The sequence below is a fragment of the Esox lucius genome, chromosome 11 (genome assembly GCF_011004845.1).
Source record: "Esox lucius isolate fEsoLuc1 chromosome 11, fEsoLuc1.pri, whole genome shotgun sequence".
Taxonomy (NCBI): domain Eukaryota; kingdom Metazoa; phylum Chordata; class Actinopteri; order Esociformes; family Esocidae; genus Esox; species Esox lucius.
The window spans coordinates 44288023-44432201 of NC_047579.1; the positions used below are offsets into that span (position 1 = coordinate 44288023).

The 144179-nt window shown below is 40.9% G+C and overlaps 3 protein-coding genes across 5 annotated transcripts; all 3 read left to right on the forward strand.

Annotated features, from left to right (window-relative positions):
• The first annotated feature begins 873 nt into the window (after nucleotides 1-873).
• On the forward strand, nucleotides 874-29543 carry ints1 (integrator complex subunit 1). 2 transcript variants are annotated; one of them, XM_010874597.2, is made up of 48 exons: nucleotides 874-1023; nucleotides 1499-1584; nucleotides 1693-1962; nucleotides 2065-2261; nucleotides 2349-2486; nucleotides 2561-2726; nucleotides 3856-3961; nucleotides 4100-4286; nucleotides 4396-4541; nucleotides 4637-4778; nucleotides 5187-5363; nucleotides 5578-5686; nucleotides 5946-6066; nucleotides 6615-6692; nucleotides 6780-6961; nucleotides 7067-7163; nucleotides 7918-8009; nucleotides 8123-8183; nucleotides 8269-8466; nucleotides 9411-9540; nucleotides 9641-9814; nucleotides 10001-10150; nucleotides 10239-10418; nucleotides 10532-10636; nucleotides 10845-11012; nucleotides 12393-12504; nucleotides 15274-15432; nucleotides 15536-15682; nucleotides 15997-16095; nucleotides 16231-16352; nucleotides 16597-16854; nucleotides 16999-17158; nucleotides 17320-17451; nucleotides 17951-18128; nucleotides 19490-19613; nucleotides 20404-20519; nucleotides 21184-21271; nucleotides 21428-21696; nucleotides 22813-22942; nucleotides 23149-23282; nucleotides 23727-23919; nucleotides 24172-24299; nucleotides 24431-24537; nucleotides 27576-27689; nucleotides 27794-27864; nucleotides 27981-28072; nucleotides 28912-29021; nucleotides 29112-29543. In XM_010874597.2, the coding sequence occupies exons 2-48, from the start codon at nucleotides 1527-1529 to the stop codon at nucleotides 29225-29227; spliced, it is 6591 nt and encodes a 2196-aa protein (XP_010872899.1). In that variant the 5' UTR covers nucleotides 874-1023; nucleotides 1499-1526; the 3' UTR covers nucleotides 29228-29543. The 2 variants fall into 2 exon arrangements, with proteins under 2 accessions (XP_010872899.1, XP_010872898.1); XM_010874596.3 differs by having other exon boundaries at nucleotides 1678-1962; nucleotides 29112-29540.
• Nucleotides 29544-30744: 1201 nt separating this feature from the next.
• Nucleotides 30745-40863, forward strand: si:dkey-43p13.5 (paired mesoderm homeobox protein 2). 2 transcript variants are annotated; one of them, XM_010874622.3, is made up of 4 exons: nucleotides 30745-30823; nucleotides 38656-39377; nucleotides 39712-39869; nucleotides 40085-40863. In XM_010874622.3, the coding sequence occupies exons 2-4, from the start codon at nucleotides 39143-39145 to the stop codon at nucleotides 40523-40525; spliced, it is 834 nt and encodes a 277-aa protein (XP_010872924.1). In that variant the 5' UTR covers nucleotides 30745-30823; nucleotides 38656-39142; the 3' UTR covers nucleotides 40526-40863. The 2 variants fall into 2 exon arrangements, with proteins under 2 accessions (XP_010872924.1, XP_019906439.1); XM_020050880.2 differs by lacking the exon at nucleotides 30745-30823 and adding an exon at nucleotides 31784-31922.
• Nucleotides 40864-51795: 10932 nt separating this feature from the next.
• Nucleotides 51796-63469, forward strand: micall2a (mical-like 2a). Its single transcript, XM_010874598.3, has 18 exons — nucleotides 51796-52150; nucleotides 52935-52983; nucleotides 54820-54961; nucleotides 55698-55873; nucleotides 55966-56099; nucleotides 56183-56692; nucleotides 57475-57620; nucleotides 57863-57935; nucleotides 58382-58578; nucleotides 58664-58771; nucleotides 58856-58924; nucleotides 59130-59194; nucleotides 60076-60193; nucleotides 61341-61443; nucleotides 61539-61612; nucleotides 61732-61846; nucleotides 61997-62043; nucleotides 62139-63469. The coding sequence occupies exons 1-18, from the start codon at nucleotides 52008-52010 to the stop codon at nucleotides 62240-62242; spliced, it is 2373 nt and encodes a 790-aa protein (XP_010872900.2). The 5' UTR covers nucleotides 51796-52007; the 3' UTR covers nucleotides 62243-63469.
• Nucleotides 63470-144179: the final 80710 nt, after the last annotated feature.

The window sequence follows — 144179 nt, forward strand, 5'->3', positions numbered from 1 at the left end:
TGACACATAGTTTGTTGCCAACCACCAGTTTCAGAAGAAACAGAATACAGAATACTTGCAAATAGTTTTTGCAGGCTTGTGCACTTCCCAAGTGACAAATGATTTATACTTGTAACATTGACTGAGCATTCTTCTGACTTCACAAAAATATGATTAATATGAAAAACAGTTTATGTAACACATTGGCAGGTTAAAGCTATGGAAACATATGGTGAAGCAATTTCAATGAGTCGTGGTATGACGATTCTGGAAAAGACTGGAAATCGGCAGTAGGTGTTGGCAGAATTTTTTTTATTTTGTTGTTGAGAGAAAGGGACAAATGTGCCGGGTATTGTTAGCATGGAGAACTGTCAAAAGTAATGTAAATAATTCATTTTATGGTATGGGTATAGTAAAAACAGGTCACTGTAGTTTGGCTATGCCATTTGATTAAAGAAAATTTCTGTATTGGTAATGCAGATCACAACTGCCTGGTTATTTCCATAACTAGTAATAAACCCCAAACAAAATATAAGCATTTCCTCTAACAAATCTTGATTACTGCCACATGTTTTTCTGGGTGAAATATGTGTTAACTTTTTTTGGCATTAGCAGTATTGTCTGTTCCCATGTCAGACATGCAACATGAGGTTTCTTGGAACCCCCCATTCTTTTCCAAAGCTTTCAGATACTAATACCCATCACAACACGTTTTGTATTAGGTTAGCCTACTTGTGAAGCTTGGGCAATATTACATGTTATTTTTTTTAAATGTAACGTTAACGTCACATAAAAAAATCTAATTGTTTTTATTAATACCGTATCTACCATGAATAACAGCCTACCCTGATGTTTAGCTTTATGGTCTGCTGCTCCTCTGCATTCAGACCGATTCAGACAGATTCAGACAAACCGCACGTTCATGTTTTCAGGGGCGGGACATCCGTTCGAAACTGGGGAACTTCCGTTAGAGAAAACATGGAAGTGAAGATGTCGATATGTTTTTGATATTTGATAGTTTCCAATTTTAGCTAACAGACATAAGTAAGTGCACGTCCATAATGTAAAAAAAATATCAAGATATTTTTTTTTAAATCTAACTAGCCTTTTGCCGATCTAATTAAGCCATGTATCTACTAGACAGCCACTTAATGCTTTACAATAACGTTAACGCGTTAGCTACAGTAGCTAGCGGGTTACTGTGTTCCTTTTCATTTGTATGATAAGGAGTTACTGACTGTAGTCATTTATATGCTAGTCTTAAGTTGATGTTTAAAAAATGCCTAACGTCGTTAGCTGAGTTACTTTGCTCTCAGGCTAACATTTGTGAAAGGTTGTAGCTAGGCACTTGATTGGGTTGTGTACATACAGTTACTGTACACTGATGTAAATACGCATTTTTGTAAGTATACTTTACTGTAAATGGCAACTTCAGTGTTGAGGTCCAGTTATTTAATGAGCATTGTTCAGGTATTTGACTACTGTGTGTTATATGTAAAGATCCTTTCTCCTCTGACAGTTGCAGGATTTATTGAGAGTACACATGAATGATGAATCGCCCCAAGCCCACAACGATCAGACGGCCTAGTGCTGCAAAACCCTCAGGTATGTACTTACAGTAGTTGGGCGTACTCACATTGACTAACCTTTGCGATGCAAGGATATTAGAAGTGTTTCTCTTTCAAATGGGGCTCATAGGCCACCCTCCTCCAGGAGATTTCATAGCTTTGGGGTCCAAGAGTGGTGGAGAGTCAAAAGCGCCCGCAGTTCTCCTGAAGCCAGCATCCACCTTGCCTGCTGACCGTAAACGAGAGACTTCATTGTCACTTCCGTCCTCCTCTGGCCTGTCCGGCCTGGTGAAGCGCCCAAAGCTCTCCTCAACCCCTCCAGTCAGTGCGTTGGGGCGGCTGGCAGACGTGGCTGCAGTGGACAAAAGGGCCATATCGCCTTCGATCAAAGAGCCTTCCGTGGTGCCAATAGAAGGTAGGAAGTTGTATCAAGTAAAAACACTATCTTAAATCCTGATTCTGTGATGATGTGCGAATCCACTTAACCAAAACACCAAACACAGAAATGCTCTTGCAGTCCCCCCAGCCCTGCTCCTGGATGAGATTGAGAATGCAGAGCAGGACGGAAACGATGAACGCATTGAAGGGGTGCTCTGTGGAGCTGTCAAGCAACTGAAGATGAACCGATCGAAACCTGACATCACGCTGTACCTTAGTCTTATGTTCCTGGCCAAGATTAAGCCGAACGTCTTTGCCACTGAAGGGATTATTGAGGTAAAATCCGGAACCTAGCATTTTACAATAATTCCCATGCAGGTGTTTCAAAGAAGGGTTTGTTCTTTTTTGTATCTTTGTGGACAGGCTTTGTGCAGTCTTCTTCGCCGCGATGCCTCCATTAACTTCAAAGCCAAGGGCAACAGTCTTGTGTCTGTGCTGGCCTGCAACCTGCTGATGGCGGCTTATGAGGATGATGAGAACTGGCCAGAGATCTTTGTCAAAGTGAGAGCCTCGGTGTTGGCTTGATGCATTGCCACCAATGTTATGGCCACTTGTAAACGGTTTGCTGTTTTCAGGTGTACATTGAGGACTCCCTGGGCGAGCGAATTTGGGTGGACAGTTCGCACTGTAAGAACTTTGTGGACAACATCCAGACTGCCTTCAGTACCAAAATGCCCCCGAAGAGCATGCTGCTGCAGTTGCAGACGGACACTGGACGCTCCGGCGGTGATCTTAGTGCCGGTATGGTACTGTATGTGTTAGTTGTTTTGTGGTAGATAACGCTCCGGGTTTGTCCTGTTTCTCAAAAAGGTTAATAGGGTAGAAAGTAGTTTGGCTAATGTGACGTTGAAGATACTCACTATGTAACATTGCCTGTTGAACCCGTTTCTCCGTCAAAACTGTCTGATGTGGTAAAAAGCTAAAACTGTAATTCATTCACATTTCTTTTTGATGAGAAAGTCTATTTTACATCTAGCTAAGGATTTGCATTATAGGATTTGCAGCATTTCGGAAGTTTAACATTTGGCTGTCCAACTAGCTTGTTTCCAATAATGACTCGCTAACATTAGCTGAGCTAGTCAGTGACAAAATGCTTAGTTTTACCAATCAGCTACCTGCTTAGGTAGTTTTCCACACACAATGTTGAGTACGCTCAACAAAAATACCAACGCTAACAGTATTTTGAGTCTTATTAATGCAGCTGTTCTGCCACAGTTAATAGTCCTGGGGCTGACAGCTAAGTGGAGTGTACTGTGATTCACTGCCCAATGATACCAAGTTAGTGATCAAGGGGAAACATGATGATTTTGTACAACATTCAACATCTTCAGTGGCATTTAATTTAACAGTCAGATGAAGTGTTTGTGTAAGTAAAGTTGGTAGACCTCTATATAGCAGTCAGTCAATATAGCAGCTGATCACTGCAATGAGCTTTATCCGTAAAAAAAAGTTTTGTAGTTTATTTGTATGGCAAAATATTACATCACTTTTTTTTCCCATTTTGTGGCGAGTCATCAGAAACCGCAGGGATAAAAAGCAACTGTTTTCTATTGTGAATGTTGGATGCTCTGGAATCTCGGTTAAGCAGGACATTGAAGTCTTTGCGTAGTTGATTTCCATCCATATTGTTTCTTTGATTGTGAAATCTGAAAGAAAGCAAATGTGTCCCTTTTCCGAGGCACCGTTACTAATACTGCTTATCATCTTATGCAAACCGGCGTTTCATGATCGGGCAACGGTACCATTAATGTAGTCTGTCCAAAATGATCTCATGTGAGACGGTGGTACGTATTCACCTACCAATTTGTTCAGGTCGGTAACTTGAGCTGGAATTGGCTATTAGTTGTTACTATTCCATTTCACTTTCCAGGGAGCAGTCCTCATCCATCCACCCCGGATGAGGATGACAGCCAGACTGAGTTGCTGATTGCTGAGGAGAAACTTAGCCCCGAAGATGATGGACATGTTATGCCAAGGTACTGCACTACCCAGTACAAGCAGAAGGCTTGTTTCCCAAAGCGGTAATGTATTGACTGTCTGTCTTAGTTGACTGTCAGCTCCTATGTTAAATCGATCCGTTGCTTCGTGTTTATTCACTCTTCATCTCATCGGAGGTACGAGGAGCTGTCGGAGAGCGTGGAGGACTACGTTCTAGATGTCTTGAAGGACCAGTTGAACCGCAGGCAGCCCATGGACAATGTGTCCCGTAACCTGCTGCGTCTGCTCACTGCTACCTGCGGTTACAAGGAGGTGCGACTGATGGCCGTGCAGAGGCTGGAGATGTGGCTGCAGAACCCCAAGGTAAGGGGAGCACCGCCTGCGTACGTCACCGTCTGGAATCATGCTCACGATTTGTACTTCGCCCTAAAATAAAGTAAAACTCGATCATGATTCCTTTGTGTCTCTACAGCTGACCCGACCGGCTCAGGACCTGCTCATGTCTCTTTGTATTAACTGCAACTCACATGGAGCGGACGACATGGAGGTGATCTCCAACCTCATCAAGATCCGTCTCAAACCTAAAGTCATCCTTAATCACTACATGCTCTGTGTCAGGTGTGTAGACTTTCTTATGGTTTTTATTATATTGTCATTTCATTCGGATGGTCCCCTAAATTATTATTATTATTATTATTTCCCCTGTTTTCCAGGGAGCTCCTGAATGCACACAGAGACAATTTGGGCACCATGGTGAAACTGGTCATCTTCAATGAACTTTCCAATGCCAGAAATCCCAACAACATGCAAGTCCTCCACACCCTGCTGCAGCACAGCCCAGAGCAGGCCCCGAAGGTGAGGAGGCCTAGGTCCCAGGTCCCAGGCTGACATGCTACCTGGGGATACGAAATACTTTGGATTACCGAGCATTCTAATTCAATGGCAAACCTAGATTCAGGAAATGACCTGGCATTTCTCCCTAAAAAGGGTTATTAGAGGTGATTTTAGGGGTTTTACATTCAAATTGTGACCTGTTCAGGATCAGAAATCACCCCAAAAACTTTTTTTCAAAAGGCTATCTGAGGAACCACTGAAGAGGGGTTCTTTAACCCTTTCAAATGTTTTTTAAGGAATCTTTTTGGAGCTTCCCTAAAAAGTTTCCGTTTGAAGAACCCAGAAAAAATCCTATATTAATTATTCTATAATGATAATGTAAAAAAATTAAATAAAATTAAATTCCTGGCTTCCTTCATTTCCTCCTAGTTTCTGGCCATGGTGTTCCAGGATCTGTTGACCAATAAGGATGACTATCTGCGTGCCTCACGGGCCTTGCTGAGGGAGATCATCAAACAGACCAAGCACGAGATTAACTTCCAGTCCTTCTGCCTCGGCCTGATGCAGGAGCGCAAGGAGGCCACCTACATTGACATGGAGTTCAAAGTGAGCATGTTACACTACTCCCACTCTGTTCTTACAGCCTCCTGTTATATTGTGGTTTATCGACTTCGTCCCTGTCGCTGGACTGTTTCTGTGGGCTTTTTGAAAGGCCCTTTAAAATCCTGTGTATTATTTTCTGCCGTCTACTAACACTTGAGTTATATGCCCGTAAATTTTCCCAGGTAATCTGAGCTTTGACTTTTCTACCTTTCCACAGGAACGCTTTGTGATCCAGGTTACAGACCTGCTCACATGCTCCATGATGTTGGGCATCACAGCTCAGGTCAAGGAAGCTGGCATTGCATGGGACAAAGGAGAGAAAAAGAGTAGGTTGTTGTAGTTGCTGTATTTGGTTATTTGGTAAACTGAACAAGAACATAAATGCAACAAGTGTTGGTTCCATGTTTCATGAGCTTAAATATAAAATCCATATGCACGAAAGGTGTATTTCTCTGTTGTGGAAACCATAGATTAATTTTAATTGTCTGATTTTCTTATGTAAACTCTGTAAAATCTTGTTGCATATTTTTGTTCACTGCAGGAAATTTTGCGTTATTCCATAATTGCACTCGTTTTGTGTTACAGATCTGGATGGTCTGAGATCTTTTCAGAATAACATAGCCGCAATACAGAGGGATGCAGTGTGGTGGCTTCACACTGTGGTACCTACCATTGCCAAAGTGCCAGCCAAGGACTATATCCACTGGTACGTCCTGGGAAGATTTCAAAGAAGAACACTTGTTTGGTTTGTTTGTCCAAAGCAGAGGATGAGTACTGCTCAGTGCGGATCATTATCTCACTTCCAATTGTATCATGACACGTCTGTGCTCCCCTATTTATTTCTTTTTCCTCCCAACAAGAGATAAAAAGACAATAGACTTGGGAAGAACTGTTACGTTACAGGTCCAGTTAACCACATCTGCAGCCTTAAATATCTCATTACTGTAATAGGTACGATATCACAGAAGTACACTGATATCTTGATTTTGAGCCATGACCAGCATGCTCAAAAGCTAGCAGCAAGAAGCTGGGTGTAATGATCATGACGTTTACTTCAATATGACGGTTATTCTATCGTTATGTCCCCCTGAATTTGTCATATAATACACCATACAGACACAAAAAGATCCCAAAATGTCAAAAGATTTCCTGTATCCATCACACGTCCTCCATACTGCTTGACGTAATGCGCGCTAAAACCTGATACGAATGTGGGTTATGTGAGGATTATGCCTTGTGTTATGTCTTCTCCAGTCTTCACAAGGTGCTTTTCACCGAGCAACCAGAGACCTACTACAAATGGGATAACTGGCCCCCGGAGAGCGACAGAAAGTGAGCGCCACCTCCAACCCTTTCGGATCTGTTTGAGATTTGTGTCCCTGCTTGGTTGATCTGACCGTTTCTTTTCCCCCTGGCTAGTTTCTTCCTGCGACTGTGTTCTGAAGTGCCACTGCTGGAGGACACTCTGATGCGTATCCTGGTTATCGGACTGTCCCGGGACCTGCCCCTGGGCCCGGCCGACGCCATGGAGCTGGCGGACCACTTGGTTAAGAGGGCAGCCGGGGTCCAGTCCGATGGCACCACCTCTGCAAATGCAATGGGAAAGTGGAGTTTGACGTCTTTCGCTGAATTGTGTGTATTCCTGCTTCATATTTAAAAAGTACTAATAACATTGAGCTTATTACTGTGTGTTGTTTAAATGACAGATCTGGACGTGTTGAGAGTGGAGAGGATCCAGTTGATTGATGCGGTGCTCAACCTGTGTACCTATCACCACCCCGAGAACATCCAGCTCCCTGCCGGGTACACTGCTCCTCTTGTACTTTGATGATGACACGAGTTTAGTGTGATTAATGACGTGCCTGGCCATTTTCAAAGCTGTTCTCCATCTTGTCTTTATCTCCTTATGCGTGTGGAATTGGTCTGTATGGGTATGAATATGGCTGTACTGAACTGTTGTTTTCCAGATGTGTCATGAAAGATTTAGCATAATAGAAAGGGAACATTTGGTAGACTATGGGAAAAAGTCAACACAATAGTTCCCCCAACATAAAACTGAATACAACATTACACTGTAGATTTAGTGTGTTCTACATTCTGTACTTTACACAATGCGCTCTGCATTTGTTGATAACAAAATTAGAAAAGTACTTGAAGATAAAGGATAAAATTGTTCTTAGGCAGTGTCCCTTTCCAAAACAAATTCCAAGGACATCTTAGAGAATTGTTGTCTCTGATTGGCCACACACCTTCACTGTGAATTTGGGGGAATTCGAGTTGGCGAACTGTAGTTGTTTGGTTTTGGAACACAGCCCTGCTTTTCCCAACATCACGCAGTTACTGTTGTTGTTACTGTTTTTGCAAATCTACAAACCAATGTCTGTAAATCACTACCTGGATAAGTTTGGCATCATTTGAAAGCTTGTTCCATTGCCTTGTAAGTTAGGGAATACGATTTTACAGTATTAATGTTTCACAAGACATTTCAGAGAAACACTTTTACACCTATTTACTGGTTTGATGGAGTTAAGCAATCAATGTTTGATGTTTTTTTAAGGTATACTCCTCCGAACCTGGCGATAGCCACGCTATACTGGAAGGCATGGCTTTTACTTCTTGTGGTGGCTGCTTTCAATCCACAGAAAATCGGTATGGCCGTCAATCCGTTTTTCCCGCAAATCATTTGAGATTTATTTTAAACCCTATTTATACAAGTTTAAAAAATATATATATATAAATTGTAATAAATTGTTGTTTCTTAGGTTTGGCGGCCTGGGACGGCTATCCCACGCTGAAAATGCTTATGGAGATGGTCATGACCAAGTAGGTCTTAAATATATGGATGTATCTGGTTAAACGTGTCAAAAGGACTACACAACAAATCTTTCCCGTCTTCTGTGCTTGACAGTAACTACTCCTATCCTCCGTGCACGGTGGCGGATGAGGAGACCAAGACAGAGATGACCAGCAGGGAGTTGCAGGTGTCCCAGAGAGAGAAGCAGGAAATCCTGGCCTTTGAAAGCCACCTGGCGGCTGCCTCCACCAAGCAGACCATCACAGAGAGCAACAGCCTGCTGCTGTCCCAACTCACCAGTCTGGACCCACAGTAAAGGCTCCTTTTTCATTATTTACCCTGGGCCCAGGAAGGCCTAGTCCAAGGCTTTAGTAGTCTTATGCCGTGTTTCCACTGGTGCTTTACCCCGGTACCAGGGCTACACTGGTGATTTATGCTAATGTTGGGTTTCCTGTTTCCACTATACATTTGGTGCCAAGGACTTAAGGAGGGGCTCACGTGGGGAGGAAGGACTAAACTATCAACGCAATTTTGTTTTCCGGTTACTAAAAATAAAAGGCGATATTTTTCTGGTAGTAAAATAAACAGTAATGCCATGCTCAGTTTGTTACAATATGGCGTTTGAATTTAAGTAATAAAACACATTTCTTCCTCCTGGCTCCTCCACCTACACTTGTGACACTGCAACTAAACCAGTTTAAGTATTTTGTCAAAACTATCTACCTTTAATAGAAGGTTTTGGGAGAATTCCAAGGTGATTTTGTGTTATAGGTTCTGCAGGCCACATCTCGGTCTCAGCGCTCCGTTTTACTATGGATTCAATGGCATCGTATCACCTTTGGTCGTTCCAACCCTTTCCGTTCTGAGTCTTTGCTTCCCTGTACTCTAGCTCAATTTTCTTTATTTTATCAGGGATCTGTTTGTTAGATCGGATGAAAACCATTACGAGAAGCCTTAAGCAAACAATACACATCGCCATTCGAATAGAACAACAAGGGCGTATTTTCACACCATGTAACACCAAGTCCTAAATTCCGGGGCTTGGCTCCAAGTGAGAGTCAGGCTCCTCGGCCATGAACTAGTGGCCAACTGGCCCGTGTCAGTGGAAACAGAAAAAAATCGTCACTTTAGGGTAAAACACCAGTGTTTGGCTCAACTGGAAATTTGCAGAAACACAGCATTACTGTGGTTTCTGGAACTTGACCTGCCATCAGTCGTTGTGCAATATGTGTTATTCTACTGGTTCTCTCCTCTAGGGGCCCACCTCGCAAACCCCCTCTTGCGGTCCAGGAGCAAGTGAAGAGCCTCAACCAGTCCCTTCGTCTGGGTCACCTACTCTGCCGCTCGCGCAACCCAGACTTCCTGCTCAACATCATCCAGAGACAGGTGAAAGGCGACACAAGCGTGGGGCAGTTTCTCCCTCGCTGCTCCTCCGCTCCTAGAGAGGGAGCATGCACTCTAAAGCATTGCTGTGTGTTTCCTCCAGGCCTCTTCCCAGTCAATGCCCTGGCTGGCGGACCTGGTGCAGTCCAGTGAGGGGTCCTTGGACGTGCTGCCCGTACAGTGCCTGTGTGAATTCCTGCTCCACGATGCTGCGGATGATTTGCCCATCGAGGACGACGAAGGCGAGAGCAAAGAGCAGAGAGCCAAGAAAAGACAGGTCTGCTGCCACTTTTACCGGGTTTTAATGTGTCACGTTTCTAATGTTTCTAATTCCTTCTGTTGTCGGGCGTCACATTGACTCCTGAATCTCAAAGACTGCGTTTGATTGTAATGTCTTGTTGCAGTATTTAATCCACGCAAACCCCCCAGAAATCCGTTCTGTTGTGTCTCCCCCGTACGCCAGAGGCAGCAGAAGCAGCGACAACTCCTGGGGCGGCTGCAGGATCTGCTGTTGGGCCCTAAAGCCGACGAACAGACCACGTGTGAAGTGTTGGACTACTTCCTGCGCCGCCTCAGCTCGTCTCAAGTGGCGTCCAGAGTCCTGGCTATGAAGGTGCTCCGCAGGCCACGTCACTGGACCGCACGCCGGCCCGACCGCTTCTTTGGTCCAGTGTTAACATGGCTGTTCTCTGGTTCTTCAGGGTCTCTCGCTGGTGCTGACTGAAGGGGGTCTGAAGGACGGTGAGGAGAGGGACCAGCCGATGGAGGAGGATTCCAGAGATGCTGAGCTCCTTCCAGGGTACCAGTGGCTCCTGCAGGACCTCCCCAAGCTGCCACTCTTCGACAGTGTCCGCGGCATGACCTCCACAGCTTTGCAGCAGGTCAGTGGGGATCTGGTCCGAGACCATTAATACCGATGTGAAAGATGCTATCCCGTTGTCTGACGATGTGAAGCGATGTGGTAGGACTTATTATTGTTTCTCTTCTTGCCTAGGCCATCCATATGGAAACAGACCCGCAGACCATCAGCGCCTACCTCATCTACCTGTCCCAGCATGCCCCGGTGGAGGAGCAGGCAGCTCACAATGACCTAGCTCTGGTACCCTTTATACCTCTTCTTCAACCCCGGCCATTCCTTCTGCATATCTGTCTGGGTTCAGTTTGGTGCCCGGTAGCAAAACATGTCTTTGTTCTCGTTAGCGAGCTCCAGGTAGTTTCACCGTATTTTTTGTCTGGCTGAACGAGACCTCATGTTGACCTCACAGCTGGGGATGTTTAGATTTGTGGTTTGACTCGTCGTCCTGTAGGATGTGGCCCGGCTGATTGTTGAGCGCTCAACCATTATGAACAGCCTGTTCTCCAAGCACTCCTGCAGGCCTGAGTCGGACGCTGTGCTCTCAGCTCTCCTCACCATCTTCTCCAGCTACATCAGGAGGATGAGGAAGACGAAGGAGGGGGAGGACCTCTACAGCTGGGTGAGGGCTGAGTGGTTATTACCGAGTGGCAGAAAAAAAACACCTAGTTGATTAGGTCTGTCATATAGAGTTGCTTGCTGTTGTATTTACAGTATTGGCACCCTTGCACAAAATTCTGATATTTCACTACTTGCCTGTTCTACAAAGAAATTGTGTAAAATGGCCCGGACACTATTATTGCCGCCTTCTTGAAGTGATTTGACATAATTAGATTTCATGCTTGGGATTCTCATGCACTTTGTAATTGAACTCATCAGACCCGGCGGCATGGATGCCCCCCAAGCAAGTATGTTTTGCCCCCCAAAAATAGTTTGGGTAAGGTTCTTTCCAATAGAGTATTTAACTTATTACTGTTGGGAATGTAGCTGTCTTGCCTTCATCTGCAAATGTGATCGAAGATGTGCTTTATTAAGGGATGTGATCACCAAGCTACAGTGTATAACAACTGCAGTTACTTAAAGCTTTCAAGTTTGATTGACAGCTGCGTATAGCCTCAGAAAAGCCACGCATGCTGAAATGATTTGCTTTGCGTCCATCATGCTGAAGTAACTATTCTATATTAGTAAGTAGGATAAATATGCCCGGCAATTGAAATCGAATGCCCGTCCACCACGTTTGTTCTAGCGCCGGGCCTGGAACTCATCTGTGGTAAGTTGCAGGTGCTTGCAATATGAAAATCACTGATTCGATTGAATCGAGGAAAGGAGTCATTCTCAGTTGTTTTGTTTTTTTACTATGTGTACCGTAATAAACATGGGAAAAACCATGAACCAAAGAATTTGTCTGAGAATGTCAGACAAGATTCTAGCCAAGCATGAACAATCTCAAGGCTACATGTCCATCTCCAGAGACACTGATTTTCCTTTTATGTTGTCTAGAGGTTAAACACTCTCATGCACTGGGTGCCTTGTACGTGTGCATGACTTCATGAAATCTGGAATATATCCAGGCATTTTGAAGCGTTATGTTAAACTCCGTGTCAGAAAGCTGGGTCCCTCTCATGGGTCTTCCTTCTGGACAATGGCCCCAAACACACTTCAAAAAGCACCCAGGAAATGTTCAAGACAAAAGAGTGGGCTGTTTTGAAGTGGCCAGCAATGAGTCCAGATCGAATCCTATTAAATCTGTGGAGAGATCTGAAAACAGCAGTTGAGCGCAGGTCTTGAAATCTGGTAGAACTGGAGCAGTTAGCATGAGAACATTTTCTGACCTGAAAGGAACTATTAGGTTCTCCATCAAAAAAGGTAATGAACAGAGAAAAGAAATGGAGACAATGAATGTTATTTGAAGAAGACTCAAGGGTGCCAGTAGTTTTTGCCAGAACTATGTTATATTGTCACTTACATAAAATTTGTCCACTGACCCTTTTCAATTCTGTAGTCAGAATCTCAGGACCAGGTCTTTCTGCGTTGGACCACTGGAGAAACAGCCACCATGCACATTCTGGTGGTCCATGCCATGGTCATTCTTCTGACACTGGGACCTCCAAAAGGTATGCCTCTCAGAATAACCATAGTTGTTTTTCAAACTTGGCCGTCTATCTCATTGTGTTATTGCTAACTTAACATGGAAGCAGGTATAAAAGAAACGTCCTGTTTTCTGGTGGAGGCTAAGCACTGTATCCCTGAAAGTGGAATGTTTCGGTTTTCTGGCGACCCGTCAGAGGGGGTTATTGTAGTTTTACACTGTAATAGTGCGTGAGTGAGGTGTTCGTTCACATCGCCCTCACAATTTCTAATAATTAGATGTGTAACGGTAGACATTCATACTGAGATGTTCAGTATATTCTAGGGCTACAGTTTATGGCTGAGCTACATCAAGTAAGTCTTGTTTTGGTTCATTCCGCCGACTTAAAATATTTTAACGTACTTTCAAAAAAATTAAATTCACAACAACAGATGCATACACAACAAAACATGGAGGGACCTAACTGAATTTCTACAATATATGTTTTATATTAATTGGTTTTATTATGTTGTTAATTATGTTTGGAATCTTTTGGCAAATTAACTATTAACATTTAGTATTTTAGGATCTTCTTGGGCTGAAATTAACTCAAAACCCTGATTCCAAAATTGCAATATATACCAATCTGTGTGTTTGGTAATCAGTTACACCCCTACAAATAATTCATCCTCAGCAGCCTGAGGAAATGCGATGAAGTGAGAATCTGAGGCCTGCCCTAGACACTAACCGACAAAATGTGATGAAGTGAGAATCTGAGGCCTGCCCTAAACGCTAACCCACAAAATGTGAAAATCTGGTGTAGTATCCTAGTTCTCCAAATAGTTAAATGCAGAGACCTGTATTAAGATGGACAGATGAAATGTAACTCTGTTTGAAGGAATTGCTTGTGGCTCAACCCATGCATAGGAAACTGCTACATTTAACTTACATTTCAAAAGTTTTCTCCTGGAACGTATCGTTGCCTATTGCGCAACATTTGCACTATCGATATTAACTATTTAAAGTACATTTCTCAAGTTACGTTCTAATCATTTGTCGCTCACGCTTAGCTCATGGCAACAGTCTCGAAATAGGCAGACAGACAACTTTATGGCCTCTGCATTCAAATATTACTTGACAGTTAACTATTTATTTTTTTTACTGTGGTTCACAGAGGATGTTTGGGCTGGAGAACAGAGGGGACAGTTTTGCTGTGAGATGAGTGAGAAAGTGAAGTAGCCAAGTGTTTCTGTCTGGGCCAGGGGAATAGAGAGGGAAGAGAGACAGATGTTATTGTTGTGGCACCACACTCAACTTGTACCCACCGGTCTTCTTAACAGACGCCAGAACCTACCAGTCGAGTTGTTAACAGCAATTCCACTTCACACTGAGTGACAGAGCAACATGGGAATCTCATCCTGTGATTTTTCAGTCATAGATAACCTGCACATTGTTTTGATACGTTTTATTCAGTTTGTACCCCACCAACTCGCCCTTCATCCACACAGTATTTAATGACCCTAAACCTATACTACCGCTAGATATAACGACCCCAAACCCACACCGCCCGTAGATGTAACGACCCTAAACCCACACCGCCCGTAGATGTAACGACCCTAAACCCACACCGCCCGTAGATGTAACGACCCCAAACCCACACCGCCCGTAGATGTAACGACCCTAAACCCACACCGCCCGTAGATGTAACGACCCCAAACCCACACCGCATGTAGATGTAACGAACCTAAACCCACACCACCCGTAGATGTAACGACCCTAAACCCACACCGCCCGTAGATGTAACGACCATAAACCCACACCGCCCGTAGATGTAACGACCCTAAACCCACACCGCCCGTAGATGTAACGACCCTAAACCCACACCGCCCGTAGATGTAACAACCCTAAACCCACACCGCCCGTAGATGTAACGACCCTAAACCCACACCTCCCGTAGATGTAACGACCCTAAACCCACACCGCATGTAGATGTAACGACCCTAAACCCACACCTCCCGTAGATGTAACGACCCTAAACCCACACCGCCCGTAGATGTAACGACCCTAAACCCACACCGCCCGTAGATGTAACGACCCTAAACCCACACCGCCCGTAGATGTAACGACCCTAAACCCACACCGCCCGTAGATGTAACGACCCTAAACCCACACCGCCCGTAGATGGAACGACCCTAAACCCACACCGCCCGTAGATGTAACGACCCTAAACCCACACCGCCCGTAGATGTAACGACCATAAACCCACACCGCCCGTAGATGTAACGACCCTAAACCCACACCGCCCGTAGATGTAACGACCATAAACCCACACCGCCCGTAGATGTAACGACCCTAAACCCACACCGCCCGTAGATGTAACGACCCTAAACCCACACCGCCCGTAGATGTAACGACCCTAAACCCACACCGCCCGTAGATGTAACGACCCTAAACCCACACCGCCCGTAGATGTAACGACCCTAAACCCACACCGCATGTAGATGTAACGACCCTAAACCCACACCGCCCGTAGATGTAACGACCCTAAACCCACACCGCCCGTAGATGTAACGACCCTAAACCCACACCGCCCGTAGATGGAACGACCCTAAACCCACACCGCCCGTAGATGTAACGACCCTAAACCCACACCGCCCGTAGATGTAACGACCCTAAACCCACACCGCCCGTAGATGTAACGACCCTAAACCCACACCGCTCGTAGATATCACCACCCTGCATATAACCGTGAGTGCGGGTTATGAAACAACCTGTGAATCACTACTACAGAGTGCATGATTATGTTTCTTATCAGGGGAGAGTGACTTTTTCAACCTCCTGGACATCTGGTTTCCTGACAAGAAGCCCCTTCCTACCGCGTTCTTGGTGGACACCTCAGAGGAGGCCTTGCTTTTACCTGACTGGCTGAAACTGAGGATGATCCGATCAGAGGTTGCACGATTGGTCGATGCAGGTATGACTGTGTCAGAGACACATGCGGATACTCTCTGATGTAGGCGGAGCGCCGTGTAAGAGCATTAGAACGGTACTGATAACGGCGTGTCTGTTGTCTGCAGCACTGCAGGATCTGGAACCCCAGCAGCTGCTCCTGTTTGTTCAGTCGTTTGGCATCCCAGTGTCTAGCATGAGTAAACTGCTGCAGTACCTCGACCAGGCTGTCTCCCACGACTCACAGACCCTGGAACAGAACATCATGGACAAGAGTAAGACCCTGACCGAAAACTACACGGGCTGTGCTCCACATGGATCTGTTCCTTTATTTATGTATTCCTAATTTGTGTTTGTTTGGAGCTTGCTGCTGATTTACCCCGGGCCTTTTTTACAATATGTGGGGCCCACAGACATGTAAAAATAGTAGCCCTTTTTCTAGTCACATCAGTGTTCGGTGTAAACTCCAATTCTAGGTTGCAACGAAAACATTTGTCCGCATAGGAGGGAAATGGTACTATTGTAGAGTGCTTGCTTTTACTTCCTGCCTTTTTGTTTTCCTGATGTTTGCTCATCTCCCCGGCAACAGACTACATGGCCCATCTGGTGGAGGTGCAGCACGAGCGAGGAGCCACCGGAGGGCACAATTTCCACGGGTTGCTCAGCTCCTCTCTTCCTGCTCGCAGAGGTCAGTCAGCCTCTGGTTACTCTGTGGTTACTCTGGTTACTCTGGTTACTCCCGTCATCTGAGCAGCCCGGTAACCACACAGTGTCCATCTGTGCCTGTCAAGTACTGAAGACTAAGTTGTTTGTAACCTTCCAGGTAGTACGGAGGTGAATAGGGGCAAAGTCACTGTGGAAACTCCTAGTGGATCTTTGAAGATGCGAGCCAATCAGGTTCCAGTGATCGGGCCTGATGATGACCTCACCGGCATGTTGCTTCAGGTTGGTATGCATGTCTGAAGATTGATGACTCATTCTGAAGTTTATGAAAACAGTAATTCTCTTGCTCTTTGATCCTGTCTTAAAAGTACATCTACCACACGTTTTTTTATTAATTATCATACCCGCACTGTGACATTATTCATCGTTCTAGCTGACAGTTTATGGGCACATCTGTAGTTAAACCTACTGCCTGTCCTGTGAGCGCTGACCGGGACAGTTTCTCCTGTTGGCTGTGTCTCTGTAGATGTTCCCTCTGAAGGTTGACCTCCGCTGGCCAAGCCCCCCCCCCAGGCCCCTCTCCCTGGCCCTCCAGCAGGCCCTGGCCCAGGAGTTGGTACGGGCCAGGAAAGGGGTGCCCCCCCAGCAGGGCGGGGTGGCGGTGCGTCTCCTGCAAGCCCTGGCTGCCCTGCTCAGCTCTGCCCACGCCGGGGCCCTCGTCATGGCTATGAACCGCGGCCACGCCCTGTCCTGCCCCATGCTGCGCCAGCTGCACCTCTACCAGGTAGGACGACCGGTGAACTCTGCCGTCCAGTCAGACGGTGGTCTCTCTCTCACCAGGTGTCCCTGCGTTTGAACGCCTTTGCACCGAACACACTGTGTATGTGCCCGGGTTGGTTTAACACCTTTTCCTGCCTCTTCCTCTAAGCGTCTGATGTCTCAGGATGTGGCCTTCTCCGCGCTCTTCTTCAAAGTCGTCATGGGGATGATGACGTGGCTGGAGAACCCGGCCGTGGAGGCGGGGCCACTGCAGGCCCAGCTCAAGTCGTTCGCTGGACACTATTCCCAGAAGCATCGTCTCCCAGATGGTCAGTTCTCCTTAAGCGCTACGCTGTATTGCCTGTATACACGAATATCATGCCATTCTTTCAGTGTCCTTCCTTCAGTGCTATTAGGGAATTGACCAAGGGATCCACCATATCTCCAGCTTAGCTGTGGACTCATAACTAAGTGTGCTTGTACTCTGCAGTCCGTACTGGATTCCTTCACCTGGCTGAGACCCTGGCATATCGGAGGGACCCTGAGGGGGCCGTGAGGGCCATCATCTCCACACTAAAGGCCAGGGAGAGATGCAACGCAGAGCCTGAACTGATTGGCAAAGGTACAATGCTTTAGTGTGTCTTTTTATTCTGTTTAGGGAATGTCTGTCATTTTTTTCCGTTAGGGCAAAGCCTCTCTGATCAGGCTGAAATGACACTTACTTAATTCTCTCAGGCTATCAGCTCTCCTCAGTATTGCAGGCCTAGTTTTGATTTGGTTGCTGAAGTTACACAATCTTTTCGGATCTGTTTGTTATTGCTGCCTCTGTGTCTTTGTTTTTCATGGGTTTATAGCTCTTCCCTAAAATCAAAGACTTACCATACTGAGCGAACTCCAGCTTGTTTATGTCTAATATTGGCTGTAGACTAGGCCATGAAAAAAAATGCAGTAATAATAGTTGGGTAGTTCATATTCTGGTGTGTAGTGTTGGCTAGAAATGTCCTCAGCCCATGTTTTGGCCAACAAGTTCTTAATGTCCCGCCGTCGCGGCAATAATGATTCCTCCATCCCATCACATGTATGCTAACAATCACTGAGTATTGTTTATTTGTTGTTTGCAGTTTTACACGGGCTGGTGGAGGTCAACTCTCTGTATTTAGAGGAGCTGCTTTCATTACTAATGACTGCTGGCACAGAGACGGGGACCAGCTCCACCTCAGGCCCTGTTGCCATGGTGATATCACTTCTTCTCCAGAGGACTGAAGAGCAAGCTGTGAAAATGGAGGTGGATTCAAACAAGTAAGCATGTCATTTCTATTGCTCTCAAATCCTTAAAAAAACAAAAAAAAACAACAGACTCACTCAGACAAGTACAACAAACTGTGTTACTGTGACATGATCTCTGAGAAAACGCTGGCATTTTTTCCTTGCCTTGAATTACGACCGCTGCAACACAGAAATGTGTCAATACAATTTTAATTGGGGATACATCCTAAACATTGTCTTAAAGCACATGATAATTGACATTTGTGCTTATAACATTTTAATGGTCATCAATATATGTTAGAGCTTTTAGAAACTGTATCTACTTTTGTTTGGTTATGTCAGTCTTGGTTAAAATTATTAACTCATGCCACAATGCTTAACTAAAACAATCTGTCTAAAAACCCCGTAATGACACACTGGTTTGACCTTATTGTGCTGGTCTCTCTTCCTCCTCTGTCACAAGGGCTGAAATGTGTTTTTCTCTTCATGTGCTCATGTATCACACCCAAGCTTGCGCGTGACACAGGCCAGCTTCGCACATTTTATGGTCTTGCTTTACTTCTTCAAAGTAATCTTTTCCCATACTTCAGATGACTTGGGGGGGTCACTTTCCACTGGTCAAGCCTCTGCCCTTTTCACCTTTTTATAATAATGAATCCATTTTTGTTTTCATTATCAGTGCGATCAATTTGTTTTTGCACCCCTGGCACAAACTGAGTTACTTTTTATTTTAGGCATTTTATCACTTCTCATTATAATATTATGTAGGCTTCACTGTGCAAGCTATCTGAATGCTATCAAAAACACCTATGCCATATTTTACAAATCAAAGTAATCACATGGGGATGTGTGGAAATCTAGCCTTCGTGAAAAGATCTGTCAGAAACAGCCAAAACCTTATGCTTACTAAAAAGGACAGTTGGGTACATCATTACCTAGAAGGGAAGCAGTAATCCCAAACAGCCTGGTAGGCCAAGGGAGTCATCTGCAGTAGGAACTAGGGAGGACTTTATGGCCAAAAAGTGGGAGATTCTTGAAAAGCCAAGTCAAGTCTCCAAATGTTGACCCACTTAATTACTAAAAGGCAAGGCAAAATATCTTAAAACAAACAACTTAATATGGTTACAGAATAAGCCTTGCAGAACATCACCAAAGATGATACCTAGCTTCTGGTGGATTCAATGAATCTGACTTCATGCATGCGTACTGTATGTGACTAAATACTAAAGTGCTTAATTTGGACATTATAACAGTTGGTTTCCCAAACATGTTGGCTTGAAAATGTGGACTGTTTTAAATGTATTTTCTAATAATTAAACCAATATCTAACAACAATACTGTGAGACCATTCAGATGATGTAGCCAGACCAATCTCTTCACTTCCCTTTCTGCAGCACTGAGGTGACCAAGACTGGGTCCAGCTCTGGGCTGCTTGTTGATTGGCTGGGACTTCTTGACCCTGAAGTCACTTCTGTGTGTCCAGACCTTCAGCGAAAGCTGCTCTTTGCACTTAACAAGGTGAGTCTAGAAACCGAAAACCGCTCTTCCTTCGTATACAACAGGAATTTTGTCAGTGTGGCTTCCCCTTCACATTTGCAAAAGTGATCACATGATGTATGCGTGTGCAGTTGGTAGCTACGTGTTTGGCCATAACCTTTCCTACTTTGTTGGATAATAATGATTGTTGAAAAGTAATCTACTAATTAAGCCCTACTGGAACATGACAGCCAGCAAAGAGTAGGCTACTTCTTTTTTATAACTACTTGGTTGTTATTGTAGTCACGGAAATGGACTTAGCATTTCATTTCTCAATCCTCAACCAGGAGCCTTTTATAAGTCCTAGCTAGCCCTTGCAAGTTAATATCTGGTTGTCCCGTGGAAATGTGGAGAAGATGGTTCTCAAATGTCAGGTCAGACTGTTGAAACTAGGGCTGTACACACTTTTCCCATCTTATGAAATTAAAGTTATGTTGATTTTTGATGAAAAATGTGTTTAACTATATCTGTCAATAGTGCAGAAGTGAAGATTGCGTAACCAAATGTCATAACATGCTTCCCAAGGGGTGTATTTACTTTTTCACATGACTTGAACACCTCCCAGTCCCATTTGCCTGTGTTTAATTTTTTTGTTTGTTGAGGGTTTAGGTTTTCAAAATACAGACTTTTGAAAGCTGTCCAAGGTCTTTTATTAAAATGTGTGAAAAAATGCACTAATTAAAGTTTTGACCAATCTATTCATTAAAATAATTTTGTTGGGGACAGCCCTAATGTGTGTTTCAGTCCAGCTCACTTAAAATGTTGTGTTCAGGGTAGAGGAACTCCCTCCTACAGGCCATACCTTCTAGCATTACTGACCCATCAGTCCAACTGGTCTACTCTTCACCACTGCATCAGTGCTCTTCTCAACAAGCCACACGACCAGAGGTAGGTCAACATATCAAAGCCAAATCATTCAGCAGTAGTATTCGCGCTAACATGATAGCGTTTCCCGCGTAGTGAATGTTTTGAAGGCTGAAATCAAAACAAATCAAGTCTGACCTTTTTCCCCTGTTATTAAGATATCATAACCAGCATTTAAGTGTAAAGAAAGCGCCAAAGGTATGGTCAGGATCACGGTATAGGCTCTGGCCAGGACAGCAGGGATAATGAATAGCTCTAAATATCAGTATTTTTGGACATGAAACCTGAAGCCCTCGGCAAGGAAGCTGAAGTTACATAATGTCACCTTACAACATGACAACAATACAAAGGACGCAGCCAAGGAATGGCTATAAAAATGTAAGATGAATGTCCTGGAATAGCCCAGTCATTAGCCCAGACCTAAATCCTTTAGAAAATCTGTACTGACCAAAAGAAGTCTGCACCGAAGGTCCCCTTGCAATTTGATTGAGCTTGAAGTTTTCAAGGAAATTCTCAATTTATTTTTCACTTAAATATTGTTTGTCACAAGATGTTATTACAGGTGGGAAAAATCTGCCATGATTTGTCATGATTTCAGCCTTCACATCAACAAAAAATGAGTGTGTGTTGACTTTTGAAACCCACTGTATGTTTGTGTGTTCATAATAATATGCGTGTTGTTACCCAGACTGGACCCAACCTCTGCTCTCGACTTCCTGTGGGCCTGCAGTCACATCCCTCGTATCTGGCAAGGTCGTGACCAGAAGACCCCACAGGTAGTGCAGCGCACCCCTCTAGCTCTCTTCAATGGATCCAGTCACGACGCAAACCAGAGAACGTCGTGCCTTCTCAGCCTGACCGGTTCAACACACTCATCTCGTATGCTTTCTCTCTGTTTCCCTCCCTCCCCTGTGCTCTGTTTGTCTCCCCAGAAACAGACAGATACGTATGTTCTGTGGCTGAACCCGGAGGAGCTCGTCAGCCTAGTGGACCTCATCCTGTCAGAGTCTGAGCTCAACAGCCGAGACCCCTCCCTGCCCCTCCCGGCCCCTGGTAATGCCAACAGCACCCTGGACCACACCTCCTGCTCCCTCATCCAGTCACGGCTGCCCCTGCTTCACAGCTGTTGCCACGGCGACCTGGAGAGTGTGAAGAAAGTCTCGGAATACCTCATCAACTGCACAAAGAAATATGGAGACAGGTATGGGCGGGGCTGTGCTGGGCTGCCTGGTTCTGGGCCTGACATGCTTAGTCATGCTTGTACCCAGTTAATTTGATAGCAGTGACTGGGTGATCTGTTGTTATGCACTCTGGTCTGGATGTAGACGACCTCTCGCTCTCAATATCCCATCTGTTCCTTCTGAAACAGCAGACGAATACACTCAGTATTATTTTGGTCCCATAGGGTTCAACATATTGCCCACAGTTCATTGAGTTAGACACATTCTTCTACCCTTTCTAATTAGCCCCAGTATTGAACTTGGTCTTTGGCCTCTTCGAAAACGAGCTGATAAACTTGGGGCCATATCACTAGATTTTCCCTGGATGGAACACATGAAATTCACAGACTGAATGTTCTCGTCAGACAATGCTGTGTGGACCAGGGGAGAGATGATAATTAGGTCTATTGGTGTGAAATTAAAACGACCACAAGTCGTGTGTGCTGTGATCTCTTTAAAAGCTCAGTGTATTATAATGAAGCCAAGAGGATTATGGCTGCAGCTCTAAACTTGCTGCCTGTGTTGTGGATTCCTGCTCCGACTTAGCTGCCTGTCACAGATCAGGGTGCAACTCCTTTTTGTGGGAGCCAAACCTTCTTTCATGAGTATCTCTGGTTATTAAACCACTTTAATAGGGAGAATTTGGCCAAGGTCAAGCAGCAAAATTTGCTTCCCAATTACATTTTTATTTAAGCGCAGTTAAGCTGTCTTGTAGATATTGTTGGGAGAGAAAACATGGGTTCTGTTAAACACATTTTACAAAGCAGAATGTTTGGCCTTGTGTGGGATAAACATTTTCCTGTGTGCAAAGCATTCTTATTGCCGCCTCCTTTTGAAGCTCATGGTTAGATAAGAAGTGGTTTACTCCAATTACATAATCGTTGTTGGTCAAGGTTGTTGCTGTTTATGGAAATCACAGCCAGCGATGTGCAGTGAACACAAATCCTGTTGATTTATACTTCAGTCTAACATAAGCCAACTGGCTGGGGCTGTATCAGACGAGAGGATTGAAGCAAAAGACCATAGTCACTGACTTGACTGTACTAAAAGCTTTCTGATGTGAGCAGCTTGCTAAATCTGTTGTGTGGTCCCTAAAGTGTAATGAGCAAGCGTTGCCAGAACCTCCTGCTCCAGATCTACCTGCACTTCCCAGAGGTCATCCAGCATGTGACCTTACCTGATGCCACCCTGAGCAGCGAGGGGACTGCGGACGGCAGCACGTGCAAGGTAGACTAAACCTTCAGCAGGCTCCGCTTGCTCAGAGACCCAAACCTCATTCAGCAGGCTCCGCTTGCTCAGAGACCCAAACCTCATTCAGCAGGCTCCGCTTGCTCAGAGACCCAAACCTCAACTCTTGTGTTTCTCCGAAGTCACTGTTTAATGCCAATGTTGTTCTAGGACTCTTTATGACAGATGTGTAATCTTTCCCTCAGTATGACGTCCTGGTCCATCGACTGATCACATTGCTAGGCGACACAGGAGACACCAAGTCGGCTGAGAATCGGATGTCGGACGCCAACCTGGCCTGCAGGAAGCTTGCCGTTTCCCACCCTGTCCTTCTGCTCAGGTGAACACCATCTCGTTAGGAATGATACGGCCAAATACGTAATGCAGTTTTCTGAAATGATTGGTTTCCGTGGACGTGGTTAAGTCGGGGACATTTTATAATAGTCCAGCAACACTTGTTATACGTTCCTCTGGGCTTTTTGATGTGTCTTTTGGAGTCACTGTTATCTTGATTGAAATGTAACCAATTATTAGCTCCCAGGTGCTTCATTTTGTCTGTCACTTGTCTATATATTCCATAATTTCAAATCTAAGGTCTCCAAAATGCAGTAGGTTCTGAAACAAAATAATCCCCCAAAAAGTTTAGGTTTTCAACTAAGATATTTTGGAATTATTCAACGGAAGTCTGGAGGTTTCTTATAATACATACAGTTCTGTAAATGTGTTCACCTTGATTGTTGTATAACACAATAGAGAATTACCATGGCATGTCTTTCATTTCCAGACACTTGCCGATGATCGCAGCACTGCTCCACGGACGCATCCATCTCAACTTTCAGGAGTTTCCGAGTCAAAACCACCTGACGTTCTTCAGCAACGTGCTGGCCATTCTGGAGCTGCTGCAGCCGTTAGTGTTCCACACTGAACACCAGAGGGCGCTGCAGGACTGCCTTCTCTCTTTCATGAAGATCCTGCAGGTAAGGGCAGACACGCTCATACAGATCAGCCTCAGGGGCTTTCAAAGGTGTGGTGACCCCTTATAAGGCAGGAAAGTATAAGTGTTTGGTGCTGTCCGTGTGTCGTTGGCTGAACCTCTTGAGATTCTTCTTGCTGACCTCACTGGGATATTTACCACAAGGTCAGTCAAGGTCAGTTTTTTTTTTTCCAGTTGAAATCAATGTTTAGTGACCAAAAGTGATAATGTTGTTTGTTGCCCATGTTACTTTCAGAACCTCCGGAGACCTCGCGTGAATCCAATGGTCTTCTTTAGTAAATTCGTGCAGTTCATTCAGAAGTATATTACCCATGATGCTGCAGCTGCCATTCCCTACCTACAGAAGCATTCTGATATCCTACAGTAAGTAATTTAGCTGAGGTTTAAAAATTTGTTATATATATATACCGGTAGTAATCTTAATGTAATGCTTCATTGGTAGTGTTCCCATAGAGTAACAAAAGCAACTTGTTTTTCTCTGTTTTTTCCTCTAGGGGGCTCTCGTCCGAGCACCCAGACCTGCTGCTCAAATCCCTGCTGGCTGGCCTCACCCTGCCTGTGAAGACTGGCTCCTCTGACAGTTCTGCTGAGGACAGAGATGGTAAGCTTATCCGCTTGTGAAACCGTCACCTAGGAAGAAAAAAACCCTCCTCTGGACTTAACAGTGGAAAGGCCTGACCAGACCCCCCCCCCCCGGGGCAGTGGCATCATAATGACAACGAGTAATAGGCTTCATTAAGTTATACTGGTGCGCATTGTATGTAAAACATCATTATTTTGGAATGATATAGAATTAAATCGTTTTTCTTGCTATCTCATTAGTATGTTATAATTTCGCGCACATTTACTTTTTTTGGTCATATCCATTTGATTGTTTGGCTGTTGCTGCGGTTGAAGGCCAGCCATTTTCCACACTGCTCGTCCAAACACTGTCCAGTGGGGCTTCCAAGACCCATGAAACCGAGTAGCAGTCTAGGCTTGAACCCTTTTACTATACTATCAGCCGTACCCAGTAGACATTGTGTTTTAGATGCCAGGTTACGGCTAGCTAATGGTTAAATGTAATCTTATACATACAGTGAATGCATTAGTGACATTTGGATGTTTTATCTGTCACAAATAGGATCCAGGATTTATCAGATTTTTTGTTGGACATCCTTGGCTTACCCTGTATTATTCACCAGAAGAAGTGGGAACTCGAAACACTCTAAATGATAATTTTGCGAGATAACCATGTAGGCTAATTGATTATCTGTTAATGCAATTTCCTACAACAACTTCCCAGCGCTAGGCCCATATACGATTTTCTTGATGTACCACTTAACTGCAAATGGCACCTCCCCCTCTGTGGGCACATCAGAACCACATACTAAAGCCTAATCTGGCGGTGCCATGCATTCAGAATTAGGCAATGAAAAACAAAAAATATGCTTATAAAGCTGTGACACTCTGTTAATGCAACAGCAGTTTTTGCTTGTGAAACTATTTCCAGCAATCGCATTTTGAGCGAAGGCATGAGCTTGTGCTTATTGGAATGCATTTCTCTATCCTCCAACATAATGGGGAGAGGGAGTGATTGGCAGCTCACTTGACAGCTGAGAACAAAACGGGTCAAATGCACATTAGCACACCCTGCCTTTAAATCATGATAATAAAACGAATGTCTAATTGTGACCAAAAAATGAATGTCACCAATTCTATTATTTTTATTATATCTGGCACCGTAGTGACCAGTAATTTTTTTTTGTTGCTTTGCCACATTCGTATGCATTTCTCACTGGTGTCCAGGAGCTTTGTGCAATTTGGCTGGAGAAACAGATCCTCTCAAGTAGCTCATGCTCGTGAGGTCTCTCCTGCTGATGGTGGTGTTTACCATGCCAAGTCAAGCTGGTTGTAGAACAAAGTAGCAGGCCAGCTACAAGTCAACAGGCCAGCTACAAGTCAACAGGCCAGCTACAAGTCAACAGGCCAGCTACGAGCCAGCAGGCCAGCTACGAGCCAGCAAGCCAGCTAGGAGTTCCTAAGGATTGTAATTTACATATAAAATGCAACTGTGCAATCTGTTGTACACATGTTGTACACAACATTTTATTCTATAGCATTTCTAAAAGAGTTGTAACTCTTCAGCATGATCGTGGAGGACCACTGCAATCTGGTTGCTTTGCTCAAAGGCAGCGGCGGTCTCAGTTTGTGTGTTATTGATCAGGCTTGTTTCTGTGGCAGCAACCTCTTAAATGGTCTGTGGCTTTCCTCCCTTTTCCAGCGTAAGTTTCCACATGCCTAGTCACCACATTCCCCAGCACACTCTCACTCACCTGCTGCCCGAGCGACGTCCTCTTCAGTGGGCCTGTATCCCGGTCTTGTCACTGTAAATTACTTTGGCTCTCATGTGTAGCCTTCTCAGTTTAGTCCTGTAGGATGATAGGACTGCCTGGATTCGGTCCATTTATATAGGGGACATTATCATTTCGAGATTATAATTACATAGAGAAATGCAAATGGTGATTACATTGCACAGCCTAATTACTGTATCTTGTGCTTCCCCGTGCCCATCAACTTCCCCCTTCCCCCTCGTTATATGCTATACTTCATTTACTTTATCTGTTGTTATGTGTGAAATTAGGTTCAGTGTTTTAGGTTTAGTTTCAAGGCAATTATCAGAGTGATTAGGAAGTGGGTGGTGCACCTTCTCGTGTTAGGAGGTTCAACAGAAGCATGTCACAGAGCAGGGCTATTGGTTTCTTTCAGAGCCACTATTCAAAAAGATTGTTTCTAAGGGGGCCTGGCATTCTCAACATGGTATTGACCTTCCTCAAACCAGTATAAAAGAATCTGCCTGGCACATCTCCGTGGACCAATGTCACATTGTTCAATTTTCTATTTCTTCATTGTTTCATTTTTTCCTCTTGATTGTTTTTTTTTTTATTTATCTTTTTTACAACAGATCAAAATATTTTTGCATGATCACTGTTCACCATTTTCATAATAATTTTCTCTGCCTTCTTTGGCACAACCAGAAACATTTCATGAATGGTATTTCTCAGTTTCCTTTAAAAAGAAAGAGAACAGGACCCTAACAAATTACATCTGTGCATATATTAAACCTATCATATTTTGTGCCTTTCGAGTGACTTCAAGATGTCAATCTAAAACAAAATTGCTACGAACCCCTTGGCTAATTTTCAGTAGATACATATTTGTTGGTTATATTGTGGTGATAATCACAGAGAACACCAACTGCAGCTACACATAGTCTCTTTAAAACAATACCCCTGCTTAGACACTTCAGCTAACATCATGTAAAAGACGGTCATGTCTATCAGCAGATTATGAAACGTGTGGTAAATTTGATGTTGGTTGGATAGAAATAATGATTGCCTTTTCCAAGTATGTTGTGTTTTTTAACTCCCTGCTGAGTTTAGCTCAAAGCCTGGTGATTTGTTTTGGACATTGGATTCTCATCTGTCGTCAAAGAGCCAATAGAGCGGGCATACAGAATCCCATGTTTCTTTTTGTAATTAGCACAGGATAAAAAAACAAATAATAATATTCAGAATTGATCAAAAGGCCCTTCTATCTTGATGAAACTCATCAGTGGTGTTTTTATTTTATTTTACCATTTCTGTTTCCTTTATTCAGATGAGTCCTCCTCAGGTTCCCTGCCCATGGTCAGTATCTCAGCTTCTGTTCCACTGACTGCAGCTGACATGACCAAGTACCTGAAGAAGATGTCCAGGGGAGAAGCCATTGAAGGTAACTTCAAGAACATGCAATACACACTTGGGTCAGTTGAAGTTGCATGTAACGAGGAAGAATTTCACCAAACTTTCATGTCATCGCTACCAACTGTGTTTCAGATGTCCTGGAAGTTCTGACTGAGGTGGAAGACAAGTCTAAGAGGAATCCAGAAATAATTCAGTACTTTACTGTAAGTTCAGGCCCTGGTATCAAGGGCTCTGACATCAAAGGCACTCATCTACGCACACATTGCTTTGACTCCAATGTGCAGATTAAAAATTGTTCTCTTGCCCTCCCTGCCCTCAGAATGACCTGCATAGACTGATGAGTTCTACTGAGGAGTTGTGTCGTAACATGGCTTTTAGCCTGGCCCTACGCTGTATCCAGAACAACCCCTGGTAAGACCAGAAAAACACAGTATCTCACAAAAATGAGCACACCCCTCACATCTTTGCAAATGTTTGATTGTATCTTTTCATCTGACAACACTGAAGAAATGACACTTTGCTACAATGTAAAGTAGTGTGCTTGTTATAACAGTGTAAATTTGCTGTCCCCTCAAAATAACTCAACACACAGCCATTAATGTCTATACCGCTGGCAACAAAAGTGAGTACGGGGTTGGGGAAACCCATTTCATGTGATAATACGTTAAGATTTTTGATCTCAGTGAAATATCACGTGATTGAGAAAAGTGGACAGAATGACAAGGGAATGATTTGTCTTGGCGCTCATATGTATGTATTTTTGGAGGGAGAGTGTCTCCTGAGAAATAAGTTCCATCATTATCTCCTTATCGCCACAATGAATAGATAACTGATGAAGCTCCTTGTTATTGAGGACATGGCGTCACGCTGTATAGGTCGGAGAAACCCCATCACAGCTGATGCCCATCACAGTTTTTCTAGTTTTGTAGGTTAAAAGTGGACAGAAAATTCACTTTGATTGACGGAACCAGTATTTTTGTTATGGCAACACAGAAGACCTGTAGCAGGATGCCCTGTGATTGCTCAGCAAACATAGCTAAGGATTTGCATGAACAGACTTTGCTAGCGGGTATCAACTGGATATAACACATAAATTTGAAAAACAAAATCAACAACAAAAAACAAAGGCTGTGTCAGTGGAGAACCGCTGGTCTTTTCTTGAATATTCTACATTGTCCTCCAGTGGTTTGTTGCCTCAGTCTCAGCACTGTAATTCGGCCTTAACAAAACCTTTATTTTCTGTGTTGCAGTATGGCAGCAGACTTCCTGCCCACCTTCATGTACTGTATGGGCAGCGGGAACTTTGATGTGGTGCAGACAGCTCTGAGGAACCTGCCAGAATATGTCCTGCTCTGTCAAGGTAGGAATTCGACTTTTGTGATCTGAAACCTCTTTGGCTTTCCTTGTCTCTTACAGCTAAGTAAATGAATACTGTGCGTTTCTCTTCTAGAACATGCAGACATCTTACTCCACAAGGCTTTCTTGGTTGGGATCTATGGGCAGATTGACACCAGCTCTATGATCTCTGAGTCCATGAAAGTTCTGCACATGGAGGCGACGACATGAGGACCCATAGGTAAAAGTCTGTCTGCTTTGACTGGAGGCAGTGTCATGAGAACGTTGTCTGGAATCCCAAGGAATTATGGAAACGATCTCAGATTTTTCCACCAATAATTAGTTGCATAACTGCCTTGTGCTTTTTATTAGTTCATCAGGATTTATGGATAGTTAAGACAATGGAAATATTAATCGATAATGATTCTTGTAAAAGTGTTTTTCTGCAATAGCAGTGTTTTCAGTGCTTCTATAATTTGTTGTTTTTATATATAATGTAAACTGGCTATCAAACAATGTGTCATTCTGAATAAAAAAAAAAAAAAGAATTTATTTTTCAAAATATTTCTTGCTTTTTATACCCACGAGTTCATACTATAAATGGTGTCTGTGTTGCATGTTTAAATATTTTAATGTTTTAAGTCAGTTGCCTGCTGAAATTATAAAGCTGTATCTTTTGGAATTTCACCAGAACTAATTATTGCTTTTGCACATCAACATTTCACAACCTTAAATAAAAGAAACAATGCAACAGTTAATGGAGCAAGACCCCCGTACCCATATTTCATTCCACGCGTTCACTGAGCCTGATGATGTTTGAAATGGCTGTCATAGGTATGCACTCCTTTCACTGGGGTGTAGCAGACAAATTAAAGGCTTGCGATGAATGCTGTGATGGAAACCAATTTGCCATGAAAGTGTGAGTTGTTTTGCCCAGTGCCACTGACTTCATGTGGAACCCTCTTGATGGAGTCAGAGGGGTAGGAGAAACAAGGTGCATGTATGCAGGTAACCCAGCTAAGTGTCCTTCCTCACCCATTCATGGGAAATTATCCAAGGCAGTAATTGTTCAATCATACAGACCAAAGCGGTATTTGAAGGCTGCATGTGGGCAGGCTGTTTTGGCCAGCTCTGAAATGTTCTTTGCTGGTGTTGAATTACTTGGTGGGACATGAAGAGGAAGCAGTTGTTTAGTGAAGGGAGTTATGTGAAGCTGGAACATGCCCACACTGGTGGGTCAGGGGAAGCTGTTATCCGTGGGGACTGACAGCCATGATGAAAGCAGCCTTACTCAATCAGTACCGCACATCTAAAATCGATTGCACTCTCCTTCACGTCAGGCCTGATGGGAAACCAGAGGTGGTAACGCCCTTAATGTTTGAATTACTCCTCTCCCGTCATCATCAACATATCTGTCATAAATAAGTGTGATATCAAACTGCTTCCTTGTTGGATGGGTTAAACAATTGTTCATGTTCCTCACACTGTAAACAATTAGTACAAATGTCATTAATAAGCCACATGCGTTACAGAATAAGAAAACATGTGGCCATACTGGTATATTTTGGTAACCAATGGTCTGAAATGGCTAGCTGCTAGCAAGGCCAACCTGGCAAAATGTGCCTTTTCAATCCACGAGTATAAAAGGGCCAAATTACATTCACAATAAGTTAATTTTTAAAAATTTCAAACCAGAGGTCTAAGTGGACAATATCATTATCACTGATTAGGCTGAAGAGGAACTCTTCCCTTCTTGGTCCTTGAGATCGATGCAGCCTGTAAGCCCTTCAAAAGTGCCTTGACCACATATGGAAGGAGGACAATCTGGTATGACTGTGTGCAATCTTTGTCTATAGTAAACAAGGCTACTTCGTTTAAATGTGTTTTGTTTACAAAACGAATCACTTATCTGAAAGTCATGGTGAATGTTAGATCTACAGAGAAAAGATAGTATAAAAAGCTGATTGTATGTATGGTTGGTGAAATAAGCTGCGCTTTAGCAGAAGTATCCTTTTTTAAGACTATTTAATACTGCTCAGCTTGATTTTTTTTGTTCTTGACTGTTTAGTCTGTGTGTGAAACAGTTAGTGCTTTTTCTTTGAACAATTTTACCTGAATTAAAGGTTAGATTTAAGTCTTGGAGTTGAAGATCAAGCTGATTACCAACAATTACTTTGTCTTTCTTACCAATCTTTACCAAGGGTCCCAACAACTGTGGAGGGGTAGAGTCTAGCTACAATACAACATCAGATCTATAGATCTCCTTGGAAAGATAGGGTTAGTTATCTATTTTAAATTTGCTAAGTTTATTATTGACACGAGCAGTGTTTTTTTCGATTGCTGAAGAAAGACTAAGGCAGAGCTAATTATGACGGAATAGCTATTGTCCCACGGTGATACAACACGCCAAAAGTGGAGGAAAATTGTCAAGTTTTGGGCGTCCAGGCCTCTGCGGGAGCTAATTATTCTAATATGTCTAATGTTGATTAAGCTAATTTCACAACTACCTGGTGGAAAAGTAGTAAGAATACTTTAGGGATGAAGTGTTGCATCACTTCCAACTACAATTTTAATTGGCTGGGAAGGATTTAATTACTGTATGTAATTATCTGCTCAGCCAGTCAGCCCCTAGCATCATGACTAAATGGCCTATGAGAAAAGTGATCAGCTAGCCGTTTTAGACCAATAATTTAAACAGTAATGGTTTAGCAAAAGTTGAACCCTGTCATGTTTGTTTTAGCTGTACCCCAAGAAGAGCGAATGTCGCTAACTGACTTACTGACTGATTGAGTGACTGCCAGACTGACTGTCCGTTGTTAAATAGCGTAGTGGTTACATTCTGCCACACAGAAGAATGGTATCAAATTAGGATTGGTTGAGGATAAACTAAAACTTTGCTGGCTACTAGCTTCAGTAGCTACATATAGTAAGTAAAACAGTTTACCGTATGTCGCGATGGATGAACACCGATATGCCTAACGTAATAAATCACTTGAATTGTTGGTGTCTTGAAACGCTGCTCTCTCACTCAGAGAGCAGATTAGAGTGAGTGCAACTAATCATATTACTTTCTCCCAACTAATACACTTGATAGAACTTTGAAGAAATGTTAACTACATGAAAAACTAACAACAGTATTATATATTATGTTGATTGACAAGTATAGGCTGTTTTTTCTACCACCAATGTTAGATCTGTATACAGACAATTAGGCTTTTAGTTTCTGTTCCTTTTTTGTCTGTTTTTAAGTGAAACTATTTTAAAGAACAAGTGAATATAGCTAAAACCAAATCCTTATGAAAATAACTAGTTGACCGTTTTAATTGTAGGTACTGTAGCTATTTGCTAGCTATCGACAGTAATCGGTATTTCTAATTTAAAAAAATGGTGTATTACGCAAATGGCACTCCATACACTATGTTTTGTATTTGGAACAGAATATTGGCCACTTAAAACAAAGATATGGCATTAGCCCACAAAAGCTGCTCTCCCCAATTGTTCACCACAATCACTATACTCGCAGCCTGGCCGAACTAGGCTTATTCTTTCTTGTTAACTCTTGTATTCTTTAAGTAATTATAATTGTCTCCCCTCTTAGATTTTTTTTTTTAAAAGCGTTAACTGTCCCTGTAAGGTGTTATAGCGCACACTGCGTTTGGAGTGTATAGTTGTGTTTGTGGTTTTCCATCAGCTAGCAACAGATGCCTAGCTGGCTGAGCTCTTGGTGAGGCTCCAGCATCCCATTAGTGCCATTGAGGCAGAACAGAGATGAGTGACGGCCAGTGTGAGGAGTAGAAGGAGGTGCAAGGGGGTGGCTGTCATTGACTTGCCTGATGGGCCACTGACATGCTAACAACCACTACTTATGATTTATCATCACATCAGACCGGTGTTTGATGCCGTCAGAAGCAGGTGGTTCTGTGTTCTCTATCACAGTCTTACATTTCTGAGTGCCAAGCTGCGATCATAGTTTGTATGGTTATTGTAATCTCCAAGAAGGGAAATTTGTATGGAGGGATCTTTTACAGGGTATGTTCTGACATTTTGCCTCCATATGTCTCCCTATGTTAAATTTCTGGTATAAAGCCTGTGTGGTTTGTGTGATCAATTGTCCCACAAAAATGTTCCCATATAAATACATAAAAAATATATAATGAACAAAAATATGTAGTTTGCCGCTTTTTCTAACCCACTTTTAATGGATTACTGCCTCATCCAGAGTAGGTGGAAGTGCCCCTTTCACAATGGCAAGGACATTTGGACTGGAAGTCTTGCCACTCTTCAAGGTTTTCTTAAAGGATTGTTTCTTGTTCTCTGATCTCTGCGATCCCTGTGGTCCGGTTTGAAAGTTATTATCCACTTGATTCAGAGAGGGGAGGTTGTGAACATACAGCTCCGGAAAAAATTAAGAGACCACTGCACCTTTTTCTTCTCTAACCAAAAAAGTCGAAAAGGAAGGTTTTGAGTGGGGCACAGAAGGGTTAAAATTAATAGAGCACTGCAAATTGAATGCTTCGGTTCCTCACTCAAAATTTTACTTTTCAACTTTTATGGAAAGGAAAGAAAAAGGTGCAGTGGTCTCTTCTTCCCGGGGCTGTATTTTTGGTATAAAGGAACAGACGTTTCAAGATATTTTGAAACACTCATGAAGTCTTGAGACACTTTTTGAATGAATGTCTAAAGGCACTCAGTTATGCAAAATGTTTCATGGGTTTTAATGTTCAAATGCAAACACAGAAATGAATTAATCAGCTGTATTTGCACCTACAGTATGTAGTCTGCTAAAGTGAAAGTAATGTATTTACAGTAGGATGGCTAAAATAACTGTAAAATTGGGGAATATTACCAAAAGCAAACAAAACACATTGTCAATGCATGAGAGGATCACTCGCCTGTACTTCTGTCTGTTCATAAGAGTACATTTTTGAATGTTGAAGATTTTAAACTGATGGAATCTTCTACAGTCAACTGCAAGTTGATGCAAGATCAAAAAGTCACAGTCTGTCAAACACGGAAGATTAAGACAGTTTGTTAACTGTTAGCCAAAACAATATTTAGTCAATTTAAAGCCAATCTATGAATGTATGTATGGATGGTTATGATAAGAGAACAAAGGAAAATTTGGCTTTTAACATTCAGCATAACATCTAAAAGGCAAACTGACCCTGTTGAACAACAAATACACAAAGATACTCAAATAGGGCTTTATAGTAGCATGTTAGTAGCATGTTTGTAAATAACAAGTTAGAAATGAATACAAATCAAAGTTCATAACTCCATCTTTTAGATATTCAGATAAGGAACTCAATTAAATTGTAGAGGCAAAATGATGGTCCTGGATAATGAATGCTTTGAATTGTGCAGTAGATGAATACTTACCGAATGCCCTGTAAAAGTCATGAAAATGTCATTTTCTGCAAGGAAAGCGTCTGGGGTGAGATATATACATGGTTGTATCTATGTATAAATCACAAAAATTATGACAAAGGAGTAAAATGACTGTGTGAACCCCCTACTGCTTTAGCATCTGCTGATGGAAACCTTATAAAATTTTAAATCAGGATAATTGTGTCGACCCGTAATTACTTCTAACGCTTCATGGTTTTAAGAAAACTTACCAAATCAATAGTGCAGTGCTTCAACAAAAAGAGTATTTGAATAGAGAATTTATTGTAGCGATAATGTGACGCTCCCCTTGGTACACAGACACTGCAATGTGGATCAGAGTCTGGCCTACTGCTTTCAGAAAAAAACTCTCCTCTCTCTTTTCACACTATCCTGGCAAATTAAGAAATGAAAATGTTTGAATATAAAACAGTATTTCCAATAAGAAAGTACGATAGCCAATTTGTCTGAAAGTGGGACTGTACACAAGTATGTTGTCAGTCTGTGTTGCGCGCGTGCGTGCGTGCGTGTGTGCTGAGTGTTGAGGGGCTTGTGGTGCAGAGTCCTGGTCTCTCGCCCCTGGGAGAGGCCCCGATGTGCTGCTACCTGCCCCTGCACACCTGTCTGCTCTGCGTCTTCCCCTCCTTAGATCATCTCTTCTTCCTCCACGCATGAGTTGTACTTGGCCAGCGTGGAAAAAATGTGGACCAGCTCTTGCCTCTCTTTTTCCCTAGCACTTTGAAGTTTAAAGTGTGATTGCTTTGGGATCGTGGCCGCTTTCCCTTGAAGGTTTTGACATAAAAAGCAGGCTGGGCTCTCAGGTTTGTCCCATGTCCAGTGATCCAGGACTAAACCAATCAGCCTGCTCTCTGTGGGATACTGTTACCATCCAGAGAGTGAGCGTCGAGCATATAGGGGCTTCCACTGCTATGAAACAAGTCCCTTTGTCTTCGCAGAATGGCACTAACACATCCAGCCTAATGATGATGATTTCATAGCAGATAGGATTGGTTTGCAGATCACCATGCAGAGAGATTCTAGCAGTTAGAACATCTCACTTGTTACTGGAAGGTTTCTAGATCAAATCCCAGAACTGGCAAGCCTGTTGTGAAGTGTTGTTGAGTATGTTCATTCAAATTGCTCCTGGAAGTTGGCCTGGATTAGAGCATCTGCTAAAATGACTAAAATGTGGTCAGTACAATCAAGTGCAACCCCTTAACAGATATTCATCTTGTGATTTTATAGATTGTTGGCATGTTGATAGAATTTTTTATAATTTCAGGTATTTGTTGGATGCTTGGGTTTAATTTTTATACTACATCATGCAATTGGGTACTAAAGTGTATCAGTATCTGGTTCATCTGATTTGGTGTTATTTTATTAAAATGTGTACATAATTATGATTATTCTGTAAACAATATGTAATTTATTGTGATTTATTGCACTTCTAATTCTGGACAGCATTCTAATCATAAAAGATTGATCCTGTCAGTGGTAATGGCTTGCATTTTGGACTGCAAATTGCACCAGCCAAATGCACATTCCCGTTACTCTAATAAACAATGATATTCAATTTTCACAATGCCTTTGAAAGAACTGGTCTGCTGTTTGAATATATGAGCAATAATGATCATGTGCTTTGTTACCCATCACTGTCATCTGAGGTCCTGTACTAACACATCTACACTTTAGTCTGATAGCGGAGCCAGTTTCAAATGTCCTTTGACCACAAAGGAAGGATACTGTTTTGGCACACACACAGTAACATTACACAGTACCAATAACTTTGTTTTATACAACACTGTATTGGGATTTTTATCCCGTTCACATCTCATGTGTTACTTATCTTGTCCTCTTTTAAACTATTCCTAATGCTGGTGTGAGCCGTGAATTAGCTCAAACAAGTCCCTGTCAAACTAAAGCCACTAATGGAAGAAGAGGCACGACAACTTTGGTGGTTGTTTTTAAATCCACGAAGAATGTCCATTTGCCCACCAGTGTTGAAGTCCTGCTAATGACACTGTGATTGTTATTTAAGCCAGCTGTGGATTTCAGGGGCCTTCGTGAGATCCATTGACCTGGGATACCTGTGAGACCAGCAATGGCCAGTGTGAGCCACTGCCATTGTTGTACTAATGCCACCTTCAATTATCCACAAGCAGCTCATTTGTACTCAAGCCCCCCACCGATGGCTATACCCCCCCCCCCCCCAGTGGTTTTTCACCTGTTTCTCCCCTGATTAGCTGGGTCAATGCGCATTAGAGTTACCCGGGACAGACCAAACATAGCATTAGGGGGGTGTTCTTTCAGATACCCCAGAAGTCCCGGGGTCTACCTGTGTGCCAAGGACAAACGAAATGGAGATGGTCGTTCAGTATTCAGTCCCACCACACGCAGTGTTTGTTTAGCCACCCTTCAAACTAGACACTTCTAATCTATTTCCCCTTTTGAAATGTCAAAGGCAAGAAATGACAGTGCTGCTGGAGCAAAATAACAATTGACACTGCGTTGACACGCACGCACGCACACACACACACACATGGACCAACATGCTTAAAAACTCAGCAGAGAATGCCCAGGTTTGCCTATTAAGCTCTTCATACCTCTGCATTAGGGCTTTAGTTTGTGTTTGAACAGGTGTGGATGAAAGCCCCAACAGAAGAGGACAGAGAGGTGCGATCCTCTGACCAGACAGTGACTCATCTTCTCCTGGTGTGGGACCGCGGCTTTTGCCAGCTGTCCGATGCGGATGTTCTGGGACTGATCAAAGCGGTGCAGTTCAAACTAACCGTTACCGGTGACAACCATGATAGCGTTGGTGTTCTGGGCGCCGTCTCATCCCATAAGCAGGTTAGCAGGGTGTGTTGTTAGGTGATACGCATCTCCGGATTAATTGGCACACCTGTGCTTCGCTCACATCATAGGCAGTCAGTACTCATCATGATCAACTCATCAGAGATCGTTCAACACCAGCGCCACAGCTGGGCTGCCTGGGAAGGTGTGGATGAATTCTATGAATGTGTATGAGTGTGACCCAATGTTTTGTATAGCTTGTATAGTGGATAGTTGCTGTTTTGTGAGAGAATGCACACTCTCTCTCTCTCTCTCCCACGCCCCCCCCCCACCCCGTCACGGTCTGTTAGGGTACAGTGCTGTATTTACTTTCCTTTCAGTGTGCTTGAAGATATATGAGGCCAGTACTACGCTGTGATTTGGTACAGTGTACAGTTCCCTAATGGCAAGAACGAGGAATTGAATAACATCTTCAAAACCTGTAGGTTTTTAATGTAATTTATTGGCTAGGAACAACCTGCAAGCTTCTTTTTATAAACCAGTGATCTTTGTTTATGTGGTTGTCACTGCATTATTCAGATGAAATCCCTATCAACTAAAACATTTGTACACAGTAATTGTATTTGTGTTTACATTAGAATAGAGTTTATCACCTGGGAGAAGGATGATGAGGGATAAGTGCACATTTTTTAAATCTGGATGACATGAAAAACAAAAGAATCCTGTTGAAGCTTAGCTGTGAAAGTGATCTGTCTTCAAAGACCAATGAGCTCTGACCCATTTACCATTTTCAGTGAACTCTGTCTTCAGCCTAAACAATACCTATTTGAACAGGTGATTCTATTTCAGATTGGTAAATGTATAGGACAAGACGGGACCACTGCTGATTAAATGATTGCAATTACATTGCTGTTGTTGAATATAACATGGAAACAATCTGACCTAGTTTGCGTAGTAGCACATCATTCATTTAAATATTATAATATTTTGAGTATATAGTGACTTAACTCAAACTTAATTTACATCAGAAAATGTTAGTTTTGCTCATTTTACTCTATGTGAACATCCAGCTTATTGTAATCTTTTGACCTCATTTTATTATGCTTGACAACTTTTAATTGAAGGGAATGGTTTTCTCTGGAATGGCTGGTGTACGTGTTTATTCAAGCCCTTGTTTAATTTTTCCCATTCCCAATTTCCCACTATTACTTTGATTGAAATATCCTAAACCTACCTGTCTTAACTGATCCAAAATAATACCAGAAAGACACCACATCCATGTAGAGGTGTAAGCGTATAAACTGGAATACAAGACTTGATATAGGGTTGGATTGTTGAAGAGCCTAACTAGTACACTGTGGTTTTTAATTAATTGGATTGAATGAAATCATGGTGTGAACATTTACTTGGAGAATGAATCATGGGTCAGATTCACATTCCTACCTCCACTTCCCTGAAGCCCAGCCTTTTCTCCTGTACAGGAGTCAGTCTGGACTCATTGTGAATCATGTGACTGAAGAAGGAGGGGGAAACAGGATTGGGAATCTCACCAGGCTAAGGAGAGACCAACTGAGCCACTGAGTACAGTCCTCCCTCTTCTCCCCACCCATTACCTACACCTCACCTGAGCTCCTCCCGAGTCTCCAGCTCAACCTTCTTCTTTAAGCCTACTGGATTAAGTGTCAGTTGTATGACTGAGGACTGCATTTCAGCCTTTACCACTTTATGGTTGAAGATTCTGCCACGTAAATGCTGGACCTGGTGGTGTGCAACTCATTAACTGTGCTACTTTATTTCGCCGTTTTTACGAAGGTCTTACGCCATCTTTGACAAAACCCAACAAGAATGCATACTCAGATCTTGTGAAGTGCTCCTGAGATACAACATACTGTTGTTTGGTAATCAGACATTCCCCGTTTTACCTGTGGATTGACCCTAGAGTCTTGGCTTCTCTAAGTGCTTTGGATAATGTTTGGCCCTGGACAGTTGGTCTCCACTCTTCTACCCACGGTCTTCCACTCCTCTGCGGCTCACTTCTTCCCTGCGTTCCCCACCAGACTGGGCTCTCCTCCACAGCTTCTGATCCCTGGGCCCCTGATAAGTTATGAATCCTTGCGGAGTTACCTGCAACCAGAGCCCTGCAAGGAGGCACTGCTCCTGGCCACACAGGCTGCCGGGATGGGACAGTTCACGGACAGCATGGGTGAGTTCAAACCAGCATCCTTCTGTCTGCCTTATAATGTCAGATTCACAGCATATTTGGAGACCAGATGGATAATTGGAATAATTGTTATGTGTAAACTGCAATGGATTACAGTAGAGTGTTTATTTTTCTCATAGTCTCATTGAACACCATCTGATTGCAGTGCAAAAATGTTTACAAAAGATTCACTAACAGCTCGTAACTAACAATCAATTATCAAGCTCAGTTTAAAGAGGGCCTAATGAACGGCAGCGCTAATGATCCAATCCTGAGCCATTAGTTCCTTGTCACCCGTTGGCAATTGTGTAATTGCCGGTTGTGCCGTGCTTTCCAGATGAACAGAGGCCAGTGAAGCAGCGTCGTGCTAGGGCCAACTACAGCAGCTGGCAGCTGGAGGAGCTGGAGAAGGCCTTTGAGACCACCCACTATCCTGACGTCTTCATGAGGGAAGCCCTGGCCCTCAGACTGGACCTCATTGAGGCAAGAGTCCAGGTACAAGTCTTATCACTTTCCCCCTATGTACACAACTAATTTTTTGTTTTAATAAGACACTAAAAGGTACAATTCTGTTATGTTTCTATCATCCTTCTTGCCTGAAATTGATACCAAATAATATTATGGGAATAATACATGATAAAATATATCCGAGATTAATTTGGATTTTAGGTATTTTATTCTGTATTTTAAAATGTTCATATTTCCTCCAGGTGTGGTTTCAGAATCGCCGTGCTAAGATGCGGAGGCAGCTGAAGCTTCAGGGCCAGCTAGGAGAACCATTTCCTAGGAAAGAACACAGCGAGTATGTAATAGACAAACCTAACAAGAGCTTACCAGAGCCAGAGAGCTCAGAGGGCGAGCACTGGGACAGGGGGCCGGTGGAGAAAGGAAACCATCCCTGGACTAAACTGCCTCGTGTGGCTATTGTGACCCTTCCCACGCAGAATATCGTCCCGGGACCAGCCAGGGAATGGGAGGGGGTGGACGGGCCCAGTGTAGAGGAGTTCCGCTCCTGTAGCATTGCCAAGCTGCGGGCCAAGGCTAGGGAGCACAAGGCTGAAATCCACAGCACAGTGGCTAGGTCAGTAGGAGTGGAGACAGCGGCTCGGGAGTCAAAAACACAGGACACACATGACAAAGGTAGCCGTTGATGAACCTGCCTTTACCTGCTCTGCTTTTACAGACAGGTTCCTAAAACCAAGGTTTCCTTAATGTTAAGGCAACGTGTCTGACTACCCATTACATACAGTATTATTTTATTCAATGATATAAACACTTACAAAAAGGTTTCGATTTTTTTCATCCTAATAATATTGATGTTTTGTGTGTTTTGAAATGCCATATTTCTTATGTAAGAATAAATGAAATACTCAGCATAGGAAGAGGTAAAAAATGCTTTCACACATATATAGTTTAGAGCAACATCTTGATATATTATCCTTGTATTGTCCCTGTACATGTTTGCTGAACTACATCCGTTTCTACTGTATTTTCAAAAAACAACAAAAAAACAAATATATAAAATCTCTTTTTTCAGTCTCAATAAGATCTTTCATAATTTTGTAAGTTTTAAACTTATTCACATTTAAATAAATCACAGATCATGACCCTAATCTCTAACCTCTGGCTTTCAAACTTTCTTTATGTTCAGTGTATTTGGATATTCTGTAGTATTGCTGGTGACCTAATGCTCTTACACCAACCATCAGATTAGGTCGATGTTGAAAAAAGAAATGCTCCGATGACTTCTCAATGATGTCATGGATGACAAGCCCATCCCTGGCCAGGGCTATCCTGTTTCCTCTGCTTCAGACCATGAGGCAGGATGTCTGCGTGCTGCCACAGGCCTTCACAGGAAACAATGGAAATGGCAGAAAAATGTCTGCCCCAATGTAATCACAGGGACGCTCTCTGAAAATGATTTGGCAAACGCATGTTGTTTTTTCCAACAGCAAAAAAACAGTGCTGTCATTTACTATAAATTAATCAAGCTATCACTGTTGTTTATTTTGTCACGGAAAAAATTAAGAGACCACTGCACCAAAAAAGTGGAAAAGGAAGGTTTTGAGTGAGGAACAGAAGGGTTAAAATTAAGAGACCACTGCGAATTGAACGCTTCTGTTCTTCACTCAAACTTTTCGACTTTTTTGGAAAGGAAAGAAAAAGGTGCAGTGGTCTCTTAATTTTTTTCCAGAGCTGTATATGAAGGACCCAAATATTGTATATAATGTCTAGAGTTTAACTGTATTTTTTCTTAGATTATTTATTAAAAAACCTAACAATAGGCTTAAATATTGGATTTATAGTCATGATTGGACTATAGATATGTTATAATCTTCGTAAATCCTAGTGTAAAAATTAGATATTGGTCCATTTCACATTTCAGCATTCATGTATCCCAGAATCACATGACATAAGGTCTGCTCTTGAATTAAATAAGGTATTTCCTTAAATTAACTAAAAGAATTAGCTTGGCTTATATTTAGCCAATATTGATAAAAGTCCAGTTGTCTGTATAATATATATTTACACAGTTATCAAAGCTCTGAGTTGGTGTAAACCTTCACAAAAAAACTGACCTTATTTGAAGTGGATCTAGAATTCCCTTATGGAGGAAATGAGTAGTGTAAGAACCAAAGAGACACTTGTTGGGTTTTGCTTCAAGGTTTTGTGGGGATAATGAGTCATACCATATCAGAACACAGTCATAATCATTCTATGACAGATAACTGTCATAATCATACTGTCAGATACAGTGGGAAGAACAACTATTTGATACACTGCCGATTTTGCAGGTTTTCCCATTTACAAAGCATGTAGAAGTCTATAATTTTTATCATAGGTACTCTTTAACTTTGAGTGATGGAATCTAAAACAAAAATCCAGAAAATCACATTGTATGTAATTAATACGTCAGAAAAGCAGAACTTAATATTTGGTACAGAAACCTTTGTTTGCAATTACAGAGATCATATGTTTCCTGTAGTTCTTGACCAGGTTTGCACACACTGCAGCAGGGATTTTGGCCCACTCCTCCATACAGACCTTCTCCAGATCCTTCAGGTTTCGGGCCTGTCGCTGGGCAATATGGACTTTCAGCTCACTCCAAAGATTTTCTATTGGGTTCAGGTCTGGAGACTGGCTAGGCCACTCCAGGACCTTGAGATGCTTCTCACGGAGCCACACCTTAGTTGCCCTGACTGTGTGTTTCGGGTCGTTGTCATGCTGGAAGACCCAGCCACGACCCCTCTTCAATGCTCTTACTGAGGGAAGGAGGTTGTTGGCCCCATCCATCCTCCCCTCAATACGGTGCAGTCGTCCTGTCCCCTTTGCAGAAAAGCATCCCCAAAGAATGATGTTTCCAACTCCATGCTTCACGGTTGGGATGGTGTTCTTGGGGTTGTACTGATCCTTCTTCCTCCAAACACAGCGAGTGGAGTTTAGACCAAAAAGCTCTATTTTTGTCTCATCAGACCACATTACCTTCTCCCATTCCTCCTCTGGATCATCCAGATCATTGGCAAACTTCAGACGGGCCTGGACATGCGCTGGCTTGAGCAGGGGGACCTTGCGTGCGCTGCAGGATTTTAATCCATGACGGCGTAGTGTGTTACTAATGGTTTTCTTTGAGACTCTGATCCCAGCTCTCTTCAGGTCATTGACCAGGTCCTGCCATGTAGTTCTGGACTGATCCCTCACCTTCCTCATGATCATTGATGGCCCACGAGGTGAGATCTTGTATGGAGCCCCAGACCGAGGGAGATTGACTGTCATCTTGAACTGTTTCCATTTTCTAAGAATTGCGCCAACAGTTGTTGCCTTCTCACCAAGCTGCTTGTCTATTGTCCTGTAGCCCATCCCAGCCTTGTGCAAGTCTATAATCTTATCCCTGATGTCCTTACACAGCTCTCTGGTCTTGGCCATTGTGGAGATGTTGGAGTCTGTATGATTGAGTGTGTGGACAGTTGTCTTTTATACAAGTAACAAGTTCAAACAGGTGCAGTTAATACAGGTAATGAGTGGAGAACAGGACGGCTTCTTAAATAAAAACTAACAGGTCTGTGAGAGCCGGAATTCTTACTAGTTGGTAGGGGATCAAATACTTATGTCATGCAATAAAATGCAAATTAATGATTTAAAAATCATACAATTAGATTTTCTGGATTTTTTTTTTGATTCCGTCTCTCACAGTTGAAGTGTACCTATGATAAAAATTACAGACCTCTACATGCTTTGTAAGTAGGAAAACCTGCAAAATCAAATACTTGTTCTCCCCACTGTAACTGTCATAATCATACTGTCAGATAACTGTCATTATCATATGTCAGATAACAGTCATAATCATAATATGTAAGATAACTGTCATTATCATGTCAGATAATTGTCATAATCATACTGTCAGATAACTGTCATTATCAGATGTCAGAAGACATTCATAATCATACTATGTCAGACAACTGTCCTAATCATGATCACAAACTATCCAGAGGTGGCAGTATTGTCCTCCTACTAAACCATATTATTTTGATTTTCTGGGCGTGGAAAGAAGAGCTCCTCCAAGTCCAATGCATTTTCAGCCTCCCAGCCTTCCAGTCAGGGCAGACTTGACCTTTTGTATGTCCAAGCTCCTGAGTGACAAGATCAGCCATTAGTTCTGTGGAAGACATATTGGATATGACTCTACTTGGCCATTGTCAGAGTAAATTAAACTGGAGAATCTAAGGATGTGAATTGAAAGATGAAAGGATTGAAATACCTGAAAGTTTTTTGTTTCAGTCCCATGTATGTTTTTAAGAACATGTCTCTCGGCAGGCTGACAGTGCCCCCCACTGGTAACCTCTTTTTTTATTCAAGGCCATTACTATCCTGTCCCTCCAATATTCAATCAATATTTTATATCCTGTTGTTCCAATAATCAATCAGTATTTTACATTGATTCATCAGAATATTACCACTGTGCATTTGCTTCAGTTATGATTATAATTCATCTCTTTACATTATGTATATTACACCTATACTCTTACCAGTTTGTTAAAACTATTGATCTATTATAAATTATGTAAAAGGTAAAGCTCACAAGTGAATACTGATGGAATATTGATAAAACTTAAATTTAAATGTCTTTAGTTTAAACTAATTTCCTTTCTGCATCTAATGTATTTTCCATTTTTACTTTTGTGTAGAGCTTATTTCTCTCACTTCGTTTTTCAATCATGGCATTTTCCTTCATGAACGTGTTAGTTTCAGTTGTGTGGCTGATTCAAAATTAGGATGTACCTCCCATGTTCACTCCATAGGGCCTTTGGGTACAAGGGGTGTAAAAATGTAACAGGAGTCATGGAACCATCTCCATCTCTTTCTAGGCCAAGCTAGTCGGTGGTTTAACGTTACAGTACATTTGGCCCCTTCATGCCTGTGGGTTAGATAAAGTTGACTACATCCAGTTGTTTATAGCCTATACTGAAAATTATCTGCTTGCTGTTGTAACTATGCTTGTTGTGGAATTTTCCGTTAGCTGAGATCCATCCACTTCTATGAAGTGCAACAATAACACAGTTCTTTCTCTTTTGCTAGCAGACGTGGGTCTCTTCAATTACATACTCCATTATCCATGTGCTGTCAGTAAACAAAACTGTTCTATAATTAAAAGCTTTGCCTCCGGACTGCGGTCCCTTCCTGTAGGGAACACACAAAGACTGAAACTAGATCAAAAAGTGTTTTAATTAACCAGTTGGGTTAAATATGAACATAATGACAGCTGTGACATAGTGACTGAAAATAATCAGAAGACTCAATCCTGCCTACAGGTATTGCCCCTCAAATCCAACCTGGGACCCTAGCTAGGGTTGGAATGATGATCTGAGGGACTACAGACCTTTCTGCGATGGGGGATATTTTTACAGAAGAGATACTGAAAGATAAGAGGCTTACGTAGACTCAGTTTCAGCTCTATTGTGTGTAAATGTGTATAGGGTGGCAGATGCACTTTGTCCTAAGTGATCCTGTACATTAATTGGGATAAAAAATTAAAAAAAGATTGTTCCTAACAGGCTGCAAAGGAAATAAAATAATTTTGTGCAAAGTAAAACCTACTAAACAAATATATATAAGATGTATCGGGAAAAAAAGATTGGGAGTGACAAATATTTTTCTAAAATGGGCTGATGATATTAACAATTACTTAGACAATTACTTATGGTCCAAAAAATTACGTGTCACTTGAAACCATTCACACAGGCTACAAAAACTGCTATGTATGCTCTACAAACCCTTAGGCACAACAGAAGATCCCATATATCATGGAACATTACAACTGTATAATACACTGTTTGGAGGCTTAAAACCCCTGTCCTGGTGAGATGTATACTGAGTAGGATTAATTAGTGACGGTTAATTTCCTTTCTTGAGTCCTTCTCAAATATTCTGTGGTGAACCGAATGCAATCGGATAACCATCTAATTGAGATCTAGAGACCCTTACTGGATTTAGTCAAATATTGTAATTTTTTAATAAATGTTCTTTATTTACTCTCATTTCAATTTTGTATTGCAATGTCTTGAGGGAACTGGTAAGTAAGCACTGTGTTGAATGGACCAAACCTATATTGTTGATGCAAATAAAACTTGAAATACCAAAAACAGGAGAGATGCAATTTATTCCTTTCAATCTGGAAAGACTCCAAAGCATAATGGCTGAGATGTTTCTGACAACATGTGAGGTAATTAAAGATCTATTATTAGCATGTTTGAACTATTACTATAAAAATGCTACACTGGCAGATACTCAGCAAGTAGGTATGATTTCACTATTGCTAAAAAGCAGATCAAGTCCACTTGAAAACCTGGAGGCCTCTTACATTTCAATGTTGACATGCCAGAATCCTGGGAAAATGCATAGATTTGATCTATATAATGAATCTGGGTCAGACAGTTTTCTTTACATGGATGATACATTAGAGATAAAAGAAAATTAACTAAAGTTACTGGTCATTATGACACATTGAAAGCCAAGTATGGCATTCATGGTAGATTTTGAAAACACTTTGATAAAATATCACTAGAAATGATGCATTAATGCTGGAATATATAAGCTTGGGAAACTTCTACTAGGTTTAAGTTAGATAATAGACGCCGCCTCTTTATTTTTCAATATGGGAGTACAAATGTTGACAGCCACACCATATAGGTTGCATAAAAATATTGTAGACAAGTATTATGAAATCCAACACTACTGTTGTTCGCTTCTTGGGGTTTAAGGCCGGGTGTCTCTGTAAAGCACTTTGTGACAACTGCTGTTGTAAAAAGGGCTTTATAAATACATTTGATTGATTGATTGATATTAAGCCTTTACTTTAAAATAAATAGCGTTTAAAAATTAAATTAACTTCAAGGTAATGACGTGGTAAATTGATCAATTATACGAGTTAGACATCGATTCTCCCCAGCTACACAGATTAAAGATATTACTTTTTACCCAGAGTGTGCCTTGCAAGTTATGAGAATACTTTTCCTGACACCCCTGTTGATTCCCTATAGCGATTCATGATCAACTAATCCCTGCACTCAGCTATTTTCGGCCATCTACCTCCAAGGTCCTCCCTATTCTAGTTTCCACGTGCAACATTTGTTTTCCTTTACGCTATCATGACTTGAATCATGAATCATGTCATAGAATCACTGACTATGTACTAAAACACATACAACAACAGTGCTATTTGTGGATGAATCCCAGGGCAAGAGATCTAATGATTGAATGATATGCTGTACCCTCAATAGGTTAGCACACACCCAATCAGTTAAGTGTGTCCAGCGTTTTGAATGTAAATAAATGTTTATAAAAGTCAAAGTATCGGAAATGTTTTATACTGCACATCCCTTATATTTCTAGAAACGTATGTGGAGTTAGCAGTTAGTTTTAATGTAATTATTATCTAACTACACAATTATGGACCACGTTAAATTGTTACCCGAGATCTTATGTTGACTTTTTCGCTTGTAAGTTATATTAGCCTACACGTATTATTTGCAATGAGTAAAGTTTCTGTCCATCACATCTTTTTGTATGCCATACATTGAGGCAGTTGACCTCTCTGTAAGGATAAGCTTTTCCTATATCGGCTTATACTCAAATTTCATACCGCCTTACAAAGAGACCCCCAAAATCTGAAACGTTTGGTTTTTAGGCAGACATCTTGAACCTACCTACCATTATCCTCTGAAACCTGAAACATTTGAATTCCATGCAGCGTGCTCTGCTAGAAAAGGCTATTTCAGACACATGAACTTTGTCTTTTGTTAAATCTCAATAGAATGTCCCTCTGCTTGCGCTTATCTGGTCTGGGTCAAATTTAAAACCTCCACTTGTGACAAAAAAAATGGGTCAGTGGGTCTGAATTATGGGTTAATTAAACTCATGGAGATATTAGGCCTCTTCAGAATTTGTAACATGCAACTTCAAAACTGAATCATTTGTTTGCCAAATGAATATTCCTCATATGTAAATGAGCAACAAAGGCTCATCTGAATCCTTTGTATTCACTGCCTAATTAAGTTGCTCATTAAGACTTTGACACTATTCACTGCTCACTAGCACATTTAGTGTATATTTAGCATATTCTTAATTTAATAAAAACTACAACAATAACCTCACCAATAATTTAGAGAGATTTATTTAAAACTAATGATTACTTTTCTGACACTCAGGAAAGAATGCTAAATTAAATGTGACAGCTGGAAAGATAAAGAAAACATTATACCCTATGGGTGGTTCGAGCCCTGAATGCTGATAGATTGAAAGCTGTGGTTTAGCCTCTCAAATACAGGTAGGCTCAAAAGTTTGCATACCCTTGGAGAATTGGTAATGTACCGTTTGTGAAGGAAACATGAGTGAGCAGGCAAAACATGTCTTATTTTTTATGGGATTCACATTCAAATGTAGGTCATTACAGAATGGCACAATCATAAAACAAAACATGGCAACAAAGAAACAAATGAACAGACCCCTGTTAAAAAATCTGCATACCCTTAGTTCTTAATGCTTTGTAATAGTGGTCTATGAGGCCCCAAATTCTTGCAGGTGGTATAGCTGCCCATTCGTCTTGGCCAAATGTCCCCAGGTCATGCAAAGTCTTTGGTGGTCTTGCATGAACCGCACGTTGGAGATCTCCCCAGAGTGGCATGATGATATCAAGGTAAGGAGACTGTGATGGCCACTCCAGAACCTTCACCTTTTTCTGCTGTAACCACTGGAGGGTCAACTTGGCCTTGTGCTTAGGGTCATTGTCGTGCTGGAAAGTCGAAGAGCGTCCCATGTGCAGCTTTCATGCAGAAAAATGCTAATTGTCTGCCAGTATTTTCGGATAACATGCTGCATTCAACACGCAATAGATTTTCACAAGATTCCCCATGCCTTTAGAGCTCACACACCCCCAAGACATCAGTGAACCAACACCATGCTTCACAGTGGGGATGGTATTCTGTTCATTATAGGCCTTGTTGACCCCTCTCCAAACAAAGCTTTATTTTGGTCTTGTCACTCCAAATTACAGTGTGCCAGAAGCTGTGAGGTGTGTCAAGGTACTGTCAGGTATATTGTAACCAAGCTTTTTTGTGGGATTGGTGCAGTAAAGGCTTCTTTTTGGCAAGTCGACCATGCAGCTCATTTTTGTTTAAGTATCGTCGTATTGTGCTCCTCGAAACTACCAGTCTTTTTCCAGAGCAGCCTGTATTTCTCCTAAGGTTAACTGTGTGTTTTTCTTTGTATCCCAAACAATTCTTCTGGCAGTTTTGGCTGAAATCTTTCTTGTTCTACCTGACCTTGGCTTGGTATCAAGAGATCCTGGAATTTTCCACTTCTTCATAAGTGATTGAACAGTCCTGACTGGCATTTGCAAGGCTTTGGATGTCTTTTTATATCCTTTTCCATCTTTATAAAATTCCATTACCTTGTTACGCAAGTCTTTTGACAGTTCTTTTCTGCTCCACATGGCTCAGTATCTAGCCTGCTCAGTACATCTACGTGAGAGCTAAAAAACTAATTGATTATTTATACACAGACACTAATTGCAATTTAAAAAGCCACAGGTGTTGGAAATTCACCTTTGATTGCCATTTTCACCTGTGTGTGTCACCTTGTGTGTCTGTAAAAAAGCCAAGCATTCAAGGGTATGTAAACTTTTGATCAGGGCCATTTGGGTGATTTCTGTTATCATTATGATTAAAAAAGAAGCCAAACAACTATGTGATAATAAATGGCTTCATTTGATCAATAAAAGTCAGTTTTTTTGCTAAATCAGTAATATTTTCAAAGTCAATGCCTAAATTTCACAATTTCTGCCAGGGTATGCAAACTTATAAACATAAACAGTAGTATGCTGGTCTGAGATGCTTTGGTATATGGGGCTCAAATGCTCTATCTCCTCTTTCCGAGAAGAATATCTGTAGTGAAACATTCATTCAAAATGTGAAAACACTTTTTGTTAAAGTGTTTTTTAAGGAAATTTAATGATTGATTTTTAACATTTGCAAATATTGGAACCCTTGGAAAAAAATTGCTAAAAAGTCTGTGAAAAAAGTATGTTGTTGCTCAAAGTATGAGAGAAATAAATATTTTCTAGAAAAAAATGGGTTACAGATTATTAGTAATTTGTCTAAGTCAAATCTAATAGAAATATCTTCCCAATGAAATATCAATGATGAGATGTACAATTAGGTCCTGAAATAATATAATTATAGGACACTGACAAGTTTTGTTATTTTGTCTGTTTACCAAAATATATTCAAGTTAAATTCTTGCCAAAAAAACTTCTAAACAGCCAGCCCAGTTCTAGAACAGCATTCTTTGGAGAAATGAAACTAAGATCAACATGTACCAGAATGATGGGAAGACAAAAATATGGAGAAGGCTTAGAACGGCTCATGATCCGAAGCATACCACATCATCTGTAAAACATGGTGGATGCAGTGTGATGGCATGGCCATTTGTGGCTTCCAATGGCACTGGGTCATTAGTATTTATTGATGATGTGACAGAAGACAGAAGCAGCCGGATTCATTCTGAAGTGTATAAGGAAATATCTTAAGGCAGAAAGACCCATGAACCAACAACAACGGAAGACAGCTGCAGTAAAGACCTGGCAAAACATCACGAAGGAGGAAACCAAGCATTAGGTGATGTTCATGCATTCCAGATTTAAAGCAGTCATTGCCTGCAAAGGATTCTCGAGAAAGTATTAAAAATTTACTTTTTATTTATGATTGTGTTAATTTGTCCAATTACATCTGAGCCCCTGAAATAAGAGGACTGTGTATGAAAATGGTTGCAATTCCTAAACGTTTCATTCAATATGTTTGTTCAACCACTTGAATTAAAGCTGAATGTCTGCACTTCAATTGCATCTTGGTTGTTTCATTTCAAATCCATATTATGAAAATTGTGTCAGTGCCCAAATATTTCTGGACTTAACTGTATATTTTGTGTACACTGTATATTAATACATTTCATTAGGAACTGGAGTCATTAGGAACTCTTCAGTGATCATCCATGGTGATCACCTTTTACTGGGATATAAATATTAGGTTCCACACATTTAAAACGCCTTTATTCATCCATTAACACACAGTAGGGAAGGTCAAAGTAAATACAAATTAAATTAAATCTATCAAGTACTAGTGGATTTTAGATCAAAATTTGCTGCGGGCTGCCACTGCCAATAGGCTAAAATGTTGTTGTTTTTGTATCTTCCTGCAGAACAATGATCCAAAGCATTGCTCCAGTATCATTCAAACATTTCCAATAGCCATCCCAGTCCCCTGACCTAAATCCCTGACATAAACCACATTGAAACATTGGGGTGAGCTAAAGAAGAGAGTCCACAAGTGAACACCAAGACCATTGTGCTGGAACTATTGGATCTGAGTACTGTTTGTGTGCTATTCTTTTTGTATCCTTTTTTTATTTACCCAAATGATAGGAACCACAATAAACAGCAATGATGTTGAAATGTGGAAGGTCAAAATGTGTGCTGTTTAAATTCTGAGCCACAGACAGAGTGTCTGGAAACAGGACTTAATCGTGGTAAATTGGACACATACCACATCTGAGGCTTAATTTCTGACTTACTGATTATTTGTAGCCCAGTGGTGGCCTGGAGTCGTTTTGATCATCGCACACGTGGTCTATTGCGATTACCACTTTTGGAAGTTAACAAGGCAACACTGTAGTATAAATACTCCCTCACATTTACTGGATTGGTTGAACAATATAAAACACAACGTCTCTCGTTTTGTTTCCTGTCAAGACCGTACTAAGGTGGATCTAGTTTCAGGCGTTTCTACGCCTGTTCTGTTAGTTTCAGTGATATTAAAAAATAATTAGGAGTCAGCCCCTCCCTCTTTCGTCACGACAAAAGCCTTTTTCAGGTGGTGTAGTATCAGTCGTGCGAATCAACTGATGATTAAACACTATACGGTTTGAGCGGACTTTTCGGTGAGCGGTCACTTTCTAATTAACTCACGTCACCTTAAAGAAATAAAATAACATACCCTCCAAAGCAACAACCAACAGGAGACATACCTAGTTTTCGCAAAATATTTTTGTTCGTCATTTCTTTTGACTGGACAGCGCGAGACGAGGATGTCTGCTATCAAGGCGCTTCAACAATGGTGCAAAGTTAAGTGCGCTGGGTACCGAGATGTCAATATTACCAACATGACAACTTCTTTCAGAGACGGGTTGGCTTTCTGTGCTCTAATCCATAAGCACAAACCGGATCTTATGTAAGCATTTTAATATCTTAACATAACTGATTGGGTGCGGAATTGATGGATGATGTTTAGACAAATCATTAGGTTCCACATCATTACAAGCTGCTAACAATCAATATGCTTCAATTAGTATTTACTGCAGTCAAATGTTTTGATATTTTGAGTAGTAGGATATATATATATACACACACGCACACACACACGCACACACCATAGAATAATTCACATTGCAGTTTGTTTTGCATTTTTGGAGTCATCTTTGCAAAGCTGGATCTTAAGAAAGCTTCAGGTAATGCTAAAAACAATGTTGTCATGTAGGCCTAATGTAATCCCTGAGGTACATATGTACGATCAAAAGCTAGTGCTCTTTACTTTCAGCTTCTAATGTATTTGGGTTTAAGGAAAGTGGCTTCCTGTATTCTTGACAATGGAGTCTTACCTTTTGTAGAATCCCTTTGCCAAATGATGCTAACTATTATTGTTTAGAATCTTTTTTAGTTTTTTATTAGAGGAATGCTCCATTGAGCTAATGGGTGTGATTGTTTATAATCAATATGTCATGTAATTTCAGCAAATTATTTCCAGTCAATGAAAACCTTTTATGTGCAAGATGTAATGAAAACAACAACAACCAACTCAAACATTACCATTCTGACCATTACCATTCTGATCTGTTTTATATACATATACCATTAACCTGTTTCTTTTCCTCGTTACCTACATTCATGTGTGAATATATATTTTTTTAAACCTACACAATGTGTGACTGATTTACTCCCTTGTGTTTAATGTACAGAGACTATGACTCCCTGAGAAAAGAGGATGTTTTTTACAACAACCAATTGGTAAGATTTGCTGTTGCGTCTTGTATTCTTTCATGTTTTACATCAGCACTAACTTCATCAATTTTGACATGACCTTTCTGAACTGTGTTGCCATCTTGTCACAATTGGGTTTGGTGTTGATCTGATTACATTGTTAGAAATGTCTCTGGGCCTTTGTGATAACATAGGCTTGTTCAGTTTTTATTAGCAAAGTTTCCAAAGGGCTCAAAACATGTAGAAGTAAATGTTGTTGTTATGGTCTGTAGAACGCCAGCAAACGTTTTGCTCTGAAGGGTGGTGATTGAATAGTGTAACTATTTCCCAAATAACTTCTATATACAATGTATTCCTAACTGTAATTACATTTTTAAACCGTTGCTGAAATGGTCATATGGCAGAAGAAACCTCCATGATATTTACCTGTATGTTGCTAATGGGAAATTGCTATGTAAATATTGTAATCATTTAGCAGATGCTAGATCTTTTTGTTTTTACGTTTCATCTCGGGGATTTGAACCAACGCCCTTGACCGCTGGAATACCTGCCGCCGCAGGACGTTAACTGTGGGTGGTGGGTGTCTCGATCTGTGGCGTCACTTGCTTTGCAAGGGCCAACTCTTTTACAAGGCACGAATACACACCAGTTAGAAAATTTCTGATGAGGCATGTTGTGTAACCAATGGGGTGTATCGAAGCCAGGTCCTTTAGGAACTGTCTGGGTGTGTTCTAGTATGTCTCTACATGGACCTTAAAAGCTACCTGTAGCAGGAATCCGCTGTAGTTTGGTAGACCGGCCTGCTGTAGTTGTACCATCCAAGTTCTGATTGTCTTTGCGCTTGCCTCGTACACCGGACGAGCTCAATTGATGTAATGTTTTCATGTTCCAGGAAGTGTGTTGGGAAGAGAATGAGTCAACAGAAGCGCAGCTGTGACCCGTCTGTTATTTTGTCCTTCTGTCTGTGCCGCTTTTCTCTGTATATTACAGACCTCATAGTGGGATCTGTTGCACGATTCTAGCTACTAGTCATGTCTGTTGATAGGAAACTGAGAGGCAGGAGATGTTCTCTAGTCTATTCATAATGAATAAGGCTTGCTGTCCATGGGCCATCCGATCCGCACAACAAAGGTCCATTTGCAGACATTCAGATGTGACGAGACTCCTGCGGAATACTCAGAAGGAAAGCCACGCAGTAGGCTGTTCTCATGTGGTATATTATGCCAACCAACTAGGAAGCCCCCCCCCCCCCCCATGGATTGAAACACCGGTATTGTGTAGTCTCTGTGTAATTCCAGACCCACAGTGACAGCAGTCCTTTGTATGGTCCAGCTGGCATGTGTCTGTCGGTGGTGGCTTTGTCACGTCTTAGAACCAAGCATTCAGTTGTCTTGTAAACACACCTGTTTTGACAGCAACAATGCCCATGTTGGGCTGCTTCGCCTACTGTTTTAGAGGCTCTCAAAATCCACTGTCAGTCGGGCCTTTTCCCCCCATCTCCTCCCACACAGACGGATATGCCATTCCGCAAGGCTGTCCATTTAATGAGCACATCCAGGTCGATCCTGAACAATGCCGCCTCCTCCTCCTGCTCCCTCCGTCCTCCTAGTTCCCAGGCCTGAGCGTGCACAGGAAACGCGCCATTCATTATGCGCCCCCCCCCTGTCCAGACTTCCCCAGCGTGGGGTCACAAACTGCTTCTGGCCGGACTTTTCTATTTTCGTGGACTTTGTCCGGGAAACTGTGAGAAGAATGATTTAAGGTTTTGACGCAACCTCTTCCTCAGGGCTGCACCCGGCGTCAGGCTGTTGGCTTTCAATCCGTTGAGGATTTGTCGTTTTAACTGGGTTATTCTAACTACAGGCTTTCCGGGTTGCGGATGACGTGCTGGGGATCCCCGCTCTGCTGGATGCAGAGGACATGGTGGCCCTGCGGGTCCCCGACAGACTGAGCGTCCTCACCTACGTCTCTCAGTACTACAACTACTTTAATGGACGCAACCCCAGTAAGGATGTCGCTTGTTTGTATTTATTTTACTGTTCTAGCTTGCTGCGTCGTCCCAGACAATGCCGCGAGTGACAGCACAACACGGTAATCACAATAGACTACATGCAGTTACAAAGGTCGGATCGATTTTGTTTGACCCTGTGTGGGTGGTCCTTATGTACACAGAGAGAGGTTGCGTAGGTGTTTACCGTATGAGGTGAGCGCTCACTCGCTTGCTCTCCTTCACAGAGAGCGCCCGACACTCTCACACACTGACTGACAGAGGGACGATAATGTGATTTACCGCTGTTGATCAGATGGCAGCTCAGACAGTGTTTTTAAAGGCGTATTGAGTGAGTCTTTGTCTTTTACTGGTAATTTCACTTAGTTCTAGAGAACAATGACAATAGTAAGGTATTTGTTATAGTGCAAATTATTATTGTGTAGAGAGAGTGAGGAGCAAGCTTGGACGAAGAGAGGGAGTAGTAAATTAGTGAGCCATCAGTGAGTTTGTTATTGTGTGCGCAGTGATAGCCAGTTAATTAGTTTTAAGACCACAATGTTGTTTTGGGCACTGGTAAAAAAACGCAGATGGTGTTGTGGGAAATGGTTGACTCACAACATACTGTACATTGAAACAAAACCATTTCAGTAATGTGCTGAAAAATCCTCTATTGCGATACTGGTTCAAGTGTTGTGGGCTATGTAGCTGGTGCTCAACTCTGATTTCCGAGGGCCTCCTGTTTCCTTTCCAGTTGGAGGGATGGGAGGTATTAAAAGACCAGCAGAGGGCTCCAAGGAGGAGCCGTCTGAAAAGAAGAATCTCCCTGTATCTATGGCTGTTGTGGTCACAGAAGTCTTGACCAATCTTCCAGATCCCTGCACTGTTCACGTGAGGACCTCCCCCAAAGAACACAGAACCGCTCCACAGGTTAGATGGGTACAGGTGGCTCCTTATCGTCTCTGTTTAACTAGAATACATTGTTGTGATGAATTACTGAATGCAATTGTCTTGCTCCACAGAAGACTGAGGTTTTGGTGGAGACCACTAATAAGACCGGCACTCTTAGCAGTAAATGTGTTGTTTGCAAATGCCACGTTCATCTGGTCCAACGACACTTCATTGAGGGAAAGCTTTACCACAGGAGCTGCTTCAGGTACATATTCACTTTCAACTGAAATCCACCATCATTATGGTCCAGACTGTTTGTTTAGCCCTCAATGTTAAACCTTTCACCAGGTGCAGTGAATGCTCCAAGGTGCTCCTGGCTGGAGCCTATAAACCATGCAGAGAGCCTGGAAGCTTCATTTGTAATAACCATCAGAACAGCTGCAAACCTTCCTTCCCTGGGTCTGTCCTCCAAACTGCACCCCCCAGCTCCACAGTTGACCCTAAAAGTGACGACAGTAGAGGCCAGTGTGTCACCCGCTCCACCTCGGTGCTGTTGACCCCAATTGTGGTGACCTTGAAGCCGGTGGAGAGCGTGACCATCCCGGATCCCCAGCCCTGGACTAGCTCAGCCCAGAAAACCCAGGCTGCGCGGCAGAGATTCTTCCAGTCGTCTCACTCAGCCCCAGAAAGGCCCCCCAGCAGCCAGAGGCCCGTAGGCCCCTCAGGACTGCGGAACGTGTCCCTGTGTGCTGAGGAGAACAAGATCAGAGCGAGGGCTGTTATTACAAACAAACTAGCAGAGGCGAACTGCAACAACAACAACACTAGACACTTTGTTATCCGGACAGCAGGAAGGAGGTGAGGGTTGAAGTCCTTAGGGTATAACTGCAGTTACATTGTAATTAACGTGTGCAAGGCTGCGGTAGGTCTTTTGTGGGCATCGGCTAATACCAGACATGGGGCCTAGTCGTGTTTTTGCAAGTCTCAAGTCAAGTCCCAAGTAATGATGGGCAAGTCCCAAGTTCTACAGCTCCACTCAAGTCATGTCACTAGTCCTTAATTTTTTGTTTCATGTCTTCAAGTCAATGGTTAAGAGAATTTCGTATGATGGCGATGATCATGTTTTTTGGTAGAATTCTGGAATGAGCTTATTGGATGTAGTTTGCCTTTATGTTTATGTTGTCATTGGACTTTGTATTTAGATTAAAACATGCTTTAATTGTAATGTGAAGCCTAAAAACAAAACAATACTGTCCACTCTACAAAAAAGAAATGCTTGTGAGTGTTTGCGTGCTAGTAAATTTGAGATTGTCAGAAATGCATAGCTAAAGAAATTTAGGAGATACCATGGGAATCTCATTGGTAAATGAGAATGGAGGAACATACTAGTACAAGACTGTGTAACCCTCCATGGATCAGACTGTTGCTAAACTAATCACCAGGAATTTCCTTGAATTGAATTTTGGTTCCCATCTGAACTCTAGGCTTGTGAGCGTCTTTTTACCAAGTCAAGTTTCAGGTTGCAAGATATGTGACTCGGGTCGTACTTGAGTCCAAGTCGTGACTAGTGTCCACATTTCTGGTTAAGTGTCCAACCTCCCTAGGTTTAGTAATGTGCCAAACTCTGCTGAACTCCCCAGGTCAGGCCAGACGGAATGTGGGCCAGCCGCTGTTAAACAACCTGAGGCCCAAAACTTTACAGACCAATTCAACAATAAGGAAGCCCATTGGCTGGACACCAAAGAAGAGAGTGCCAAATCAACAACCGCATCCTCCACCACTGAAGGCAAATGTTTCTTTATTCCATTTAATCAAAGCTGACACTTTTTCCTAATGCCACTTTACTTAGCTGTTCTTGTTATGAATGGAGCCCTTTTTGTTTTGGATCTTATCAATCAAATTTATTTATAAAGCCCTTTTTACAACAGCAGTTGTCACAAAGTGCTTTACAGAGACACCCTGCCTTAAACCCCAAGGAGCAAACAACAGTATTGTTTCATGTGTCTAAATCTATTTCTTTGGCTATAGATGTGGTCTGTGCAGAGGCCCCTCTATATTGGCGATCAAAACTCAAGCCTGTGAAGAAGGGACATGGACTATAGTAAGTCTGAACTGCTCATGAACCACTTTCATGATCTAAAATATTTCCTAAAAGGGGAAGCAGGTATTGTCACCTGGGTGAGTGTCAATGATATGTTGAATCTGGATGGCTAACCCGTTGGGCGTCTCATGTATCCACTCCTCCAGTGTGCGGATTCACCCGGCCTCGCCTTGCTCCGTTATGGCTGACTGGCTCAAAGTACAGCCCCTCTCCTCCCCCATCTCAAGTCCTAAGGAATGCTACGCCTAAAATGACCCCTAGTGCAACATTTAGTAGTTTCCACTGATGAGCCCTCTACTGTATTCTCACCTCCATTATTGTAAATGTATGAGGTGAGGCTGTATGTTATGTGTAGTATGTGTACTGTGTAGTTCATCCAAAATGGTTAATTCCCTGGGGGAAAGTCTGCTCTTGCTCCCTGCTTCTCACGAATGCGTTTTCTCCAGTTCCTCTGACGCTGAAGTAGATGGCCACGCAGTCGTCGTTGCGAAACTGAAAACTGATGTCGTCTTTGAGTCTTCTGCCATGTCCGTCATTGCCAACGTTGGCTCCACCTCTCCTCGGGACCCTCCTTCACCCAAACCGATTCCTCCCAGAGCTCCGTCTCCCAAGCTGCCTCCTGGTCACAACTCTGCAGGCTTGGGTAGGTTTAAGTTACCAGTTGGCCATGTGGCTGCTACATTTTTGAAGATTTGCAGTTTTAAATGATTCTGCTCTTCCCTTTCTAGGTACTAAAAATGGCAGTTATTCTCCTCTCCTGTCCACTCCTCCCCTTGTTCCTGTCTGGCACAGAATTCCCACTCCCAACCAACCTGGCCATAGCTCTAATGGATCTGGTAAAGAGGAACACTCAATTTGGTGACTTGCATTGCCACAGTTTGAGGGTTTTCTACTCTAGATTTTGTTTTCCTTTATTTTAGGTTTAAAGTGTGACCGTTATTCTCCACCTACATCTTGGTCTCCTATGCAGCGTCGGCAGTGCCCAACAGGTTGGATCGGGCCTTCACGTTCTAGTTTCAAATTTGAATTCGAAAGCATTTGCCCATTCTGTTTCAACCATTGTAGTGATGTTTTAATCTTTTATTTTTTGTGGTTAAAATCTGGAAATAAACAAGCTTACGGTATTATATGACAATGGCTCCCTGACTGTCAGCCATTAAAGATGTAATTAATCCTTTTTTATCTACCTCTTAGGTTCTAAAAATGGCGAGTGTTTTGCACCCACAAACTCCTCCAGGTCTGAAATGAGGCCCCCCTCGGTAAGTTGACAGCTTTAGTCTTTCATATATGAACACTAGCATGTTGCTAGTGCTTATTAAAGCAGGAAATGTAACGTGAAAATACCAGCAGCCAATTTATTAGGTACTCCACCTAGTTCACGGAAATGTAGCGATCTTAGAGTCCCAGTCATGGCTGGGTACAAAACGCAGGCAGAAGTGCATTAAGGTATTCTGTTACCGTTCGATTGAACGTGAAAGTGGGAGAAACCAGCGAGTCACGCAGCTTTGTATGATTGTCGGTGCCAGGCACGCTGACTGCAGACTCTCAAACGTTGGCTTTTCATGCCAAACTGCGTGTCGGGTTAACAGACTGGCGCAACAAAAGCCGCATTCAGTCAGTGATGCCGGTGTAATTGGCTTTCAAACGTTCCGTCGCAGTGTCTCAGGCTCCTGCATGCGGACGGGCTGGCCAGTCGGTTTTCCTGATTCCGCGCAGACGGGCTGCCCAGTCTGTTTTCCTGATTCCGTGCAGACGGGCTGGCCAGTCTGTTTTCCTGATTCCGTGCAGACGGGCTGGCCAGTCTGTTTTCTTGAGGGGCCTGTGCCGTGACATCACATCTTTGGGATAAGATGGAACAGGCTTTTCACAGCACAAAAGTTCCACTGCCCAATCAGTGACACCATCCTTGGCCTGCACAGACCAAGAACCTTGCACAATGTTTCTGACACCTTGTGGAATTCACACCCCAGACAATTGTCTTTTGCCGAGCCAACTGGAGGTCTGACGCTGCACTTGTTGGGTGTACCTAATGAACTGGCCACTGGTTGTCAGTAGTTCCATTTCTGTTCCCATTTCAGATTTGGCTGATTGCTCCTTGTATTAACCATAAGTAGTGACAGTGGATTTTGTTTGGTGTAAGTCCCATCACATCCCCAGGGATCAGATAGTGAAAGAGCTGCGCCAGATTGAGGATAGCCTTGGTGACCTGGAGAGGAAGGGTGTGGAGATGGAGAAGAGGCTACGATGCTGTGAGGAAGGTACCTTCTGAAGAACATTCCCTCCTCCTTTGTGGATGTACATAAGGTCGTCACTTGCCAAAGCCAGTGGACCTTTTTGCTTTATCAGTTATTTGTTGTTCTAGCTTTTGAAGGACATATAACCAAAGACTCTGCATGCACTTGTAAAACTAAACTTCTCTTAAAGGGCCAGTTTCAACCCTTAATGGGTCTTGTCCAAGACATGGTTTTGACAGGGCGTGTCTCTAGTCAAGTGAACTGACACATTGCCCGGCCTTGTGATTAGATACAGTATGAATATACTTCAATTGAAATGGCCTGGTTTCTCCTCTCTTTCAGTGTGGAAATGGCCCGGTCCCACTGCTATTTCAGTGTATATGTCTGTGATGTGTGTGTTCTCACACTGAGCGTGTTATCACCGCTTGGCCTTCTGGGACTTTAGACAGGAACCTAAAGATACAGCCTGGATGGGAGGAATCTGAGTGATGAACAGGTTCCATTGCTCTTCTCCATGGCCAAATGAGGCATGAGGCACTGCCCACATGGGGGCACCTTTGCTCTCTGATAGGTTCCTGCTCCCTGTGGGATTGGGGGATGGTAGAGGGGGGCCGACCGGTCCCAGAGACTGGCTATGGCTGCAGACGGGCAGGACGAGTAGGGGGCATTCTCTGCTCAAGGTCACCGTGGTCTGGGTCTAGTTTACGTAAATATTATTATCTGGTCCACTGCTTTCTCCCTCCCTATACACTAGAGAGAAATTCAATTTGCTGTTATGTCTGCCACGTTTTGAAACCATTTATAGTGACACTTCCACGACTTTTAGAGACTCCAAGTTCCATCTGCTCCTGTTTTCATGGGTGTGCGTTGAAGCATTGACTGATGTGTTTAGACTTGGACTGTGGGATGTGGACACCTAAAAAATTATGAATTCACTGAATACAGCTCTGGCTTTCCTGGTAACAGGAGGCTAGAGAAGTTGAAGATGCATTGGTCAGGTCTTTTTATTAAAATGTTTGGGGTATTTCTTTTTTTTATACACAAAGACCATAAGCCATAATGAATGCTCAATTTGCTTGTTGTACTGGACAAATGTTAATGTTAAAACTGTTAATTCAGTCTAATTGTAATTTTATGCATTGCCAATTTACTTCATTTTTTTTTTTTTCAGAGGGCGAGGGCGACCTTTTGATGGACCCACTGATGGTTGCCTGGTTTAACCTGATCCGAAAGAAGCAGATTTATATCAGGAGGGAGTCAGAGCTTGTATACATGTCAGTACTTACCAGGTTATATGATGCCCAAATATTTCATTCTCAATGTCTTGAATTAAAAAAAAAAAATAATAATCATATACTATTTTTCTCAGAGCTAAGACACAAGATCTGGAGGAGCAACAGCCAGGGGTGGAGGGGGAGTTACGCAGGCTGTTGGAGAAACCAGGTAGGAGGCACAAAGATCACACGCACTGCCTCAACCGTTCACTTCACGTCCCAGCACCTAGGAGTGTTACCCTGAGAGATGGCTATGTGCAACACGGAAGTCTTTCTCTGCTGTCACAGATCACCTGAAGTCTGCAGAGGAGCGTCTGCGAGAGGACCGACTGATGGACCGGTTGATAGAGATTGTGAATGGTCGGAACGCCATCGTGGAAGGACTGGACGAGGACCGGCTCAGGTAGGGAAATACAGGACTGTGTGACGTGGCTTGAGGTGGGACACATTTTGAAACGTGTGGAGCGCTTCTGTATCAATAATGGTCTCAAGTATTGACTGGGAGTGTAAAGCCTCACTGAGGTCAAGCTAGATGTCTAATTCTTCATTTTAGGGAAGAGCGAGAGGATCAGCAGTTAAATGAAATGATGCAGACTCTTGGTGAGTATTTTCAAGTGATTCACAAAGAAAATGCCCCAAATGTTTAAACCCAAGAGAACATCCCTTTACATTCACCTCTCTGTTATGATTGGCAGGACTAAAAAAAAACAAAATCAAGAAGTCGTCTTCCTTCAAAAAGCTGTTCAGGCGAAGAAGTTGCAAAAAGGTCATGGTACTTGATCAGGACACGGTGTTCTGATTTGTTCTTTCTGGAATCAGAATATGTTGTGGACACATCCTGTCTTGTGCTCTGGTTTTTCAGATTTTGAAGAAGGGCTGTTGATTCTGTATATAACTGTGTGCATTGTGGTATTGGAGTTGAGCATATTAGTAAAACAATTGTAAGTTTCTAAGCTTGACAAAAACACTGAAAGTCAAAGCTTACACTTAATTAGCTCCACATCAGATAAGGTTGGAGTTTTGTCACTAGGGGTAATTAAAAAAGCTTTTTGTTTGAAATTTCACGTCTTCCCTATTCAGTTGAGTGTTATGTTGTAATTCTGGGAATTGGTTTTCGGACACTAAAGATCACCTTATTGTTTCGTTTCTTTGGAGTTGTAGTTAATATCACAGTTTAGCTTATGGTTTGCTCAACTTTTTGGGTTTGGTTCTCCACACCACTTACAGCTGGTATTGTTCTGACAAGGGGTTCAGTCACTGTTAAAATAACTGAAACAACTCAATGTAACTGTTTCAACTGCTTATGTTCAGTAATATTTCAGTCATTTTAAGTTGTTTCAAAAGGGGGTAATTTCATTAATGTGTGTTTTTAAACCCCAAATTTGACATCAACATTTTGTTACAGATGTATTTATTTTGTGTGCGGTTTTAATATGTATGCATGAAAAAACAGGCAAACAACATTTTAAGTATGTCAGTTGAAGAGTTGATCAGCATATTGTAAACTACCACATTTTAAATGCTGGGTTTCTCCTGTTGTGCTGTAGGTGGCACCATGGGTTTACCGTATAGGAAACGGTCAGGAACCTGAAAATCCAATTTGCCTCAGTACAGACAGTTAATTTTCTTGCTAATTTTATAAGTGCTGCAAAATGTTCTACTCTGCAGATGCAGTAACATTATGTGAAAGCGGATTATGTTGAGCAGTGGCTTATGAACAGGAAAAGGCTTAAAAGAACGGTTGTATTGAGCTTTTTATCTTAAACCTGGTTTAATTAAACATAATTCTATACTAATGTATGTACTAAAGCATTGTTTTATACCTGGTCTATTATTGCTGTGTTTTAAGCAAATAAATGTTTTGGCATTTTGAGTCATTAATACTGTGAAAATACTGTGGTGAATGCACGCAAGGCCCCATGTTGTCTTTTTAAATTTGAAATGAATGTTAAATGTGTACATAGTGAATCTATATTATATTTTTAATTGAAATGAGTTTGCTGTCCAATAAATCCCTTTGAACATCCTTGGTGTTTGAAAGCGCTTGCATTAAACTTTTTGTGGAATTTACTGGAGGCCTTTTCCTTATGGTAGGTTATTACTTAGTTTCAGTTGTAGAAATGGAGGGGATGCTTTTATTTTAATTTTTTGTAAATGTTGCTGACAAGTGTGACCTGTGAAAAATAACCATCTTAATTCTTCCTGGATTTTCTCACAAATGTACAGCCTTGTACCTTCCAGGCCTCCAGACCACTGTGCTCAGGTACCAAAACTCATCTGTAATCATTTAGAGCTACATGATTTTCTGTGTTTTAAAGTGGGTTTTAGGGATGGCATCAAGATAATTTGCTCACGTCAGTATATTTGCCACTACTTATAAACAACATCCCTGATTTTAAGATGCATGAAATTGCCATCATGAACTTGGAACAGCATCTTTCTCGCTGAGAGGAGCTGGGGATGATATTGGTGTAGAATACCATGCGTGATGTGGGTGACAGTGAAGACTGAATACGTGTGATATTCCAGTTAATTAAAGCTTTGCGCCCCATCTACTGCAAATGCTTGCGCTTCTGCAATTAAGAATCAAAGGCGAGGGCTTAGTGTCAGGGGGGTGTCTTATACATGGTTTTAACAGGAATGGGACCTGATTTGCCAGGCTCCTAGCGACAAGCATTAACAACAGCCTCAAATTAGAGGGACATTAATATTCATAAGTAAAACAATTCATCCTGTGAATGTGTGATGAAATGAAATCCTCTGAGGTGAGCTCTTGTGTCCACGCTGCTACCGTCCATCAAAATATGCCATTACAGATGGAGTGGTTAATCTTTATGAAAGCGTGGTAAAAATGTGTTGTACCCACTCTGAAAGAATAAAGGACAATGTTATTCTACTGACTTATTCTGGATTTTGCATTTAAATTCAAATTCATTTAAATTATTTTTTATTTTTTTTTACATAGGAATGGTGCTCATTATTCAGGCACCTAGTCTTCTTACAGATGTGAAATGCGCTGCTCTGCTTTAGTATTAACCTAGAGTTTCTACATTATTTTCCCTTAACTCTTATTGTAACAAGGCTCAGAGTGTGGATGTGCACACAGTATTCATTCAGAGTGCCAGAGTCTCTGCCACTAGCCTGTAATTATGATCCTTGAGGTAATTTTATCAGGCTCATTAGCTCTGATGAGTAAATGAGAAGCGTGCCTCTAATTTATTGGCCATCCAGGCTGGAGACTTAGTTCTCATCAGAGAGATCATAATATTTGTACAGAGACCGACTTGTTCAATGAGTTGCAAGGCTCTAAGGCTAACACTAAGTGAAAGGTTTAATACTTTGACTTATAATCACTCAGTAATTGCAACCCATTTTAGTGGACTGTCAGAGTTGACCATGTAATAAAAGTTGGCATTACGTGGTAAAACCATCACACATTAACGTGTATCACATTTATTAAATCTTTAAGGATGAATGTTTGTGTATAGTAATACTGTGAATGCACAAGTAAACTTAGTCTCGCTACCGCCAACACAACAGCATTATTTTGTTCACTGCTTGACTTCAATAGAAAAAGTACTTTTTGAGACAGACCTCTGCATGGCTCTAAGGCTAACAATGAGTGAAGACGAATGACTGATTTATATTCATTCAGTGAATATCGCAACCTGTTTTAGTGGAGGATGTCCTGAAAGTTGTGACTTCGTGTTTATGTCAGTTCTAATAAATCATTTGAGAGATGTGCTAAAACCACAACATATCACATTAATTTGATTTTAAAGCATTATTTCATAAACGTTATTTTGTGTAGTCATTAAATTGTAAATGCATGTGTAAAATGTGATTCTCACTACTGCAAACCGAATTGCTTTGTTTTCTTCACTGCTTGACTTCAATGGAAATTCTTTATTTATTTATTTTACAATCCTTTTTCTGTGTCAGAAAACGTGTTGAGCCGGGGTAAATATCCTCACAATTTCAGTGTGTAGAAATTTGCATTGAGGAGAAATTATGCATGCTGGCTAGTGGAAATGGAATGTATAAAGTGCATGACTGGTAGACTTGACGAGTGCAGCTTTCATCCATCTCAAATGAATAATTTTCACTTCCCTTAAACATCCCTAATCCATCCATGTTATCAGTGGGCATGCAGGATTCTGCCTGACTTTCTGCTCAACGCCACAGCAACTTTTTCCTTAACAGAGATTCTGCAATGCAGTTGCTTTACCACATGGTCTTAGAAAACTCTCCCACTTATCCTTTTCCTGCTGGTTTTTATGGATCAGTGAAATTCCCCTCACAACACAATAAACATAACATAAGTCTTAATAGATGCCAGAATGTCTCACTCTCCCCACCCTCTGTGCCAGCTCACTGAATGATTTACTGTACTGCACTGTATTTTACCTCTGATTCACATTGGCTGAAAAGCTAGAGAGGATGCTCTCCAAAAAAAACAACCTAAGAACAGAATTTGTTCTTCTGAAACCCGGTAGTGTGGAAATCCTAAGTCGGAGGCCTCCTCTGTGGACGTATTTGGCATTTCAAATGTTCTGTAAAGGGATATATTAAGTGATTTAACGTTGAAGTACTTGGTTGCTGTAATATTTTCTATGCCTTATTTAGTGATATTACAGTAGCTGTTACATCCTGAAGAAGACGTTAAGGCTCTCAAAGTTGTTACTGCAAAAATATTATAAAGATTAAATTGATCTAATGTCTCAATGCCTGGATCATTAACGACACAAAAGCCACTGAAATACAGCAGTGAAAATCCGAAACGGAATCATTTTTGTTCAAGTACATTTGCAAATAGCCTACTGAAAAGTTACTCATGGGACACAATGTAGGGAAAGTATACACAATAGGGACACATTACACACTCACATTTAAAGTCAACAGACACTATACATATATCAACATATACTTACATGCTGTAGGTTTGAACATATTGTACATGTATATGTTTATGTACAATATACTAACATGTACGCCATGTAGATAGATGCTGAAGTTAGTGTGCTCGCTTTCTCCATTGACCAACTTTTGGATGTCGTAATTTTGTAAAAAGCAAGTCAGCAATCTTCTTAATCTTCGTAATGTTTTCATGGAAAATGATTCCATTGAGTTATGCTGTTGTGTTCTAGTATACAAATACTATAAATTCTATGTTGATAAACAATTTAATGGGTAATTGCTGTTTACACTGCGTAAGCCCTGTGTGATACCCTCTAATATGAAAGGTTACGGTGCTGTCTACCTCTTTTCAATATCCACTTTCACACAACCCACCGTTTGCGATAAGAATATTAACCTCATCAATTTCAGGTAACTTTCAATGCTTTAACATCTTGTCTTAAAGACCTACATGTTAGCAGGAGTCTCAGCCCTGGCATTTAGTGACATTTTAAGCCTTTTAACAGAATCCAGACAGGGATTGCAGTTTCAACTGAAGGAAGGAAAAATTGTAGACAGAGGGATTAAATCAAACAGAAATGTGCAGTAGAAATAGTTTTGTAAATAATTCTAGAAAGTATTTTCAATTTCTACAGTAATTATTGAAGTCAGAGGAAATTGCTGTGTTGCTGTAAGTAATTTTCCACTACCTTTTCTAACAAGCACTTCATGTCTGTGAGGTCAGAGGTCAATGTAGCAACAAAAAGTATTTCTGAATTACTGAGAAAGCTTAACGATATATGATATAAAAAGTTTCCCTTCGTATTGTTGGGTGTATTGTGGACAATGCACTGATTGATTAATTACATGTTCACCTGTAACTGTTGTTACAAACAACCAAAACATGTAACATTTACATACTTTAAATATGTAACTATTTAGCTCTTACCCAGACCGACTTATAGTGAGTGCAAACATTTGAATATATTCATTTTCATATTTGTCCCCCTGGGTGTCAATCACAATACCGTGGTGTTGCAAGCGCCATGCTAGACCAACTGACATGCTTCTCCCACTTTAACTGCTCAGTATTACGGAGACTATTTGGAAAGTTTTTAGTTGCTAGCAGAGCCTGTGAATGACAGGCTTCTGAGTTTTGCATGGGCCTGTGTAGAGTCTCCGACTGGGTGTGTGTGTGTTTGAAGGCTGCTGTGTAGTGGAAAGACTGGACTCTGTTCTCGCTTTGTGGGCAGACCGCTTTGATGCACTGCTTCTCTTATCGCTTGCCTGTCAAGGTTAATGAAGTGGTGGCGCTTTCGTGAAGAAGTCAGAATGGGATGAGTAGCAAAGACCAGAGGAAGCTTTGAGATGAAACGTACCACTCTGAGCGGCTATAAGTGGCAATTTTGTTGAATTATATAGACAATAAGAGGGACGTTGTCATCCTTTTAAACAAAACTGTAGTGGGTATCAGGGAATGGTCGATTGGATCTCTTTAAGCCCAGTTCATGCAAAATTACATTAGCATTTAGGCTCTGGTGGTAATGTGATCTGTCACGTCTCCTGTATAAGCCCATGTTGGTGTTGCAGTGCATCGTTTCAGTAAAGGTAGCATTCGACAGCAGCCGGTAGTTCTAAGGAAGTGTAACAGTTGCTTTGAGACTCTTAGTTTGACTGCCACCTGAAAATAAACCTTTGCTAGAGCGGCTTTGGACCCGTTGGTATGACATCGTCTCAGCTTAGGTACATTTGAAACCCCATTATGGTTTTTGTCAGGTGCGCCCGGTTTCACTTAAGTAAAAGGGATGACTCATTTTATTTGTGAAACCTCACTTGGAGCCTGGTACTTGGGTGCAGCTTAAACAAAGGCCAGCAATGGCGCCCTAATATCAATCTAATAACAGGTGATGCACTGCTAATGCTTTGTAGCCCTTAGGATTTTAATATTCCAATTTCCCTTTGCATCTATAACAGCTAATGGGTAAACAGGAATGAAGCAGAAATGAAGCAGGTCTACATGCCAATGAATTAGCATATAGATGAGTTCCTCTTATACAAATAGTGCTCTTTTGCCTGGACCTCCCTGCCGCTGTGCAAAAGATCATATATGTAAAGTATGCTAGGAGGAAAATGTAAATGAATCCATTTCAATCATCATTCAATCTAATAGGAAAATTATTTTTACGTTTAACCCTCATGCTCCATTTTCGGGAATGATTGTTAGTGCAGTGAAATAGTTTTGAGGTTTGACTTAATTGTTTAAACGGGAGCACACTGACACATAGAGGACATGCATTAAGGTAGACGTGCATGTCAAGTGGAGTAAGCAGAACATTTATGAAGATGTGATGGATGGGACATTCAGTGTGTTCCTTCACACAACTTTCATGAAAGGAGTATTATTGACCGTAACATTTTGTATTTCACCCTCATTATTGTATATCCATAAATAAACCCAGTCGTCATGAATCACAGCTATTTGTTACGTAGCTCTTGTTAATATGCTAAAAGAAGCTTATCGAATTGGGTCAGCTAATTAAGCAATTAGCTTATTGCAGCTCTGTGGTGACACTGTACTAATCTATGGCATTGTGAGCACAGATATGCCTAAAACTGAGAGGGGGACACGGCTCTCTTCTCCTCTCACTCACAGGATAATGTTTGAAGTCAGTTCTTCTGAAAGTAGACACTGAAGATGTCTGTGTTCACTAATACTCTCATTTCTCATGCAAATCCCTGGAATTGAATAGGTTGTTTATTGTCTGGTTAGCTAATATATCAAGACATTTATGTACTGTTGTTGAAGTGTTAGCTCTCTGCGTTTGTAGCTGTGGTAAGACACATGAAATCCTCAACAGATTAGACTTTGATAGCGTAAAAGCCATGATGAACGTCTGTGGCTTTAGTTGAGCTCTCTGCATGGCTTTTTACCAGCCGTCTGATGCTGGCACACTTAGGCACGACTTTGGAGCACTAAACCCAAACTATGTTGTATGATTACACTTTCATTCATCTAACATATTGAGGATATGCATGAAACACAGCCTGCTTGGAACCCAATAGAAAAAGCTGTTGACTCCCTAAACATCACCGCACTGCATTATGTGCTGTAAGGCTGAACTTAACCTAGAGCTGCACTTAGCTCAGGGCAGTTGATGTTTCATTTGTCCCTGTACAACTGCCTCTTGGTTAACATAGCAGTGCTAATTTACAGCACTCTTATCCAGGGCCTGTGTTGTTATGGTCTTAACTTGTTTTCACAGGCTAACTATGTTCTCACAGGCCAAATGTGTTGTCATAGGCAAACTGTGTAATCGGGTGCTAGCTGTGTTGTTGTGGTCTTAACTTGTTTTCACTGGCTAACTATGTTCTCACAGGCCAAATGTGTTGTCATAGGCAAACTGTGTAATCGGGTGGTAGCTGTGTTGTTGTGGGCAAACTGTGTAATCGGGTGCTAGCTGTGTTGTTATGGGCAAACTGTGTAATCGGGTGCTAGCTGTGTTGTTTTGGGCAAACTGTGTAATCGGGTGCTAGCTGTGTTGTCATAGGCAAACTGTGTCATCGGGTGCTAGCTCTGCTGTTGTGGGCAAACTGTGTAATCGGGTGCTAGCTGTGTTGTTATGGGCAAACTGTGTCATCGGGTGCTAGCTGTGTTGTTATGGGCAAACTGTGTCATCATGGGCAAATAGTGTTTTCATGGGCAAACTGTATAATCACAGACTAACGGTGAGATAATGGACTCATTACCCTTGTGTTGTTATTGGCTGATACCTGTGTTATGGGCTAAACCCGATGTCATTCTGGAGTGTTGGATTATTGTTGCTTTGGGTTAAGAACATGTCAAATGTGCAACTTCTTAATAATAGCTGTTCCATGGTTTGATCTGTCTTGCCTAAAAAATACAGAAACACACTACAGAGTGCCACATGATTGAAGTGGAAACAATTTAGTCAATAAATGCATAATGGGTGAAAAATCCATCAAATTAACCAATCATTCAGGAAACGTCTTCAAATATCATCCCTTACGAGCCCTCCAATATTAACCTAGATTTATATGTTGACATTCAAAGTACCAAAATTCCTTCTAGATCTCATTAGTGTCTTTGCACCCATCAGTTTACGTTAAAGCATGCAGGCACCCTCCCAATCCCAAAGGCACAATGTCCATTAAGCATATGCATATTCAATGCAAAGCATCACAAGCTTGCTTATGCTCATTTTATCAGAGCAGATATGCAGAGAAAAAAAAAAACGGATGTCGATGATGGAAATTCAAACCATTCTCATCTGCAAAGGTCATTAAAGCCTGGCATACATTAGAAAATCAGCTAATTATGAAATGGCTTAAGTCTTTCTTCAAGAGGATTATGGCTGCTCAGTTAGAGTATGTTGATCCTTCCCTTACCCGTCATATGACAGTTGATGTGTGGGACTTGTGGCTCTGAACTCCTGTTCAAGAATGCTTGTCGGTCATCTTTACTGACCGTGCATAAGTAGCCGTCGAGTGACGAATGGATATCGACTGCTTTTTTCTACACATCATGATGTATGCTTGATCTGTGCGTGTTGAGAATTAGCAAAGATTCATGGGACGTTTTGCTTCTAGAATGCCTAACATTTCAGTGGTGCCCCCATTTATCAAAATGATCTACTATACGCAACAAAATATGCATGATGCTAAATGTTTGCTATGTTATCCAGTGCTGTCAGTTAAACAGAAACCAGTATTTGGCTCAGGTGCATGTCTCAGACCTGGAGATGATGACCAGCATTGAGTGAAGGTGACAAGGTAAAACCACTGGTTCCTGAAGGAGCGCAATACATAATGTAGGCCATTGCTCTTAGGTGACATTTCTCACACGCTGTGCCATAATCTCCTATTTAAATATGAGAAAGCCTTTGCCACCCAAGCATGGTAATGCCTAAAGTATGATCCACTTACTCCCATATGCAGAACCGAGTAAAATATGACTGACTTCACCACGATTCAAAAGCATTGATTTGACATGGCAAAGCACCCCAGACTCTGGTGGATACAGCACACTTAAACACACAACTTAAACTACTTTTGGCTGGGGTGGAAAATGGTTTCTATATTATTTCAGACTTAGGACTCAGACGTATGGTTATTACAAGGAGAAGATCAGGCCTGGAGCTTGGCCTGGATTTTATAATATATTTTTTATACATTCTGTGGTTTTCTGTTTAGAAGTAGAACAGTCTTGCAGGTCATTTACATAATTTGAAAACAAATGTAATCCAGATGTTAACCATTTTAACTTGTTTATTTCCTACTTAATTGAAAGAAAAGGCTATATCTTTTCTCATGTCATTTTCTGCTGAATAATTCAAATTCCTGAAAATGATGCTTTGAAATTCATGAAGGGAATCTGGATATCATTTCTAGAAATTAAGTTCTTGAAAGTATGCCAGACAATTTCCCTTCAGGGAGTACATTACTTGTGGGACAGTTCTCTACAAGTAAAAAAAGAAAATAATTCAGCTAGACTAGAGAAATATTGAAAAGGAGATCTACTTTGCTACTTAGCCCCTATACAATGCTAGTGCACAGCTGGTCACTGGGCTTCCCAAAATGGCTAACATGCTGTAGATCTTCGGAAGATGTTCAGTCGACTTGAATTTGGTCTATTTAATAATCCATTTGCCAATTAAGACACACGACCGTGCTCAGGTCTATGAAAGGTTAATAAGCGTCAGCTGCAGTGTGGTTATGCTGGGTAAATGTCACTTAGACGCGGGCCACCGTGGGTCAAAATCTCCCCCCAGATCTAAATTTAATCACACGGCCGACGTCTGGCCCCAGCCTCACCCTCATTAGTGTTTGGCTGGTGCTGGAGTGTAAGGGGCCTGTGCTCCAGCCCTGGCAACCCTTCACCCCACTCCTCCCCACTCCTCCCCTGGCCCAGGGCACACCACCATAAAGCAACTAAAGATTTTGGAAAGTCGTCCTCAAAGCTGCCCGGAAATAATGATCGACTTGGATTTTCAGTCCAACTTTGTGTCTAGTGAGATTATTTGAATCCCGGTGATTGCTGTAATGATGTGCTGTTCTGTCTTGTAGTGTGTGTGTGCGCGTGGAGGGGGGGGGTGTGCAGGTGTGTGTTTCGGGGGGGGGGGGGGGGGTGCAGTGGATCCAGTCGCTGTGAGCTGACTTTGCTATCAAATGACCTGACCAGGCTGTGAGCTGTCACCTGACAGAGAGGCGTACCACCTGCGGCCCCCCCCTCCCCCCCCCCCGAATAACGGCAGACTGACCGGTGATCCACACAGTAGTCTCATCTTAATTATCTCCTCTGTGTTTAATTAACTACCCTCATATAGCTGCCAACAATGCCGCTTTAGATTCATCCAAACCATAAGCAACTCAAGCAGAATGTGTCACTGTCAGGCTACTTCAGCTAATACTGTGGGTTTGCTCCTCTTACATTTAAGCAGCGACTTAGAGAAAGAGACGGTTGGGCCAATAGAATTATTGCGTAGGTAATTAAAATGCATGACTTATGTCATTAATACTCCGGGCTGTGCAGTTGCATGGGATTGCAATTTTTGCACGGCCATATTTGTGAGACCATTTAATGGTGAATGCTTGACACATGCATTACTTTGTGTTCGCTGTGTTTGCTTTTACTCTGTTCCAGAGACGTTATGCTGCACAGAGTCCACATGGACCCAGAATACTTATTTGATTCGGAATATTAATATGAATTATACACAAAACGGGTAATAATTATCCTGCCCTACAGAAATCATTAACATAATTCTGATAAATAACCAGATGGCAGAATGTGTGAATTGAGGTGGATTTATCTTAATTAATATCTTGAACCTGTACTTGGTGAAAGGTAAACGGCTCCACTGGGGGATGTGTCTGTGTTTGTGTTTTTATGCTTCTTTCTCCTGGCCTGCCATGTAGTAGCAGCCTGAGGATATTCAGCTCCTCTCCAGGTATGCATCAAACCGAGGCGGCCTGCTGATAACACACACACAGGCACGCAGACACGCGCAGGCTCACAAAGGCACACACACTGCCGTGCAGGTGGATACACGCAAGCAGTCTTTGCTCACATCCAAACCAAGGTCCGTTGTGCAGGAACACGGCAGCACATCTACTCCTAGAATGGATGTGTCGCCTTAATGTCAGAGGAGAATCGCTTGACTCGAGTTCTTATTCAGGTTTTACCTCAGACGGAGTTGACCGTTTGTGTCCATGACAACTGTCATTTACTATGAACACATCCTTGTATCTGCTCTCGTTTCCTGGCTTCATTGCTAATGAACATTATTTCATGCCGTCTCAAATGAAGTCAATTAAAATGTTAATCATTACAAGTAGAAAAGGGACAAAGGAATCTAAATAGATTGATGTATTGACGTTTCTTTAATTAATTCATTGGGGTTCTTGTGTTGCATAATTATGCTTAAGTGTTTAATTACATATTTTGATGGGATCCTCAATTACTCTGGCTTAATAAAATATCATTAGTCTGTCTCCCAGGTTCTAAGCTGTGGAGACATATATTAGTCTATCTATTTAAATAAAATATTTGATTACCGACTGGCTGGGATATTTGGCAGGTATCCAGGCCTCAATCTACAGTAAATCTCTGTTAACCTGGAAGCCTGCTCCTCACATCAAAGTTTGACATAGCAGCTAACAAACAATGTACAATTTACATATTAATTAGTGTCAGGGAATCAGAAGCGGTTATGAATTCAAATGACAATTGGACCCCTCACTCGAGTGTTTCCCCAGCCCGTCGCCTACCGTTCTGCAGTCACACTGCCGCCATGTGGAGAAAATGTCCTCAAAACAATGGAAAATGCCAAGACCCAATGGGCACCTAGACCGTCTACCTCCATCATAGACACGCTTCTGTTTTATTACCTGGTTCAAAAATGTAATACCCTTTTCACCACGCTGTATCTGTGCAAAGCACTTTACAGTTTTGTGACACATATTCGCAGATAATTATTCTGCACGTAATATAAGCATTTATTTTATTTGTACGTGTTCTGTTATTAGGCTACTGGAAAAATGAGTGAGCCGATACTGTAGCTGTTACACAATTATAAGCATGTAAGAAATCACTACAGGTTTTCATTCCTCTGAAGCCTGAAGTGTTAGGCTCACAGTGGAGTTTCACACATCATCTTCACACACACATACACAAACACACAATGTGTTCAGCTCTGTCTTCTTTAGGCTGTTCATTACCAAGTCTCCATGTATTTGAACATGTTTTACATCTTCCACCACAGAAACGAGAATCCTTGGCTATAGCTCTGAGGCAAACGTCTATAATTAGAAGGCAGCTCAATTGGATAGCAGGTAATTTACCTTTAGGGGGAAATGGCTAATTATTGTCTTTGAAAACCTAATTTAGCGTCAAACACTTCAGGTGTCTTTTTCTTTTTCTCCTCTCTTTAGCAAGGGGAAAGGTATCCTGGAGCACTCTTGGGTTGTGGCGGAGGATACATCCTCCGTGTCACCTGTCTCAGGTGTTCTAGTGTTTACATGGATGATTTCTAACGAGAAACTAGAATCTGTGTCGCCGTGCAGAAACTGATGCGAAACGTACACTTACGACTGTGATACCTGTTCCCCGAAGGATGGAATGAGGTACAATCTGCAGAGGCGTTACACAATCACGCCTGATAAGGCCTACAAAAACCTGCTTTGTGCTCCTGTACCACTCTATATCAGCCCCTGACGGCGCGGGACAAACTTGTGTTTTACCTCATGTCATTCAGGGAACAGGTATTACAGTGTAAGTGTACACCCCCTTCCATTTCTTACAACGCAATTAGGATCTACAATCTCACCTGAGCTGGTTCAGTAGACAATTCCACAAAAAGTACCACTCGCCCACTGCCTAGAATTTCAACTGACATCCAAGCTATTAAAGCTCATAAACATGTATGTCAAAACATAAACATCTGAATATAGGGTTTACATGATTTTCACATCTTTGCATTCTGTGTTTATTTCCATACTTTTGGAAACAGGGTTGTACATTGCTCTGCGGACTCAAACAGAAGGGGCAAAAATAGAAATGAATTAAAAGCTAAATACTCGTAGGACATGGTCATTAATTGCTGAGGGTCCTTTGTCTCCGTAGAATGGTTTGTGTTAAATGCCATTACAGGAATGTTACACTAACAATTTGTGGAGAATATGTGCAGCCAAAACCAAAATCAGTAGTTTGTAATTATTTAAAAGGGGCTAAATCCAGAATGTCCATAACCAAGGCCAACTTTCTAATAGGGTGCAATTGGTTCAGAAAGCACTCTTACTGTCGGTGGTCCAGGCCTTAAGAACTGCACCACCAGGGGATGTTGTCATTCATTCCTACATGGCAGGCTGAGACTACAGACCTTCACAGTGGAACAACAAGTCCCAGTGACACAGATGCTGCTATGGATCAGGACCCAAAATGAAACTGACACAACCCAGTGTTTCCTGGACCAATGGAAGGTGTCTATAACAAGCTCTGTGTCAGAGCCTGGAACTCAATCCTGCTGAAAGGCTGTGGAGTCTTCTATTGCGGTGCACAGGATTTCTCACAATTTGGCTGTGATTCTGTAAAGAAGAGAGGGCTAAAGTTTGATAGAGAGCCTTAAATTTAAACTTCAAACTTTTTTTTTTATGTGCTAGGTGCACTTAAGCAGCTGATGCCTTGACATATTTGTATTTATATTTTATTATTATGTATAAGCAAATTATCCATTTGGTTTTCAATCAAATATTTTTTGTTACAAGATAAAAGGTGGTAAAAGGTCTGACATGATTTCAGACTTTACATAAACAAAAGCTACATTTTCAGTGTAGACTTTCCATATCCACCATACATAGTAATGATATATCTCGTCTCTGTTGGGTGCAAGCCACGTACCTCCAAATGTTGTCGATTTTCATATTTTATTATTACATAATTTGATACTATTGGTTTTCTTTGATGTTTCCATGAAGGTTTTCAAAACAATTTGACTAATTAAATTCTTTCAACAGTGCGCGTCTTCACTCTACTGGGGAGTCTTCTGTTGATGTTTATGGTCGAGCCAGACATGGTTAGCGGTACATCACATTTTAAAGGAATATTCATCTACGAGTGCACCACTGGCAGACAAAAGATGCAGTAAGCAAATTTAGTAGACAGGCAGTATTGAATTCAGATCAAGTGAATACCTTTTCTCTGCACTGATAACAGATACACATAACACAATATCATTTTGTTGGCTGGATTAGAAGCTCGTCTGGACGGTAAGCATTGAGTTTTCCTGTGAGTTACTAGCCTTTCTCAATCTCTATTTACAGTCATCGTCAAATAAGCTATACAAATTATGTATTTTTAATAATTAGTAAACACTCAGTAATGGATTCACAACTTAAAATAGTATTGAATGTGTGTCAATTAGTGGAGAATGAAAGCAGAAATGGAGATGCATTCACTAATTTAGATGCAGTCTATTCTAATCAATGATAAGAAGACATCCTCATCCTATGTTTGCAAAAACCCTTTATAATAGTTATTATTCACTGAGATGTGTAAATATTGGATCCAAAATATAGTCAAATGCGCAACTGCAAAACAGACCTAGATCTCAGCTGGGTTTCCCTGTATAAAGAAAGTAAAGTAAATAAAATTATAAAGTTTCATGATGTTCATTAATGTTGAAATGATATTTTTTTTTATACTTCCTGAAGAAGTATAAAAAAAATAAAAAATTTGAATCCGACTGTGACAAAATGTAGATTATTTTATTAGCAGGGAACTGTAATATCCAGTCTGCATCCCGAGCAACCTGACTACACATTGATGGAAGCACAATAGACCAACACAGCTTTTGTAGTAAGAAGGAGCCGTGCACTGGAAAACACGGGTGGACTAGGCATTGTTGTGCTCATGCGAATTGTCCACTTCAGGCCAATGCATACTTCTCACTTTATATCACTTTAGTTTTTTTTAATCATAAAAATCATTTCTAATCATGTCTACCCATTTGCTCTGTCTCTACAGGTTCCGATAGAGGAAGGTACCACTCTCTGTGGGTGTATGGGGTTTCTTCTAGAGGAAGGCACAACTCTTAGCCTCTCTGTTAAATGTTCCTAGCAGGTGAACCTGTTTCTGGCAGATGGTGTTTGTGTGAGTGACGCCCATTCCCAGCAGAGGCAGGCCCAGGGAAACGATCACAGAGCACGGTCTCTGCAGAGAAGCCCCATCAAACCTTACGACATATGCTCTGCTGTGGCCTACACCTGTTTACACCAACATCCCTGGGCTCCACCGCCAAGAGTGGTGTTAATCACAGCTCACTCCTTTCACACACTTTTTAAAATCAGTAAATAACGAAACACACAACAGCAGGGGATCCGTCACTGTATACTTGTTGTATGAGGCAATTTTCTATATTTAAGCCTTTTTATGGGTGATCCATGCGAAATATCACACGTGCGCAAAATGTTTTACTGCCTGATGGTACTGAATGGAACACATGAACATGTTTTTCCCAGGCCTTATGATCAACCAGTGCTAGCAGGATTAGAGCAGTGTCCATTTTCATTGTCAGAGTATATTGGAGGTCAGTAACAGGTCCACAGTTGGAATATGTAGGCAGAGTCAATAGTCTGGAACTGCCTCGTCCAACTGGAAACCAGTGAGCTGCTTACACTAAAACTGGTGATTAGGACACAGTTGCCCCAAGTCAATGCCAATTCAGATGGCTCGGAAACCCTGGGCAAAGCAGTTTGATCTGGCGAGCTGTCATCGATTCACACAGCTTCCAGCTGGAGCACAGGCACCCCATTGAAGCGCACGATGGAACCATCTCCATCTTGGCACATCTTGGCTAGCTCAATCCCCCGCAGGCCATTAGGGACAAAATATGTTTTGTTTTTCTATTTCCTTTTTTTTCTCCTCCCGAAGAAAAATACAGTCTGTCTTCATGCTATAACAGCCATTACTTAATTGTGCCGGATTTTCCGAGCAGAGTGTTGCTTTAATTAAGCAGCTAATTGCAATGTAGCTCTTGATTAGCTTTGGGGGATGGGAATGTTCAGACAGGCTGATATGTTGTGCACACTTCAAAATCATTTACAGAAATTGAAGCTAATTTCACTCTCTGTCTATTGCTGCATTAATTTAATTTGGGTTGCTTTTAGCTCATTAACACTTCTAATTAATACGTTGACATCACTATTAAGATGTCTCTTTGAAATTGGCGTCTCCTGATAATCAGGATGGAAGAGGCTGACGGATTGAGTGAGAAGCAGACTGTGCTTGGGAGACAGAGAGAACTCCTCCAGACTGAAGGAGAGGAAAAGAAGGGAGACAGTAGACATGTTTCATAAACCACTGTTAGTGTATCATGGTGAACATTAGGGTTTTTAAGCCGTTTGGTAGATTGTAAATGAAAGGAATGTTGAGTGTTTTAAATTTGATAGAGGTTGTGTGAGTAGTATGTGAGTGTGTATGCTGTTGCTGTTGAAGAGGGGTGGTAGTTGGGGGAGGGGGGGCTGGGGCGTCAGGGACAGATGCCGTACACAGCTGAAGATCACGCCTGACTAACTATGTGTTTGGGTTTGTCACTTTAATGAGGAGAATTTAGTGGCTATAGGCTAGCAATCCTCAGTGTGAAGCCTCATCACACCACCGTCAGTTTAGCCAACTTTTACCACCATACTGGATGCTTTCACTGATGGGACCTTCTTTATTAACCATGTAGCAATAATAACATTTTAATTTTCTAGCATATTATGCATTTCATTCAGCTGTAGGAAATATTTAGATTTCTGAAACCCATGTGTAGTGCATGATTATAAATTATAAATGGTTGAATTAAAATTAAATGGCATTTATTAAAAAAATCTATTTCTTCAAGATGAAATTATCGAATAGAGCACTCAAGATGCTGATTATGTAGAATGTGTGTGGGCACATTTTACAGTCAAAATAATGTCTCTCGGACTGACTTTCTCTCACTTTGTCTTCCATTAGGGCCCGTAAGTGGAGAAATCAGCATTGACGGAAAAAAGGATTCAGTTATTTGATAGACAAATCAATGGTAAACCTTGTTTTTGTCAGTGAAGTGCTTTGTTTGCCGGTAGTATTCTCTCACTGAGAGGAAAGCCTTCTGTTTAGTACTTCATTAAAAGTCTCTCTAATACGAGCCACTGGGGAGAGGATCCCTGCGTCATGTGTGGAAGCTATCAACAACTGCATCAATTAACCCCATCCTCCCCAGGGAGCCATTAGAATGAGGAACACCCTTTAAAATTGCATATGGCTTAGATTAGGCCCTACAATGGTGAGAGTGAGCAAGATTTGTTTTGTTTTTTATTTTGTAGGATTTATACCTCAGAAATGTCTTGAATTTATTTTGAGATATGTATATGTATATTTCCAAGCTGGAATCTTTATTTTAATAGAATATTATTAAACATACAGTATAGGAAAAAAATATATAATTGCACTGTGCCTTTAAGACAGTCATGGCAGCTAGGCTTAAAATAAGCTGCTGAAAATAACATAGACATCATACATATTGGTTGAAATGTATACACATAAAATATATAAATATATCGATGTACTGTACATGTACTGTTCAATGACAAAGTTTAATCTAATATAATATGCAGAGAGATAATATGTAACAGAGAGATATAAAACAGTTCCCTGGAACGCTTAAAAAATACCTTATGTAGTTACAGAGCAACCTTTTCTTATTTACTTACTTTTGTTTAGCTTTGTTGCATGGTTTCCTGTGGCTCTAGGCGAGATTTGAGATTTTCTGTTTCCTTTCTCACTAGGGGGATCCGAAGACAGGCTCAATTAAAGAATCTTTACAAGCAACAGCAACAGTTGGGAGCCAAGTAATCACTATTGACAAGAAGCAAGAGAAACACTAGTGTATGAGACCTATTACCAGCTAAACACTGTGCCCAAACAATCTGAAAGGATGTTATTACGATTGTAAATACTGAAAGGCTATATCTTATCTCCTTAGGGAACCAATAATTTACACCTTTGTATACTGCTCTCATTTCTTGAAGCATGAAGGCAAGGCGTTGCACTGAGTCTATTTCTACATAATAATCGATACATTATAATAGGCATAGCGGTTTTTGAATATTAAATTTAGCCTTAACCCAATAACAGGTATGTATTTGCAATGTAAGTGTAGGTTTACTGCGGTCCAAGAAATAAAGAAAATGTGTTGGGAAGAAAAAAAAAATCAGCTAATTACATTAATTACATAATTTTCTACTGCTGTAATTCAATCAGGCTGAAAATTTGAGACATAGCGTAATTAACAGAAAACTATTTTTAATTTAATGACCTGCAAAGTGATTGTTAGCATGCAGTGTGAATTATGAGAATTAGTGATGTGATTTTGTTTGAACAAAATATAATGAATACAGTTTTGAACTCAGTGCTAATATTAATATTTCCTATGATTGTTGTCACCAAGTTTTGCTTCTCAGTTGAGATGCTTTTAATAAAAATTATCTCCAGTATTTTAATATAATACAACCTAAGACGAGTGCAAAGTGGGATGCTGTAAAGGCAGTTTATGATTAACAAGCATCGTCTGTAATGTGGTGAATTTCAATATCAGGAAATCTGGAAATGTAATTTGCAAGCAGTGTGATGTTTATGGTTGAATTGGGACACAGCTTTAAAAATATTAAACAAGATAAGCTTCAAAGAAGGAGCCCATCTGCAGCATAACATCAGCCAGCACTGTTCATCCTTCAATAAGCAATGACAACTGAGCTCTGATGCATTTAACAAACCCCTAACCAAATTAAGAGTAATAAAATCATTCATTTTGGTTAATGAGCATCTTAACAGCAGCGGTAGTGTTTAAGCACAAACAAGAACAACAACATTAATAATTGCAACTCTCTAGCGCTCAGCTGATGTAAGCTTTTAATAATTAACAAGTCTTTGTCTTATCCCCTGGAGGGTACACTCCTATTATCCAACTAAGTTACAAACCAGTAATAACATTGCCACCAAATGGTCAAAACAGTTGCCTGAACATCTCCAGGTCCAAACTTTAAGACCCAATTTCAATCAATCCAGCTTAAACATGACACCTGCCTCAGTAAAAGGGAATACATGGCATTTCCACTTATTTATTTTCACATTTTCTCTTCTCATTAGAGGATTACTCCTCTTACCTCCTGTGTTTACATATTAGTGATAATCCAATTGAGTCAACAAGGGCACTTAGTACTGGCTAAGAACTGAGTCTGGGGGACTTACCATAGAAGGGAGTGGTTATTAATTTACTTCTTCAAATGTTTAGGCTTCCAGGGAAAATAGTTTTATGGAACATCTGTTATGACAAATAAAGCATTGAGAACATTCTGTCTTGTTTAGGATTGAGCTCAGCTGCAACGAGGGCACTGGTGAGAGGTGAGCACAGTTCCAGAACACTCCTGCAGAGGGAGCCCCTGGGTCTAAGTCTGTCCAGGACCAATGTGTCTTTCTACAAGACATGTCAAAGAACATGACAGAGATGGTGCACGACGAAAAAAAGAAAGAAAATCTGCCTAAATTGTCTCTTCAACCATAATATCTACGAATGATTATAGCAGGAACTATGAGAGCAGAGATGGTTAGTCAGGAGTGTTGATGAGCTGTGGTTGCCGAGGTAACGATAGAGGGCGATCCCCTTGGCTCTTGCCTGACCCCTTCTCCTCACCGTCATCCCTGTGACATCAGTCATGGTCTTTGACCTGAAGGGCACACCCTGTCAGCTGAAACTAATTAGGGTTTGATCACTTGTGACTGTTACAACAACCAATAAAGTAGTAGACCCATAGGAGGGGCCATTCTAATAGCGTCTGCTAGTAAACTAGCAAAAAGCAGCAACTAATTGGGTTGGAGAATTACTCATCAAGTTGAAAGGAGCCATTATATATGTTGAATAAAGGCAAGTCTATGTAAGTGTGTGAATAAGTAACACATATTCTGAAGAAATTTTATTAAATAAAAACTGTTGTTATTTCCCTCATTACACCGCACTTTAATATGGCCTGAAATACAGTTAGATATTTCCCCTAAAGCCCTGGAGTCTTCCGATACTGGATAAATAGATCGTATACTCTATTGGCTCATCAGAAGGGCAGTGTTTGTGTAGTTAGACCGTTTATCTTACCCTAATTAGTTATAGATCAATAAAGCAATTGATTTTGCAATACACCCAAAGCTTTAGCGAAGGTGTCAAACCATAAAAGATGCAATGCAATTTACCCATTAGACACAACGAGAGAGACAGAGCTCTTCAAATGTCTCAATGGACTTTTAGCTGACACCTTCATTAGCATATTTGCTCAGAATTTCACTATAGCATACAACGGGTGACCATAGCATATTTTCTGTGAAAGCAAACAAACAGGGTCACAATCGCTCACACAGTTGAACCAATGCAGCTTGATAAATGAATCAGAGTTTAAATCAACGTTTAATCTCATGAATCACCGGTGGTGGCTTTAAAGGAGGGAGAAAATACACCTATAGTTCACTCTGGAGCATGCCCAGTGGCATGTCATGTTTTGTCCTAGGTTCTTCCCAGGCAGCTTTATCATTAATCATTAGTCACTCCCCTCTCCTTTCTTCTGTTCTCCTCTGAGGCTGGGCTGACGGTGTCTAATTAAGTAGTGGCTGGTGTCACTGATGCTGAGAGACATGTTATCATAACCAGGGAGCCATGGACAGACATACAGCATTAGTCATCACCGGTATAAATGCATCTCAACATCTCCTTTCTTCACTGGGCTAAATCTTAGCAATACATGTTTTACTGTACACCTGTTACAGTGGATAAAAAGTCTACACGCCCCTGATAAAATGCCAGGTTCTTGTGATGTAAAAGAATGAGACAAAGAAAAATCATGTCAGAACTTTTTTCACCTTGAATGTGACCTATAACGTGAACAATTCAATTGAAAAACAAACTGAAATTTTGAGAAAAATAACAAACTCACAATAACCTGGTTGCATAAGTGTGCACACCCTCTTATAACCGGGGATGTGGCTGTGTACATCACAAAAACCCTAGAAACCATTTGTTGCCTTCTCCTTCCACCTTAATCTCCCTCCGTCCTCCCTCTCTGTGAATGACTTTGTCAGCCACTTAACAAAGTTAATGATATCTGTGTCTCACACATTAGTTATTAGCTATGCCTTGATTGCTTTCTTACCTATTTCTCTTGATAAAATCCTGTGACTAGTGATGTTCGACCACCAGACAGCCTACTCCCTTGACACTACCCCCTCCTTCATTTTCCAGGTAATCTCTGGAGACCTCCCATTCCTCACTTACCTCATCCCTGACCATCATAACATCCCCTCTGACATTAAGATGGCCAGAGTCTCTTCCCTCCTCAGGAAACCAACAATTGACCCTTCTGATCTCAGGAATTGCTGACTGGTATATCTGATTTATTTCGTTTTTCCAGAACTTTTGAGCATTGTCTGCTCCGTTAGCTCTCTCTGAATGATCCTCTTAACCCTTACCATTCAGGCTTTAAAACAGGGTCACTCAATCAAGACACTGAGAATCTCCACGCTGCCAAAGATGTCTCTCTCCTATGTCTCTTCCTCCTAGATCTAACCTCGCCTTTAACACTGAAATGGAGGTATGACAAATGAACGGATGTGCCTCTGGGAATTAAACACTAATTGACTTGGTGAAGTTATGGAGATTGTATTGTACTCCTGTTAGAGATGTGTGATAGAGTTCCTTGAACTTGGTTTTGGGTTCTATATTATTGTAGTTGAAAGTTGACAATTGGTCACACACTTTGCTGTGATTAGCCAGTACCTCATCAGATTGTCCATACACACTGTGGTTTCATGCACAGCGATGAGAAAAAATCTGATGAGGAAAAATGCTGCAAACCAGAGATGTGTTCACAACAACAGGTGCCAGGATGGACTCATTAAATGCTTAGGTACTTAATGCTGTAATATCATCAGACAATTTAAACAAATTGTATTTTTTTTTACAGACATTTTATTGAAAATAAGTAACTGAAATATCTCATGTACATAAATATTCAAACCCTTTGCCAAGAAACTGCAAATTGAGCTCAGATTCATGTGTCCTTAGATCCTCCCTGAATCATCTGTAGAGTTTGACTGAAGTCCATCTATGGCAAATATTATTGAGGGGACATGATTTAGAAAGCCAAACACATGTCTAAATAAGGTCCCATACTACACAGTGCCTGTGAGGGTAAAGACCAAGCCATAAGGGCCAAGGAACACTACAGTCCATAGATCTTGACACAATTCTCTCTGGTTTGAGACACAGATCTGGGGAAGGTTATAAAACAATTGCTAAAGCATTGAAAGTTCCCAGGAGCACAACCTGCTCCATCATTGTGAAATGGAAGACTTAGATTTGCTAGACAGAAGCCACACCTAAGTAAAAGGCATATGACCTGCCATCTGCAGGAATATGAGAGCATGAGGAAAAAGATGATCTGGTCTGATTCAAAATTGTATTATTGGGCATGAATGTCAAGGGGTAGATCTAGCAAAAACAAGGTCCCACTCATCACCTGGCAAATACCATCCCTAAGGGGAAGCATGGTGGGGGGAGCATCATGCTGTGGGGATGCTTCTCAGCAGCAGGCACTGGGAGACTGGTCTGGATTGATGGAAGGATGAACGTAATAAAATACATACACAATCTTATCCTGAGCTCACAAGACCTCAGACGGAGGCAAATATGAATCTTTCAGCATGACAGTAACCTGAAGCACACAGCAAAGACAAAGCCAGAGTGACTTAGAGACAAATATATGAAAGTCCTTGTGTGGCCCAGCCAAAACCTGGGCGTTTTGGCAGCTATGGCAGTGTGTTTGGGGTAAACATCCTATATTTTGTAATTGAAAGTGGTTGTATACAGAGTCAATAAACCACATTGTTTGTCCAAATACCTTAGAGTTGACTATCAATTGTTCGCATCAAAGAGAGCCTTACTCTTCTCTTACTTTTTGTTGTACTTCTTGGTCAAAATGTTTCTTAATAGTCTGGCCTGCCTAATGACCTGATATGCAGGATCAGGATTTAATTTTGTCTTAGCAAGTGGTTTAATAGATTTTTTGTTATACACTTGTTTTAATATTTTTTGTGACCGCATTTCCATAACCCATGGTTGGCTGTCCTTCATTAGATGCTATTGTTGTTAGAAAGCAGAGGCAAGTCTTACTAATCCATGTGTGCTTCTGCATGTTAATTATCACCATTGTGCATGATCCTGCCAAGATTGTGTATCAGAAATGTGTTGTCATTTCAGAGTATGTAATCACGAGCTATCTTACAAAGTAGTGCTTCACCACAAGTGAGCTATTTTCAAGGGGTGTTTCCTCATGTGTGCTATTTTTGTCTTGCCCGGCTGCTAATGATTTGAGGTGTTTCCGGACAATTGGCAGCCAGTGAAGTGTTCCTGGTGGGAGGCCTGTTTTTTATTATGCACTGTATTTATTGCGCTTCACATGTAATGAACCTTGGCATTTTGGTTAAATGTGTTGTATGTCAGTAATTTGACAGATCTGTAATTGACTCTTGCGTATAAATTAGGTGGCATAGCACAGTTTACACAAAGTTGCTCCCTCGCTTCATCTATTGCATATCTAGAGTTTCATGGGTATTACAGTCAGACATCAAATTTTAACAAAAATATAGAATATAAAGTCACAGTTGACGTACTCGCAGCTTCCATTTACCATATTGGAATCTTCTTTGCTGGCTAGCTTTATTTTACCATTTGTCATTTTTGTCATTCAGCAGACCATTAACCAGAATGACTTACAGAAGCAATTAAAGATAAAGCTAATGTTTTGCTCAAGTTCAAACAACAGATTTTCCACCTTTCAAAAACACATGACCTATATGACATACCATGATAGGTTTCTTCACCAAACCAAAAGTAGATGTAATGCACTGTTCCTTTATGTGTAGAGCCATGTCATAGTGAAATGCTCTAACAAAAGTGATTACTCAGACAGAAAGCTGATTAAAAACCTACTGTTTCAAAACCCCTGTCCTCTACCTAAAATTGTAATTTAACTGCAGTATATGTGAGAAAAAGATTTTCGGAAATTCTTGATGTTTTGACAGTTACTTGATTCCAATTACTCTTTGACTCTGAGAAGAAGTCATACAGGAAACGGCCATTTCAGACAGGAAATTCCACATCTTGGTTTAACTATGTATTAGAGAAAAAATGCAAAAGAATGTAAGAGATGTCTTGGCGTTAAGTTCTGTTACTTTGCGGTAACTCACCGCCATCACATGATTGTGTTTCTACTAATATCAACATTAACAGTGGAATATTATAATAGCAATGCCTATCGCAATGAACAAGAAATGCAGTAACAATCCCCCAAAACAGCAGAACCACTGCCAGACATGTACATGGCAGAGGGTGCCATTTAATGATGCCTATTGATACTTCGAAGGCTTGTTTACATTATGAGAGAGAATAAAGCCCTATATAGACTTATCTTGGTTTGCATAATAATTTCCATAGCGATTGAATTTACATTGGCATGTTCAAAATGCTCCACACAAAACTGTGGCCGTCGGTTGCGTGAAAATCTAATAATATTTATGCGCACTGCGCAGAAACTTGTTACAGTTCCAACAAAAATGTCTTCACATTTGCAAGGCTCAAGGGGGTTTCTATCAAAAATTTGTCTCACGCTACCTCAAGCTATCGATATCTGCAAGTTAAGACAACAAAATAATCTAGCGTCTGGAGTTTTCTTCAATATGTTTCAGAAAATGTAATGTACTGAAAACAAGCCCTATGTATGAGATCCAGCCAGGCTTCCACTTAGCCAGCCTGCCAACCCTGCCTCACAAGCATGCTAAGACCAAGCATTGATTTCCATACACAGCGACCAGTGTGTAAATAAACTGAAGTTGGTGGTGACGTCTGACCAACCCGCACTGGGAATAAACACAACACAGCTCAACCAACCAATGTGGGTACTCACCCACTGCACAAGCTCTCTCAGACCCTATGGATTCACACTGAATCCCGCCCTGTGCCTCGTTGAGACCATTCGGGGAAATGGGAATAAACAGCATGTAGCCTGACCGACCGACATTGGGTCACAATAATGCCAAACAAACCTAACCTGGTAATCCCTGCAAAACCGCAGAATCAACCAGCCATCCTGGTAAATTGGAATAACCAAACAAGGCCATGCCCAACTGACTGGCGGCGGTTCCCTAATCAGATCAGACAAAGCACTTTCAGGCCAAGCATGTAGACTAACAGCTCAGCACCCCACCCGCCAGATGAAACAGACATTGTGGTACATGGCCATGGTACAACAGACCGATGTCTGTTCCTCAGAAGCACATTATAAGCTCTCTCTGACTCTCATCATTTAGTCTCACATAAGCGTCGCATTTTGCCTCACTAAGGCAAGATGACCTGTCATCTTGGTAACCTATTGTAGTTATTCCAATGATTTACCCTACCCTGCCGAACCACCAGCAACTATAGCAATAACATAAAGCGAAAATGAGTACATCATTGTATGACACAAGTGTAAATGAATTAACACGAAACTGTCCAGCATCACATTGATTGGTTCAAGAATGCCTTAAGCATATAATCTAAGAGTGTCCATAGCACTGGACCAGTGACCAATGCTCCTCAGTACAGGTCCAGTGAGTCCTGTACAGGTCCAGTGAGAAGCAGTCTTATACATCGTTTTTCTTCGGGATACAAAGAAAAACCCACAGGTAACCTCAGGAGACATACAGGCTGTTCTGGAAAAAGACGGTGTGGTTGTTTCAAGGAGCACAATACGACGATACTTAAACAAAAATGAGCTGCATGGTCGAGTTGCCAAAAAGAAGCCTTTATTGCGCCAATGCCACACAAAAAAAAAGCCTGGTTACAATATGCCCCACAACACTTTGACACACTTCACAGCTTCTGGCACACTGTAATTTGGAGTGACGAGACCAAAACGTCCTCTGTGATGTGGACAACCCGGAATTTGAAGCCTCAGTGTCATCGATGAGAACTGGGGCGTGACTGCAGCCTTTAGACTTTCTGTAATCCACAATGAGCTCCTTGGTTTTCTTTGCGTTGAGGGCCAGGTTGTTGTCAGCGCACCATGCTGTCAGACACTTGACCTCCTCCCTGTAGGCTGACTTGTCATTATCACTAATCAGGCCTACCACGTGGTGTCGTCTGTGAACTCGACGATGGTGTTGGAACTGTGTACAGGAACACATTCGTAGGTGAAGAGGGAGTACAGGAGGGGGCTCAGCACACAGCCTTGTGGAACACCAGTGTTCAGGATCAGGGTGGAGGAGGTGAAGTTGTCTAACCTGACATACTGGGGTCTGTTGGTTAGGAAATCCAAAGTCCAGTTGCAGAGAGAGGGACTGATCACCAGGTTATGGAGTTTGTTAACCAGCCTAGAGGGAATGACCGTGTTGAATGCTGAGCTAAAGTCTATGATTAGCATTCTCACATAGGTGTTGGTTTTGTATGATGTTGTTATTAAATTGTAATAAGTCAATTAATTTTTTTTATTACAAATTGTATCTATTTTGTTCACTTTTTGACAAATAATGAACTGTATACAGTTAGGTCCGGAATTAATTGAACACAGACACAAGTTGTGTTAATTTGGCTGTTTTCCAAAATATATTTAAGTTACAGTAAAATAATGAATATGGGCTCAAAGTGCAATCTCTCAGCTTTAATGTGAGGTTATGCACATCCAAATTGGAAGAAGGGTTTAAGAATTACTTTAATATGTAACTCCATCTTTATCATGGGACCAAAAGTAATTGGACGGTTGACTAAAGCTTCATTGACAGGCATGAGCTATTCCTTAGTTATTTCTTCATCAATTAAGCAAGTAAAAGGTATGGAGTTGATTCCAGGTGTTCACATTTGGAAGCTGTTGCTGTGAACCCACAACATCAAAGGAGCTCTCAATGCAAGTGAAACAGACCACCCTTAGACTGCAAAAAAATTATAATAATACAAAATAAAAATTATATATATATATATCAGATTGATAGCAGGGACATTAGGAGTGGCCAAATCAATAATTTAGTACATTATGAGAACAAATGAATGCACTGGTGAACTTTGCCACACAAAAAGGCCTGGAAGACAATAGTGGTGGATGATTGTAGGACCCTTTCCATGGGACAGAAAAACCCCTTCACAACATCCAGCCAAGTGAAGAACACTCTCCAGGAGGTAAACATATCAATATCCAAGTCTACCATAAAGAGAAGACTTCACGAGAGCAAGGTGCAAACCATTCATAAGTCCAGATTAGACCTTGCCAAAAAACATCAAAAAAAGCCAGCCCAGTTCTGGAACAGCATTCTTTGGAGATATGAAACTAAGATCAACCTGTACCAGAATGTTGGGAAGAAAAAAGTATGGAGAAGGCTTAGAACGGTTCATGATCTGAAAAATAACACACAATCTAAAACACGGTGGGGGCAGTGTAATGGCTTGGGCATGCATGGTTTCCAATGGCACTGGGTCACTAGTGTTTATTGATGATGTGACAGAAGACAGTAGAATTAATTCTGAAGAGTACAGACAAAACTTAAGGCAGAAAGACCCACAAACACATAACAACTGAAGACAGCTGCAGTAAAGGCCTGGCAAAGCATCACAAAGGAGGAAACCCAAACTTTGGTGATGTCCATGCATTCCAGATTTTAAGCAGACATTGCTTGCAAAGGATTCTCGACAATGTTTTAATAATGAACATTTTATTTATGATTGTGTTGATTTGTCCAATTTCCTTTGAGCTCCAGAAATATGGGGACTGTTTATGAAAATGTTTGCAATTCCTAAATGTTTCATATGGTATTTTTGTTCAACCACTTGAATTAAAGCTGAAGGTCTGCACTTCAATTGCATCTCAGTTGTGTCATTTAAAATCCATTGTGGTGGCGTACAGAGCCATAATTATGAAAATTGTGTCATTGTCCACATATTTCCAGACCTTACTGTATATTAGCAGTTGGAAATTAAAGGTTAAATCCTAAGGAGCAATATGTTGACCAGGCATTCAAATACATTAGACAGGCAGGGCAAGGTTGAGGCCAATAAAAAAATGAGGATTTATGAAAAGGTGAATGTTTTAAAAAGGAGCAGCTTTCCAGTCTTGTGGGGTTATAGTTTTTTGTAATGTGAGGTGTAAAGGTCAGGTGATAGAGGCTAAGATAATAGATATACAGACAAAAAAAAGAGCATACAGACCATCAAGCCAAGCTGATTTGCAAGGGTCCAGCTTAAGAAACTCTTTCCCCACCTGGTTATAAGGAGAAACAATGGTTTGTATTGCGGATTAAAACGCATGGCCAACCCTAACAAAATGACTGTAAGAGCTCAACTTTAGCTTTGCCAGTAGAAATATTGTTCTCTTGTTTGGATGAATTAAAATGTGTCATATTTTTTACTTTTTAGAATCAGAATGACAGGTGGGGAAATTGATATCTGTAAATTCTGGGACTTGTATTCCGGATTGCCTAAGTGATTTCTTTATTTCCCACAGGAGAAATCAACAGATTTTATGTTGCTAGCTAACTGATTATAACTGCAAAATACAGAAGCATATCACAATATAAATCCTTGGAATATGTGTTTTCAGGTGGGTTCTACTGAGCATCAAGAAGAACTTTGTACGTGTAAGTAACATGAACATATAATACGTCAATACCATTTTCTATTCACAACAACACAGCAACGGGAAACTGCACCGTGAGATGAAAAACATGCACACAGTGCTTTGGCCCGACTACTGAACTGGAAGGTGTATAAACCTCAATGACAATGTTGTTTACCTGGTAACTACTGTATAACATGCAGCACTCCATCAAAGAGGTGCTGTTGCTGGTGATAGTAGAATTGTTCCTGTGCCAATGTAACATGTTTTTTATACTTCTCAGCAACAACAACATTCTAATTCCGTTTATGGTGCTTGAAGGTCTTAGCGTCAATACAGACTATATTAATTGTCATGAACACAATTTCCTTTATTTAATATTGATATACAATTTACCACATTGTAACAATTATTTTTCATTCACACCAGCAGCAAAAGACATGTTGCTTCTAAATATGATTTTTTTTCTGATTCTGTTCATGGAGCTGAAAGGATATACAGAACCAAACTTCCTACATTCCTGCTAATTCTAAACCAATACACATTGATCTCATGGGGCGTGGGGTGTATGTATCTCTGCTGCAGTTCTTGCATCAAGTCTTATTCATCTAAATAAAACTATCATAGTGTAAATATACCCTCAGCCCAGTGAAAGCTTTGCTCTATCCTGGCACCATATCCTGCTGAAGCCAGCTTCCCCCTGAAGCGAATAAAGAAGAGCTTGCTCCATCATCTAAAAATGTCTTAAACTCTTCAAATAGCATTCCTCCTCCAAAAACTATTGTATTTGCCTTCTTTATATAATAGCACAGAATTTTTTTGATAACTTCTTTATTGAGAAAAATGCAATTTGACTGTGATATGTTGTCTCATATCATCTTAAAATGAATGCTCTAACTGAATGCTGATTTGGATGAAAGTGTTTGCTGAATCATTAAAATGTAGATGTATTCCATTTTAGAGGGAAAATGCATTGAGTATCATGACAGTCAAATTAAAATGGAATCTTATCTTCAAATGTAAAAAAAATATGATGTTTTTGCATTTCATTTGGGTATTAGAGGAATGGTCACAAATTCTAATTGCTTATTCTTGCAGAGACAGAAAAAAGGTGTTAGTCAGTGAGGGGCGCTTTGTGTGGGGTAAAGCCACCCCAGTAAAGTAACACCCATTAAAACCAAATTTGCACCTTTAGGCAGTTCATTAATACATTGAATGGTAGAATCACACCAATATCATTTTGGCTCCCCTCAGGGCATGTGCAGAATCGTGTTCTATTCACCAAAACACTCACCATAATTCCTAATTTTCATCATAGCATTAGTGACCAGTAGGGCTGGCCTCTGCTTGTGTGAGATAAGTGGACACATGAGTGCGTATTGTATTTGTAAACTAGATAATTCTTACTACTATCAAAAACCGCAAATGGCACTCTATGGAATAATAATTCTAAATCTAGCAATATGCACCTCAATAATAGGGACAATGACACACAAAGGGAGGCTGCCCTACTTCTGCTGGGCCTACAGTTGTTCTCACCCCCTAGTGCCTGGCTGTGGCTGCAGTTCTGCTCCTCCGCCAGCAGATGACCAATCCTCTCTGTCCCCAACGGGCCATTGTGTCCGGGGTGACTGTGAATTTCCCTTTCTTTTCATCGCTCTCTGATGTCCAGCTGCTCCTGTCAACACCTTCTTACAGAAGGCAATTCATCGTAACACACTGGCAGCTGAGACTCCCGTGATGAACTTCAATCTGCTGTTTGCGGAGGGGGCTGCACCCTGAGTTAGGCTAATCAAGGGAAACACCCCTTGAAAGGGGGGGAGGTCGCCCACAGACAGATTGAGCCCAAGTTACCCTGTAATCATCCTCCCGCCGCCCCCTCTGCTGCAAGCTGCTGTATCTGAACGCACATTACTCTGAGTAACAGACACTCGCACCATTACGTTCCAATCTGTTTGACGTTAAACAACTACAACACACTGTCCGCTTCTATTACAGCCGTAAACAATTACCTTTCGGAGCAAGTGTTTAAGAAGACTCAGATCAAGAAGCATTTTCTATGCTCCCACACGATAGCAGTGCAAATGTCTATTGCCGCAGGTTTCGATTATTTCCAAGTTGGTGGAAAACAGTGCCTGGGGAGAAGTTCTTGGGTCCTTTTCGAATTTGATTAAAGCTTCTGTACAGGTGATTACTTGGATTGAGGTGCACAGGTTGGAGCGTTTTAGGACTGGAGTGCAGACCTGACAGGGTCATGTTTAACATGTCCACAGGCAATCAATTCACCTTAACCCCTCCTGGTACTCCATCCCTCTCCACCTAAGCTGTCCTTAATAACCAGGCAATGGTGAATTACTGATAAGGCGTGAAGGTCTCTGACCTATATATCCTCCCCTCTATATATTGGAAAACCCCATCCTCAGGAAGAAATGTACCTTTTTCTAATGCATATAAATAGTGAAATTAAACAATCAGACACATTGAAAGCCTGTGAAATTCAATTTGAATTCACCTAAATGTCTGTTTGCTATCTGATTAAAACAAATGCATGCACCTAGGATTGGTCATTTAATTTCCTAATATGGGGTATAGGTGTGTACTAACATTAAGTCTCACTCGATAACATCTGCAAAATTACAAACATTTTAATGTTAAATGTTATTGTTTCCGTGAATAACCCCATTATCTAAGTCATACTGGAAAGCTGGATATTTATGCATCCATCCGAAAACGTTGTTGAATTATTGAAACGATTGAACCTGAATCCCTGTGTACTGTGTTATCTCCTTTTGTTAGGTACTCTTTTACTGTATTACTCTTTCGAATGGTACTCCATTTCTTTTTGTGATATTCTATGTCATTATACTAGGACATGTTCATATCTTGAGTGTTTATTTCCCATACAGCTTCATAAGGGACTGAATTGGGTCACTTCTTGTGAGAGTTGGGATATACACCTGTGTGTACATCCTTATTCTTTGTCACCTTGAGGAAGGCTCCTGTAGCAGCCAGTAACTCAGCGAGTTATACACTTTTTTCAAATGCTTTTTTGGCTTTGTTTACTATCCCATCTCAACCTATTTGTTTTTGTATTTCCTCCCATGATGAAGAGCTCCTTGTGTTATACAGTTTAAATCAAAGAGGCAGATGGTCTAGTGGTTAGATTGTAGAGCCATTAACCAAAAGGTTGCTGATTCAAGTCCTATATCTGAAAAGGAGAAGATCTGTTATTGTACTTCTGAGCGAGGCCCTTAACCCGTATTGTTCTTCTAAGTCGTCTGGATCAAAATGTCTTCTAAATAGCATGTTTGTTCATTCATTAAATGTTATTGTCTGAAAGCATTTAAATGCACTGAAAAAAATAAAAGAAATATACAGCAAAAAGTTGAAAACATTACAGAGGAGATCAGCAGTTATGAAGTATGGTGATATACCTTGTCTGTGATTATGATTATTCTTGCATTAGGAGTGTTGGTATACAGAAGGATACATTTTTATTTTGTCTTCATAAACTGATTTCTAGTGCTATATGCGAATTAGTTGAAATCTGTGGTATATCAGATCTTACAAATACGGTGGTTTGAATCCTGAATGCTGATTGGCTGATAGCCATTGTTTATGAGACTATATACCATGGGTGTGATATCACATCACTTCATACTGTGTAGTTAACTGTTCAATATGTGCAATAATACATCTCTGGGTTTTATGATGTATTTCCAATATACCACAGCTATATTGTCCAGGCACTGGGGATGTGTTGTGCCTATGAAAACAATACACATTTCAGTTGAAAACCTCCTATTGTATCTTGGCCATAAACCACACCTCCTATTGTATGTTGGCCATAAACCACACCTCCTATTATATATTGGCCATAAACCACACCTCCTCTTATATGTTGCCCATAAACCACACCTCCTATTGTATGTTGGCCATGTTGCCAAACTTTAACAGTGCAAGTACTGCATTATTACAATATCATAGTGCATTATGAGTAAATGCAAATGCAATGTAATGTATTATGCATTTGGGATTCATAGAAAGTGATACCGAATGGTTAATTTCAAAGCCATTTTCCCTTAGACTGATAAATGTTTAAGGATTTTTTTTCATCTGACTTATTATATCTTGAAAATGTTCTATAGCTCAGTGGTTACATTGCATTTCTCTTAATGTCAGTGACCTCCATGTAGGGTTTTACTTAACAAGCATGCAGAGGGTTCTACATTTGCCCCCATTTGACAGTGACTAATTGCCCTAAGGATGCGAGCTGCTTGTTAGGCCAAGGGAAGATTCCCTGACTCCTCACCCTAGCTAAATTCATTATTTCTCCATTTCATTTCACGGTACCTTCTCCAAGAGAATGTTGGAATACCAGCATCCAAAGTATCAGGACACACACTCTTTTGTCCATGCTCAGTTTTGATTGTGTTTCCTCTTCGTGTTATTGTAGTGTATAAAAGATACATGGACATTTGATATTTTACACATACCTTGATAAATGATTAATAGATTGCACTACTGGGACCTGTTCTCCTCAGTCTTTGCTTTATCTGAAATGTGTTGTCTTAAGCTGTTTGTCTCTTTTCTCAAGTGAGTCCCTTCTGACGGAAGCTCTTGCAGTACCTGTGCAGCTGTCAGGGTCATGGCTGTTTAGACAATTAGGAGTGTGAGACAGGAGGGGTTAGATATTCACTAGGAACATCAATCTGTACCGGAAGTTGCATTCTCACATTACCAGCCTGCTGTTTTTGTGTTTATGCACACTGTTTATCCGGAGCACACAGTGGGGGTCCACAAATCAATTCTGACAGGACAACATTAGCTGTGCTGATTCTCTTGGTGGGGGTGGTGTTGGTGGTGTGATTTGATACATTTATAGTTTCCCACTTCTAAAATCAAAGCTGAAGTTTCTTCACATACTGACAGCAAAAATTATTGGACCTAGGATGCATCCTTGTGGTACACCTATTTAATACTGACCCTTTTGTGTGTATTCCAATGGAAGATGTGAGGCTGCATTTGTCCTTTGAAATCACCCACCCCCCATGTCGTCAATGCTGCCTCAATGCACCTTCCCCCAACCGTCCAGTCAGCCCCTGTGCTATAACTGTCCCTGGACAGGTTACAGCGTTTAAATTTGAAAATGATTTGTCCTGCCCTCTTAATAATAGATGAGAGAGCAGAGTCAGGGTCCCTTCAATAAACTCCCTCCTCGCTTTAATTAGTGAACAAAAAAAAAACAGCCTGCTGAGGACTCTGGCTTTGGCTCCGTGTTGGTAATTAAAACTGAAACCACCAAAAGGAGAGGAGGAAAAAAAGAAGAGGGTGGAGAGGAGGAGAGAGGGAGGAGAGGAGGAGAGAGGGAGGAGAGGAGGAGAGAAGGCTCTATTTTTAACGGCCCGGCTGTTTGGTGCTGAGTGCCCGTATAAGGTTGTGCAATAAAGAGTGATAATGAAGGTGTGAGACCTCTGGAGGCCAGCTGGGCGTTTGCTACAATGGCTGCTCTCACACCAGACTGAAATACAGGGAGCAATTAGAGGCGGCAGTGCATAGACTGGCCACCAGAGATTAGTTAACACCTCACCAGCTCAGCTTCAGCTCCAGGACAGGCACATGCTTGTTTTCTCTCCACCGCCACCGCTTTTTAAATATAACAGACCCGTGTAGTAATGATGAGATTCATTTCATGTCATTGTAATTTAAAGGTAGAGAATGTGCAGCCTTCGTTTTGCAGTTTGTGCCCCCCCCCCCCCCCCCTTGAAAAATAGGTATTTTCATAATTTTTCTTCTATTCTGCTTTTTTAAGCATATACAGGATCTTCTTTTTTTCATATTACAGTTTAAAGTCCATGACAAGCAGTAGCTGAACTGTAGAAGACCTTAAGCCCAAGAACCAATCAAGAGGACATTGTTAATGGAGGCCACATATAAGCTGTTAAGCCAGTATATGCATAATGTTATTTAATTGGAGTCATAAAAAGTCAATTAACCCACCCCCACTCTCTCTCTCTCTCTTTCTCTCTCTCTCTCTCTCTCTCTGTCTCTCTCTATCTATCATCTATCAATGTCTCTCACTATACACACTGTATTGTTTTGGTGTAATGTTCATTAAGTATTTGAAGAGACAGGAAGATGTTTCATACAAAATTGTAAAATTCACATTATGGAGTTCAACGCAATAATCAATAGCTCAATGTAGACCAGTCTTTTTAGAAATAGGCCCAGTAAAGCATACTGGTGCCTCTTATTGAGATCTTTACAATCAGAGGATCCCAGGAGTGAGGACCCCCAATGCGATCACACTATTGCCTCTTCATTCTCTGTGAATAAAGGGATTCTGACAATATATTTGCTTTCTGGAAAATAGCAATGGTGGACTGCATATTGGATCTGTCAGATTCAGGCCATTTAAATTTCAATGCCAGGAAAGTGTGTGTGTGTGTGTGTGTGGGGGGGGGGGGGGCAGACACTTAAATATGATGCTTGAATGAAAATGTAAACCCACCAATACCTCTAAGCAATGTACCTCCATGAGATGAATTAACCGTAAATGGTTCATTCTCTGTGTGAGTGTCTTCCAATTTAAAATCTCATTATTCCTATAAGATCCTGAACAAGGTGACTCTTAGGATAGATCGAATGAGTGAAGATAATCTTACCGGACAGTTTTATGCAAATAGGAAATGTATTGAATCAACTAAAATGAGAACGGGAATCAAATAAGCTAATAAAGCTGGGTGAGGTTGAGAAACACTATGAATGGTGTTTTCTCAATATCTCAGCTCAGCATTGGATGGCAACGCATGAGAAGTTCCAAAGTGTATTAATTCAAAGAAATCTGTCATTTTAGTTGCATTGCTTTTAGTGTATTCAAGGGAACAGGAACATCAGTTACCTGAATCTCTATCACCAGACAGGTAGAATATCTCAATGCTTCTTCTTAAAATGGATGCAATACCAAGTGGCCACACTACCTTAGAATGCAGAATAATCAACACCGTCATCGCAGATAATAGCCTCTATTGTTGAGGTGGTTAGGTTGGTTAGGTTATTTTAAGATGATTCAAATCACCAGCGAGCGAGACAGAAGCAGTCACTAATGGCTGTTTTTTTTTTAGAGGTACGGGAGACAGGGATTGATTACCAGACGATCGCCATTCAGGATTGTGCGGTTCTCTTCAAGTTCATCCATAATTCATGGCATTAATAATGTAACGTTCATTACATAGAAAATATGAACTTTTGCTATGGTTTGCATTGCAGATGGCCTGAATATAAAGCTAACACAGTAAGTGCTGTAATTTGTTATTGACCCCAAGGGTGAGCACAAATGACAAATCGGTTTTTCAACCGAGCGTCAGGATGCTTAAACAATTGCTGTGTTTTGTAGGTCATTGGATATGTTATTTAATTGCCCTCTTTCCAAACATTGGGGTCTAAATATTCATTTAATGTTTCCAACCATTCAATGTTAAAGGAAAGTTCTTACAGTACTTTTCTTGCTTTCAGTTAAGTTTTTTTTTAAACCAGACAAAGAACTCTCGAAAAAAAAAAAGAATTGAGTGGATTTGCCAAGATTTACAGCAAAGACAGCTGTGTGTCAAATGCTCTGAGCTACTGTAGGCCCCCATCACTCCATATTAGGACTCCTTTGAACATAAGTATACTTCATTCTGAGTTGGTGACATGCCGTGTGAATCTGGGGATGTGAAATTATACACATTTAGGCGCAACCACTTGGAATTAGCAGATGAGAGTTGAGAGGGGAGGCAAAACTATAAAGAAATCACGGAACTGCATGTTTTATGACTTGAACAAATTTGCCAGAGAATAAAGGCCATCCATTTTCTTGTGTGCTGACTACAAGTGTCAACGCTGTGTCTGATGAAGTGTCCGTGACTCCCTAATTGTTAGTGCACATGGTAGACCGCTTGACAGTATAATGCCAAGGCTTTAAAAAAAAAAAAGCAAGAGCACACCTGAAAGGCTGAACAATTCTTCACTGACTCAATGAATGTGACAACAACTGCCAGAAAAAGTTAGGGGAATTGAACAAAAAGTGAAAAACCCTACCAGAGGTGGGCACATTCTTGGTGGAGGGGCAAAAGGGCGAAACGATTGATTCTCCAGGCCTGTCAGAGGTTTGGCAGACAGGGGAACCAAATTTGTGGTCAGCAGAAGCAGATACCAGGCTGTGAATAATCTCTCCTTCCTACTTCCTCTCCTCTTTCTTCCCAGGTGGAGCTGATAAGCTGGATCAAAGCTGGACATGTAGGCTCAGTGGCACTGTGGCCTCTCACCATGCATACTTAACCAGTCAGGAATCGACGCATCATTCAACATAATATTGCATTTGCCCCTAATTGCATGTTTAGTGTAACACTTGATTGAATGGGCAGATGTTATTGACCTTGGCCTGGATACTCGCAAGGGTTATTGCACTTATTTCATTAAAACAGGAAAAATAGAAGTAGGAACGGTGATGTGTTGTGATGGTGATGCCTGACCTTAGTAAATACAACTTCAATGTAAAAGGTAGCTTCATCACTGTGCATTTGGGCACATAACTTCACTGACTAACCATCCTGTTTGATTTGACGGTATATTAATCATTTCTGTCAATATAAAGCGTGGTAAATGGAAATATCCGTCTGGGCAATCAATAAGTAACCATGAAGGCAGCGCAAAATTAACCTCTAAATGTCATTGGAAAACTCAATACCATATCCATTATCCACTTAAAGGTAGAAAATGCTCATATTACTGTTGCTTTTGTCTACAGACTGAAGACCAGAGACACAGGGAGTGTGAAACAAATGTATGAATCTCTGCTCATATCTGTCAGGAGTGTATGTTGAGAATGACAAACGGTAAAGTTTGTCGGTTATGAGAAAGGCCATCCAGGCCACCTACGTAATTCCATACAGACGTGTAAACAGTGCATTCTTTCCAAATGTTTCTTTTTCTAGTGTATTTGTACATTCATTGTACTATTCTACTTAGGCAAATAGTTGAAATTATGAATTCATAATCTGTGACCTTGTGCCATAATTATTGCCTTGTATTCATGGAAACAGCTCTGCCTCTACACAGAAGTGTGTGCTTTTCAGAGAATGCCCAGGAAATCCATTAGAGTAAAAGGGATTCAGGTACAAGCAAATTTTTCTCTCTGCCTGATTTAATGCAACAAAGCATTTTGTTATTAACCTCTGCCGTAATTGTATGGGAAACAACAGCAGATTTATTCTACTACAGGTGCCCTAATAACGGTTCTAAAAAGAACTCAACTCCCTTTCACAATGTCAATGGTGTGAATGCAACATAGAGATGCTGACCCAGTAACCACATGCCGATTACATTCAGTACTTGTTTGAATTATTTTGTTAAATGTGTGTTTTTATAATTGGGCTCTAGCACTGTTAGTGTGTTTGTACTGAAGCTGATGTTGTGGTCCTTAGGCACTGATAGTGTGTTTGTACTGAAGCTGATGTTGTGATCCTTCAGCACAGATAGAGTGTTTGTACTGAAGCTGATATTGTGGTCCTTAGGCACTGATTGTGTGTTTGTACTGAAGCTGATTGTGTGGTCCTTCAGCACAGATAGTGTGTTCGTACTGAAGCTGATCTTGTGGTCCTTAGGCACTGATTGTGTGTTTGTACTGAAGCTGATGTTGTGGTCCTTCAGCACAGATAGTGTGTTTGTACTGAAGCTGATTTTGTGGTCCTTTAGGACTGATGGTGTGTTTATAGCTAATGTTGTTTCAGCAGTTCCAGCAGCATGGTCACAAACAACTGAAATGACTGAGATAACGACACTGAAATGTGATCTGTGTTGGCTATGACAGTCATTCCCATAACCTATTGAAATGTTGATGATAAGTCCCGTAAAGCAACACATGAAAGAAGAAGAGAGTAAGTCTATGTCATTGCTATCACTTCCAATGCCAATACAAATAGAAATGTCAACAGTGAAGAGCTGCCAGCACCTTGTGTCAGATAATCAGATGTAGGGCTTATTATGATTGAGATCATACATAGCTCACCAGCACTATGGTAGAGTATCAAGTGTGTGGCCACAGTATGTTGTATGGAAGCTATGCAGTCTTTTCGTAATAACATTATCAGTCACAACTTGTCCCAAAACAAAAACCCAGCTGCAGAGAAGACTTATATGATGATTGAGCAAAGGCTCACATAGCTAAATCCATGCCAAAACAAATTTCGTGAAGATCTTTATTCTGTTGTTTATTTCACCATGACATTTAAAAGACAACCCAGTGTATCCTTTCTGAATGTTAATAACCTTAAATCAGTGCATGATACGACATTACTGCTGTTTGTGGTGCTCCTTTAATTATATTTATTTTCAGTTAATAATGATGTGAAATAGTCATTTGTTTTGCAGATATGCAACCTTGCATTTCTTTGAATAGAAAATATATTCAATAGTTCAAAAGTTTGTTTTCTCAATATAATGATCACAGTGTGTATGTATGTATGGGTCTGTGTACAGTAGCATTCAACAGATTTTTCCAAAGGGCTTCATATTTTTTATGTACATTAGCTAAATGATTTGCATTGCAGTAGGTTTTCAGCATTTACAAGTTTTCATTTGACATCTCAGTACAGCAGCACATGGTATTACACAAAGGCCATTTGTGGAGAATATAAACATTGCACGTTTTGTTTATGCCTTTTTTGTCTTTCTCAGTGAATCCCTATTGTTTTACATACAGTTATCTCTTTGAAAAGCCCTCTGCTTTTGTACAATGTCATACATACATGTCATACATGCTGACATTACAATACAGCATTTGAAATGATGAAGAAAAATATTATTTGGTTTCATCTCTGTGTTCAGCTCGCAGTTCTTCACCGCCATCTCTCATCCAAGCTGATGATATCACCACAGCTAATTTGTAGTGTTATTTCTTCTTTAGCACTTAGTTAAATTCAAACATTCATAATGTACAGTTGTTGGGGTCTACAAAATAGAGCATCTATTTGCCATGTTTTCATAGTTGATAAGAAAACCTTCCTAGGTTGATCTAATTTAAGCAGTGGAATCTTTAGTGACTTGAAGGAATTAATTTGATTGTTCTAAGAATAGTAGAGACAAGAAGATTCAGCTAAATGAGAGTATCCATTGACACCCAGTTTCCTTGCATCTGATTTGTGTGGTCAGGTGTCTGTGTTGCTTGGACAGTGCTGTCTAGATTACAGCATTAGCATCACAATGATATTCCTGCACCTCACCGGAGACCGTGATGGAACACCTGTTCAGAGAGTGAGTTTCCTGTGATTGTTGTATGTCACGTACGCAGAAGCTTGAGATGACTGCACACAGCCAACGCCAGGGCTGATACTGCACAAATCAGCCCGCTAAAACACCCTTGTTAACATTTTAAACCTACAAAATCATAAAAGGTAATGCCAGGGAATTTCACACTTGCATTCCCCTCTAAATCATACACTCTTGATTTGCAATTCCAAATCTAGACCATAAATAGGGCTTCACCGCTACGGCATGAAACTCAACTAAAAAAAACCCTGAATAGATTTTGAATTTTAAAGGCAAGATCAAATGAAAATCACACAAAGGCCCAGGGAAGTGGAATTGAAAGTGTGATACGGAGGAGGGGGTGAGGATGCAAACGGGATTAAGCTCCACAGGCCTGGTTCCCACAGATTGCTTGAAATGGGGAACAGATTTAAAACAGGTACCGCGTGTTGACAGGTTCAGTTTTCCCTACCCATTTTTCAGCATGTCTTACACATTTAACCAGACCCATGTCAAAACTTGTTTACATGTAATCAAAAGGAGCGGAACATGTTCAAATCGGGTAAGCCACTGACAGAAAAACTCGGATGATTTGACAGTTTGTGCCTTTGTCTCGCTTTTTGACACTTCACTGTGAGTTCAGCGAATGCTGAAATGTGATCTTTGCTGTTGACTGAATTCATTGTCTGACTCTAAAGACAGCTGCATTTTATATGCTGCTACGGATGGTAATATTCACTGTGACGATATTGTTTTTGATAGGTTCTGTTTTTGCTGGCTATTGCTAGTAGTACATTTGATATATTTTTCAAAGAGGGACATTGTTTGGCTTGACGTTTTTAACAAACACATATTTCAGTATTTCCCTGTGTGTCAGCAGGTTTTGCAGATTAAACTGTTTCATCTATAATGGGATAAAGAGGGACATGAGCTTCTATCCAATCCTGGGCAAATTGCATGTTTTTAATGCAATTTGTAGACTTCATGTGCTAGTGGGATTTTTTCCATACTTTTAGATGGAGAGTCAATTACACAGTATCTCTGAAGTGTATTTTGGTTCAGGAATTGCTAATCTGGCAATATGGCACTTAGTAAGTATTTAATGTATGTTAGGGTGGATTGATGGAAATACACTGACAAACTACTTTCCAATTCCACCCGTAAATCCTGTAAAAAAAAAAACCCGAAATAAGATATAAATGGCAAACTGTATCCAAACACATGATTAAGTTACTTTTGAGCCAATGCACATAAAAAAATTGAGTTAAGCGTTCAAATGCTCTGTTGTGCCAATGGGATACATATCCAAACCGTAGTAATTATTCTATGGACCTCAGTAATGATACTCTTCTCTCCATAGTCTCTATAGTGCCATTATGATTTAAAGTGTCCCATATGATTAATGATGGATTTGAAGCATTGCAAATTACTTACTAGATAATGTTAACAAATATTCTCCCTTAAGGGCTAACTATTAATAATTTCATATTCTTTCCAAATATGATTCTACCCACCTGCTGGGTGAGACTTTTTTTCTTCTCTTCTCGTTTTGTGATCATACATAATTTAGTCCCAGGCCACATCTAATAAATGATGTTGACATATGCTCTAGGAGGGAGTACTGCCTGGAAGTGTTGGCTGATAAGCTTCTTTGCATTCTCACTGGATCCAATTTTGTCCTATCAGTACGTGAGTGTGTGGCTCTCCTCACATGGTCCACTAGGCCTCGAGATGTCCTGGGGCTTGTGATTAGTGAGAGCTATGTGGGGGAGAAAAAGAAAGAATCATATATCAACACCAATTTCCTGCCATTGCTTTATTTGTCTGTCAGAGCTGTGTTCTAGATGTGAATGAACTTTCTGCCAGGTGTCATTCATGTATTGTCACACACACTGTAATTGTTTTATATCCATTGATCCAATGCTACCCAGCATAGTTGGCTCATTTGGGTCCCTGATGATGAATAATACAGAAATCAGATTCAGACATCCTTCCAATCACCTGAGATTACGGGCTGACTGTTCCTTGAATAACTCAGAGACTAATTAATGCTCATTGCTAATTCAATGACAGACTGTGTTTGGTATGTAATAATTCTAGCATTATAGTAATACACTAAAGGAAAAAAATTATGTATTAAATGATTCATAAAGACATTTGGAATTAATAGGATTGTTTAGGCAGTGTAATTACACAGACCAGTATTTTTATTCAACATAACCTGTCATATGGTCACTCTGATAAGGAAAAGAAATCCTTCCCTTAGCCTGTTCAATGTCCCCCAGATGCTAAGGGAATTTAAATGGCTTCTAACGTTGCGAAGGGAGAGAGAATCAATTCAATCATTTCCTTCCTACCAATTGTTTGTTATTTTTTCTGCTGACCACACCTCAAGGATTAATATTTGATTAGCCTTTAGGAGAAGTGGAAAGTACTTATTAACCTTATTTGTCAATCTGTCAGGGCCACTGACTCTGTGGACTGTCCCTTGCTGCAGGGCGCTGTAGGGGAGAAGATGACTGGAGGGGATCACATGTTCTCATAGACCTGCTCGGGACACTTCATCATAATTAGACATTTGGGCCTCAGTGGCACTTGGCACCCTGATGTCCACACTGAATAAAGCCTGTTTATACGCATATATATCAGACTACTAAGAGCAATAGGTTTAAGTGCCTTGCTCAAGGGCACATCAACAGATTTTGTTTCAGCTTTGGGTTATGAACCAGCAGGCTTTCAGTTACTGACCCAATGCTCTAACTACCAGTCACTGCCACCCAGTGACTGGTGTCAATGAAGAGGTTATCTTTCTATGCCATTCACCACAGCATACACGAGCTTTCTATTATTTCTGCACGTTGCAAAAACAATGGTCTTTATTGTTATTCAGGTCACTTTTCAGGGAAAGCATTTCCCTGTATGGAAATTGATAATTCGACTTTTACACTGTAAGCAGCCCATTTTTCATTAGTCATTTTAATTAAGTCTTCTGCACAGCATTGAAATTGACTGTTTGTATAATTGTTCATTATACATCTTGTATTCTTCAATGGGGAAATTAAAAATGCCCTAAATGGATAAATGTTAGGCATGATTAGCCATTTTTATCCCAAATGTATAATTGCTTACTGCTGGGGTAGAGCGTTAACGTTACAGCAAACTGAAATTGATAGTGCCTATATCAAAATGTTTATTCCTTTGGAAATATTAATTAGATGGGAAGGAATGAATTGCCCTTTTTGCCGTCACAATTGAGTGGAGAGAGTGTGAAATAGATTTTTAGGTGACATTTAGGGTAGTTTTGCCCTCAATTTCTTGGCAGTTTTTGAGATCATACTTTCATTGTTTGAATTCCCTTTAGCTTATTTGTGGTGTGACAATTGCAGAAAACAAATCAACCATCAAAACAGTGTTCTGTGACTAGATTTACAATTTATAGCCAATTCATGGCTTTAACCAATGGCTTTACTGGAAAACAAAGTGCTTTATGTAATTAAGTCAGCATGTGTGCTATGCATGTCTATGCATTTCACTCCTTTTGGCACAAACAATATCACACTTATATGAGCAAAATAATACAAAATCATACATATGAAATTCCACCATGTTTTGTGACCAGTACCTTTGTCATCCAAGTGCAACTATTGCATCACCGAAAATATGTTAGACCTGTTTCTTTCTCTGGTTTAAGCCTGGAGTGGGCTTGTTGTGTCTGTAATGGTAACCCCTCTTGATGCTCATTGGAGGCCTCTCAGATCCATCTTTCCAGCTCAGCTTAATGTTATCTGTGATCATACACCCCCATGCTATCGAGCTCAGTCAAAGACCATCCCACGGTTAGCAGTGTTAATTACAGATCCTTTGATGTGATAGAAACACAGCCCTGTAGAGATTGATTACTCTTTGAGCTAAGTTGTCTACCAATTACTTAGACAATTAGCCACCTAATTAAAATACTTAGCCGGTGCATTTAAAAGGGAAGAGGAGTGGTGCTGAGAAGCTCCCTTGATATATGAGCTGCCAAAGATGTTTTAGAGAGTCTTGACACAGTAAGAAGCAGAGGGATTGTAGACATACCTACCTAAGTGTTAGATACGGGGATACACTATGCACTGATTGTGATAATGTTACTGTCTTGCCATCTATAGTGTCTGGCAGAAGTTTAAAAATCCCTGATAATTTCTCCCATTTGACTAAATTAAAAGTGATACCTTAAACGTTTCATCCTGTTTTGTGTGTTATTTTAAAACACTGACATTCAAACCAACCACATAACACTGGTTTTATGTTGGGAAAATTTATTTAATAATAAAACATGTTGCTTGCATAGATATTCACCTCCACATTCATATTGGGAAGTCTCACCTTTCACTGCAAAGTTTTCTGGTAAATAGGACCAATGATCCTTTAACAGACAGTGACTTTAATGGTTCACAGGGGGAAGCCAATGGTGAGGTAATAGTGACCTTGTTTGGAGAATCTCTTTCATCCGTCAAAACTGCTTCTTACCAGTTTTATAATAATTAATTTTGAGTGGCAGTGTCTCAATATAAAAAAGACAACAGAACAACATGTGAATGTGCCATTTGGAATTCAGGGAAATGACACAATTGGTCACGGGTTTCAGTATGTTTTCAAGGCACTGTATATCACTTTCATCTGGTGCGGGGGGCAAGGTGGGGGAGGGGGGGTTGACAATTACAGTACTCATGTTATTTTTCTACAGTGCCCAGCAGTTACATCCCGCCAGGCAGCTGAATGAGAAGGCTAAGTATCGATGATTATCTGAGGACAGTGGCAGGTGCTTCTGAAATGGATCAAATGTGTCCTGCACGGCCCTGTCTAGCGTCATAATACACTACAGGCCTGCTCCGTCTGTGTTCTGGTTTGACTGTACACATAATACACGCCATTTGAATAGGATGAGAACTTTTCTTGTAGCAGACAACTGACTGCGCCTCGTCACACTCATTATTGTGTCCCTCTTTCACCAGCTGGGCCGCCCCATTATGCGCCGTCCTTTGTCATGTAAATCGTGCGTTATCTGTGCAAGTGACGAAGAGGCACGGGACAATGGGCCGTAGACAGCCAGTCAAATTTATGCGACCATGATTTTTTTTGATGATGTCGATAATAATGGCATCCCCCCTAGAGAGTTTGAGGTTGGGTGAATTTACAAAAATCTTTGCATGGCTTCTGATCTTTCGCTACTGGGTAAATCACTTGTGCTGTAAAATGCGAATAATAAAAAAAAAAAGAAAAAAGGAAAACGTAACATGAGTTAACATTTTGTAACGTTGTTTGTTCTCTTCTCCCAACACTTCGTAGTCCCCAGTGGTTCTGACTGTACCTGGCAGAGGTATCCTGAATGTTGGATTGAAGTTGACAGGGCAGGTTGGATCGAAAGGCCTCCTGCAATTAAGGGGGGCTGAGAATTCTAAACGATCAAACTCTCAGGCTTCATCCTCTAATCACAGCCGATATAAAACAATCCAAGCACCACTTAACCTGAGCAGACGCCCTGTTATGGCTCGCCAAGCCCTGTCTCCATTAATCAATCGGCTTCAGACCATCTCAAGAACTGGGATGCAAATGCATGTTAATACTAAAGGTCTAATTTCCCTGTGTTTTTCTGCTCTGACTGCTCTCCTGTGCCTCTTTCCAGGTAACATACTTGTATTTCTGAGGGTCTGATCAAATCAAGGGCAAACATGCAGTGAATTGACAGCACTTGACTCTTTACCATTGGGTTAGAGAAATGGCAAACAATCTGTTTGAAAGATCCTTGCTAAGCCTATCCTGATGCTATCATAAAAAATGCAATCAGTAATTTGTGACAAAATGTGTCCACAAAGTGATGATTTATGAAAGCATTCTCATGCATGTGTTATGTACGCATATGAAGCATTTGTCATAAATGCTCAGGACAAGTGTTAAGTAGATAGTTATGCAATCAGCTGTTGCTACATCCCTTTCTGGCATAAAAAAAAGAAGTCCTCCCACGATTGGGTTTTTACTTGTCTTCTTGAAAACCAATATCCCAAGAATAAATACACTGAAGTTCACCAACTTAAGGGAGAAAACAGATAAACACAAAAACTTTCCAACATTTGTTGTTCAATATATTAATGAATTAGTATGTTTCCGGGAAAAAACAAACCATGTAACTGCAAGCATTTGGGAATGCATAATATTTGTTTCACAATACTGTCTGATGCTATGTGATTCAAACAACTAAGCAGTACTTTTTCTATTGAACAGCAGTGAGCTACATCTGGAGAAATGTAACCACTCTAAAATTCATAGAAAGAACTATTGGCACAATGATATTTTATTTACCGTTATTTGACCATGCGAGTTGACTGAGAACACATTCTCATTTACAGCAACAACCTGGAGAACCGTTACAGGGGAAGGAAACAGGATGAATGACTCAACTGGAATCTGGGGATGCTGAACTTACCATGTTGCCAAGCCAGATTGGAAATTTGGCCATGACACTGGGTTAAAACCCCAACTCCTAAAATGATCAGTGTCATGGGATATTTTTTGACCAACCCAAAATATGGCACCCTGTGCTGAGCAATGTCCCATTCACTACCCTGGGGCAGTTGGTTTTGATGTTTAGACAAAGGCGAGAAAAAAGTGCATCCCGTTGGCCCAGTGACCCCACTTCCAGTGGGATCTGGTGTCCCATCCAGGGACCGACCTGAACCAAACCTGCTTAGCCTCACTGGCAAACAGGCAGTGGGATGAAGGGTGCATTGCTGCTGGCGAAGTAGACTGATCATACATCAAATCTAAACGATGTGATCTATGTACCAACCAGGGACAGGGATAAATGAGGGTGATGGGGGCATGGCACCTGTGGCAACAAATCAGAGGGGTCCACAAACGTCCCTTACTAAAAATTTATTATGGTTTTTGTTGTTGTTTATTTGCTAAATACTCTTTAGTTAAGGTTTATTTGTGTTGACATTAAAGTGATTAACATCTAGCGTTTGTTTTATGATTCCATAATGCATCTAAGGTTTGACCAACCTTTGACCCAGGGGTCGATTGTCCAGGCTTGTCGGCTCAAGATCTGAGCAGTGGAAGATATCTTAGGTGAAGCGACAAACATAAACATGGAATGTGGATTGTGGAAAGAAAATAAGGACATTTTTTGAAAAAGGCACGTGGTATATTTGTGGAGCAGCAGCAGCTTGAGAAGATCGATGGATGCAACGTGATTCGTGTCCAATGACAGTGTAGTGTCGACAAAAGATTGAGCAAAGCGGTTCAGGATTGAGATGCCACAAACGTTTTAGACTACGTGATGACTATGCAAATGACCAGCAGTGAACACATCGATCCCAAATCACCATACACCAACTACAGGCAAATGAATGAACAATCCCAAATCAACACATAGCTGTCCCTACCGAGCTATATTAATAACAAATGACTACAGACGGCACTCAAATAAAGTGCAGAGGGCCACAAGGCTTGTTTGGTATTCACAGGAACACAATTCCACAACTCAAAGTTCTGTTGCCAATATTATATTTGAGCTAAAATCTAATGGTGAAGGACGTTGCATGTTTAGAATACAGAAAATTTACTATAACAATGTTAGCAGAGCCTGTGGTGGCAGTGAGATGTGAAACCACCACATCTGGATTCATAGACAGATGCACTACCCATGATGCCATTTATAGGTCTTAGCCTAATAGCAGCATCACAATGGTCATTACAAAATTTGTCTTGTGTCAACTATAGTCTACAGTTAATGAACATCCATACATGCTATGTTTCTACATGTGTCACATCCTGGCTATGCCCCTAGCCGTCTCTGCGCTGGGCAGGGGCCATTTCTTATTTAACCTTTATTTAACCATGTAAGCACGTTGAGAACAGTTTCTCATTTGAAACGTTGACCTGGCCAAGATAAAGCATCAAGGTGCAGAGGACATGGAGTTACACATGAATACACAACATCAAAATAAACAAATTTAGGGTTTGTACAGTAAGTGCAGCAAATTTCAACATATGGAGGTAGATATTTGGTAAGTATAATGGCATGGCAATATACTATACAGTCAATGTGACATAGGGTCTGGGAGAGAGAAAGGTAGATTTATGGTAGTACAAAGTGGCAGTGCAAAAATAAAACTAGTGCAAAACATACAAAGACAGCAGTGCGGTTGAGTGTGCAAAATGCGCTAACGGCCGAATAGAGTGGCTAGAGTCAGCATGTACAATGGTCTGTCAATAGATTTGATAATAGAACTTTGAAGGTAGATAAAAGGATAATAGATTCAAGCTTCAATGATTTCTGCAATGTGTTCCAATCGTTAGCAGCGGAGAACTGGATGGAGAAGCGGCCAAAGGAGGTGCAGGCTTTTGAAGCAGTCAGAGAGATATACCTACTTGAATGCAGATTAAGGGAGGGTGTAGCTCTGGAGATGAATGATTTTAGGTAGGGTGGGGTTTTGCCTAGTAGACACTTGGAAATGAGGTGATACCAGTGTGATTGTCGCCGGGTGTGTAGTGAAGTCCATCTGATTAGACTACGGAGGTTGCAGTGATGAGTGTTATATGAAGCATTGGTGACAAACCGGATGACGCTGTGGCACATTTTCGAAGGAGGGAATTTGATGCAGATCTGTAACTTACATCACCGAAGTCTAGTATAGGGAGGATGGTCATTTTCACAAGGGCATGCTTGGCAGGAAGAGTGAAGGAGGCTTTATTACGGAATAGGAAGCCAATCCTGGATTACATTTTGGAGTGGAGCTGGTTGATGTGGGTCTGGAAGGAAAGTGAAGAGTCTAACCAGACCCCTAAGTATTTTTTGTTTTTTACGTATTCAAGTACAGACCCGTCAAGTGTGGTGATGCTTGTTGGGCAAACAGGTGCAGAGTGTGATCGATTGAAGAGCATACATTTTGTTTTGCTAGAGTTTAAAAGTAATTGGAGACCACGGAAGGAATGTTGTATGTTATCAAAGCTTTCTGGGAGATTTTTTAACACAGTGTCCAACATCGGGCCGGACGTGTAGTGAATGGTGTCATCTGCATAGAGGTGAATCATAGAGTCACCTGCAGCAAGTGCCACATCATTGATATATACAGAAAATAGAGTCGGCCCGAGAATTGAACCCTGAGGCACCCCCATAGAGACAGCCAGAGGTCCCTGAGGCACCCCCATAGAGACAGCCAGAGGTCCCTGAGGCACCCCCATAGAGATAGCCAGAGGTCCCTGAGGGACCCCCATAGAGACAGCCAGAGGTCCCTGAGGCACCCCCATAGAGACAGCCAGAGGTCCCTGAGGCACCCCCATAGAGACAGCCAGAGGTCCCTGAGGCACCCCCATAGAGATAGCCAGAGGTCCCTGAGGGACCCCCATAGAGACAGCCAGAGGTCCCTGAGGCACCCCCATAGAGACAGCCAGAGGTCTGGAAAACAGGCCCTCCGACTTAACACCCTGGAATCTGTCTGAGGAATAATTTGTGAACCAGGCCAGGCAGTCCTTTGAAAAACCCAGGCTCTTTAATCTGCCAATGAGGATGTGGTGACTAATGGAGTCGAAGGCCTTGGCCAGGTCAATGAAGACTGCTGCGTAGTTATATTTTTGGTCAGTGGCAATTATGGCACCTCTAGGCACCTCTACTCAGTTTGGTCTCCCAAATTGAAGGCAGGTGTAGATCGTTGCCTCCAATTGGGGACCCTATTTATGTTCTATGTGTGGCCACACCCGGGGTGGTTCATTTTGGTTTTGTTTGTACTTGATGCCCTATGTCACTGGTTGCTGCTATTGTTTTGTTTCTTTTTTCATTGAACTATGGATTGCTACCACCCTGTCGTCTCTGCGCCTGTGTCCTACCACCACGACCGTGACAGAATGAACCACCGACAAGAGACACAGAAGAGATGGACGATAGGGGAACTTCTTGGTTGGCCCGACAGCAAAACAGAACAGGAGGAGTACCCCTACCGTCCCCCTGCTGCACACCTGGCCAGCCCAGCGCTGACCCCGGAGGAGACATCGACGGAGGTGACATCACCAACCCACTGTGAGTTAGCCCCAATAATTTTTTTTGGGGTTACTATGGGGGCAGGCGGAGGACCCCAAGGCTCGGCTGCCACCCCCGGAGGGGTGGGAAGACGAGCCCTTGCCGCCACTTGCCCCAGCCATGCCCAGTGCCAGGTCCAAGGTGTTGGGCAACCCCTCTGGTGGGGCCTGTGGAGGCCTTCCCAGATGTCGGTAGGATTGAAGACTGGTGGGGCTTCAATGATCCAACATACCTGTTCTCACCACCAGGGGCAGAGCCAATGCCCCGTCCAGCGCCAGCTCCAAGGCGCCTTTTTTCAATAAAATATGGATTACTTTCACCCTTTCGTCTCTGCGCCTGTGTCCTACCACCATGACTGTGACAACGGGATTTTTCATCATTTCAAAACAGATGCAGTCATTGTTTACCTCTGAATTAAGTCATGAAACAATAATGGATTAAAGTTAAAAACACCATTTAATAACCCCTTTCTTCTGAACAAGATATTTTGAAGGCTTCATTCAAAATGTACATGTTTCTGTTAAACACGTAGGGTTTTGTAACAATGTTAGTTTGTAACTCACTTATTAATTGACGAGAGCTCATTACAGATGAATGAGTTATGTCCAAAGCATCAAACACAACCAAAAATGCTCCCAAATTAACACGCTTTATACAATTTCTATACAATTTGCAAATATCGGTAGAGCAAATAAAAGCAGCTATGAAAATAGAAAATGTGCTGTTTAAATTCCTCAAACTCTCCCTCAGTAAAACTGGCAATGCAAGTTATCTTATGCCTGTTCTGTTTACATGAGAATGCAAATGAGATTACATTATCAGTCTGATGACTTAAAGAAACAGAGTTGATGCAAAGTGGCTTTGAACTTTTATTTGCTGTACCTTAACCTTTAACAACTTTAGAATTTTTCTTTTAACTGTAATTTAATGAAAATGTTATAGTTGCACTGAGTGACAAAAATATGTGTTAGGGTTAGATTTAATTCTGTTTCTGCTGAATTGTGTAGGCTTTAATGTCAAATTGGTATTGGTGTTGGTATTGTCTTGCTGAAATAAACAAAGCCTTCCCTGAAAAACACATTGTCTGGATGACAGCATATGTTGCTCCAAAACCTGTGTATATATTTCAGCATAGATATGCAAGTTACCCATGGCATGTGCACTAATGCACCCCCATACCATCATGGATGCTGGCTTTTGAACTGTGCACTGATAAAAAGCCAGATGGTCCCTTTCCTTTTCAACCCAGAGTACGGGCCTCAATGTTTCCCTAAAATAATTTGACATTTTGATTTGCCAGACCACAGGACAGTTTTTGACTCTGCCTCAGTCCATCTTAATGAGCTTGGGCCCAGAAAATGCGGTAGCATTTCTGGATCTTGTTATAGCTTGTACATCTTGTTTCTTCTTTGATTGGTAGAGTTTGCATTTGTGAATGAAGTGACAACTTGCATTTGTGGATGCAGCGACGAACTGTGTTCAAAGACAATGGTTTTTGAATGTATTCCTAAGAACTGGCAGTAATGTCCACTACAGAATCGTATCTGTTTTTAATGCAGTGTCATCTGAAGGCCCGAAGATCAAGGCCGTCCAATATTGGTGTTCAGCCTTGTCCCTTGCATACAGAGATTTCTCTGGATTCTCTGAATCTTTTAATGATATTATGTACCAGAGATGATGAGATCTCCAAACTCTTTGCAATTTTACACTGAGAATTGTTATTCTTATTGTTGGACAATTTGCTTGTGCAGTCTTTCACAGAGTGCTGAACACCTCCCAAATCTTTACTGCTGAAATATTCATCCTCTCTGGGATGTTCTTTTTATACCCAATCTTGTTACTGACCTGTTCTTTACCTAATTCGTTTTGAGATGTTCTACCTGGTTCCTTTTAAAAAATAAACTTTTTTGACCATTTCCCATCTTTTTTGGAGCATGTTGCTGGCATCAAATTCAAAGTTGGCATACATATTTCAAGGAACAATAAACATTTTCTGTGTGTTCTCTATGTGTTCTCTTTTTTCTACTATTTTCTATTGAATAGAGGGTTTATATGTTTTGCACATGTTTGCATTTTGTTTTTATTTCCATTTTACACAGTGTCCAAACTTTTTGGAAACGGGGTTGTATATACAGTGGATATAATTACACACCTGCCATTATTTAAAGTGGCTCTGATTAATCACAAATATAGTTCAGCTTTTCTAGTAGGATTTTCCTGAGATTTTCTTAGTTGCATCTCAGGGCAAAAGTCATGGTTCGCAGAGAGCTTCCAAAGCATCAGAGGGATCTCATTGTTGAAAGATATCAGTCAGGAGAAGGATACAAAATTATTTCCAAAACATTAGATATACCATAGAACACAGTGAAAACAGTCATTATCAAGTGGAGAAAATATGGCACAACAGAGACATTACCAAGAACTGGATGTACCTCCAAAATTTATGAAAAGATGAGAATAAAACTGGTCAGGGAGGCTTCCAAGAGGCCTAAAGCAACATTAAAAGAACTGCAGGAATTTCTGGCAAGTACTGGCTGTGTGCTACATGTGACAACAATCTCCCGTATTCTTCATATGAAGGGGCTATGGGGTAGGGTGGCAAGACGGAAGCCTTTTCTTACAAAGAACAACATCCAAGCCTGGCTGACGTTTGCAAAAACAAACCTCAAGTCCCCCAAAAGCACATGGGTAAATGTGTTATGGTCTGATGAAACCAAGGTAGAAGTTTTTGGCCATAATTCCAAAAGGTATGTTTGGTACAAACACAACACTGCACATCACCCAAAGAACACAATATCCTCAGTGAAGCATGGTGGTGGCAGCATCATGCTTTGGGGCTGGGTTTTTTTCAGCTGGAACTGGGGCCTTAGTCAGGGTGGAGGGAATTATGAACAGTTCCAAATACAAGGCAAATATGGCACAAATTAGAAAGCTGAAGATGAAGAGGAAGTTCACTGTTCAGCACGACAACGACCCAAAGCACACATCCAAATCCACAAAACCATGGCTTCACCAGAAGAAGTTTAACATTTTGGAATGGCCCAGCCAGAGCCCAGACCTGAATCCAATTGAACATCTGTGGGGTGATCTGAAGAGGGCTGTGCACAGATGTCCTCGCAATCTGACAGAGTTTGAGCACTTTTACAAAGATGAATGGGCAAATATTGTCACGTCAAGATGTGCCACGATAATAGACTCCTACCCAAAAAGACTGAGTGCTGTATAATAAAATCAAAAGGTGCTTCAACAAAGTATTAGTTTAAGGGTGTGCACACTTATGCAACCAGGTTATTGTGAGTTTTTTATTTTACCCCCCTCAAAGATTTCAGTTAGTTTTTGAATTGAATTGTTCAAGTTATAGGTCACATTAAAGGTACAACATTTCTGACATGATTTAACTTTGTCTCTTTCTTTTACATCACAATAACCTGGCATTTTAACAGAGGTGTGTAAACTTTTTATATCCACTGTAAGGGAAATATCCAACATTTTATTAATTCATGACACTTTCAATGTTCAAATTTAACCTTGAAAGATGACTGCATGACATTTTAATTCTTTGATATGACAAAACAAAACAATTAAGAACTTGTTTAAATATGCGGTAAGAAGTGTATAAATATGCTTGAATGACACAACCAATGTAAATAGAGAGCGGGGAAGAGCTGCAAGCTGTTATTAGCCAGAAAATTATATTTTGTGTGTCACTAAAACAACTCAATGTCACACATTTTTACTATAGCTTTCATATTAAAGTGTAGCCATCCAACTTAACAAAGTAACCAGACAAGAAGGGCCTTAGTGAAAAGGTTTTTGCGTTGTCATTTAGGGGTATTTTGACATAACAAAATGTCTAGAATGTGAAGAGGTCTGAATATTTTTCAAAGGTACTATAAGTACACATATGGTATAATTTATTGGTGTAATTTAATGATCTTACCACTTTGCTTTTTCTCCATTTCCCCAAATAAAACCTCTGGCCAAAGAATCAGGTCTCAAATGAAGGTTTTTCATTTGAGAGTGCTTTGTTGATTTGGCTTAATTTGCCAACATTTTCTAATATTTGTCTAACATCAGTGTCTTACACTGGGGTTATTACAAATATGAGACAGTTCTTTGTGACAGAGGAAGCCTAGTTTATGATTTATAGTGTGTAGAAAAAGCAGACATGGCTGATTTACGGTTATCAGTGGCACCTCAACAATTCCATCTAACCTGTTCTCATTTTGAGCAAAGTCCATAGGACAAGACTCCTGAATAATGGAAGCAGGGTGCCTTTCATAGAATGTGTATTACAGATGCCGTATATTCATTCGATCATCAATGTTGCAGGATGTTTCCTGTACAGAAGGAAATGCAAAAGTGTATTCAAGGTTTAAAAATGCTTCTGATGTGTGTACTTAAAATGTCAGGCTTGATTTGCCCTAACCACAAATGTATCAAAATCCATGAACTGTCATTACCTTTTTGGTTGCTGTAGGATTATTTATCTGATGTGTTAAACTGGCTCAAATTAATATATGACATTGGTACAAAACTGCAACACAATAATGAATACATTGGGTTTCTAGTACGTTTTCCAGGGACTCCTACAATATTTTCGTTTCAGTAAGCGAGCCTTGCTGAGAGCCACTGTCTTACTTGACCTTTACCATCACACACTCTTCTTATTTCCAATTCCCTCAGTGTGGAGAACAGCCAGGGCTCTGCTGGGGACCATAGGACTCAAATTATATCATTTGTCCAATTTGCTATTGTTTCATCCATGTCAGGATAATTTGCTTTGGGTTTCTCTGTAATGTCTGGGGTTTTGACAATGCCCCCCTGAGAGGCCTGATGTACAGTATGTGCCCTAGATCGCCTGTTTATCAAATGCTCCCGTGTTCTGTCAAGTTGACTTTCGAACCAGGATACACAGATGAAACGTACAGCTACATTTCACGGAGTTGTCCTCTGGAGAAATAAACGTGTGACCACTGGCAGTCGCCTGTTTACTTGTGGTTTTAATTGGGGCAGAGTTGGTGCAGCGGAGAATGGAGTTACAGATGATAAAGACAGAGCCGCAGTCATTACTCAGAGGCTAGAATGACAGGCTCATCTCTCCCACAGCAGTCATTCTTCTCATGATTCATCTCATCTCTCCTAACAGTTGGACAGTTAGCAGCTGAGTATATTAAATGTGTCTTACCTACTGTATATATTATTATACACTGTTTGTGCATGGGTGACCTATTGTCCAGTCATTGTAATTTTAGACATAGATTCTCCTTTATTTTGGACAGATAGGTAAGAATAGTCAGCATGAGCAACCTGAAATGCATAGTTAGCTATGGCCAACTCTATTCTACCCATAATCTTTGCAAAAACCATCTGGGCATTAGATGAATTGCATCTAGTGGAAAAAACAAAACCCAGCAAACCGGGGGTGTCAAATGACGTCTTGGGGACCATAACACTTTCTTTTGTTTGCAGGGTTTGGGTGTCTGCATGTTTACCAAACCGAAGGTTTGATTCAAGTAAATTGATTTCCTGTTAGAGTAATATATTATAGTGGCTGTCCTACAAAAAGTTTAGAGCTTAACAATCGGCATCAGATTTTGACATGCTGTGGCAGAGCGCTCATTAATCACCTCGTGAACTCATTCATTTTCTGTCCCCTGGGCTCACTAGGCACATGAGTAATAGACAGACAGCAACCAGAGAACGCCATGCAGATGAGCGAAGACATCTTGACAGCGCCGTCTGGATTCTCCAAAACATACGGAAGGTTGTCTTTGCCATGACGGCGGGCCGTGGCCACCCCAACTACGGCTCGGAGACGGAGAGAAACTGGTTGTCTTTGTCATTACTAATGACGGAGTGTTAAAACATCATCTCCTCCTTCATCTTTAGCAGCCAGGGTGTCATGCTTCTTCAATTAATTGCTTGTGTTCCAAATGTATCTCTGCACATTATCTTGTTCTATCTTTTGATTGCGTGTGCTTAATCCTTATCATAATTGGCTGTGTTGCGCACTGCCACTGGGCCAGTTATGTCTCATACCAAATTAGGCTTAAAATTGTTTTGCTGTGCTTTCTGCTTTTGATGCGGCTCTCTTTAGCTATGAATTTAATATCACAGAAAACCAATTATTTGCTCCCATACGGAATGGTCCGGGCAAAACAACAAAAATAACAACTCCTGTTTTTGGTGTGGCTTTCATGGCACGATCCACTGTTTTTGCTCTATGTACTGTAATCGATGATGAAAGTCCACATCCACGTTGTGTGTGGAGACACTGACAGGGCCTCTGTACAGTGTGTGGAATCTTAAGTCTTGGGAACTGTGCAGTAGACAAAGGACAAAGAAGAGTAATGGTGCCCATCATTATCATGAATGGGCTGCCTGGGTAATGGGGCATCGGTTCTATCACCAGTTGGGCTGTCAAGCCATTGTTTTCCCTATAATGGAGAGGGAAAGCTGTTTGTACATTATAAAAAAAGGCATTCACAAGTCAACACGATATTCCTGACCATATGACGAGACAATATGGGCAATCCGTTCATGTCCGTGGTTTTCAGCCAATAGACATGTCCCGTTCTTTGGTAGGCTGTCAAATCTCTTCAAAGGACCAGATTAATGAGCTGACAGCCAAGCAGTTGGTAATGTGGTTAATATTTACTGCTATGCCAGTAGACCAGTTGTTTTAGAGCAATGGAATGAAACTTGATTGTCTCATAGGTCTTTGGATATAATATGGGACAATCAGAATATCTGTTCTTGTTAATGTGGTGGACATACTGACAAGAATCTCAGGGTTTCACATTGCAAAGGAGATATGATGCCTCTTTCTCCCTACAGACAGAGATGAATGGACCAACAGTTAATTCAAAATAGGGATAGGGCCAGGTTGCTTGTTGTTATTTATTATCTACTACCAGACATCTTTTTAAAATTTCTGTACGTTGGAGATTCCAGGTGTATTTCAACACCCGAGCATTCTGGTCCACACTCCTGGTGTAAGTAGGTCTTTCTTGTGATTTCATGTAATGTTTGAACAGTGGAATATCCATGCCATTTCTTTCAAGGTGCTTGAATGTAATACAAAGGGACCAAACGGTTTGATAAAACCGGGACCCATAGGGCCCAAGCCTTTTCCATGCAGCTGAGGACCGGGAGCATATCGTCAGCTCAGCTGGCATCTTGTTTTCATGAGCACAGTCTTATGTATGCTGTTTGGTGAGCAATTGTTGCCATTTTCTCTCTGATCTTAAGTGACTTACTGCTTTAAAGTAGCAAAGTGTCGTGATTTGTCACCAACAGTCGTCTGATTTGTCAAATCTGTCTGTCAAGCTCTCCTGAAACCATTTTGGGCAGCGCTGAAAGGTAGCAGCTCTCTCCTGGAGACTCTGCTGCTGTGGCAGTCGCAGACATTGTTTGCTTTGTTAATTAAATTTCTTCTCCTCTGTAAATGAGGTCATATGCTGCCATGGGTGTAATGTCTCTCTCATGTACAACAAAGGGAACTGTGAGATCCCAGGAATCTTAACTGAAACAATCAAGGCTGGATATCTTTGTTTGTCTGTGGATCTATATTTTTCTGAATTTGATGCACTGCCAGTGTTTTTTTATTGCTTCAATTTTACAGACAGTTGGGATTAATGTCGATCTCTGTAGCTTCCAGGAAGAACTGGCAATAATGTAGGGGCTTTACCCATTATTCTGAAGCTATACAAGAGGAAAATATTTGCTTTTAACTCACCTTGTGATGGTGGTGAGATTGTAACTGTGCACCATGTAACTGTACATCATTTAGAATGTCCTCCATCTTGATTCATGTCATATTGACTTACTTACAGACAATCTCCTAGGTGATTGTGTCTCACATTGCTAGAATCATCTCAAAGCTATAAATATAAGCATAGATACCTTATCTTTTGTTTCCCTTTTTCAATAGAATGTGATCTTGAATGGCATATGTATGTTATAAAACATAACAATTGGAGTACTTACAATTATGTCTCCAGACACATGCAGGGTTTTCTGAAGACACAGGAGAGTCAGACTTGTTTACACTGATGCATCCCATCATGCCTAAATGCCATAAAACATAGCCTTTTGAACTGAAAGAAACAGTCATTTCTCATTTCAGTGGCTCAGCTCACTTAACTTATCTCTGGACAGGCCTCTCCATTCAAGTGAAGTAAAAAAGCTGTTCCAATTAAATAGAAAAGGAACATTTCCATTTCGATATCCATTTTTCTATTTCTGTAGCCACTACTACGCTTTTGTTAAGAAACATTCAAGTTGAAATGAAATCAAAAAGGTTTGCATGGAACTGCCATCAAGCATTTATTCTGTTTCCTGTCTTGTGTAGATATGACAATGAGACTTTGTGTGCCCTGCAAAAACATTTAATTGCTTTGGAATTCAGCGTGACTGATAACATTGAAAGACCAGTCTCAAAAGAAAAGTTGAGCAAATATAATCAGTACACTCAAAATATTTACAGAAATGTGAAAAATAAATAATTACAGTACATATAACTATTGGAACTGTGGAGAAGAAAGTAAAATGATATTACACATAGTTATATTTGATACAGATATAGTTATATTGACTGTATATACTGTTATACTATCACTTATTTAGATCTTTTTTTTTATTACTCAGTAAGTAAACTTTGAACAAATCAATATTTGTGGATGTCTCATACACACAAATAATAATTAATAATGAAATATTTAGAATTCACGTCAAGTAGTTATTGGTTCATTTTTATATTAATATTGTCATGGAAATCATATACTATATACAATATTATAATATAACAAGGTAGCACTACATACAACGTAATGTACTGCTACCTTGTGTCTCACAGATATTATATTTTCAGACCCAGGGTCAAAAACAAAATCAAGTTTTGTAACATTATATGAGCATATGTAAATATGTCAATACGATCATCAGGAGGTATTCCAGTTTTTCAATCTTTTATCCATAGATATGAAAAAACCGGCAGCATGTACTTGGATGAGCCAGTCCAATGAAGCACAAACTCAATAGTGTGTTCTCTCTGTGAGATAGGTATGAGTTACCTCTTCACCGCGGAACCTCCAGTCAGGCTGACACTGAGGACACTGTGAAGATTAAAGTGGCCGATAGGAAATCTCTATTAAATTTGCATTAACACATTGTGTAAATCTGCTGATGATTGCCTCACTGAGACCCCATGGTTCAGTTTGCCATCCCCGGCTCCTGTATACTGGCCAGATGGCCACTTCAGAATGAGATTGACACAGCGTTTCAAACTGATTTCATGCTAACTCTCAGGAGAGGGAGACAGACCCTCCGCTCTGTTGGAACTCAGGATTACAAAATAGCCAATTAAAAAGGAAAGTGGTGAAATCTTGGCCTGATAAGGTGAAGATTAAATCGGTTATAGTTTATTAGGCAAAATTAGTTATTAGAGTCCATTCCTCTCCAAACAGATTCCCATTACCAGCCTCACTTCTTTTATCTGCACTTCTCTATCTGATTACTATGCCCTCTGTAATTATGAGTCTCCCAAACAGCAATCATTACACCAATTGGACAGCATTTCCTCCTACATTTCCATTTATTCATCTTGATGGCTTTTAAAGAGTGCACCTCCTTGAAAACAGACGTACCCCCTCGAAGAGGGAGATATGTGAGACATGACTGGAAGCAGATTGTTTTAAAGTGGCGGGTGGTTCCATGAAACGAGAGCCTTTTGCATCCTTTTGACTTTTTAAGTAGAAGAATGTGCACCAATATTGAATTGGAAATCAGTTATGTTAAATAAAATGAAATTTGAGTTTTATTAATTAACTCTTGCTACAATGTGTCAAAATTCAGAATTTGACATGTTACCCAGTCCTGTGCCACTTCCAGGAAGATTCCACCCACTTAAATGAATTGAATTCCTCAGTGTGCCACTGTCTTTGTATCTCCTGGTTATTTTGGTTGCTTTTACAAAATATGACAGGACTATTACAAGACTCGTTGCTGCCCCCGTCCAAAGACCTCCTGGCTGTGTTGCAGATCATGATACCTGACGATTCCTGCTGCCAGTCTGCTGACCATTCCTCCCCCCTGGATTGTCACTGTCTTTGTCCATCTGGTCAAGCTTCTGACCTGGATTAGGTTTTATAGACTCTGGACACAGCACAAATGCATTTATTTATTATTACATCTTGTAATTTTATAAAAGCACTTTGTGACAACTGCTGATGTAAAAGGAGATTTATAAATATATTGGGTTGGTTTATTGATTGATTATGTATTCAATGTAATTCATTCTGTCCTGAAGCCTTTTAAAATGTCTAAAACTAGCTTGTGGTTTGAATCCAGGCCTGAGTGGTGCAGTACATTATACTGATGAAATGACCACTATCCACCCCTTTAAACATCTTGATGGCATGCAACAGGAGAAGGCTGTCACTTTCATGCTGCCTGTCCTCAATTACATTTTATACATTTAAAAAAAACAACAGACAGAACAGAGGAAACGGGGCGGAGGATTAAGCTAAATCAAATGAAATGAAAAAAGATATAGTGAAACCTGCAAAATGGTGAATGTAAACTGACCAACAACCCTCCCCTGTTAGCAATGATAAAACACTCGATCCTCTCCAAAGCAACAAAACAAACATTTATTTAGCCAGCCCTCTCCTAATCCAGTACATTTGGAACAAACCCTAACATGGACCGAACTCTCATTTCATGATGATGAAACCATTCCTTTAAAAACATGTTTTCTTTATGCTGAATGGCCCAGTGAAAACCTGATGCAGATGAGCTGGTTCTACTTTATTTGCGCAGGTTGTACATTAATTAGTTATTTTAAGATTGCATTTGATTGTCCTTCCATGTTGTAAACAACACGTTTCCATTACCCCTTCAGTGGGTTCATGAGTCATTTAAGAAATAATATTAACTACGTTCCAGTCTACGCTGTTCATTAATCTTTGTTCCCCAATTTGAAAGTTTTGAGAAAGAAAAATGTGTTCGTTTGTTGAACTAAATATGGAAATATAAACATTTGGTGAAGTTATGATGCCACCAAAAATATCTTAGATGCCACCTAATAGCTTGAACAACCACAAAAGGAACCTAACTGGGACTATCTTGGGAGGAGGTCTAAGTTTGGTTTTCTGGAAGTCTCTGTTTTGGTTTCTTTGTTTGTGCAATGTGAACGCAAAGCCTTCAGGGGTTGCTTAGCAATATGTCCTCACCAAGCACCAGGGCCTATTTATTATCATTTGGGTTACTTTTTTTTCTAAATGCAAGAGCTATAAACCTTCCAAATATAAGTAGCCACATTCCTGGATTTCCAATAAAAGGTTCTGATGGCATTGCTTGACAGGCACTGTACAATTACAAGTGAAATGGGTACTGAAGTACGGAAAAACAAATCTTGGTTCCTTTCTAAACGTAGTAATGTAAGGACCTTGAAGGCACATTATTTGAAGTGAATTGGCAAGAGGGCTGAGGTCGTCATTCAAAGACAAAGGCTGAGGGAATACAAAGAGGACTGAGTTCTTGAGTTTTTTTTATCCCGTTGTTCACTTTTCAGAGGACTTAGGATCTTTTACCGAGGCCTATGTCTAAAAACCCTGAGTTGAAAATGAATCAGACCATATTAAGTGAGGTATCTCTTCAAACATCTCACTACCTTAACAAAAAAGCATTCCCTGTTTTCCCAGAATCCTTTATGGTCCTGCAATATGTGGTGTGGATAATTACAATCCCAGGACCATACTGGGTTCGCAGATGCAAGGGGCCAAGGGGCTGTGGCTCAGACAAGACCAGGACTGGGAGGCCTCCGGTGTAGAGCAGCTCCTGTCCCAGTGTCCCTGGATGACTGGTGCTCTCTCGCTCTACCCCCCCCCCCCCCTTCGCTCTGGCATCTGTGCAGCACCTGTGGACCGAGTACCACCCCGCCTGCTCCTAAACATCAGCTGTCTACCCAGAGCCTGTCTTCCCACAGGAGCCCCTGAGCCTCTCTCCTCGGGTCAGCCAGGATCATGAGAAAACACCCAGACAGCCCTTCTCACCTTCCACCACCCGCCCAGCTTCCTGAACATTAAAGGGCTCCTGAGCTTGCCTGTGGATGTTCGTCGGCCTGGTGTACTGACCTACACACCGGCCTGACGATACCCCCCGACTGCCTTCCGCAAACATCGTCAATCTCGAAACGACGAAACCCGAAGCCCTACAGTGAGCGGGACGACAGTGAAACTGCAATGGGACTTTCCTACTTACATTAAACAGTGAAATCCTGCTTAGCTGAAACTTTTATTTCTGAAGCCTTCGTTCTCTTCTTAGGATGTAGAATCAGATTGATACGCAGAACATTCTTACCTTGCCTTTTTTGCACAGACATTTTGTATTCATGAAATGAAAGTATTTACCTCGGAGGTGAGCATCTACGATGTATCAGGCATATCATGCATATAGCAAAAGCTCAAGTGATGATAACAAGCAGCAGTAATAATGGATTGCATTTCCATATTACCTTTCATTTCATCAGTGAATCCCAAAGCCCTTCAGTTTGTATGAAGATAACCAATCCTCCACCAATAGACGGCGATGCATAGCAGTGATTGTGGTGAGGATGAAAAACCATTAATTTGGTTCATAGAAATTAGAGGAGGGTACCCAGGACAATGGGTTTAATACCCATACCTGTACTTTAAGTGCTATAGCAGCTCTATGCTTATCTTAAACTCAGGATACCTCTTGCGTATTAGATGTCTAATAATGTACGGGTATTAGGCTTAATGCTTCGGAACATTTGTCACTGATTACCTTGGCAAGTGTTACTGCAAACATATTAATAACACATCAATTATCAACATACCCATCCAGCCAGAACTTCATATTAGCAACACTCTCTTCCTCCTGTCTTAGTCTGTTTTCGGAGTGTGGAGAAAAATATTGATGTTGTTTAATCAAATCAACAAACTGGTCACATTTAGAATTTGGCATGATTTCATTGCATTGTTCAGGATTTTCATGTGTAATGCTGTGGCTGCTGGTATTCTCAGGCACATTTCTATGTCATAAATACAAATAAGGGGGAATAATTTCAGCTGTTGGGAACAGAAGCCCATTCAATGTGAAGATAGCAGGATTCATAGTAGAGAGAAAGGGATAGCGGGGGCCCCTTTTTGATTTCATTAGAAAGCAAAATTAGATGAAAGTCTTGATCTCAGAGGACACTTAGCAACGCCTCTGGCAAATTGACAGGCATAATGCTGTTTGATTTGCAACCCAAACTGAACAGCTGACTGGTGCTGAATATATTCTGCAAACAGATTGTTTCAAATTATTAAGCGGGCAGATACCTCTCCAAATAATGAAGAAGACACATGAAACAGCAGAACAACAGTACGTTTGATGGTCCTTTATCAGTCTGGTTTGCCATTGTTAGTTGATCTGAGGATGGTGGACAGAGACATCCTTTTCAAGATTCTTTGTCAAACCAAATCGAGAAACATTATAGCCATGCAGAACAGATCTGACTATGACACTTAACATACATTATCAGCACACTTAATCTACCATAACAGAGGGTGTTTCTTATTTTATAAGGAGTGGCGGGGCGGAGTGTTGAGCCAGTAAACAAAAGATTCCCCAAACCAACAAGGTAAAATAAAAATACTTTTTTTTGGGGGGTGGCATGTGTAATTATGTTAAGTAATGATTGCCTCATTGAGACCCAATATGTGCATAATCTATAAGTAAAATCGCCATCATTCAAAGTATGAAAGTGATTGTTTGTGATGACCATGGGTTTGTGATGACCCATTTTGTCTTAAAAGCTCCACTTCCTGTAATGCATCTTTAAGTTGAAAGTTGTTTATTATGCCTGTAACTAAGCTATAAGGCACAAGAGTTAGTGGTGTATTGTTAATTCATTCACAGATAAAGGGCATTGTTTGGCCCAACATGATAACGGATAAAAGTTACTGTGCAATTTTTTTATTAAAACATTATGTCTGACAACCTCCTTTTCATGTGGCCACAGAGGCTAAGTAGTTATAGACTTAATTTTTTTCATACTAGCTATGTAAAAGAACTGGTTGTCCATTATATCAAAAGTGGTTACCATACTGGCTGGCTAATGTTCGTGTCACTTGCTAGCCGATTTTATCAAACTCAGTCACGTCAAAAAACGGACCTGGAATGACAGTGACTAGCTGCATTCTCATTAGTTTTAGCTTTTCTTGCTTCAGCTTCAGCAGGCATACTCACCCACCTTGGTGGGGTCGTGGACCAGGGCCCGGTTTCCCGATCATGTGGCACTAACAATGGTTTAACAACGCACGTAGTATGGACATTGTTACGCCCGTTTCCCAAACCACCATGTGCATCGCTCTTTATCAAGTGCATTGTAAATTGCTACATTACGGCTGTTGGGAATGGAATTAGGTCATCGGTGGGGTTTTGTTAGAGCTTGAATACTTATCAGAAGCATATAACATCGCTGGTGATGTATTCTACAACTACTTAGGCAATAATAGGAAAATGTAAAACTCGAAGAAGTAGTGAAATTTAGGGTGGACATAGCCTTTTAAACCAGGCCTAAAATATCTGGGGAATACCTATAGGACTTTTGTTTGGGGTTGGAGGGGGGGTTGGTGGTGGGGTTGTCAGTAACGTCTCAAAACATGTTAACCCAATCAGATTAATTGCTTGGGCTAACACCTCAAAACTTGTTAACCCAGTCAAATGCTTTGCTTGGAAGAGGCTTATACAGGTGCTCAGGAGAATGCCTTCAGTGCAACAGTAGCTAGCTAAGTGAAGATGGCAGCAAAATCGCTAACTAAAACCCCATCAAAATCTGTGGATGTATGTCGCGTTTGTGGTGAATCATATGAGTCGTTGAGAAACAAACAACCCTATCCTAGGTAAATTTTTGTTATTGTGACCAGACTACACATTCACGTTCAAAGATATAATAGGACCGCGAATGATTGGTGGGTTTTCTAAAGCGGTATGTGGCTCCTGTTGTAATTTTCTGCTATAATATTAAAGGGTGGATGAAGTAGAAAGAATGTTCAGTTTTGTGAGGGGAAAAGCCTGATACTAAACTCCAAACGATAAGAGGTGGTGCGGCAGTCTCAACCCCCAGATGTACCAAAAGATTTTCGCCTAATGAATTTTCTCATCCTGTCTTGTTTTGACCTGCATATGCTGCAGTGATTCCTTTTTTGTTCAGAACACAAACCTGATCCTTGATTATTGAAATCAGAGGAGTAACCACTAGTATCATTGACCTGTCTCTTTTCAATTTCAATGAATCACAGACTGTTGGCCATGCTTGATAAATTTCACTTTTGCCATAACCTGTAAGAAGGCATGCCAAAACATATATTTTTTTCGGAACAGCATTTAAGCATAAAAGTTGTAATGGCTTTATTGACTCAATCTTATGAACAGCGTACAGATCGTTGAAAACAGAATAACGTTTTTTTTCCATCTTTGCTTCTTTTCAGATATGTTTCAACCGCGGGAAATGCACCGATAAGATAGCGAGGCACTTACGCGCATATTACGATCATCTTAGTGCTTTGTGAAACCAGGCCCAAGGCATTAGCCCAGTATACAACAGGCTTCTCCTTCTAGTCCCTGAGCTGACAAGGTGACATGTCTCTGAGCAAGATAAATAACCCCATAAAAAATGACTCCCAATTTGTCGTTGAAAATAAGAATGTGTTCCTAATAGTTACTTACCGGTCAGTACAAAAGTGGTTAATGTACACTGATTTGGAGTTGGTCATGAGAATAGTTCCTGGGACAAAGGTGCTATGCTCAGAATCAGATGTGCAGCAAAATAGTTGGATGTTCCAGTGAGAGGAGGACTGCCTTTCTCAGTGACAGGTGGGTGTGGCTGTATGAACATGTATGGGAAACATATTGATGAAGACTTTGGTGTAGCTGAGAGTTGGAGGACAAATGGATTTGGTTTATTCAGTCAGTTGTAGTAATGAGGAAACTATTGAAGCTTGTGGTTATTATTTAGAAATAATTTGAAATGTATTTGCCAAAGTTGGGAAAGTGTAACACTAATGTAAATGTTAATGTTGTATAATATTTCAATCATTTGAATTAATGTGCTTTGGGAGTCACCCAGCCTGGTACTGGCTACACTATCAAGTTACTTCTTTTCAAATTGGATTTAATAAGGGTTTTTTGTCACTGATCAACACAAAAAAGTCCATAATATCAAAGGGAAAATAAAATCTGAAAAATGTCCTAGGTTAATTACAAATATAAAACAAATATTACATCAATAATCAAGTATTTGTCAATTTTATTTTTCACTTTGACATTGTTTTGTGTTGATCAGTGAAAACACTGATTAGGTCAATTTTGATTTCACGTTATAACACAATAAAATGTGGAAAAGTCAGAGGAGTCAATACTCTTGAGAGTCACTGTAATGATTAAAGGATTAAAAATAGTACATTATTTTAATTGTCAACTAAAATGCAACTTCCAATTTTAACCCAACCCCTGCAAATTGCAGAGGTGCAGGGGGCTGACAGCTTGTGTGTCTGAGGGGAGCAATGAGGGTTAACAGTCTTCCTCAAGGACAGAAGGACATATTCCGCACCTTGCCGCAATTTAATCTAGCATCTTTTCTGATGCGCTAATTGCTAGGCTCGAGAAGGACACTGTAACACGCTGATGTCCAGATGGTTGGTAACATTACCAAAATATAGTTATTTCTCATGTAATGTAGGTTGCTATCATCTTAAGGTTGACTGTAATCGAAGTAAATGCCATAGCATTTGTCAGTGGGACAAACCTCAATACAACACTGTTGCACTGCTAATACAATCACAGTTGTGTCAGTTTGTCGTTGGATTAGTTAATTACACGGTTGCATCCAGGCACTGACCAATATTGTTATTTCTCTCTCGACCAACTGAAAAGGTTGTCAGTAGTACCGTGGTATTTTCAGCTAGCCAACATACAGTGTTGACATGCCTGCTAACATTTTTATTGTTGTTAATCAGCTTGATGTTACACTCACAATATGTGAAACATTGCACCGTTAATTGAGGTGTAATTGTTCAGATAAAAACATTCTTTACAAACAAATACGTTATTCTCAAAAACGTCATTTTTATTAGCCTACCTACCTTATGAACTAATATGAACTAACTCCCTTTATCATTAATAAACATGGGGGAAGGTCAGAGAAAACCAAAATGAAATGAATCTGATTGACCTATATTAACTAACAAAATAAATCCTACATGTCTGAAAAGAACCATCTCCACCATTAAGGGAATAATTATGACTCTTATCACAGAGATGTGATGAACCTACCTAGAGGATGCAAGTGTATTTTGCCCCCACACACAGTCAGGTGCATGGTTCAAGAGTCAAAGAAATATGACAGTTGGAGTATTGCAAAAATGGTTGAATCTGAGAATCACCAAGTCTCTAAAACTACAAACAGCTGCTCTCTCCAGCTAGATAATTCAAGGTGTTGCCTCTACTTTAATCAATACAAGACTTCTGACCATAGAAGGCTGTTCCAATCAAACTTACAATGCCATTTTGCAATTGCTTGTTGGCATGAAGGTGACAATTTCCCTAAGGTACAATGTGATACATCAACATCTCTCAGCATTGATTACATCCATTTTTACTGGATCCCCCTATATTATTGACTGAAATGAACCCACAGAAAGACACCTCCAGAGTCTCCACCACGATTCACAAAAGGCTGCATACATGCACCTACTGACATTGCCAGTCTTTGTGAACCATAAATGTCACATTTCGGCTCTCACTCCATAAGACTTTCTACCGTGGGTTGTTACCCAATAATTGATATTACACTCACCTAAAGGATTATTAGGAACACCGGTTCAATTTCTCATTAAAGCAATTATCTAATCAACCAATCACATGGCAGTTGCTTCAATGCATTTAGGGGTGTGGTCCTGGTCAAGACAATCTCCTGAACTCCAAACTGAATGTCAGAGTGGGAAAGAAAGGTGATTTAAGCAATTTTGAGCGTGGCATGGTTGTTGGTGCCAGACGGGCCGGTCTGAGTATTTCACAATCTGCTCAGTTACTGGGATTTTCACGCACAACCATTTCTAGGGTGTACAAAGAATGGTGTGAAAAGGGAAAAACATCCAGTATGCGGCAGTCCTGTGGGCGAAAATGCCTTGTTGATGCTAGAGGTCAGAGGAGAATGGGCCGACTGATTCAAGCTGATAGAAGAGCAACATTGACTGAAATAACCACTTGTTACAACCGAGGTATGCAGCAAAGCATTTGTGAAGCCACAACACGCACAACCTTGAGGCGCATGGGCTACAACAGCAGAAGACCCCACCGGGTACCACTCATCTCCACTACAAATAGGAAAAAGAGGCTACAATTTGCATAAGCTCACCAAAATTGGACAGTTGAAGACTGGAAGAATGTTGCCTGGTCTGATGAGTCTCGATTTCTGTTGAGACATTCAGATGGTAGAGTCAGAATTTAGCGTAAACAGAATGAGAACATGGATCCATCATGCCTTGTTAACACTGTGCAGGCTGGTGGTGGTGGTGTAATGGTGTGGGGGATGTTTTCTTGGCACACTTTAGGCCCCTTAGTGCCAATTGGGCATCGTTTAAATGCCACGGCCTACCTGAGCATTGTTTCTGACCATGTCCATCCCTTTATGACCACCATGTACCCATCCTCTGATGGCTACTTCCAGCAGGATAATGCACCATGTCACAAAGCTCGAATCATTTCAAATTGGTTTCTTGAACATGACAATGAGTTCACTGTACTGAAATGGCCCCCACAGTCACCAGATCTCAACCCAATAGAGCATCTTTTGGATGTGGTGGAACGGGAGCTTCGTGCCCTGGATCGTGCATCCCACAAATCTCCATCAACTGCAAGATGCTATCCTATCAATATGGACCAACATTTCTAATGAATGCTTTCAGGACCTTGTTGAATCAATGCCCCGTAGAATTAAGGCAGTTCTGAAGGCGAAAGGGGGTCAAACACAGTATTAGTATGGTGTTCCTAATAATCCTTTAGGTGAGTGGATTTTGCCTATTGCAATCTTTTTGCTTGTTGCCTTTCCATAATAATAGTTTCTTAGGTGCTACACTTAGGCTACTACGAGGCTTCAACTTGCCCAGTTTGGGTCTTAAAGCTTCCCAGTTTCTACTATTTTTTCTTCCATTCCTTTATAGCTATCTCACAAAATAGCACATGATATTACCTTTTGGACAACACAAGACATACTTGTTTGTTTTAATTGTATTCAAGTCTATTTCTATTTTTCATAAAAGAATGTTGGTGTTTTTACGAGCAAAATTAAATGTCAAATAATTGTGTTTGAATAATAAAGATTTAATCATATTTACATTTTCATTTTTTGCCCAAACAGGATTCAAAGTGTTTTGAAAATAATTTTCACCAGTCTCTTATCAGCTTTCCATGGTAAAATCTTAAAAGGAATAACCCATACCATGCACATTGGGCTTTTGATTAAGACAGTCGCACTTCCCACACAATTATAGGTCACGTTTACCTTCCTCCACCTTGCACACCCATTTGTTTTCACATGGTGTTCCATTCCTGAGTCACTGTCAGGTTCTGCTGTATCCATCCATGGCTGACAATCATACTTTATGGAGAATGGAAAAGTGACGGCTAATTGATTTTACAGTGATACCGATGGAGAGACAATGGATGTGCCATCAATTCAATCCGCTATATAATGGTTCCAATTTAGCCTCTGTAAACGCTCACTAAACTAATTTCTCTGGGTGCAGCAATCTGAAAAGCTATCATATCTCTAATCTCCTCCTATATATTCATCAGGAAAAAGGAATTTAGCCAATTCCAAGGTGTGGAGATGATCTGTTAGCGCAGTGTAAATGTTTAGAACGCGGCAATCGAGTTCATTTATAAGGATATGAAAAGTTTTATTGGCAGGGTCAGCGGTGTGGAACTGTTGGATAATAGGCAGTTACCCAGAAGTGTTTGAAAGCTATGAAGCATAGAGATGTAGGGAATAAAATGCCGGGACATACCCTAATAGGAAGCTAAACTGAAATTCTCAAACAGCACGGCTCTTAGATTCCCACTGATAAAAGGTTCTGTGGCACAGGCCATTGCTATTCAACCATCTATTTATTTTCCTCAGTGTAAAAGCTCTTCAATTTTGGCCAAAACTGGGGAGCAGTGAGCCGCATATGCCAATGTGTTGCTAGATGGAGATGGGGATGCAATGGGCTCTACTTTTTCTGTCAGATTGTCTCCCAAACCCAATCATCATCGGATATGACTTTGACTCTACAAAGACAATGGGATGATAATGTGGCTATTCTCTCGATGAAGGTGAAAAATCCACAGCCTTTTAGAGATGAAATCATTGTTTTCACAAAACAATTCAATGCCCATCAGAATGACCTCAATCCCTCTCTTTTTGCCTCCCTATCTTTTAAAACCCTCCCAACGACATTGATGCAAAAAAAATATACTACTTCCAAGACTTTGACCTGGTTTTTATACTTTTGATGCTGCATCGACTGTATCAGGTCAAGATGTCATCAGTAGAGAAGAAAACAAAATTGTTGTTTTTCTTAGCTCCAAGGTTCATATTTGTCTTTATCGCATGCAGTGAAATATTGTAACCTGGATAGGTGTCAGTGGGGACATGACTACCCTGGCTGTCACTATGGAGAAGTCCCTACAGCAACCCCCTGGAGTGAGATGCTGTGGGGCTTAGCAGAGCCCATTCCCACCCCGCTGCTGTTTGTTTACAGCAGGTTGGACTCACTAGGCTGCCATTTATCCACTAATATAAGCTATTTGGGCCGTAATGTGCATCAATCCAAATAGATGGAATCAGGCAAGCTGAATTGGTGTTCTCCATTATCAAAATCAAGCCTTAAGATGAGATTCCTTCATTGACGCTGAAAGATGAGAGTGAAAGATGAGGCCCTGTAGAAAATAGTATAACAATGTTTCTCTTTGCTATAAGTTAATAAAATGGGGAAGAGATTTTCAATCATGTCTCAATGGATACACATTATGGTGTTAATGCTGGCAATTAGTCTCACAGAGAGTATACCAGAGAGCGTCAGAGAGACAGGGGTGCGAGAGAGGATTGTCATTATCTTACAGGGATATTCCTTTAGGGGACTGGAGTCCTATTCTCATACTTGCTCCCTTGAGGTGAAGATGTAAATATACTGGATACACTTTATTGTTACCATAGAGACAACTTTCTTGATTTTTAACCTTATTGGGTTTTGCAACACCTCTCTAAAATATTGATGGAAATCCTTTAAAAAAAACAACAGCTTTTTAAAAGACTGTTCTACGAGTCTTATTCTGATTACATATTTAATTTCTTAAATAGTAGTTTACAAAATGTTGATTTTAAATTTTTAGAACATTTATAGTGGTTACAAAATGTATTATAATCAGATATAGATTACATTTTAAATGTAATATCCTTAGCTCTATGATTGTTTCTAGTTTAATTTATTTCATAATATCCATGTAATCCCGCACAACATCTTGTGGGATGTCTTGGTAATTTCAGTAAGGTGCAAATATATTTTTTTATTCATAAATTGAAATTGGAAGTTAATAAGCTCTTTCCTCTTTTTGAGAGACATGATTAAAATATCCATTATGAGATCAGCTCTTTAGTTTCTATGTTGTGGATTACTTTTATCGAAGCCAGCCCGATAAATTATGGAACTCTGCTCTCAATCTAATGAGCTAATATCTCAAAATATATGCATTGTTCCCCATTCTTTTCATTCCAACACAGCAACAGAAATCTCTCATGGCTATTATCTCTTCCCCATACTAATGTATTTTCCCCCTTTCCCCCTCTAAGATTTGATATGGTTATATATTGCACCACACATTTTATTTGACCTCAAAAATAAATGTATGCTCTCTTTTTTGATTTCTGTGACGGCGCCAATGTTTACCCAACCTGGTTTGCTCAGGTTTAAGTGAGCTAATAGAACCTGGCCAGTGGCCTGTGCTGATGAGAGAGGATGATGGCACCAAAGCTGAATTACACCAGCGTTGCAGCCAAGTCAGGATGCTGTTACAGAGGCAGGGAAAAAAGCTGTAATCTCTGACAAACAAGCATCTTTGGCTATAGGTGCTTCTGTGTGTCGTGCAAAGCCAGGGCCAGAGTTAAATAGAGTGTCCGAGTGGCCAGGGGAGAGCCCAGCAAGCACAGATAAGGGTGATCATGCTGAAAATGACTCATAGGTAAGACCCCTATCGCTGGATACCCAGCTAGAACAAGTCTTATCAACCATTGGTCCTGATGTGGATCTTAAAGGCCAAACTACTTTAATTGTCCCAGCAGAGTTAACACAGAGGAAGAAGTGGTGGATTCTTTACTAGGTCGGAAATTGTAGGCTTACTCCATCCCTGATGTTTCCTGGGATAGGTTAGAGTGGTCACCCAGGTCTAAAGGATATAACTCATTTATCTTGGGTAGGGGGTGTTGGTCATTTCCTGGAGATTTGTCTGGAAATGTTTTCTTCAAAACCTGCACTGAGAACAATGACTTAACTGTCATAATTGTAGTAACAGTGTAAGTGTTTGCAATCAAAAATAATGTCAGTTCATTATTTTGATAAGTTCTAAGTGTGATGACAATATATACACGTTTCAATAAAAAAAAATAAAAAAAAATTATAGCTGTTGTTGATGACAAGCTTTCAAAATGTTTTAGATTAGATTCAAATGAATTGTCATTGAATAGTACAAGTACTGTACAACTGAATGCAGTGTTTTGAACTCACTCGAGCACAAGTCTTGGGAAAGACACATAAATGCTCAAACTTCATTTTCAAGTGTTATTTCAGTTGCAAATAAGTGTGAGATAAGGATGCTTCTGCTAATCAGGAGTATTCCCTTTCAGAACCACATCACCCAAGTCCCAACACATAAGACTTAAAAGAGCCAGATTAAAAAGCTCAATCTAATTACAGTGAATGGATAGATCCACCCTATGAAAGAGCAATAACTAAGTTCCCACTTTGAGTGAAATATCCACTGAGGTCTATTGCTGCACCTCAGCTAAAGGTCCTCTTGAAGTAAGAATGAACTGCTCCATCAGACTTCCTGGCTGGGGACATAGGGTTGCTCTAGTGCTTCATGATGGCTTCTGCCCAGTTTTCACAGGACGTGTAGCCTAAATGCAGATCAATTACAGGGCAGAGAAGTCATTGTCACATATGATTCACAAGATCAATTCCATGCCTTTCAGAGACTGTTTGGCAAGTGTTCCCTCATGTTACATCTTCTAACCAATCGCAGGGCAACGTGTCGAAGTGCAAGACAATTTAATGGTGTGACAGTTAACCAGGGGGTGCAATGTGTCGAGAGATACTCCCAGATGCTTCACTCTGTCGTTTGTCATTGGTGTATATTTATTTATTTATGGCACGGCTCTGCACAAATAAATTGTCACATCTCATTTACACGTCTTGCCCTTTTGTGATGCAAAAAAATTGCTTTATATAATCTAAGGGAACTGCTGGGTTGGATTAAAGCTTCTCTCTTAGGTAGGCCAGATGATGCAAAACCACTGTGACTGTTTATAAGAATGACGGTAGAAGTCAATGAAAAGGTATGCCTAGTGAGTCCTCAAATCATCTCTGTCACGCTAGCTAATTCAACCACTAAGCATTCATTTGTAGCTCTTTTCCAAGTCTGGGATCTCTGGTATGAAGTGGTTAGAATAAGATGATTTGGTCTGGTTTTAGAATTGGAATAATAATCTTTCAAATTATGATACAATTTTTCAATCTTCAGTGAAGGCGGAAAAGTCTAACGAGTAAATTGTGTTTGCTGCTAGTTTTTTCTCTTAATATTGTGGTTTCTGACGTGCAGGGTTAAGAGGCCAATGTTAGTGTGAATAATATGAATGGATAGTTCCGTAAAAAAAGTCCCTTTAAAAAAATTCAGCTTTTGAACAGAAACATTTAATACGTTAAACCAGAAAAATACATCCCTCTATGACCATGTACTGGAAACATGGTGGGGAAAAAGAGAGCGGCAATCTATTAATAATTGTACAAAATATTCACATTTTACAGTCTTTACCAATGCACCACGCAACCTTAGATTGATGCTTTACTGCATTTTGATGACCACTATTGAGTGCTTTAATATCATGGTTTTTGTATTTACACAATTAAATTAATTTATGTACAATTTGAAATAAACAATATCAAGATTTTTTTTATCTCATTGCAGAACTGTCCCGAAGTCCAATTTTATCCAAACCAAAGGGAAGATCAGTAGTCTCAAAAACAATTACAATTATATACCAAATAGCTTATGCCTGACAGATATAATGTATTATTAACGTGAACATCTAACGGCTTGTTGTAGTCAATGTGTTTGATGCAAGGGAATGATTAGGACAAAGGCCAACAATGTGCATGGGGGCACTAAGGATGTTTATTAAATTTATTGCAACATGAGGTGTCGGCCGTAAATTGTACTTACTCATACTGTCTCTGAAAATAGGTTTAATTGGACCAAATTATTTGGACTTCACAGTTCTTTACTTCACTGTAAATATTACAAGACAATATTTAATTCAGAGAAAAGTAACAGAAATGGCACGGACAAAGGTATTGACGCTACTACAACTCTGTTATTGCCGTTTGTCCCTCTAATCTTGTGCATACTGCCACAGTCCTCCCAGATTTGAAGGACACCTTCCAACTGCTGTTTTCGCATCTCTCAACAGGTTTTCAATAGGATTTAGATCTGGACTCATTCAGTTATTTGAATTTGACAACCTCACCTTGGTAATCTCTTAAATTTCAATGTTCAAGGCACCCACTGCCATAGGCAGCAAAGCAAACCCCTTTAAAATCATTGAACCTCCTCCATGTTTGACTATGATGAAGGTGTTCATTTCTTTGAAGGCTTTGTTTTGTTTTCTGAAAACATAGTAATGGTGTGCTTTCCCAGAAAGCTCTAATTTGGTATACGGTTTTAAAATGATTGTGGCATATTCAGGTGTGTTTTGGCAAATTGCTTTCAGGCTTTCTTACATCACTGTCTCAGCAGTCGCTCTCCTATGATGCCACCCCCTTTCACTGAGTTGATGATGGATGTTGAAACTATCATCCCTGGTGTCTGAAGGTCAGCTTGAATCTTAGTGTTAGTTGATAGAGGTGCTTTCTTTATCATTCCAAAATCGTTTGCTGCAATCTTCTATCAGGTTTTCACTTGCAGCAACTATCAGGGATGTGGACTACAGTGGCATGGGCTTTACATTTCTTGATAACATTATGTGTGGTGGAAACTAGAACATCCATCTCTCTGGAGTTGGACTTGTAGCATTGAGATTGTCCATGGTTGGCAAATAAATTTGCCCAAGCTCCTTAAACAATTTTCTGTTTATTTCTATTTGATCCATGGTCATTGCGGTACACACAGTGACATAAAAAAGAGAATTAGTGTTTTTCATATTACTGGCACCTGTGGTCAGTCCCAAACTAAATATGAATCCCTTGCTTGATAATGTAGTATTTCTAATTCTGCAAGGTGCTAATAATATTGTCCATGCCAATTTGTTTTGTAAAAGATTAAACCAAAGAAATACATATGTGAATTTCATGTATATACATTGCTAAAAAAAATTAAGGGAACATTTAAATCATACATTGGGTGTCGATGAACAAAATATATTAAAGATCAAAATCTTGACTCTGCATTGTGTACTTGGCTGAGAACAAAATGACATAACAACAGTCAATGGAAACCGAAATCACCAACCAATTGAGGGCTGGATTCAAACTTACACTTAAAATCAAATTAAACAATTCAAATCACAGGCTGTTCCAACTTCTGTGAATTTCACCACGGCAACTCATAATGTGACTCAGTAGTGTGTATGGCCCCCATGTGCCTGTATGCACTCCCAGTGTAAGGTCTGACGATGGGTCTGAGGATTTCATCCTGGTCCCTAACAGCATTCAGGGTACCATTGACAAGCACGTGAAGGTCTGTGCAACCCTCCAAAGATATTCCTCCCCAGACCATCAGTGACCCACCGCCAAACCGGTCATGCTGGATGATGTTGCAGGCAGCATTACATTCACCATGACGTCTCTAGACTCATTCATGTATGTCACATTTGCTCTGTGTGAACCTGCTCTCATCTCTGAAGAGAATGTCGGACCTGCCAATTCTGGTCTTCTCTGGCAAATGCCAATCGAGCTGCACGATGCTGGGCTGTGAGCACAGGTCCCTCCAGAGGAAGTTGGGCCCTCATGCCACCCTCAAGGAGTCTGTTTCTGACAGTTTGGTCAGAAACATGCACACAATTAGCCTGCTGGAGGTCATTTTGTAGGGCTCTAGCAGTGCCCCTTCTGTTCCTCCTTGCACAGAGGAGCAGATACTGGTCCGGCTGCTATAGTTTGATACCTTTCTATGGCCCTGTCCATCTCTCTTCGTGTAACAGCTCCTGGGATCTCCTCCCAGGATCTCCACTTGCTCTTGAGACTGTAGTGGGAGACACAGCAAACCTTCTTGCGACGGCATGTATCCTGGAGGAGCTGCATCCTGAATGGGCTGCCTCAAGCTACCAGTAGTGAAAAGGACACTAGTAAAATGCAAAACTAGAGAAGAATCAGTAAAGTAGGATAAGGCGAGAGCTATTGTCTGTGGCCACCACCTGCAAAACCTGTGAAGATTACATGTTCTCTTAATTTGTTTGAGCAGTGTATATAGCAATAATTAAGAGACCACTGAACCTTTTTCTTTCCTTTCAGAAAAAGTTGAAAAGGAAGGTTTTGAGTGAGGAACAGAAGCATTCAATTTGCAGTGGTCTCAAAATTTTAACCCTTCTGTTCCTCACTCAAAACCTTCCTTTCCAACTGCAAATATTTCTTAAATCAGAATTTCTACATGTATGGCAGCCATTCCAGTGTCTGTTAAATTCCAACACAGGCACACCTCATTTTACTTTATGGGGTTCTGATTAGGTGATTACCTGAACCAAATCAAATTTAACGAGGAAAAGTATAAAAACCGCTGCTGTGGTCATCACTATCCTCTTGCAAAAGGACCAGCTGGATGGCAAAAACAGTGCAAGTAGTACCTCAAAGGTAATTTGTATGAAAAAAAACTATTCAGCATGAGAAAAGAGTTGAAAAGAAAAGCTTTGAGTGAGGAAAAGAAGGGTTTAATTCTGGCTTTACTGGCAGAGGGATACAATAAGCGTCAGGTTGCTTCCATCCTGAAAATGAAAACGACTGTCCACTGACCGAGATGACCGTCAACTCATTCGAATGTCACTGTAGGATAAAATCAAGTGACCTACAAAAAGAATGTCAAACAGCAGCTGGGGTGAAGGGCACGACGAAGACAGTTCAAAACAGGCTCCTAGGGGCTGGGCTGAAGTTGTGCAAAAAATTGTGAGACCGCTGCACCTTTTTCTTTCCTTTCCAAAAAAGTTGAAAAGGAAAGTTTTGAGTGAGGAACAGAAGCGTTCTATTTGCAATTGTCTCTTAATTTTAACCCTTCTGTTCCTCACTCAAAACCTTCCTTTTCAACTTTTTTGGTTAGGAAAGAAAAAGGTGCAGTGGTCTCTTAATATTTCCGGAGCTGTATATGTGTGTGTATATACAGTACTTCAAAATTTAGTTTTTGCCACTGGCCAGACACTATATACTGCAACAACAGCCTGGGTGCTTCACAAAGGTGCCCAACATGGGAAGTGGCAAAAAGAAAGCATTTGTCGAAATAAACTCACATGTAATCTCAGCTAGAGATTGCTTAAAGGAATGTGAGAAATTGGGAATCCAAGTGGAAGAAGATTCTAGGGTTTGATGAGGCCAAAATTGAGTTTTCTGGCATTAACACTCAGCAATATGTTTGTAGCACATCATCCTGGGAACAGCATCCCTACGATGAAGCATGGTGGTGACAGCATCGTACTGTGGTGACGCTTCTCTGCATCAGAGCCTGGAAAGCTTATAAAAATAGAGGGTAAAATAGATAGAAGTCTGCAAGAGGACAGTTACCTAAAACATACAGCCGAAGCCAAACCAGAGTGGCTTAAAAACAAAAAGGTAAATGTCCTGGCGTGAACCAGCCAAAGCCCAAACCTCAATCCTGTTAATAATATGTGTAAACAGTTGAACAAAGAGCTGTACATCAAAAGTCCACATCCAACTGGACGGAGCATGAGCAGTTTTCCAAAGAAGACTGGGCAGAAAAGGTTGTGTCCTGATGCGCAAAGCTGAGAAATAGCATGGCTGTAACTGCTGCCAAAGGTAACTCTACCAATTATTGGCTTATGGGGGTGAATACTTATAATTATTTTATGGCATTTATTGTACTTTCTTTATGTTGATAAGTGTCAAAAACTTTTTATTAAAGAGATAGCTTAACCTAGATTCATATTTGGGTGAAATTCCACTTGCCTTTAGTTGTTCTTGAAGGCCCTTGGAGTCATATTTCAAAACAAGCCATTATTCACCTCTATCCCAGCCTGAAATTAGCATTATTAGCATTGTCCAAATTCATGAATAGAAACTGTGCGTTCTGAGCCACAAACCTGCATTGCAAGCAGCAACCTATTCCAAACATTTTTAAACATTGTTGACCTCAAAGAACCTGTCAGTGTTGTATTCCTCAAAATATTGTTTTCACCTTTGCTATATAAATCAAATTTTCAACTAAACTGATACTTCCTATGCATACCAGTCAGTTTTGTTTACAAATGGTATCAATCCGCATGTCGTTCAGGAAGTGGAAGTGCCAATGTAACTGTGTAAGCGATCACTTGGCATTCCCTTGCCAATGACATCATTGTCGAATAATAGAGGATGTGTGGTGGCAACCGTGAATAGTCCCATAGTGCAACTCTGAAGTCATCAAATTACGCTAGCTGTTTTTGTTTTTGAAGTTTGTTCTGATTTAAATAGTCCAAGGGGGGTGATTATATCAGAGAGACACTAAATATCTAATTTAATAGCCATTACATTAAATTAAATAGCCATTTTATTTATACAAAGAGAAATGTAACAATGGTCAAATTTATTTACATAGCTATGCAGGGAAAGACTATGTGTCCATTAGGCTACATAAAATGATTCATGTTAACCATGTTTTGAGGTTTTTGATCTCTTTATTGAAGTTAGTGATCTCTATCTAGTCATTTTCTGGTGTTTTGTGGTGGGAAAATAAATACACACTCTTGACCATTCTCAGTACTGGCGTCCCCCAGTTCATGCTTTACAACATCCATGAAGTGCAATCTTTTCTGACACAGGAACTGAATTAGATACAGTTCTTCCATGTCACCACACTACCCTGTGCAACCGACACTAGCGAGCAGCAAAGGCAACTGCCCCTACCTAACTAAAGGCGAATCTCAAACCCTACAGTTCGACCCATCCACTCCACTCTCCCACATTCTCTTGGCTGTCCCGCTCCTACAGGAGGTCAGTTCCTGCTCAACCCAGTCAGAACTCCTCTCTCTCCTTCTCTCTCCCAGTTGGAACCAGCTTCCTCCTGAGAACGGAACAGAAGAGTCCATGTCCGTCTTCCCAAAAACATTTAAAACCCCACCTCTTTAAAGAGTATCCTAAATTAGTCAGCTCAGACATATAACCCGATAACAAACAAAAAAACGGTTGTCAGTCTTTTATTCCACTACGCTGATGACTAAATTTAGAAATAATCTAATTAATATGACTGCGACATGTGATTGACTTACCGGGCTAAGATGAATGCATTTAAAGTAATTCTGGATAAGAGAATTTTCCTAACTAACAAAATACAAACACAAATGTACAACTCATAAAACATGAATAAATAATATGTTAAAAAAGTACCATAATAATGCATATAATTGTCATTCCCTGCTACACAAAACAATCTATAATTCATCCATTCACAAGGGCATTTGTGGCAATTTAAGACATCGTCAAGTCTCTTTCACTGAACAAAATTATAAACGCATTTTAGTTTTTGCCCCCATTTATCATGAGCTGAACTCAAATATCTAAGACTTTCTCTATGTACACAAAAGGCCTATTTCTCTCAAATATTGTTCACAAATCTGTCTAAATCTGTGTTGGTGAGCACTTTTCCTTTGCTGAGATAATCCCTCCACCTCACATGTGTGGCATATCAAGATGCTGATTAGACAGCATGATTATTGCACCGGTGTGCCTTAGGCAGGCCACAATAAAAGGCCACTCTAAAATGTGCAGTTTCACCGTATTGGGGGGGGGTCCGGGGGGGTCCGAAAACCAGTCAGTATCTGGTGTGACCACCATTTGCCTCACGCAGTGCAACACATCTACTTTGCATAGAGTTGATCAAGTTGTTGATTGTGGCCTGTGGAATGTTGGTCCACTCCTATTCAATGGCTGTGCAAAGTTGTCGGATATTGGCAGGACCTGGAACACGCTGTAGTGTACGCCGATCCAGAGCATCCCAATCGTACTCAATGGGTGACATGTCCGGTGAGTATGCTGGCCATGCAAGAACTGGGATGATTTCAGCTTCCAGGAATTGTGTACAGATCCTTGCAACATGGGGCCATGCATTATCATATTACAACATGAGGTGATGGTCGTGGATGAATGGCACAACAATGGGCCTCAGGATCTCATTACGGTATCAAAATGCACCTGTGTTCGTTGTTCATAACACATGCCTGCCCATACCATAACCCCACCGCCACCATGGGCCACTCGATCCACAATGTTGACATCAGCAAACCGGTCACCCACACAAAGCCATACATGTTGTCATCCATTTGCCCTGAACAGTGAAAACCAGGATTCATTCATGAAGAGAACACCTCTCCAAAGTGCCAGACGCCATCAAATGTGAGCATTTGCCCACTCAAGTCGATTACGACGACGAAGTCATGTCGAGTCCCCCACGAGCATGCAGATGAGTTTCCCTGACACAGTTGCTGACAGTTCGTGCAGAGAATCTTTGGTTATGCAAATCGATTGTTTCAGCAGCTGTCCGAGCTGGTCTCAGGCGATCTTAGAGGTGAAGATGCTGAATGTGGAGGTCCTGGGCTGGTGTGGTTACACGTGGTCTGAGGTTGTGAGGCCGGTTGGATGTACTGCCAAATTCTCTGAAACGCCTTTGGAGATGGCTAATGGTAGAGAAATGAACATTAAATTCACGGGCAACAGCTCTGGTGGACGTTCCTGCAGTCAGGATGCCAATTGCACGCTCCCTCAAAACTTGAGAAATCTGTGGCATTGTGCTGTGTGATGGAACTGCACATTTTAGAGTGGCCTTTTAATGTGGCCAACCTCAGGCACACCTGCATCTTGATATGCCAGCCTGTGAGGTGGATTATCTCGGCAAAGGAGAAGTGCTCACTAACACAGATTTAGACAGATTTGTGAACAATATTTCAGAGAAATAAGCCTTTTGTGTACATAGAGAAAGTCTTAGATCTTTGAGTTCAGCTCATGATAAATGGGGGCAAAAACAAAAGGGTTGCATTTATAATTTAGTTCAGTGTATGAACAATCATCTGACTTTATTTGGCAGTTAATTTGCACTTACTGGTTTCCTTTTGTGGAGGGGAAACATTTTTATGAAGTTAAAAATTTCCGCTTCATGATGTAATGTTAAAACTAAATAAAAACTAATGTTTTTTTTTTTTTACCAAGTTACACTTCTCAAAAGGCACTGAATTTATGAAACGAATAATGAAGCAACAATGAGG

Coding starts and splice junctions, on each gene's coding strand:
- ints1 (XM_010874596.3), top strand. CDS start 1,527: ATGATGAATCGCCCCAAGCCCACAACGATCAGACGGCCTAGTGCTGCA. Junction 2,487..2,560: donor GGCCAGAGATCTTTGTCAAA/GTGAGAGCCTCG, acceptor TGCTGTTTTCAG/GTGTACATTGAGGACTCCCT. Junction 8,184..8,268: donor ATGGAGATGGTCATGACCAA/GTAGGTCTTAAA, acceptor TGTGCTTGACAG/TAACTACTCCTATCCTCCGT.
- si:dkey-43p13.5 (XM_010874622.3), top strand. CDS start 39,143: ATGTTTGGCCCTGGACAGTTGGTCTCCACTCTTCTACCCACGGTCTTC. Junction 39,378..39,711: donor ACAGTTCACGGACAGCATGG/GTGAGTTCAAAC, acceptor CGTGCTTTCCAG/ATGAACAGAGGCCAGTGAAG. Junction 39,870..40,084: donor TCATTGAGGCAAGAGTCCAG/GTACAAGTCTTA, acceptor TATTTCCTCCAG/GTGTGGTTTCAGAATCGCCG.
- micall2a (XM_010874598.3), top strand. CDS start 52,008: ATGTCTGCTATCAAGGCGCTTCAACAATGGTGCAAAGTTAAGTGCGCT. Junction 57,936..58,381: donor AAGAAGGGACATGGACTATA/GTAAGTCTGAAC, acceptor CGTTTTCTCCAG/TTCCTCTGACGCTGAAGTAG. Junction 61,613..61,731: donor CAGGCTGTTGGAGAAACCAG/GTAGGAGGCACA, acceptor CTGCTGTCACAG/ATCACCTGAAGTCTGCAGAG.